The sequence below is a fragment of the Enhydra lutris genome, unplaced genomic scaffold (genome assembly GCF_002288905.1).
Source record: "Enhydra lutris kenyoni isolate GAN:26980312 unplaced genomic scaffold, ASM228890v2 scaffoldscaffold26, whole genome shotgun sequence".
Lineage (NCBI taxonomy): Eukaryota > Metazoa > Chordata > Mammalia > Carnivora > Mustelidae > Enhydra > Enhydra lutris.
The window spans coordinates 26,710,742-26,841,477 of NW_019154110.1; the positions used below are offsets into that span (position 1 = coordinate 26,710,742).

General features: G+C 51.9%; 5 protein-coding genes across 7 annotated transcripts; 3 read left to right on the top strand and 2 right to left on the bottom strand.

The window, feature by feature from the left end:
- Nucleotides 1–9,345: 9,345 nt before the first annotated feature.
- On the top strand, nt 9,346–33,813 carry LOC111151566 (tetratricopeptide repeat domain 25). The gene is made up of 12 exons (XM_022509637.1): nt 9,346–9,587; nt 11,938–12,069; nt 12,295–12,445; nt 13,145–13,206; nt 13,477–13,642; nt 14,952–15,176; nt 15,341–15,548; nt 22,701–22,787; nt 24,859–25,055; nt 28,210–28,310; nt 31,584–31,668; nt 33,086–33,813. Exons 1-12 carry the CDS (start codon nt 9,474–9,476, stop codon nt 33,646–33,648), a joined length of 2,091 nt encoding a protein of 696 aa, XP_022365345.1. The 5' UTR covers nt 9,346–9,473; the 3' UTR covers nt 33,649–33,813.
- Nucleotides 33,814–35,020: 1,207 nt separating this feature from the next.
- LOC111151693 (2',3'-cyclic nucleotide 3' phosphodiesterase) lies at nt 35,021–42,045 on the top strand. 2 transcript variants are annotated; one of them, XM_022509831.1, is made up of 4 exons: nt 35,021–35,101; nt 36,308–36,977; nt 39,126–39,265; nt 40,564–42,045. In XM_022509831.1, the coding sequence occupies exons 1-4, from the start codon at nt 35,099–35,101 to the stop codon at nt 41,011–41,013; spliced, it is 1,263 nt and encodes a 420-aa protein (XP_022365539.1). In that variant the 5' UTR covers nt 35,021–35,098; the 3' UTR covers nt 41,014–42,045. The 2 variants fall into 2 exon arrangements, with proteins under 2 accessions (XP_022365539.1, XP_022365540.1); XM_022509832.1 differs by lacking the exon at nt 35,021–35,101 and adding an exon at nt 35,208–35,264.
- A 1,213-nt stretch (nt 42,046–43,258) lies between these two features.
- On the bottom strand, nt 43,259–72,167 carry LOC111151333 (DnaJ heat shock protein family (Hsp40) member C7). Of its 2 annotated transcripts, none has more exons than XM_022509259.1 (14): nt 72,073–72,167; nt 60,422–60,510; nt 59,573–59,697; nt 59,076–59,189; nt 58,360–58,434; nt 53,606–53,724; nt 52,751–52,904; nt 52,071–52,235; nt 51,143–51,234; nt 47,582–47,655; nt 46,631–46,777; nt 46,046–46,198; nt 44,029–44,091; nt 43,259–43,579 (listed from the first exon to the last, which is right to left on the bottom strand). In XM_022509259.1, exons 1-14 carry the CDS (start codon nt 72,147–72,149, stop codon nt 43,542–43,544), a joined length of 1,485 nt encoding a protein of 494 aa, XP_022364967.1. In that variant the 5' UTR covers nt 72,150–72,167; the 3' UTR covers nt 43,259–43,541. The 2 variants fall into 2 exon arrangements, with proteins under 2 accessions (XP_022364967.1, XP_022364968.1); XM_022509260.1 differs by lacking the exon at nt 72,073–72,167 and adding an exon at nt 63,295–63,415.
- Nucleotides 72,168–74,766: 2,599 nt separating this feature from the next.
- LOC111151452 (NFKB inhibitor interacting Ras like 2) lies at nt 74,767–78,815 on the top strand. The gene is made up of 4 exons (XM_022509453.1): nt 74,767–74,874; nt 75,841–75,948; nt 76,350–76,591; nt 77,225–78,815. Exons 2-4 carry the CDS (start codon nt 75,855–75,857, stop codon nt 77,462–77,464), a joined length of 576 nt encoding a protein of 191 aa, XP_022365161.1. The 5' UTR covers nt 74,767–74,874; nt 75,841–75,854; the 3' UTR covers nt 77,465–78,815.
- Nucleotides 78,816–79,867: 1,052 nt separating this feature from the next.
- Nucleotides 79,868–94,052, bottom strand: LOC111151489 (zinc finger protein 385C). Its single transcript, XM_022509503.1, has 9 exons — nt 92,365–94,052; nt 89,653–91,096; nt 87,991–88,163; nt 86,040–86,150; nt 84,243–84,408; nt 81,833–82,123; nt 81,094–81,287; nt 80,678–80,788; nt 79,868–80,192 (listed from the first exon to the last, which is right to left on the bottom strand). The coding sequence occupies exons 1-9, from the start codon at nt 92,905–92,907 to the stop codon at nt 79,956–79,958; spliced, it is 3,270 nt and encodes a 1,089-aa protein (XP_022365211.1). The 5' UTR covers nt 92,908–94,052; the 3' UTR covers nt 79,868–79,955.
- Between the last annotated feature and the right edge of the window lie 36,684 nt (nt 94,053–130,736).

Here is a 130,736-nt window from a genome sequence, read left to right on the forward strand (position 1 = left end):
GCGGGGACGGGGGCGGGGCCTCGGTGTGGGGAGATGGGCCGGGCTACGCTGCGAGGAGAAAGTACCGGGCGGGGGGCGGTGGCCTGATCACTTAGGGGCTGGGCGGACCGCCGCTCCGAAGGTAGCGATGGGGGGGTGGGTTTGGCAGAACAGGCTGTAGCACAGTTTTGGGGACCTGGAGACTCCGCCTTCTCTCCCTTTGGGAGAAACTAATGTCCGTATCCCAGCTACCTAAAATCGACCACAATGAACCCAGTTGTTTAGCCCGGCTTTTCACGTAGCTGTGGCAGACTGCTTTTGCATTTGCTCATGATCCCGCTCCATTGAGCCGGTGGGGCAAGAATGAGAGATCAGATCAGACCTCCCAATGTGAGATAGGGCCGGAATGGAGTGGAGTGAGTGGGGCTGGTGGGTGCTTGTCACACCGTTTTGCGTCCCGCTCACTTCTCCTCGCAGAGCTGAGAACTGAACGGGAGATACTAGCAGATACTAGCACAGGGCCCTCAGGGCCGGGGCCATCCCTGCGGGTCTCCTTCCCCTTATCCCCCCCATCCCAAGCTTCCACACTGGAATGAATAAACTGTTACCTCCCCTTTCTCCACTGCCCGTGAGACAGGCTATTTTCCAAACCAAAAACTGGAACACCCGGTCTGACAGGTGCCAGCGAACTAGAGGAGCAGAATATTTGAAATCAGGCAGTCCTGGAAACCAGGACATATATTTACTGCTCCGACATTCTGGAGCTTTCACCCCAGTCCTGTAGGTCTCCTGAACACTTATTTGACCCTAACAGCTACCTAGCTCCAGGAGGGAGAACCAATGGAGCCGTGGCCAGATCAGGTGAAAGGGTCAGCCCAGTGTGTGCAGAGAATCGCCATGCCTGTGCCCCTGCCAAGCACCCGGGTCATACTGACACTGCAATAACGTTGCGACATTCTTGTGGACAAAAACTTAAGGAAGCCCTCCTTCCCCCAATCCAGTTGTAGTCAGGAGTGGGGCAGGCAGCTAAATTTGCTACCCATACCTGAACCAAATGATCCCTGATGATGTCACTTTCTGGTCCCTTTCCTCCCAATCATCCTTTTGAAAGAACAACTCTTCACCTCCTCTCTGCTGGTAATCCTTGAGAGTCTTCTATTACTGTATGGATTGAACTCCAACCCTATCAAAGATCTACCCCAAAAGCACAAATCTTGAACTGTCACCTCTCAGTAGATAAAGAAAACATTTCCTATGAAGAAGTACTCCAGGGGGCACCTGGGTGGCTCAGTGGGTTGAAGCCTCTGCCTTTGGCTCAGGTCATGATCCCGGGGTCCTGGGATCGAGCCCCGTGTCGGGCTCTCTGCTCAGCCGGGAGCCTGCTTCCTCCTCTCTCTCTCTGCCTACCTCTCTGCCTACTTGTGATCTCTGTCTGTCAAATAAATAATAATAATAATAATAATTGTAGAAGTACTAAAAAAAAAAAGAAAGTTCTCCATTTGTGGCACTGGGGAGATAGCAACTCCAGACGTTTGGAGGCTAGCAAGAAGGTTGTAGTCAGGGAGGAATCACTTGTGTAGAAATGATCCTTCTGGTCAGAAAGATACATTCATCCAGAAAGCCTCATCCAGGTAGACCATAAACTGTAACAAAATGTTCATCAATTTGCCAATATCGATAATAATTTTCAATGCCCATGGTTTTGCCCCAGCAATTCCAGTTCTAACAATTTGTCCATCTCCTATACATGTGCATATGTACCTGAAGATCAAGCTCTTTGTTTTCTTCACTGCTGTGTCTCCAACACTTTGAATAGGGCCTGGTACGTAGTAAACACTCAATAAATATTTGCTGAGAGATTGTGTCCCCCATATAGGAGTTGCCAGGCCTAGATGTGAGTAGTTCTGGATGGGAGCAACAAGAAAGGAGCTTCCCAGGAAGTGAGAGAGGAGAGGTGTGGACCAGAGTTTCCACGAGCCAGCCAAGAACTGGGATTTTTCAGTTCTCTGAGTGGTTCCATCCTAGGTCTTTCCCCAACAGCTCTCAATCCTGCCAGGAAAAACTGTCTCATTACCCCACCATGCTCCCACAGAAACTTTTCTGCTCCAAAATGATCAATCTGGGCCCCATTTTCTTACCTTCCTGACTTAAAAGCTCTAAACTCTCCTGTGTTTGCCATTTGAATCACCTCCCTCCTCTTCTATATTGGGCTGGAAGACAAGTCCATGTCACCAGATACAGGAGAATATAGGCACAACCTCTGTGCCCAGGCCACAGGCATTCCACCACAGTAGCACTGGACTACCCACTGCCTCCCTCCTAGATTTAATCCACTTTAGTTACTATTCATTGAACACCTATTATGTGAAAGGTATGGGTGCCAATGCAGACTCCACATGGCAACCCCTTGAGCCAAGCTTCATCATGGTTTGCAGGTGAGCAACTGACCCTTTGGCAGGTGTCTCGCCTGGTCCATTACCGCCTAGTAGGTGAGGAGGAGGGAAAGAAAATCAGATTTAGTGATTCTCCCCCGACTTGGCTGGAAGCGCCTCAAAACCCAGGACAGTGCCCTGTTCCTTTTGACATCCTGGGGGTAGGCACACGTTAAGCACTCACCGTATATATGCCTGAATAAATGCTGGAATGAACATGTAAACGAAGGAAAGAAATTATAGGAGGATGGAAGAGGAAGGAAGAGATGCAGCCAGGATAAGCATCTACCTGTGTGTGCAGTTCTAAACCCACATGTCTCCCAGCAACAACCAGACATGGGGGTTTACACCAGAGGCCCATCATGACCTGCTCTGTAAAGAACCGGGCAGCTTCTCAGTCTTGCAATTTTCACTTTTTGCCCAGCACCGACCAATCTCCAATTGGAACCAAAGGCCATGACCGCGGAGTGTCCTGGGGAAACTCCCCAGGGAGGTGAGGCCAGAGCCAGCTTCTGGGCACAGGAAACATTCTCCAGCCAGCTCAAGCAGCTCCTGTCTGACCTCTTCCCAGAGTCTGCTCCCAGCTCTGCCCTCACTCTGTCTTAAAAATTGCCACTGGGGGGGCGCCTGGGTGGCTCAGTGGGTTAAGCCTCTGCCTTCAGCTCAGGTCATGATCTCAGGGTGCTGGGATCGAACCCCACATCGGGCTCTCTGCTCAGCGGGGAGCCTGCTTCCCCCCCACCCCTCTCTGCCTGACTCTCTGCCTCCTTGTGATCTCTGTCTGTCAAATAAATAAATAAAATCTTTAAAAAAAAAAAAATTGCCACTGGGTGGGGGCGGGGGGTGTGTGTGCCTGGGTGTCTCAGTGGGTTAAGCCTCTGCCTTTGGCTCAGGTCATGCTCTCAGAGTCCTGGGATCGAGTTCCTCACTCAGGCTCTCTGCTCAGCAGGGAGCCTGCTTCCCACTCTCCGTCTCTGCCTGACTGTCTACTTGTGATCTCTGTCTGTAAAATAAATAAATAAAATCTTTTTTAAAAAATTGCCATTGGGGCACGTAGGTGGCTCAGTCGGTTAAGCACCGGCCTTTAGCTCGGGTCATGATCTTGGGGTCCTGGGATCAAGCCTCACGTTGGGCTAGGGGTTCAGCAGGGTGTCTGTTTCTCCCTCTGCCCCCTGCTCCTGCTCTCCCTCTTGCATTCTCTCTTTCTCAAATAAAATAAATAAACATTTTTTAAAAATTGCCACTGCTTCATCCTCACCAGGTGTGTTCCTGGGAAATTCCCTCCTCTCTTCCTCTTTCAAAATGCCTCCCCTTAGGAAGACAGTATACCATTTCCTGTCCAGACTGAACCTGCAGCTCCTCCCAAAAACACATCACTTACCCTTCACTTTGACTTGACACTGTTAACTTAATCTCTGAACAAATGTATTACTTTTGCTCTTGTGTCTCTTTGCCATGTTCTGTGTTTGGAAATTCTTGGAAGGGCAGGTGGAAGCAGAAGTTGTGGTACGGATGAGAATTGCCAGCCTCTGTGAGGGCCAGAGTCCCTACCTTGACCCCAGTCTTTAGAGTCTAGGACTGTGCCTCAATCGTGGGGGCTTGAAGGCCTCCTCCCATGCACGAGTTGCACTTGCCTCTCTCCCTGGAACTTAAGCACTGCCTCAAGGATGTGGTGCTGCTTATTTAGGCCTCCTTGATCACAGAATCACAGAACATCAGACTCAAAAGAGACCTCAGAAATCCTTTTGTCCAATCCTTATTTTACAAAGGTAATACCGGTGACACAGAGGCTCAAAGGGGAGACCAGGCTGCAGATGGGCAGACCTAGGGAGGGCAGATGGATGCGTCACTTTGGAAACCATCTGGCATTATCTCATAAAACTGAAGAGACACAGGGGCGCCTGGGTGGCTCAGTGGGTTAAAGCCTCTGCCTTAGGCTCAGGTCATGATCCCAGCGTCCTGGGATCGAGTCCCACATTGGTGGACTCTATGCTCAGCAGGGAGCCTGCTTCCTCCTCTCTCTCTGCCTGCTTCTCTGCCTATTTGTGATCTCTGTCTGTCAAATAAATAAATAAAATCTTAAAAAAACAAAACAAAACAAAACTGAAGAGACACATACACGAAGAACTTGCAGCCCCACTCCTAGGTATACTCAGGAGAGTCTCATACACATGTGTGCCTGGAAATGCCTGGGAGATTGTCCAAAAACCGGGCAGAGCCCAGACTTCCTTCAAAGGTTGAATGGTTGGATAGGTTGTGATATCATTCACACAAGGAAAAAACTTGACAGCAGGGGGAAATGAATGAATTGCAGCCACACACAACAACTTGAATGAATCCCAAAAACATAATGTTGAGCAAAAGAAAATAGAACATAGAAGGTAGAGATGCAGTATGATTCAATTTACATTGAGTTAAAGCAAACAAACAAACCTAAATTCTATTATTTTTAATTTTTTTTAAAGATTGTATTTATTTATTTGACAGAGAGATGATGAGAGAGGGAGCACAAGCAGGGGGAGTAGGAGAGGGAGAAGTAGACTCTCCACTGAGCAGGGAGCCCAACATGAAGCTCGATCCCAGGACCCTGGGATCAGGACCTGAGCTGAAGGCAGATGCTTAATGACTGAGCCACTGTGGTGCCCCCTAACTTCTAACTATTTGGAATGGATACATAGGTGGGAAAACTGCCGAGAAAAGCAAGGAAATGGTTATTACAAAAAAACTGGATTCTAGTTCTTTCATTCAATCCATCTTGACTGAACACCTACAATGTGTTCTGTTGTAGGCATGGGAGCAACAATGAATCGGACAAGCAAAGATGTTCAGCCTTGCTTAGTTCACATTTTATCCGGGAAACAGCAGTAAACAAGGACAAAGAGGTTGCAGTTGTTTTTTGTTTGTTTGTTTGTTTGTTTGTTTATAAGATTTTATTTATTTATTTGACAGAGATCACAAGTAAGCAGAGAGGCAGGCAGAGAGAGAGAGGAGGAAGCAGGCTCCCTGCCAAGCAGAGAGCCCGATGCAGAACTCAATCCCAGGACCCTGAGATCATGACCTGAGCCGAAGGCAGAGGCTTAACCCATAGAGCCACCAAGGCGCCTGAGGTTGCAGTTTAAATAGGGTGGTTGGGGAAAGCCTCATTACAGAGGAGAAATTTGAATACAGGAAGGAGAGGAGAGGGTCAGTTAAGTAGCCAGGTGGGAGCAGTCCAAACCCAATTTCAAGCCATTTGGGGCTGCGAGAACACCCAGTGTGAAGGCCCTAGGAGGAGCATGTCTGCTATTTTCCTGTTCAAGGAAGAGTTAAGAGGCCAGGTGGCCAGAGCACAGGGAGTGATGGGGAGAGTAGCTTTTATTCTGTGTGAAACTGTAGGGTTTTGAACTGTAGGGTTTTGAACATAAAAATGACAGGATCTGACTTGTATTTTAAAAGGAATATTTTTGAAAATAGGGCAATTTTATTTTTTTTGACATCATTTTTTTTAAAGATATTTATTTATTTATTTGACACAGAGAGAGATCACAAGTAGGTAGAGAGGCAGGCAGAGAGAGAGGGAGAAGCGGGCTCCCCGCTGAGCAGAGAGACTGATGTGGGTCTCAATCCCAGCACCCCGAGACCACAACCTGAGCCGAAGGTAGAGGCTCAACCCACTGAGCCACCCAGGTACCCTTTTTTTCTTTCTTTCTTTTTCTTTTTTTTTTAAGTAAGCTCTACACCCAACACGGGGCTTAGACTCATGACCCCAAGATCAAGAGTCACATACTCTACCCACTCAGCTAGCCAGGTGCCTCTTTAAAGGAATACTCTAACTGCTGTGCTGAGAAGGAAGGAGGCAAGGGTAGAACAAAGAGAATTAGAAAGATATTACATAATCCTGGAGGGAGCCAGTGAGGGCTCAGACCAGGGCAGTAACCAGGAAGGTGGTGGTTACATGGAGAGGGGGTAGTGCAGGGATGAGATTGTGATTGGGAAGGAGTCTCACAGGGAGCCCAGGTTGGTAATGTTTCTTGACTTACCTGTGAGATGATTGCATGGCTGTTCATTGTACAGTTATTTAATCAACTGTATATGTAAATTTCATATATGTTCTTGCACCTATGTTATATTTCACAGTAGAAGGAAATATAAAGAAAAAAAGTGAGATATAAAGAGGTAATGTAAGGAACCTAGCTAATAAATGGCTGGAACAGGTTGGGAACAAATTCCAGGCCTTTTTACCCTAACCGATCCAACCTAGGCCTGGGCCCCAGCCCGGTTTACCTATTTCCCGGTGATGCGGTTTTGGGAAAGCTCTGCCACTTCTCTCAACCTCATTGTTTCATCTAAGAAACCAGGAAAATAGTGTGTGGCTTCATCCATCATCAGGATTCTGTCAAGATCTCAAAGAGCTCTGTAATCTATCAAAAAAACACACAGTATTATTGCTATGTAACTGTATTTATTTATTTATTTTTGAGAGAGAAATAGTATGAGAGAACGGACAGGTGGAGGGGCAGAGGGAGAGAGAATCTCAAGCAGACTCCCTGCTGAGGGCAGAGCCTACACAGGCTCGATGTCACAACCCCGAGATCTTGACCTGAGCTGAAATCAAGTCAGAAGCTTAACCGACTGAGCTACCTTGATGTCCCCTAACTGTGCTTTTTTTTTTTTTTTTTTTTTGGTAACAGCTTTACTGGTGCTTAATTGATGTACAATAAACTGTACACAATGTGTACAACTTGATGAGTTTTAACACTGGTATACATCGTGAAAACATTGCTACAGTCAAGGTAATGCATATATCCTTCACCCCCCACCCCCCAAATCCTCTCGTACTCCTTTGTATTCTATCCCTCCCTGCCCTACTTCTATATTCCTAGGAGGCACTGTTTTGTTTTTGGTTGATTAAGTATGTATTTATAGAATTGTATATTTTTAAATTTTTTTAAACGAATATTATTTTAAAGTTTAAAAAAAATTTACTTATTTGAGAGAAAGAGAGCAGAGCAAGAGAGAGAACACTAGTGAGGGGTAGGGGCAGAAGGAGAAGGAGAAGCAGGCTCCCCATCAAGCAGGGAGCCTTATGCAGGGCTCAATGGATCATGACCTGAGCTGAAGGCGGACACTCACCCCACTGAGCCACCCAGGTGCCCATCAGCTTGTCAATTATTTAAAAACATTTTTTTAAATTGAGATTGAATTAAACCTATAGATTTCCTCTTCGCAGGAGGATTTTCCAATTAACTGCTGGTCACTTCGGCAATGTGTTCAACTCACCCATGTGCCCATCTTAATAACATAGAACAGGATGAGTTTCACTCCAGTGCAAAGGGCTGCAGCTCCTTACACACCACTGGCCTTTGTTTACCTCCTTCCCTACTTAGGTCTCTTGGGCACCATTCCTACTCACCCTCGGCTCAAATGTGACCTCTTCTGTAAATCTGTCTCTAATCCAGCACAGCTCCTGACAGAGTTTTTCACTCATCTGTTCTCATCTCCTTCATAGGCACACAGAACTTCGAATAACTCAACATCACTTTGGGAAGTCATTATTGTCTATGCATCTTCCTCCCTGACTAGACCAGACTCTTCCAAGGAAGAAACCATATTATTATTTTTTTTTTATCTTGGCATTAAGGGCATTCTTTTCTTTTCTTTTTTTTTAAACTTTTTTTTTTAAAGATTTTATTTATTTATTTGACAGAGAGAGATCACAAGTAGACGGAGAGGCAGGCAGAGAGAGAGAGAGAGAGAGGGAAGCAGGCTCCCTGCTGAGCAAAGAGCCCGATGCAGGACTCCATCCCAGGATCCTGAAATCATGACCTGAGCCAAAGGCAGCGGCTGAACCCACTGAGCCACCCAGGCGCCCCGAAAGGCATTCTTTTCTTAATTACACTTTTATTTTGAAATAATTATACATTCATAGTCAGTTGTAAGAAATAATAAAAAGGGAGTGCCTGGGTGGCTCAGTCATTAAGCATTTTCCTTGGGCTCAAGTCGTGATCCTGGGGTCCTGGGATGGAGACCCTCATCTGGCTCCTTGCTCCGCGGGAAGCCTGCTTCTCCCTCTCCCACTCCCCCTGCTTGTGTCCTCTCCCTCTCTCTCTATAATAAATAAATAAAATCTTAAAAAAAATAATGAAAAGATCCCATGTACCCTTTCCCCGGTTTCTCTAAAAATGGTAACATCCTGAAAAACTCGAGTACAAGAACAACAGAAAACAGACGCTGATACGATCCACTGATCTTACTCAGATTTCTCCAGCCTTACATGTAATCATTGGTGTGTACGTGTGTAGAGTTAAGACCATCTCTTAACTATTTAAACGTTAACAATGATTTATTTAGCTCCTACTATGTGCCAGGCGGTTGAATTCTGGAAACACAAGGTTATGACAGGGTTCCTGCCTTAACGGAGGTCACGATCTCATTGGCTTTGGAAATTGATGTTTTTTTTAAAGTAATGTCGCAAAGGCAGGGTGTTCGCAGGAACCTAGCAGAATCTAGTCTACCTTTTTGGCCTAAGAGAGTGAGGGAATAGAAAGAGACGTGAGGAGAGGCCTTGATCAGAGCCTACCACTAGCAGGTGCTGAGTAAATGTGTTAAATTAAGGTTGAACCCAACGTTGTCTTCATGATACCCTTTGCAAATCCTCACAGCCTGAATGTGGCGGTACAAGGTGCACATGTCCTTGCCACGTATGCCTTATCCCTATTTGGAATTCTGCCCTCAATCCTCTTCCAACCTTTACTGGCTATAAATTCTGGACACCAGGCACGACTCTCGGCACAAAACCAACCGAGCGCGCAAGGGCAAACACCGCCCAGCGCAGCCTCTGGGCAGTCAACCGCCACGCGCACATCACGCCCTCGCCCACGCCCTGCTGGGCCGGCGCATGCGCACGCTGGCGGCGGATGTACCGCGGCCTCCCGCCCGGGGGGACCAAGGAAGCGAGGGGAGGGGCCGGAAGCAACTCTACGCTTCCCGGTTGCTAAGAGACGAGGCTTCCAAAAGGCGACGGAGGTTCTCCGGCTTCTTTTCCTCCCTTTTTCTGCTTCAGCGTCACCGAATCCGGCCACCATGTCGGACCCAGAAGCTGACAGCTTGCGAAGCACCTTTCCCTCTTATATGGCGGAGGGCGAGCGGCTGTATCTGTGCGGAGAGTTCTCTAAAGCCGCCCATAGCTTCAGCAATGTGAGTCGTGAGTCGGGCTCTGAACCTACCAATTACCCATCACGTCTGATTCCTGATAACACCGAGGTCCCCATGGTACCCGGAGGACCCTGTTGTTTCTCTTATTCATTTGTTCCTGACTGACGCTCTACTGTCAACTACTGTCACTGCCTCGCCATTTTCTACCATTTCCCTCTTGACTTCTGCCCGTGAATAACCGTTCTCTGCATTAAGAGTGGCTTCTACTTTTTTACTGGACTGTTGTGTGACTGGCCTCTTCCCACAGAGCAGCCGCAATTTCCCATCCTTGGCTGGGGAATGGGCTTGGAGGCTGCGTGGACAAGCAGTGAAATCTCAAGCACACAGCTGCTCACAGAAGAGGGCCAGTACATAACATTATTGTATATAGTCTTAGTACCAATTGCTCAACCCTACCCTATGGGGATTGGGTGCTGTTTTAGGATATTAGGCACTAATATCCAAGATATTAGACAACCCTATGAGGGAGGTTCTGTTATTACTCCATTTTATAGATGAGGAAAGTGATAGAGAACTTGACCACATGGCCGAGATCACTGAACTGGCAAGAGAAAGTTTTCAAACCCAGGCACTCAGATTCCAATGCTGAGGTGCTAACCATCATACATACTCCCTCACAAGTAAGCTATTTGATGTTCTTTTTTTTAAAAAAAGATTTTATTTATTTATTTTAGAGAAAGAGAGAGATAGAGTGTGCACTGGGGCTGGGGGGGGGGAGTGGAGGAGGGGCAGAGGGAGAGTCCATCCCAAGCAGACTCCATCCTGAGCCGGGAGTCCCACTCAGGGCTGGATCTCAAGACCCTGAGATCACGACCTGGGCTGAAATCAAGAGTCCGGTCGCTCAACCAACTGTGCCACACAGGCGCCCCAAGCAATTACCTGTTCTTACCACAATGTCTTTTACAATGTATAGCCTACTTCTTAATCAAGAGGAAGTGGTAGGATAGCCCTCTAACCATTCCCAGGACTCCTGCTAAAGTCAAGCTTTTCCACTGCTACCCAGAGTCTTGTGTCCCTTTCAATCACCAATCACACCCTAAGACCAGATTGGTTGGCCGGATGGGTCAACAGCTGAGTTCAGGAGCCCTGCCCCCACCCATTCTCCCCCTTCAGGCAGAGAGAAAAGAACACCCCGAGGGAAAATAGCTTTGGTGAGAGAAGTAGACTTCTTCCACAAAAGCCAGTAGCTACTTCCTGTTCCTGGAAAAGTAGAAAGGTCTTAGAAAGGTGTGGGTACAGTATGATGCCTCAGGAATGACAGTACATCACAGCTCCATTGATGATTTTCTTTTCTTTTTTAAAATTTTTATTTATTTACTTATTTGACAGAGAGAAAGAGAGAGAGCACAAGCAGGGGGAGCAGGAAAGAGAGAAGCAGGCTCCCCACTGAACAGGGAGCCAGACAGGACCTTGGGATCATGATCCGAGCCAAAGGCAGCCGCTTAACCAACTGAGCCACCCAGGCACCGCTTTTCTTTTCTTTTTTTTTTTTTTTTAAAGATTTATTTATTTACTTATTTTGAGAGAGAGAGAGAGTGTGTGTACTCATGTGGAGGAAGGGTCAGAGAGAACAGGAGAAGGAGAGAAGCAGACTCCCCACTAAAGGCAGAGCCCTACCTGGGGCTTGATCTCTCAACCCTGAGATCATAACATTAGCCAAAATCAAGAGGCAGACGCCCAACTGACTGAGCCACCCCGATGCCCCTCCAGGGATGATTTCAAACAGAAGAGTGGACACAGGGACCAGGAGAAGTGTTCCATTCCCACTTTACTACCCAAATCGCAGTTTCAGTTTTGCTAGCATTTTCATCTTGATCTCCTGAAATATGATTCATTCACAACAAGCTAGGTAAGAAGAGAGAGTTAGGGGAATGGATGACTCAAGTTGCAGATGTCCTAAAACCATTTCGTTAGCCTTCAGAATGCTTAGCCTCTAAAATGTATTTTGAGTGTTGTGCAGCCATTTGGGGTTTGTGGTTGAATTGGGTATGCGCTAAAAATCCCAAGCTTCTGTTGCCTGAGTGGACTGGAGGAATCCCCGACATTTGAGAAATTCAGTATATCCACCAAGTGGTACATTCATACGTCTCCACCAGGGGCTTTCACAGTAGCCAGTGATTTGACCTTGTTCGAGATGAGCTATAGGCAGACAATCAGTGGACTGAGCGAAGATCAGTGTCGTGCTGCTTTTGGTTTGGAAAGTTCCAGAGACCTGTTTGCTGGTCTGAGGAATCCCCTTGAAATGCTGGCAGGGGGGGTGGGATGCTCTTTCCCATCAAGCTTCTACATTGTGCTGCCTGATGCCTGTCAACCTGGGTGGTTCCTTTCTTAGGCTCTTCACCTTCAGAATGGAGATAAGAATGGCCTGGTTGCCCGATCCAAGTGCTTCCTGAAGATGGGAGAGCTGGAGAAGTCCCTGAAGGATGCTGAGGCTTCACTCCAGGGTGACCCGACTTTCTGTAAGGTGACTCAATCTGGCTTTGCCTGTGGCAGCCTCTGATGAGAAGAAGTTGAGAAACCAGCCAGACTGCCTAGGGTTTGATGCCTTTTTCTCTCCCTAGGTCACTTACCTAGCTATACCTGTCCCTGTATCCCAACCTTGATCCTCAACCCAGGACCCTCTGCTCCACCACACTTAAGTCCTATAAGGCCGTTTCTGCCACCTCAATTTGATTTCCTCTCATTTCAGGGAATTTTACAAAAGGCTGAGACCCTGTACACCATGGGAGACTTTGAGTTTGCCTTGGTGTTCTATCATCGAGGCTACAAGCTGCGGCCTGACCGAGAATTCAAAGTTGGAATTCAGAAAGCCCAGGAAGCCATCAACAACTCAGTGGGAAGTGAGTGACCATGGGACCTATACCCTTATCCTGGGAGGCTCTTGGAATCCTTGGGCTTGGAAGTACAATGAGTGAGCAGCCACCACCAGGCCTGGAGGGAGTCTCCTGCTTGGATTTGGTTGTTGCTGATTTTGTTGAAGATTAGGAACTAATCTGTCCACCCAGAGGACCAGCCATTGATCCACGATGCTCAGCTCTGCAACTTCTTGTTGTCCTCTAAGCCAGATGCAAAATCTGTTCACATTAGGCCTGTCTTTGGGCTGGTTTTGTAGGGTAGAGTGGGATCCTGAGCCTAGCCTTCCCTAGTTCCTGGCTTCTTCTCTTACCACGAACAAACGAACCAAGGACTGGCCTTACCCATTGGCTTAGTGGCAAGGGGGAGGAGGGAGGAGAGCAAGAGTTTGCCACTGTGGGTGGCAGAGTGTGAAAATTGCTGGGGATGGAGAGCTCCCTCAGTGCTCAGGGACTGCCTTTGTTTGGAAATCTGGCTGCCACGGCCTTAGGCTAGGAGGGGCTGCCTAGCTCTTCGGAGAGTGTTATTCCAAACATCCTCTACCATCAACCTGCTGGGCTACCTCAGAGCCAGCTTTGCCACAACCTCTACCACTTCCTGCCAAAGGCAGGCATTTCTACATAAAAATATGTGATAGGTCATGCTTGAGGGCCTGGCACACCTGAGCCCAGCCTCTTTCCTTACAGGTCCTTCTTCAGTTAAGCTAGAGAACAAAGGGGATCTATCCTTCTTAAGCAAGCAAGCTGAGGTAAGGGCTCTGGTTCTGATATCATATCCCTCCCAAGGAAGTGGCCCTCTAACCTGGGGGCAGTCAGCTCCATCATGGGCAGCTGTGGGATTCTGCCCCAGCTCCAGGGGGGTCTTGGGAATCTAGCTGTTCCCAGACCAGACCACTCCATGGTCCTTGACCCACAGAGAGGTCCTGGAGGAAATGTCTGGGATTGCAGAGTCTGGGACCATGTCCAGGTACTCAGTGTTCCTTGTTGAGGCTCTACTGGGTATTGCTCCATCTTTCCAGAGTATGAAAGCCCAGCAGAAGCCTCATCCTGTGAGACAACTCGTACATCACCCCAAGAGGGAGTCCAAGAGGAAGGGCTCACTCAAGAGTGAGAAGATTGTCCGCCAGCTCCTGGGCGAGCTCTACGTGGACAAGGAGTATCTGGAGAAGCTCCTACTGGATGAAGGTTTCAGATACTTTGTTTGCAACAGGGAACTTGGGGCAAAAGAAATCCCGGGCAGGTGCTTAATACATGAGCTGAGAGAGAGCCTGTCATGTAACAATAGTTTATGGACAGAATTTCCTAGTATTCTTGTTTATAGGTGAGGAAACTCAGGTGCAGAAAGATTAAGTAACTCACTGAGAAAGTTATATATTGGTAAACGGTGACATGGCTCTTGGGGTTGAATCTAGGATGCCCAATTTCAGAACCAGTGCCCTTAGCACTATGGTACCCCTGGGAGGGAACCCTAGAGATTGGGGTTCCTTTGTCACCTGGGTCCCTGGAGGGGTATCCCCTGAGCCTTCAATTTGTAAAAAGGGCAAAGGAATCCAGCTCGGATATGCTAGGAGGGGGATCCTACGATAGTAGTACTAGAATGTTCCGAAATCTCATCTGGTCTACTCCCTCCTTTTATAGATAAGGAAAGAGAGACCCTGAATGGGGAGCAACTTGTCCAAGATGACAAGCAAGTTCATGGTGAAGTCGACCCCAGAGGCTGGCCTCCTAACCTCCAGTCTAACACTCTTTCCACTATACCGTGCTGGCAGTGACAGGAAGTAGGGCAGAGCCTTGAAATGAAATGGGAGGGTGGGAGTATTGCCATTAGCTCCTAAGCCTGAGCAGGGATCATCCTTGAGTCAAATGCCTTTTCCCCAGAACTGCCTTCCCGAGGCTATCTGCAGGGTTCCCCACAGGTCTGTGTCTCAGGAGCCCGAAGCACTTCTCGATCAGCAGTCTGAACACTTTCCTCCAGAGGAGCTTCTGTGGAGAAGGGGGTGGCCTGAAAATTACCCCAAAAGGCCTTGCCATTTTGCTACCAGCTCTAACCTCTGTGGTCAGGCAGGCAGCACACCCTCCAGCTCCCTGCCAGCCCTGGCCCACTTGGCACCCGGGCAATCCCTTGGCACTGGCAACCGGGGCCAGGTTGTGCATTCATACTCAGTCTCCTCAGAGGACACAACTTGAAATAAGGGGGCCCGAGGGCTGTGGTACTTTCAGACAGCTATTTGCCAGCTGCCCCTTCCACTAGCTCCTTGTATCTTGCCATAAGAGGCCTGTGTACAAAGTTCTACACCATGGGAATGCCTGAAAGAGGGGATCTGGCCTCACCTAGGTCCATGTAGAGCCACTCTGCTACCTACGTGCTCTTGCTTTCCCCAGCTCCGAGCAGTACTCCCCACTGGGAACCCCACAATAGGAATCCCCAGGCAAGAGGAGGCGGCTCCCTCAGACGCCGGCTTTAGTCACTTCCTCCTCACACCATTTTTCCCAGACCTGATCAAGGGCACCATCAAGCATGGCCTGACCGTGGAGGACCTCATCATGACAGGCATCAACTACCTGGACACTCGCAGTAACTTCTGGAGGCAGCAGAAGCCCATCTACGCTAGGGAGCGGGACCGGAAGCTGATGCAAGAGAAGTGGCTGCGGGACCGCAAACGTCGTCCCTCACAGACAGCCCATTACATCCTCAAGAGCCTCGAGGACATAGACATGTGTGGGTGCTGTTCTCAGAAGGGCGAGACCTTTGCCCGGTGGTGGGAGAGCAACACAGGGGCCCGAGGTTCCGTTGGCCAGCAGATCGGATCTGGGGGGAGGCAGGTCTTCCCGTCAGCCTGAGGAGACTGCTGCCGCCTCCATGTCCCCCGTTTCCCTTCCCAGTGCTGACCAGCGGCAGTGCTGACAGTAGCCTTCAGAAAGCGGAGAAAGTACTGAAGAAAGTGCTCGAATGGAACAAAGAGGAGGTGCCCAACAAGGACGAGCTGGTTGGAAGCTTGTACAGCTGCATAGGGAATGCCCAAATCGAGCTGGGGCAGATGGTCGCAGCCCTGCAGAGCCACAGAAAGGATTTGGAGATCGCCAAGGAATAGTGAGTGCCCGGGGCAGGCCGAGCGGTGGGGCCCTACAGAGAGCAGGGCAGAGGTTGCACACGAGCCTTTTGCCAGGGCTGCTGGTGGGTGAGCTCCCAGGACTGAGGTGAAGAGGCAGACCTAGATTGTCAGCTTTTTTTTTTTCCAAGATTTTATTTATTTATTTGACAGAGAGACAGAGGTCATGAGTAGGCAGAGAGGCAGGCAGAGAAAGACGGGGGAAGCAGGCTCCCTGCCGAGCAGAGAGCCTGATGTGGGGCTCGATCCCAGCACCCTGAGATCACGACCTGAGCCGAAGGCAGAGGCTTAACCCACTGAACCACCCAGGCACCCAAGCTTTTTTTGCCACAAAGAGGAAGGCAGTGGCTTAGAACGCCAAAAAGCTCCCAGAGGTTTGATTCTGAGGGGACAGGTCCTTTCTTAAATCATCTCAACAAGCACACATCAATCCCAGACCTGCCAGCTGCTGCCAGCCTCGGGAATGCCACAGGGACCAGATAAAAGGGTCATCTCTCTGCAGATGTAAAACAGAAAGTGACATAGCTAAAGACGGTAATCGTGGGCAGTGTCACGGAGGACATGTAGGGGACGCAGGGCTAGGAGAAGTGCATTCCAGGAGGATTTCACTGGGCACTGGGGAGCGCACTCAGTCTGCGGGAGGGCCCCGAAGCAGGCAGGAGGAAGCTCAAAGCCAGAAAGCACAGAGCAGTGCCAGGGGAAGAGTGGCCAAGGGGAAGCCAGACCAGATGGCAGGGGGCAGGTCCAGCAGGGCCTCAGATACTATGGCGCTGGCTGAGAGCCTGGGCTCTGGAGTCAGAGTGAGCCGGGCTTCAGAATTGTGCCCTGCAGCCGTGGGACCTTGGGCAAGTCACTTCACCTCTCCCAGCCAGGTCTCTGCTGTCCAGTGGGCATAACAGTCGCCCCTTCCTGAGAGGGTGGGAGAGGACAGGCAGAGGTCCGGTAAAGATCTCAGGACGGTGCCAGGTGTCCATAACCATACTAATACCAACCATCAGCTCTTCCCCAGACTTGAGGGTACCTCAAAGGTGCCATCACTTGCTGGGCATCCTGGTTCTAACCTTTGGAGCCCTCCATGACTTTCTCCTGCTCAGTCTCCAGTTGTCCCACAGTCTGAGCCTCTCCCTACCTCCCATCATCCAATTTCCACTCACAGGGCAGGTCTCTGCTCTCCCTGCCTCCAGCTGTTCCCACGCGCCACCTCCAGAGGCCTGCCTTTCATCCAGCAGTTCTTCCCCTGCTGACACACAGGCCCTGGCCCCTCGTTGCCTGCAGGTTAAAACCACATGCCTTCACCTGGCACTCAAGGCCTTATCTGAACCCACTTCCACGCAGTCCTCCCACATCACTCCTCCATTTGGGTCAAACCACATTTCTTTTTCTTAAAAGATTTAATTACTTACTTAATTAGAGGGAGAGTGAGCATGAGTTGCAGGGAGGAATAGAAAGGAAAGGAGAGGGAGGGGGAAAGAATCTCAAGCAAACTCCATGCAGAGTGCAGAGCCCGATGTGGAGCTCAATCTCATGACCCCAAGATCATGGCCTGAGCTGAAATCAAGAGTCAGATGCTTAATAGACTGAGCCACCCAGGCGCCCTCAAACTGTATTTTTTTTTTTTTTTTTTATTTGACAGAGATCACAAGTAGGCAGAGAGGCAGGCAGAGCAAGAGAGGGAAGCAGGCTCCCTGCTGAGCAGAGAGGCCGATGCGGGGCTCGATCCCAGGACCCTGGGATCATGACCTGAGCTGAAGGCAGAGGCTCTAACCCACTAAGCTCAAACTGTATTTCTTAACCACCCCACCCTCTCCTTACTCACCTGAGCCCCACGTGCTATTCATTCCCAGTTCATTTCTCACTGGCCTTTGCCATGCTGAGAAGTATCTGGTACTGGCCATTCCAGAGGCAGAAAACAAGCAACAGCTTTGGAGACAAAGCTGACTTTTGATTCCTGGCTTTGGTAGTCGGAAGCTGTGTGGATTTGATTAAGTTGCTTGTCTTCTCGGTTTGCTCGTCTCTAATGAAGGTATATTAATACTGACTCATAGAGATTATGAGGATTAAATAAAATATGTATGCACAGTACCATGGGCCCAACCATCTCCCGTGCCCTTAACACTCACTTATAATCTTAACTTCTCAGCAGACCTCCCTCCTGAGCCCCAGGCCTGCATATCCAACTGATTCCAAGACATTTCCACCTTGGATGTCCCAAAGGAACCCCACATTTAACATGTCCAAAGTGGAATCCCTTATCTTCCTCCCAAACCTCTTGCTTCAAGGTTCCCTCTCTGTGAGGATGGCACTGTTATTTGTCACTCAGTCCCCAGGAAGGAGCCCAGACAGCTTCCCAGACCCCTCCCTCCATGCTCACGCCCAGCCAGCCTCCATGTTGTTTGGGCCTCCTTCCTGTCTCCGTGGTGCTTTTCTGTTTTCCTGCCGCAGCTCAGTCCAGACCCTTCTCACTTCTTGCCTGATTTCTCCAACCTGGGTTTCCTGCAGCCCAGCTGCCCCTTCTGTACAGAACCAGTCCAGTGGTAGGACTGGGATAAAGTTCCAGCTCCCAGTTCTGCTCAGTTCAGGCTGCTCTTCCTGATCTGACTTCTCCTGGCCCCAATGGACCCAATTCTGTCCAGGCCTCTGGGCATCCTGAGCCGTCCCACCAACACCTTGTGGCTCTGCTCCTACAGCTCCTAAACAGGACTCCCTTCTCTTTCTTCATCAACTCCCCCCTTCCCGTCCTTCACAATTGTAAATGTATCTCCCTTCAGGAAAATTCCAAGTGTCCCCCACATGGTTTAGAAGTCTCCCTCGCCCTTGGTGCTCCCTCTCTGCACTCCATGTGGATCATGGCTCCCCTGTTAGACTATGGATTTTGGAAGGGACTATCTTACATCTCTTTCTCTTCCCAGCACCTTCTGCGCAGTAGGTGATTAATGCCTGCCAAGCAGCTAAATAAACGAAGCTGTTCCTCAGACAACATTAGTCCCTTTTTACCACCCACAAGGCCTCCGGTCTTGTTTGTTCAGGCTCTCCCTCATTCTAATCAGCCATGCCCCCTATTGGCTCCCCATCTCCAAAGCCTGCTGGCCCTCACAGCACAGATCAAACCCCAGCTTCTCTCAGAAGCATCTCCAGTGGCCCCAGCCCTCATCTTCCCCTCCAGATACTCTAGGTGATTTGATTGCATGCTTTCTCATTGCTATTGTTATTTCTTCTCATATAATATGAATAAATTAACATATTACAACTTATTCATTCATTCATCACGCTGTACCTGAGCCCCCATTCTACAAGGGGGGCCTCCATCAGAGCAGCTGTGGGAGCACCAGGTGCGCAGAATGGCCATAGGTCCAGGGAGAGAGGCAGGTGGGAGCACTGCTAGGAGCTCAGAGTTCCAGACAGGACAGGTCAGCCAAGTGGACGATGGGGAGGGAGAGGGGCACCCTAGGCAGATAGAAGTGGCAGGGATGAGAGATGCAGGGCGCGGGGTCAAGACCTGTGGGGAGTAGCAGTCTGGGTCCCATGCTGGGGAGGACTGAGGACAGAGGAGGAGTCTATTTTCACACAAGTACTAGGGTTAGTGTTGTACTCGGTCTAGAACTCTGGGGCACTGCGATGCAAGCAGAACTTGGATGTCTTCCCCACCCCCACCTTCCACCACCACACGCCACTCATTTACCTGCGACCATGTTGACACGCATCCATCTGGCCCCTTTTCAATGTATTTACCTACATATTTATGTACCTATGCACATACCTAGGATTCTTTCTTTTTTTTTTTTAAGATTTTATTTATTTGACAGACAGAGATCACAAGTAGGCAGAGAGGCAGGCAGAGAGAGAGAGGAGGAAGCAGGCTCCCCGCTGAGCAGAGAGCCCGATGTGGGGTTCGATCTCAGGACCCTCAGATCATGACCTGAGCCGAAGGCAGAAACTTTAACCCACTGAGCCACCCAGGCGCCCCCATACCTAGGATTCTTAAAAGCAATTTATTTTTTTATGATTTTTAAGAAGAATGTGTCTTGGAGAGGGTCTCGTTCTTCAAACGGCTCCAGAGAAAAGGAATTTCAGTGTGCATAGCCATTTCTTTAGCTACATCACTGTAGGACACTCAGACTGTTCCATTTTTGCCATCAAGCACAGCAACATTTGTTTGCGTGCTTCTGTGGGGAGAGGGATGTTTTGATGAGATGTGCATGTTTTAAAAGGCAGCTTTGGCCACGGTTGGGGGAGGATGAGTCCAGGGAGCAAAGTGTCATGGGAGACATAGGAGCCCACTGGCTGCCAGGGCCTTGAGGGACAAAGAGGAGGGAGAGTGGGAGGAGATGCTGGGTGTGCATTGGGGGACATTTTTCTGCTTTGTTGGGGAAGAATTTTTTAACAGAACAATGTTCATATGGTAGTAATGGTAAAGAACCCATGTAAGGGGAGCAATTATCTCCTTTTTTAATGAAAATATCTTAATCTCATAGGCACCTGGGTGGCTCAGTTGGTTAAGCATCTGCCTTCCACTCAGGTCATGATCTCAGGGTCCTGGAGTGGAGCTCCACATTGCATTGGGCTCCCTGCTCAGTGAAGAATCTGCTTTTCTCTCTCCCTCTGCCCCTCCCCCTTCTTGTGCTCTCTCCTCTCTCTCTCTCAAATAAATAAATAAAATCTTTTAAGAAAAAAGAAAATATCTTAATCTCTTTTCTGATGTTACAGAAATACTGTAAACAATTCAAACAATATGGATAAATGGGTAGTTTCCCTCATACTTTCATTTCCCTTGGATAATCACTGTTAATAACTAGACTTACATCCTCTCTGCTTTTAAAAATGCCCATTTTGGGGCGCTTGGGTGGCTCAGTGGCTTAAGCCTCTGCCTTTGGCTCAGGTCATGATCTCAGGGTCCTGGGATCGAGCCCCGCATCAGGCTCTCTGCTCAGTGGGGAGCCTCCCTCCTCTCTCTCTTTGCCCATCTCTCTGCCTACTTGTGATTTCTCTCTGTCAAATAAATAAATAAAATCTTTAAAAAAAAATGCCAATTTTGGGGAGTGCCTGACTGGCTCAGTCAGTGGAGCACATGACTCTTGATCTCGGGATTGGACTTGGAGCCCCACACTGGGGGTAGAGATTGCTTGAAAATAAATTATTTTAAAAAAAATGCCCACTTTTTATTCATTCACTTCTTTTTTGGTGAGTTAAAACAAATTCAGTTTGTTTTTTTTTAAAGATTTTTTTAAATTTATTTTATTTGATAGAGATCACAAGTAGGCAGAGAGGCAGGCAGAGAGAGAGGACTAAGCAGGCTCCCTGCTGAGCAGAGAGCCCGATGCGGGGCTCGATCCCAGGACCCTGGGATCATGACCTGAGCCGAAGGCAGAGGCTTTTACCCACTGAGCCACCCAGGCGCCCCCAAATTCAGTTTTTTTAAAAGATTTTATTTTATTTGCTCACTTGAAAAAGAGAGAGAGTGAACGGACAGGGGAAGAAGGGGAAAGAGAGAGAGAGAGACAGAATCCTAAGCAGACTCCATACTGAGCACAGAGTTCAATGCGGGGCTCAGTCTCCCAACCCTGAGATCAGGATCCAGAGATCATGACCTGAGCTGAAACCAAGAGTCTGACGCTTAACTGTCTGTGCCACCCAGACACCCCATATTCATTCTTTTGTAGTTCTGAAGGTTAGAAGTCTGAAGGCATTCTCCCTGGGGCAGAACAAAGGCGTTGGCAAGGCCATGCTCCCCGCACAGGCTCCAGGGAGAATCTGTTTCCAGCCTTTTCCACCTTCTAGACTCACACTTGGTTCTCTGTGCGCCTCCTGTGTGGCCCCTTCTTCCACTATCAGGCCAGGAACACAGCATCATGCCTCAAGCCTGCATATTTATTTTTAGCACAGATGGGGCAACAGTCATAGCACACACTCCTATAATCTGACTTTTTCACTGAGTGTGTCAGGGACTTTTAATACACAAAAAGCGTCAGAGCTAGGGCACCAGTTAAGGTTGTTTCTAAGGTTTATTATTATAAACACTGCTATAACAAGCGTTTTGTCACATTATCTTCTCCAGGTAAATTCCTAGAGGGGAAATTGCTGCATCAAAGGGACATGTGTGTAAACTGCTGAGTGATTGTTCTCTGGAAAGGTTCCCCGTGGTGTTCATTCATGCCACAGGGCATGAGAGGACTTGTGTGCCCCAGCCCTGCCTCCTGGGCATCATCCCTCCAACTGGACTGGACTCCTGAGTTCCTGAGGCCAGGGCCTCTGTCTGCTTTTCTTCAGTTACCACAGTGCCTAGAATGGCCAGTTTCTTTTTCTTTCCTTCTCTTTTTTCCTCCCTCCCTTCCTTTCTCTCTCTCCCTTTTTTTCTCTCTCCCTCCCTCCCTTCCTTTTTTCCTTCCTCCCTCCCTCCCTCCTCCATCTCTCCCTCTTTTCCTCTCTCTTATTTTCTTAAGTAGGCTCCACACCTAGCATGGAGCCCAACATGGGGCTTGAACTCATGACCCTGAGATCAAGACATGAGCTGAGGGGCACCTGGCTGGCTCTGTTGGTTAAGCATCTGACTCTTGGTTTCAGCTCAGGTCATGATCTCATGGATTATGGGATCAAGCCCCGTTTCTGGTTCTTTGCTCAGTGGGGACTCTACTTGAAATATTCTCTGCCTCTGCCCCTCCCACCTAAGTAAATAAATAAATCTTTTTTTTTTAAGATTTTATTTTATTTTATTTGACAGATAGAGATCACAAGTAGGCAGAGAGGCAGGCAGAGAGAGAGAGAGGAGGAAGCAGGCTCCCTGCCGAGCAGAGAGCCTGATGCGGGGCTCGATCCCAGGATCCTGGGATCTTGACCTGAGCCGGAGGCAGAGGCTTTAATCCACTGAGCCACCGAGGCGCCCCATAAATAAATCTTTTTAAAAAATGTATTTATTTGATAGAGAGCAAGAGCACACAAGTGGGCTGGGGGAGAGAGGCAGAGGGAGAGGGGAAAGAGGACTCCCCACTGAGCAGGGAGCCCAACAACCCTAGGACTCCATCCCAGGACCCTGGGATCATGACCTGAGCTGAAGACAGATGCTTAACCCACTGAGCCACCCAGGCGGCCCTAGGATGGCCAATTTCTAATGAAGAACATATCCTGCTTCTTTGCCACAGTGATCTTCCTGATGCTAAGTCGAGAGCCCTTGACAACATTGGCAGGGTTTTTGCCAGAGTTGGGAAATTCCAGCAAGCCATTGACACGTGAGTGACCTCGGCTGCCCCTTCCCCACCTGACGGCCAGGACCTCCCACCCTCCCACAGACTCCCAGCCTGGGACCCGCATGACAGGCAAACAGAAGACCTGAGTTTGGCTCCTGGCTCTGCTGGGTGACCATGGGCAAACCCCTTTGTCAACTCTGAGGCTCATCAGTTAAGGTGATTGACTTGAATCAGCATCTGCTCACAATTCCCCAGTCAGAGGAATCACCTGGGGCACAGGTGTGTGAGTTATGGGGATCTCTGCATTAAAATTCTGATCCTGCAGGTCTGGGTTGGAGCCCAGGAACCTGGTTTTTGTTTTGATTTTTGCTTTGTTTAAGAGTTTATTTATGTATTTGAGAGAGAGAGAACTGGAGCATGAGTTGGGGGGGGGGGGACAGAGGGAGTGGGCGAAGCAGGCTCCCCGCTGAGCAGGGAGCCCAACAACACTACGACTCCATCCCAGGACCCTGAGATCATGACCTGAGCTGAAGACAGATGCTTAACTGACTGACCCAGCCAAGAGCCTTCAGGAATCTATTTTTCACAAGCACTACCAGGTATTCCTTACCTTGAGCAAGTTCAGGAGCTGATCGATCAGCTGGCCTCAGGAACCTCTTCTGAGGCTGTTCTGTGAGTCTGTGGGGTCATGGGGTCACTAGGAAGGGAGGCTGAGCTCTCCAGAGCTGGACTGAGTTAGACTTATCCACCGGGACCCTTCTGTTCCACATCACTTGGTTTCCTGAATGGCCCCTGGTGTCTATGTGCTAAAAGACAGAGGAGTCTGAGAGTTCATTCACCTGTTTGTATCTTTCTTTCTTTCTTTTTTTTTTTTTAAAGATTTTATTTATTTATTTGTCAGAGAGAGAGAGAGGGAGAGAGAGCAAGCACAGGCAGACAGAGTGGCAGGCAGAGGGAGAAGCAGGCTCCCTGATGAGCAAGGAGCCCGATGCGGGACTCGATCCCAGGACGCTGGAATCATGACCTGAGCCGAAGGCAGCTGCTTAACCAACTGAGCCACCCAGGCGTCCCTGTTTGTATCTTTCTATAAGAAAATGTTTTGCAGGGGTGCCTGGGTGACTCAGGTCATGGTCCTGGGTCCTGGGATTGAGCCTTGCATTGGACTTCCTGCTCAGCGGGGAGTCTGCTTCTCCTTCTGCCCATCTCTGGGCTCATGCTGTCTCTCTTTCTCTCAAATAAAAAAAGAAAATATCTTTTAAAAAAGAAAATTTTGTAGTAAATTTGTGCTTGTTGTTAAAATATTGATTTGGAGGGGCGCCTGGGTGGCTCAGTTGGTTAAGCGACTACCTTCGGCTCAGGTCATGATCCTGGAGTCCTGGGATTGAGTCCCACATAGGGCTCCCTGCTCGGCGGGGAGTCTGCTTCTCCCACTGACATCTCTCCTCTCATGCTCTCTCTCAAATAAATAAATAAAATCTTTAAAAATATATATATTGATTTGGAAAAAAGAGCAGCAGAAAAATTATCTCACCACCCAGAAACGATGACTAGGTCTAATCCTCATCTAACTTTATTGGTATCTCATTTGTTGTTGTTGTTTTTTAAATTCTCATCTTTTTTTTTTTTTAAGATTTTTATTTATTTATTTATTTGACAGACAGAGATCACAAGTAGGCAGAGAGGCAGGCAGAGAGAGAGAGAAGGAAGCGGGCTCCCCGATGAGCAGAGAGCCCAATGCGGAACTCGATCCCAGGACCCTGAGATCACGACCCGAGACGAAGGCAGAGGCTTTAACCCACTGAGCCCCCCAGGCGCCCCCATTCTCATCTTTTCTGTGTGGATTTTGTCTTCTATATATTTAACGATACTCTTCAATGTTATTTGTATGTTATTTGAAATGCAAGTTTACAAACAGGATTTTCAATTGTTGTTTCAGTTCTATCTGTAAATGTACCAAAGGAGCTCTGGCCATTTCAAAATCTCTTAATGCTTTACTGGCTCTACTCCCGCGTGGGAAAGAACTGGTAGCTGGAGAACGAGTTCTGCTCAGCCTCCTGTGGCCAAGTCATGGGTTTGAGTGGAAAGAAGTGACCCTGGTTCTTCACATTCCCAGGTGGGAGGAGAAGATCCCTCTGGCAAAAACCACCCTGGAGAAGACCTGGCTGTTCCACGAGATTGGCCGCTGCTACTTGGAGCTGGACCAGGCCTGGCAGGCCCAGCATTATGGTGAGAAGTCCCAGCAGTGTGCTGAGGAAGAAGGAGACATTGAGTGGCAGCTGAATGCCAGCGTTCTGGTGGCACAGGCACAAGGTATGGGCATGGAGAGAGGACTCTCTGTGCTACCTTTCCCAGGCCTCTGGCTGAGGGGACAGGCCAGGGCTGGGGACCCTTATCATCCCAGTGTGTCCCTGGCCAGATGAATGTGGCCCCTGAGAGTGGGGGATAGAGTCCTTCATTTTGACTGGTTTGCAGTAAGTGCCTCCTGTAAGCGTGAGAGCCGGGAGCACCCCAGAAGCTGCCCCGAGGATCTCAGCTGCAAATCAGCCCAGCATTGCATCATCATCAAAACAGGGCCACTTTCTCTGGCCTTGGAACCCGTCTCGTGTGCATTCTTGCACTTAATCACCGCATGAGCCAGCAACGAAGGTAGTATTGTCCTCCTTTCGAAGATGGGGAAATGGAGGCACTGCGTAGTTTAGCTGACTGCCCAGGTCACCTGAGGGATGTTTTCAGAGTGATGCAGATATTCTTTTTTTTTTTTTTTTTTAAGATTTTATTTATTGGGGCGCCTGGGTGGCTCAGTTGTTAAGCTTCTGCCTTTTGCTCAGGTCATGATCTCAGGGTCCTGGGATCAAGCCCCACCTTGGGCTCCCTGCTTGGCGGGAAGCCTGCTTCTCCCTCTCCCACTCCTCCAGCTTGTGTTCCCTCTCTCACTGTGTCTCTCTCTGTCAAATAAGTAAAAATAAAAATCTTTAATTAAAAAAAAAAAGATTTTGCTTATTTATTTGACAGAGAGAGAGCATGTCAGGTGCTTGATGGAAAAGTCCTAAAACTGGGTTGTGGGGATCGTTGTACAACTCCATCAAGTTACTAAAAGTCATTGAACTGTATACTCACAAATGGGGCATTTTATAATATCTAAATTACTCCTCAGTAAAGTTGTTGAAATAACCCAGCAAGGGGCAGGGGTGAGCAAGAACAGATGAGACAGGGTTGGTGGTATTTTGAATTGTTGAAGCCGGGTGACGAGTCATAGGGCCTCACTATATGTCATCTATGTTTGTGTATATTTGAAATATTTCATAAATCAAAGTTAGAAAGGAAATGGCTGGAGGTCACAGGTCAGTAAGCAATGAGGCTGGGACTAGAGCCCAGGCCCCTGCTCTAGTCCCAGTGGGGGAGGTGATGTGGCCTGGGCTGTGGTCAAGGGCATCATCATTCATTATTCTTACCACAAATACTTTCTTGGCACCTTTGAGGCACCAAGCAGGGCACACAGTAGGAATAATCTTTGATGACCTTGTCCTGCCTTCATGTCTGAGAAGTCACTTTGAAGCAGAAACCTTAAGGATGAGAAGGCACCGACTATTCTAAAAGCTGAGGACCGCACTTTCCAGCCAAAGGAACACCATGTAGGAGGTGGAGAGGAGTTTGGGGGATTTAAGAAGCTGAGGGAAACCAGGATCAGCCTTGAGGGCCAGAAGGTCTGGATGGGGTGGACGAGGAGGAGCCAGATCCGCAGGGCCTCATGGGCCTCGTTACAAATCAGAGATTCTTCCCTAAAATCACAGTTAGACAGGACCACTGGAAGCTTGAAACTGGGGGAAGGCGTGAGTACTAGAGCTTTTCCTAGAACCCTTTTCTGTTCTCAGGAGGGCATAGTATAAGCTGAGGGGGAAATGCGATGTACCCCTCAGGGTCAGTGTTGTCCTTAGTCTTTTTTTTTTTTTTTAAGATTTATTTACTGGGGCGCCTGGGTGGTACAGTCAGTTAGGCCTCCGACTCTCGGTTTCAGTTCAGGTGCTGACCTCAGGGATGTGAGATGGATCTCCAAGTGGGCTCCGTGCTCAACAGGAAATCTGCTTAGGTTTCTCTCTCCCTCTCCCGCCGGCCCTCCCCGCTGTGCATTCTCTCTCTAAAATAGATAAATAAATCTTAAAAAGAGAGAGATTTATTTATTTATTTTAGAGGGGGTGGGGAGAAACTTTAGCAGATTCCATGCTGGGGGTGGAGGCAGGAACAGGGCTCCCATCCCACGGCGCAGAGGTCAGGACCTGAGCTAAAACCATGAGTCTGACGCTTGGCTTTTTTTTTTTTTTTTTAAGATTTTATTTATTTATTTGGCACAGAGAGATCACAAGTAGGCAGAGAGGTGGAGGGTGGGAGGGAAGCAGGCTCCCTGCTGAGCAGAGGACCCCCCCCCCACCAGATGCAAGGCTCGATCCCAGGATCCCAAGACCATGACCTGGGCTGAAGGCAGAGGCTTAACCCACTGAGCCACCCAGGCGCCCAAGCTTAACAGACCGCACCACCCAGGCTCTCCTCCTCCGTCTCCTCTTGAGGACTTGCTTGGCCCCAAAGGCCCCTGGAGAGCCAGGCAGTCACTGCTGCTTTCAGTTTCCCCAATCTGGGATGGAAAAACCAAATGCAGCTGCTTGGAGCCCCTGGGTTCTAGAGGCCATCCAGTCTCGGTGCGGAGCTTCGGGCCTGGGGCCTCCTGTCAGAAACCGTGGGCAGTTGGTCACACCACCTCAATGAGGTCCCAGCTGCAGCACTCACCAGCTGGGGGAGGGAGCTGGGACAGCTGCTGCTTCCTCTCGGGGTTCAGATTGCACCAGTGTGGGGGCTGGACTCCAGTTGCTGGCCAGTGAGTCACAGCCAGCCCTTTTCCATCTGATCTCGGTTGGTCTTCACAACAGATGAGGTCAATTTGAATGAACATTTTTAAAATACCGGTTTCCAGGGGTGCCTGGGTGGCTCGGTTGGTTAAGCGCCTGACTCTTTTTCTTAGCTCAGGCTTGCTCTCAGGGTCGTGAGTTCAAGCCCTGGTACCAGGCTCCACATGCAGGGAGCCTATTTTAAAATATGTGTGTGTGTGTGTGTGTATTTCTATATTTTATATATATGTTTTATTTGCTTATTTATTTATATGGGTTTCTATTCCTGGAACAATCCTATGTTGGGGCAAGATGGGAAGATGGGATTGTCCCTCTGCCCTGGTGACACATGGTGTGCGCACAGGCCCTGGCCCAGACCCTTCTTTCCTCTCTGACCTCTCTGAGAGGGCTGCTAGCCAAGACTCGGGCTCCTAGGTTCTGGTAGCCAGAAAGGGAGGAGATGGGCAGCTCTATGATGCTGCCTGAGGCCTGGGGCTTCTAACTGACCCTGGGAGGGGCTGGGCGGTCACACTGTCCAACACACAGTGTCACAGTCTCCTTGTGCTTGCCTCCTCTCTGCTCTCCAGTCAAGCTGAGAGACTTTGAGTCGGCCGTGAGCAACTTTGAGAAAGCCCTGGAGAGAGCGAAGCTGGTCCACAACAACGAGGCGCAGCAGGCCATCATCAGCGTGAGCTGCCCACCCTGCTGGGCCCTGGCTTCGGGGAGGCCGGGAGGCCGTGGGGGGTTCCTCAGTCCCTGGGTCAGCCAGAACCCGGGGATTTATTACCCACCAGCCGCAGGGGTAGCGCCTTTCAAATGCTCGCTGACACTCTCAGTGTGTACAGCAGCCCCATGTACCTATTTTTATTTGAAATAAACAATAGAAATGGAAGTTTTACGAAACACATTTACCTTAACTATGTAGGCTGGTATTTCCTGTTATATTCTCCCATAGTTTCCATTTTCTTTTCTTTTGTTTTTTATTTTTTATATTTTTTATTTTACTTTATTAAAAGATTTTATTTATTTATTTGACATACAGAGATCACACGTAGGCAGAGAGAGAGGGAGGAAGTAGGCCACCTGCCAAGCAGAGAACCCGATGCGGGGCTCGATGCGGGGATGCGGGGCTCGATGCGGGGATGCGGGGCTCGATGCGGGGCTCGATGCGGGGCTCGATGCGGGGATCGATGCGGGGCTCGATCCCCGGACCCCAAGACCATGACCCAAGCGGAAGGCAGAGGCTTTAACCCACTGAGCCACCCAGGCGCCGTTTTCTTTTGTTTGATGCTGGCTGAACCTTCAACTGATGTTAGGGCTTGCCTTTTGGAAAATGCTGCCTCCTCCCGGAGACAACAGGAAATACAGCGTGACCGCCTCCCTCACAGGCCTAGGGAGGAGGCCCCATGCTGCTCAGCAAGGCAGCCTGCCACATACCTCTATTTAGATGCCAATGAATTAAGAGTAAATAAAATTTAAAGTTCAGTTTCTCAGTCACACAGCCACATTTCAAGGGCTTTATAGCTGCCTCTGGCTGGTGGGTTCCCAAGAGTGCAGATCTAGAGGATTCTTTTTTTTTTTTAAGATTTTACTTATTTTACACAGAGAGAGAGAGAGATCACAAGTAGGCAGAGAGGCAGACAGAGAGAGAGAGGAGGCAGCAGGCTCCCAGCTGAGGCAGAGGACCGGATGCGGGGCTCGATCTCAGGACGCTGAGCGAAGGCAGAGGCTTACCCACTGAGCCACCCAGGCACCCTGAATTCTTATGGTGGCAGGCATTTCTGTTGCATAGTGCTGGTGTAGACCGTAAGCGTCGGGAAGCAGAGACTGGCGAGAAGCCCGAGGAAGCCCGCAGGTGCGTCAGACTGGCCGCCACTCCCAGAGCCGCTCCAGGCAGCTGTGCATCCTCAGGAGGGTCAGCACACTGACCTCAAAGATGCAGAGTTTGCATGAGTCCCCTGGCCTCCCCACCTCCCACTGCCCACCCCCCCCCCGCCCCTTGCTGCCCCATGTTGAAATGCCAGAGCTTCCCACCAGCACGTGGCTGGAGCCCAGTAAGCATCTATGGCATGAATGAAGCAGGGCCCTTGTCCTGGGCGAGCTTGCCCCTGTGATTAAGAGAGGCCAGGCATGAGGGGCGCCTGGGTGGCTCAGTGGGTTAAGCCTCTGCCTTTGGCTCAGGTCATGATCTCAGGTCCTGGGATCAAGCCTCGCATCAGGCTCTCTGCTCAGCAGGGGGCCTGCTTCTCTCTCTCTCTGCCTGCCTCTCTGCCTACTTGTGATCTCTTTCTCTGTGTCTAATAAATAAATAAAAATCTTTAAAAGAGAGGCCAGGCATAATAATGAGGGGGCACCATGAGGGCATTGTCTTGGGGACCATACCGAAGGTTCAACGGGAACTCAGGAAAGGGAGCAGGGACCCTGGGAATTGACAGGAGAATTCTCCAGTTGGGCCTCCTGCTGTGCTTTGAAGGACCAGGACAGACGGGTTTGGCCAGGCTGAGAAGGGGCAAGAGCACTGAAGGCACCAGAGGCCACAGCACTGAGGGGTCTGTGGGAGGCAGAAAAGAGCCCCTGGGCCTGGATGCGAGGGCCAGCTCACCATGGCAGAAGGAGTAGGGCCAAAGGACCCCAGATATTCGGCGGCCCAGCCAGGACGTGGAGGGCTGGGAATGGCAGAGGCGTGGCCTGACCTACTCAGAGCTTTAGGATGTGAGCTCATGGTTTGTGGAGGACCCTGGTGAGGGTCCCTTTCCTGTCATGGTGGGGAAATCGGTCCTGAGAGATTCCACCTCGTGGCAGTCTATGCCCCCCTTTCACCCTTCCCAGGGCTTAGGCCTTCCACGCTGCTGTCTTCTTCCTTCTATGTGTGTGTGTGGGGGGGCAGTGTCAGCTCCCCAAGTATGCATCTCGCCCTCTGGAGGAAGAGCGCTCCTTCCCTGAACCATGGGGCTGCCCCCCAATTCCCACGCACCATCTCTCCCCCCAATGCCCTTCTACAGGATCGCCCTGCAAGCGGAGAGCAACAGCTCCACAGTCCAACCCAGTAAATCTCTGCTGGCCCCTGGCTGGCTCTGAGCTGCCCAGCCCAAAGGTGACAGCTGTGGTCCTGGGCCACAGGAAGCTTGCTCTCAGCGGGAAGGTTAAAACAAAAACCCCTTGTTCCTGGCCAGGGCGACAGAAACTAGGGGATGCAGGGTGAGAGCGCCTGAGTGGGCGAGACAGGGCTGGGCTGTCCCATCAAGGCGGGGCATCTGGGGTTGCCCTGAAGGCTGGGCAGGGTTTTGAAAATGAGAGGCAGAGAGAAAAGACCCCATGGCCTTGGTGACCCCTCGTGAGACCAGGTCCCTGTCACGTGACCCTCCTGTACTGGCAGCTCCGGGCAGGAAGGTGCACTCGCTGCCAGATCAGCAGTCCCCCTGGTCTCTCCATGGATGGTTCCTGACTTCTCCCGAGCTTATCACGGCTCTGCCTGGAACAGCCAGGCTCAGCACAGCCTGAGCCCCAGGACACAGGAAAACTGAGGATGCCCCAGGGGCCCCTCTCAAGACAGGCCAGCACCCCAGTCGCACCCGGCAGTGTGTTTCCAAGTCCCCTCCGTGGCTTGCTGCTTTACTTAGAGGCTTCACTGTCTCCACATTGGCTAGAGCCGAAAGAAGCTTCTGGTAAAGAGGTCGAAATGAGCAGACGAGAGGCAACTCTGAAATACATACCGAAGCCCAAGGAAGTTGAAATTCAAGTTACCTGCAGTTGTGTTTATCTCCTGCCACCTAGTGTGGCTAATTCCAGCTCCATAAGTCTAAACCCCGGGCTCAGAGTTTGCGTAGGAGCCCAGAGAAAATGGAGGGCAGCGAGGCTGGTGCAGAGCCCTGGCTTCTGGGGTTGGGGCTCAGGTGAAGAAAGGGAAGGTGTGGGTGCCAACAGGGGTTAAGAGGGGTCACCAGCTCCTCTCCATCCACAGGCCCTGGACGATGCCAACAAGGGCATCATCGAAGAGCTGAAGAAAACGGACTACAGGGAGACACTGAGAGAAAGGAGAGAGAGAGGTGAGCACCAGGAGGGAGCGCCAGGGTCCCCGTCCGTGCTCCCCAGCAGCTCTTCTAGTCCTGGGGTTGGGTTCCTTGGTGCAGGAGAAGGAGGTCCAGCCCTTGCCCACTGTTCTGAGTGCCCACTCCTGTATTTCTCCAATTAACTCATCAGATATTAGTTAAGCACTCATCATGCACTGGGAAGGTGTGGGATTTGGGGGAGACTTAGGTTTGGCTTCTGTCCTGGAGGAGCCCACAGCCCCGGGGAAAGCCAAGAGACTTGAGTTGTCAGCAAAGAGGCTCCTGCGTGTGAGTGGGGAGCAGCAGGGGTGAAGACACAGGGTTGGGGGGGGCGGAGGGAGAAAGACGGTTGTACACAGCTTCTGCCTGCCCCGCTGTGGTGTATCAGTCCCTCAGTGCGGCAGTGACCCCTCCGGGCACCAAGGCTGAAGTCGTCTCTGACCCAGGCCCAGGGGGAGATGGGGTGTGAGGTTTCTGGGCACCCCAACAGCCAGATGACAGCCCTTTATTATCCAGTGCCTGCTATGTGGTGGCTGGATCGCCTCAGGGAAGGCATCTGCCTCTGCTTCACAGGCCCTCAGAGCTGCTTTCGGGAGCCACAGGGGCCATAGGTGTGAAGAGATACAGCAAGGAAAGGGCAGAAGCTGCAGTGTCCTCCCTCCCTTCCCCTGGTCCCCTGGGAAGCCTGTGTGCCAGGGAGGCCCTGTGGCCCTCGGCAGTTGCCGGGCACTTCCCTCCCAGAACAGCAGGCGGCAGCATTGTCTAGGTCTTCACATGGTGGTCTCTTTCCTGCAGAACCTAGGGCCCCTGCAGGCATCTTAGAGACCAGGAGCTTCCAGGAAGAGAGTATGGGGGAGACTCTCATGGGGAGGGCATTGTGACTTTTCTCTGTAGCTCATAAAAACAGGGAGCTAGGATCCTTTTGATCAATAAAATAGCTCTCCAGCTGAACTTCCTGCTAACAGTCTGCTCATACTTTGATAGGGAACCTCCCAATAAATGATGAATGTGCTTCCCAGGGACAAAGAGTAATGCAGAATGAGGAGGCTGGAGAAAAGAACCCCTCTGTCATTTCCCAGCACCTGTGTTACTTGTTGTAGGGAAAGAGAATGTGCTCTGAGAGCAGACTATCCTGGGTTTAAATTCTGACAGTGTGACCACTGGCTGTGATTTCTCTGTCATCAGTTTCAGGTCCTTTGATGACAAACTCAGATCACTGACACGATGCTGTGAATTCCATGACAACCGCAGGACATTGCCTCTGCAGCCCGCTCAATGCCTGGATCAGGGCTGGTGCTCAGGAAACAGTGACTGGCTGTCTCTCAGAAGCACAGGCCCCAGGGGGTTGAGATGACCCCAGGCCCAGAGATGGACAAACTTTTACCTTTCTTCCTTCCTTTCTCTTGTTTTTCAGAAGAGGCAGCTGAATTGGAATCTTTGAGAGAGGCGGCTACGGGGAAGGAGAAGGAAAGCATGAGAAGAGGGAGAGACGAGTTCGAGAAGGTGATGAAGCACTGGGAGCGAGAGCCAGCTGACAGTGAGAAAGAGACAGAAGATGAGTTGTCTCAGGAAATTCTGAGGGTCGCAGCAAGTGGACAAGAAGAAAACAGGCAGAGAGAAATAGAGGAAGCCAGCTCCTTCAGGAGAATAGGGCTGGGAGCCGCAGGGCGAGACTCAGGAGATGTTGCCAAGAGCACGTCCAGAGACCTGGGTGCAGGAAGCGAGGGAGAGGAGGACAGGAAACCGATTGAAGTGGGCAGAATGGAATCAAGAGAAATTTACAGGAGGCCTCCAGAGCTGGACCAGAAACCCCCAGGAGAATTAAACAGAAGGGAATCAGAAGGACTGGAGAGTCAAGTTTCAGAAGACAGCAGAAGAGAGTCAGAAGAAATAGGGCAAACAGAACTGGGAGAAACAGCAGAAGTGACAAAGGCAGAAAATGGTGAAGACATGGAAGAACATGAAAAAGATGAATGAAGCAGCAGGCATCAGGACCAGGGACCTTGGGGATCTTATTCAACTGGACTTGGATTTTCAAGCTGAGATTTGTCTCTCATAGGAGAACACGTGGACTGGGCTCCACAGGTCGCTTCTGCCTCTTTCTGCTACTGTTTTCCCTTTCAATAGATATCTTTCACTCTTCAAAACCCTGAGTCTGTCTTTTTGCCTCCCTGCTCACCCACAAGAGCCTTAGAGAATGAGGACCCCCCGCTCAGGGTACCACTCTCCAAGCAAAAGCATTTCAGGATGGTGAAGAAACAGGTGATCTCCAAGGGACCAAGCTAGCTTAAAGAGGGGAAGAAAAAGAAAGTCCTGGGAGGAGAGGTACATTTGTGCAGACACTGGCCATGGGTTCATCTTGTTGAGTGACTGCTGTGGTCAGGGCACTGTGGGAGGCTTGATGGAAGAAGTGATGATGGGACACGCTGAAGCCTGGCAGGCACAAAGAAGTGAATGCTGGCATTGAAATGGGCATTATGCTGGAGGAGCCCAGAGGAAGAGAGCTCCTGCCTCAGAACAGGGAGCAGTCCCTAGGAAGAGTGGCAGCTGGACTCCACCTGCGCCACCTCCAGATGGTACAGTGAAGTAAATCAGACTCCACAAGCTGGTTTCCTCCTCCGTAGAACGGTATCTGCCCCCAGGGTTGGCATGAGACTTCTCTGAGTGCTCAGCACAGCACTTGGTACAGGGGAAGCTCTCCAAAATCCAACCCAGCTTTTTCGGTGGCTTCGCAGAGGAGGTGGCAGCTGAACAGCTGCCTCAGAAAATGAGCCAGGATTTCACTACATTACTCATCTGTCCCGGCTACTGCCATCCTGGTTCCATCTCTCCAGTCCTTCGAAGGTTTAGGGCTGAAGTTAGGCTAGCTAGGACCAGACCCCCACTAATGTGAGGCGAGTGAGGCATTTCAGATGCAGTGGTTCACGGGGCTCCAGGAAACTCACTAAGCAACAGGTAGTATTCTAATGTAAAAACACATCCACAACGCTAAACCCCACGATGAATAAAACACCACAATTTTAAACAAGGACAGGATCTGACCTTGCACTTTCATGACCTTGCCTCCCTGGGCTCATCCTAACCCGGAGCGTGACCCGGGAAAGGTGACTGCCCCCATCTTTCTAGAGTTCCTCGGAAACTCTGAAGGGTATACATGCGCCGCGGCGGTCCGACGGACAGTCGGCTGGACGCTAGGCTACTTCCTCCCTGCGCCGCGTCAGTTTCGGGTTTCGACCCGCCGCGCCTGCGCGATGAGGCGCCGCCCCGCCCCCGGCCCGCCGCGCTCGCTCCGCCCCCGGGCTATGTAAAGCGGCCCGGGGCGGGGGTCGCGCCACCGCTGGACTCCGTGTCCCTCCGCGCAGGCGGGCGGCCCCGGAGAGCTAGTGCCAGCCAAGGCGGCGGCGGCGGCGGCGGCGCCCCCCTCATCATGGTGAGCGGGCGCGGGGAGGCGGGACGGGAGGGGGCGGGCCGGGGAAGCACCCTTACGGAAAACGGGAGTTCAGGGAGATTTTCGGGAGGAAGTGGCATGCAAATGAGGACCTGAGGTTCGCGAGTTGAGCTCTGGCTTTCTGGGCCGTGGGGTGCAGCCTGAGGTAGGGGACACCGGGGCCGAGTTGGGGAGCGGGCACTACCGCGGGAAAAGGGCGGGATCGGGCGCCGCGGGAGTTCGGCCCGCCGAGTGCGGGCCGGGGGTAGTGCGGGGCGGGCGTCCCTCGCCTTCTCCCGCCGCCCGAGGGCCTTATCTGAGAAAAGCCAGTGCCAGTGTCGCGCTCGGGGAGCTGCCGGGAGGTGGAGTCGCTTTAGAGCGACCGCTTGCAGCAACAAGTGCTGTCACTTGTGGCTTTTAGCAGGCGGGAAAACAACAGGCTCAGAGACGTGCTGCCGACGCACAGCAAAGTGGGGGGCGGGGCAGAGCTGGACCCTGGAGGCAGGTGCCGTGGGCCGCCCGGTCCTGGGGCAGGCACGAAGACCACGACTTTGTGGGGGGCCGAGGGCAGAGGAGGAGGTGGCAGGCGTGGTGAATGAGGCCCTTTGTCCGGCGTTCTCCTGCCCTGCCCCCCACCAGCCCTTCTGTGGGACCATTGTCCCCCCCCCATCCCAGACAAGAGAGTATTATCTGTTGCTGCCCTTGTGGGGGTTGGGGAGGCAGTCTTTGGGTAACCCTTCTCCACCCCCAGCCTCCTCTGCACACCCAGAGCCAGGGCAGCTGTGGCTTTGCCCAGACATAGCAGCCCCACCTCCAAAGAGGTCATCCTTAATAGGCTCCAAGAATATAAAGTTAGGGTCTGCTCCTAGAACCACGGGACATGCGCGTCCGGCACACTTTCCCTTGAGAGGCCACAGCTGTGGGGGATCCTTGAAGCCGCAGCCCCGACCGGAGGGAATTCAGAGTTTAGGAAACACTCAGACAAGCTGTCCTCTCCCTCCTCCACGACCAGCAGCTGGCGGCCACCCAGGACGGAGGAGGAGAAGAAGGTCCAGTCCTGGGCCTGGGAAGGTGCCCACCGCACCGGGGGTGCTTTCAACTCAGGGCTGGGAGCCCCGAGTAGGAAGAGGCCAGAGTCCAGGGGGCAAGACCGGTGGGGTGGCCTGGAGCGAGCTGGCTGACCTCCGCTCTTTCCCTCCTCACACACAGAACAGAAGCTTCTCCCGAAAGAGCCACACGTTCCTGCCCAAGATCTTCTTCCGTAAAATGTCGTCGTCAGGGGCCAAGGACAAGCCGGAGCTGCAGTTTCCCTTCCTGCAGGATGAGGAGACCGTGGCCACGCTGCTGGAGTGCAAGACCCTCTTCATCCTGCGGGGCCTGCCGGGGAGCGGCAAGTCCACCCTGGCGCGGGCCATCGTGGACAGGTACCGGGACGGCACCAAGATGGTGTCTGCCGACGCCTACAAGATCACCCCCGGGGGCCGAGGCGACTTCTCAGAGGAGTACAAGCGGCTGGACGAGGACCTGGCTGCCTACTGCCGCCGCGACGTGCGCGTCCTGGTGCTGGACGACACCAACCACGAGCGCGAGCGGCTGGAGCAGCTCTTTGACTTGGCCGACCAGTACCAGTACCAGGTGGTGCTGGTGGAGCCCAAGACGGCGTGGCGGCTGGACTGCGCGCAGCTCAAGGAGAAGAACCAGTGGCAGCTGTCGGCCGATGAGCTGAAGAAGCTGAAGCCGGGGCTGGAGAAGGACTTCCTGCCGCTCTACTTCGGCTGGTTCCTGACCAAGAAGAGCTCGGAGAGCCTCCGCAAGGCCGGCCAGGTCTTCCTGGAGGAGCTGGGCAACCACAAGGCCTTCAAGAAGGAGCTGCGACACTGTAGGTGGCCGGGGATGGGGGGCGGGAGTGGGGGTGGCAGGTGGGAGCGGGGACCGCCACTGTCCTCTGGCAGGGGGGAGGCTGGGGGTGACGAGGCACAGCGGTGGAGGCACAGGGCGCCCTCTCAGCTCACTGCACGCCTCCTCGCCCCACCTCGCCCTCCTCGCCCCACCCCACCCACCATGGAGACCACCGGCCCTGTCTTCTGGGCAGGTGTGGGGGGGGGTGGGAGGACACATTCCCAGCGCCATGGGGAGCATGTCCATGTTTCCTACAGCCTGAGAGGGAGAGCATGAGGCCATGTTTCCACCTGGCCTTTAGCAGCAGAGCCATTTTTCTGAAGTAAAATATTCCACAGAGGGGTGCCTGGATGGCTCAGTGAGTAGAGCCTGTGACTCTATCTCGGGCTCGTGAATCCCAGCCCCATGCTGGGAGGAGAGATCACTAAAAAAATAAGGGGCACCTGGGTGGCTCAGTCGTTTAAGCGTCCGACTCTTGATTTTGGCTCAGGTCATGATCTCAGGGTCAGTGAGATCGAGCCCCATGTTGGGAGTCTTTGCTTAAGATTCTTTCTCTTCTCTCCCTCTGTCCCTCCCCGCCTCCCTTTCTAAATAAATAAATAATGAAAGAACCTAGACAATATACCACAGAATCCTAAGCTGCAAAAAAAATCACAATTAAGACCATTGTGACTTTGGTGGCTATGATTCCCAGGTCTGAGGCTGCCCAGTGCAAACTTCTGGGGCTTCCTGCGGCTCCAGAGAACAGCCTCACACCTAGTCCAGACCCCTCATTTTGCAGAGGGGAAAACCCCCTGGAGGCGTGTGGGATTTGCGCAGAGCTGCGGTGAGAGCCCGCTGGACTCTGTCAGCTCTAGCAGGGGCCTCCCCATACCGGGCGGGAGCTCTCCTGGCAAGGGCTGTCTGCTCCAGGGGTAGGGCAGGTTGGGGTAAGGGAGGCCTTCATTTTTCTGTGACCATTGGCCTCCAGTGACCTCTTAGGGATAGGTCGCCCACTAATCCCTCTGTTCTTTTAGCCCATTTCTGGTGTCCCCAAATTTTAGATTATCTTCCCACCCATATGTCTGTGTGTTGTTCGGAGGCAAAATCTGTGCCTGGATAGTGCTCAGAGATCTCTTCTTGGCTCCTAAACCTGGAACACTGGGAAGCCAGGGAACCGTGAGGCCTGCAGTGATGTCGTCCAGGTGTGAGCCCAGCACCTGGAACTGCTTGGCAGCAAAGCGCCCTACAGGGCGAGCTCCTGACTAGAGCTGCTTTGCCTCTTGTAGCTGCCTTTACCATTAAAAACTGCCACCCATTCCTGCCTAGGACACAGCAGGAGAAATGTAACGGGCCTGCGCTCAGAGCAGAGCTCTCCCTCCACTGTGGAGGGTGAGAAACCTCCTTGTAGGGACTCTGGGAGTGAATACGACAGATTTAGTGACTGAAGCAAGCCCCAAGGCCTGACGTCTGGAAATTGAAATCACGTCTTGATCTCCCAGGTCTTGCCATATGATATCTCCTATCCCAGGACTCTTCCTCCTCTAGGCCCTTTATAGGCTCTCATCCACCAAACAGGCCTGCACAGTACCTGTACAGTGACCAGGTAACTTCTGGTCTGGGTAGGCCCGAGTGAAAGGGGGTACTGCTTAGAGTTCCCTGGGTGGTCCTGGGGAAATGGGTGTATGGTCGCCCTAATGGTACTTGGTTAGAACAGGGTCAGTTATGTGCCCCAGGCCAAAGGACTTAGCTCTGACTCCTTCCATCGTACCACAATAGTTCCAACACCCTTTTGCCTTTCTATCCCATTTTTCATGACCTGCTTCCCTCTTCAGATGTGTAGCTGGTAAAGCTGAGATTCCCTTGGCCTATGCTGCCTGTTCCTGGGTTACAAGTGTGTTAGTTTCCAAATCTGGAAGAGATGTAAAAATCTACATAATGTGAAACCAGGGAATTTAGACCCCTTTTTGTAGCTCTGATGTGGCTATTAGTTTGACCAGCTACTGAAGGAGTGAATTATACCGGATTGCTGAAGAACTCCTGCTTGCCATCATTTTTTTCCCTGCACTCCAAGCCTCTGTGGTCTTGGAGGTGGGTATGAGGATGGCCCCTGCTCTCCTGCCCTGACTGCCCTGCTCTCTCCCTGCAGTTGTCTCTGGGGACGAGCCCAGGGAGAAGATCGAACTGCTCACCTACTTTGGGAAGAGACCCCCCGGCGTGCTGCACTGCACAACCAAGTTCTGTGACTACGGAAAGGCTGCAGGGGCAGACGAGTACGCCCAGCAGGATGTGAGTGCTCCCCCGGGACCCGTGGCTGAGGTGTGGAGAGGGCAGGGTCTTCTGGAAATGGGGGCCAGCTCCATGCAAGGACCAGAAACCAGACAGCCTCGGGAAAAATGGCATCTCCTGCTCCAGGTCGCCCCCCCACAGGCTTAGTCACACAGCTGTCGGCCTCCCCCTGCCTCGCCGCCCCCACACCGCCACCAGCCTGCGCGCTCGCCCCCCAGAGGCTTCTGCTGCAGCTGATGCTTGGCAGCTGGCTCCGGCCTGTAGAGAGTCCCAAAGTTTAGGTGTCCCCCACCCCCAGCAAGCCCTGTACTCAGAGGTCCTGGTCTCCAGGTCCCAGGCCTGGCCTTGCCCTGGAGTGGGGCGCACACATCAAGGGATAGTGGGGCTCCTGGCTTCGGGGTGCCACACCTTTCCCTGCTCCCACTCAGCCGCTCTCTTCTGCCCACAGCCTCTAACGTGCTGTCCTTAAGCCGCAGGCACGTGGCCCGGCTGCGCACTGGTCTCCGGTCTCTGGTGGCCTCCGTGAGGGCTTCTGCCAACCCTCCACCTGTCTCCCCCACTTGTCTGCCCTGGTTAATGCAGCATCCGTTTTACTGATCGTCTGTTGGTCTCCCCCGCTTGCATTTCTCAGTTCGGTTTACTGTCGTATCCATGGCCCCTAGCACAGCAGCATGAACGCACAGGTGACGCTGTCTACACCGTCTCAGCCACCCATGCTCTTAGCACTGTTTATTAAGCCCCTGTTAGGCACCAGGCACGAGGGATTGTGAGCAAAGATAAGAGATACTGTTATGGTCAGTCGGGAGAGATGGTCTTTCTGAGTCAGATATGACCACATGTAAACCCGGGTGTACGAGGTCGATTTTAATCTGAGGCATTTATTTCTGACCTCTCCGATACTGCTTGGGCACTCGGTGCTTTTACTGGGGTGAGCTGAGTAGCAGTGACAATAGCACTTGTCACGTGCTTGTCCCTGTTCTCAATGTGCCCAGACACTTGTTTCATCTGACCACTGAGGTAGGTTCCAGCATCATCCCTGTAGAACAGGTGAATGAGCCAACACGACGAGGTTAAAAGGCTGCTGGGAGGTGGGGCACCAGGCTCAGAGTTGGGGGAGTCTGGTCTTCAGCTCCGCCAGTGTCCTCCGGCTCTTCCGCTCATGTCAGCACAGGGGCCATGAGTGGCTTTTACCCGAGGCTTCTGCTCATGGTGCTCTCCTCTGCTAGGCCCATCCTTGCTCAACAGTCTGCTCCCGGGTCTACCACCTCCAGCTTAGCGCTGTCGTTCCGTCCCCGCAGGTGGTGAGGAAGTCATACTGCAAGGCCTTCACGCTGACCATCAGTGCCCTCTTTGTGACACCCAAGACTACTGGAGCCCGGGTGGAGCTGAGCGAGCAGGAGCTGCCATTGTGGCCAAATGACGTGGACAAGCTGTCCCCCTCTGACAGCCTGCCCCGGGGGAGCCGGGCTCACATCACCCTCGGCTGCGCGGGTGACGTGGAGCCCGTGCAGACGGGCATTGACCTCCTGGAGATTGTGCGGCAGGAGAAGGGGGGCAGCCGAGGCGAGGAGGTGGGTGAGCTAAGCCGGGGCAAACTCTACTCCTTGGGCAATGGGCGCTGGCTGCTGAGCCTGGCCAAGAAGCTGGAGGTCAGGGCCATCTTCACGGGATACTATGGGAAGGGCAAACCCGTGCCCACACACGGCAGCCGCAAGGGGGGCGCCTTGCAGTCCTGCACCATCATCTGAGTGTTCTCGCCGCCGTCAGCCCCCCGCTCCTCAGAAGGGAAGGGGAAGGGGTGGAGGGGAAGGGAAAGCATGCCTTCTGCTTGACCTTTGTTTCAAGTTTTGTTTTTTTTTTTTTTACATTCAAAGTTAACCTTTCTGTAACTTAAAAAAAAAAACTTGTAAAGTAACTTTTCCTGCCCTCCCTTGTCCCCTCTAACACCCAAGCTTTCAACTTGAGAGGGGTGTGGGGAGTGCCATTCAGGAACCCAGAGCAAAGCTGACAAGGCTGAGCCAAGCTGGGCCTGGAGCCACAGCCACAACCCCACGCCCTGACGCCTGTCCCGGGTTCCCTGCCCTGAGCCGGCCAGCGGGGGAGATGCCCCAGAGCTGTGTGTCCCCACCGGGTGGTCACAGCAGCCGCGGGAAACTCGCTATGGATTTGAGAGGGTGGGGAAATCCCTGGGCTTTGACCCCAAATCTAATCACTGCAGCCCCAAGATGTATGCTGGGGCTTTTTTGCCAGGGTAGAAAAGGGGCTTTGCGTCCCACCTTTGGCCCTAAGTGCCTGTCCCCTCCTCCTTTACACTGTGACTAGGGAACATTTGACAGCCACATCCCAGCTGGCTGCAGGTCTCGCCCACGAAGGGGTAGGCTGGCCATCTTTTCCGGCGGTGTGGCTCGGCTGTGGGGTTGGGGAAATCAAAGCCAGAGAAACTACCATCTGCCCAGTCCAGCTCGCCTCCCTGGTGCCTCTGGAGGCCTTGGCGGCTCCTCTACAGGGGTTAGTTGGTGGGGGACCGAGAGCCAACAGAGTGGACCCCTGGCTGGTAAGGGCCAAGCTCCCCTGGTGCTCTGAGAAGGGGTTTTTTAACATTGGTACACATGCTGTGGTTCCTGGGGTGCCCTCCACTGCCCCCCTGCTCAGTAACAGGGCCTTGCTAATCAGGTTGTCACTGGACGAAAGTGCTTGAGATTTAAGTTACTATCCTGGCTTTGCCCGACCTCAGTGACTTGTAAGACTGACCGTGAAATAAACTGTTAATCCTGGCTGTGTGCAGTCTCTCTCACCCTTCTGTGCCCAGCTCAGTCTTCCCTGGAGCCAGGGCTGCTGTATCAGGACTGGCTTTGTCCCGCAGCTTGGGGCCATCGGTCCTGTCTCCCCTCTGCTGGCTGGGCACAGCTGTGGTAAGGTTGGGCGGCTGAACAGTGTTGGCTTTCATGAGGCGGCAGAAAGGAGAGCGGCCGATCTTAGATGCACACAGAAAAGTGGGGGGTGGCTGGGTCTGAGGGAAGTGGAGCAGAGCCTGTCCCCCATAACTGTGGCATCGGGACCACAGGTGCGCCAGCCCCCAGCAATCAGAGGGCCTTCCCGGCCACCCATGTTCCTGGTTTGGGTTTCTGCTGGTCTGCTAGGGAAGGCCGCCCTCAGGTCGGGGTGCTGCAACACAGGGGAAGACCTGACATTTAGGAGTTCATACAGGCCTAACTCAGTCACACTATCGCCATGGCCTTGGCATCAGTGGGGGAAGACTGGAGAGAAAGGGGCCGGGGCTCAGAAGGAAGGGAAGCAGTAAGTTACCTATTTGGTTCACGGTCCTTTCCCAGCCAGCTCTACTACCAAAGTCTCAAATCCCTCTGCCTAAACTCATAAGATTACCTGCCGTGAACCCTATGCTTGACTTGAAGAGCAGGACACTGGTCACCGCCTCCTCCCACAGAGAGGGGACAAGAGTGGAGAAGCTGAGGGGTATTTACTAAGAATGCGGTTTCCAACCACGTCGTGAGCTTAAGTTCTGTGCCTGGACCCCGGGGCCCAGGAGCTGTGTGTCTCACCTGGAGAGGCGGCAGGATTTTGTCCCTGTCTCCATGTCCTTTACCCTGCAGTGGCCAGAGGGCTGTGAGGGCCTGTGTAAACCTCCTGTCTGGGTCAGCCCAGCCTCAGGCTTAGCAGCCAGCCGTGCTCCACGTGAGCTCCGCACACACGCAGCTCCTAGTGAGCTGTAGCGGCCCTTACCGTCAGATCACCTGTGACTGACGTCAGGCGGGGCCCAACACCAACTCAGTCCTGTTCAGCACTCCCAGGCCGAATAGGTCTGGGACAGGTGGCTGGCATCCCCCCGCCATCAGGCCCCAGATGGGCAGGTGCTGAGCCTACAATCTGTGTCCGTACCAGCTCCGCGCTGGGGGCTCAGCTCTGGCCTACCGACTCTGGAGTGACACAAAGCAGCTGCCAGAGCAAAGTGCCAGAAAGGGTCAAAACATTTTATTCTCTTAATTTTTTTTCTTTTTTAATAAAGTTAAACAGTAAAACAAAAATTCACAAGCTGCCTCCCTGTCCACCCCCCGCCTCCCTCCCCTCCCCGCAGTCTTCGGCGCTGGCTCCCTTTCCTTCCCCCCAACTCACACAGACACAGGGTATCCAACTAAGATAACGAAACTGCTCTAAGGACGGGGAGACAAGATGAAGGGAGGAGGTGGTGAACTGTGCCCACGTTCAAGGTTACACTGAGCAAGTCTGCACTTTCTGGGTTCTGGATGGTTTCCTTTCATTAGCCAAATTGAAAAAAGAAATTCCCTGGACCAGATGCTGTAAGGCAAAAAGAAGGGCTTGTTAGCTTACTCTAGGTGGGAAGATCACTCTGCTCTGATTATGGGAAAGTCTTCAAGGGCTGCTTCGAACTCAAACAGAAAAACCACCAAGAGCATCAACAGCCTAGGTCCTAGGGTCTTAGGGGAGCACGTGAGCAGCTGTGTGTGTGCAGCTTCTAAGCGTCACTCTCGCAGAGAAGCCCCGCACTGGACAGCTTAGAGACGCCTCCCAGATGCTGCAGAGGTGTGGACTAATGGTCCCAAGGCACGGTGCACCCAGGAGCCTCCCCACCTCCATCCTCAGCAGCTCGAGTGGACCTGTAACCCTGCTAGATGGGCCTTCTGCCACCTCTACTCCTGGGCCCCTCTGACTTTCAAAGAACTACCCAAGTGGGGAGTCAGGTTATGGGCCTGTGATCTGGGAACTCCTGAGAGCGGGAGGCTTACCTTCAAAGCTGAAGCCCCCAGGACCGCCAAAGAATGCCTTGAAGATATTATTGGCATCAAAATCTGTGGAGCAGAGTAAGAAAACAGGGCAGGGACAAAAAGTTGGAAAAGTTAGACATGTCTGAAGAGGAACTTATGACAACACTAAGAATGGGTCCCCAAAGCTTTCCCAGATTCATCCCTAACCTCCTTCCCAAAACCTCACTGACAGGGTGGGCCTATCTGCCCCGCCCCCTATGCCTACCCCCCCCCCCCCCCATGCCTACACCCCCCCCCCCTCCTCCTCCTCCCTCCTCCTTCTCAGCTGAACCTGAAGGCAAGCTTTCTTTGCCTCAACCTACTTTGCCAGAACTTCTTCTCAGCAACTGGGATGCCATTTGCACTTAAAAGATTCGCCCCACACTGTCTCCCTATAATGCTGGGGCTGCTACTGAGGGGGCGAAAATCTATCACTTCAACGCTAACAACACTAAATATAGGAACAAGATCCAAAGTTTATTGTATCCATTTGATTCCATGCTCTGTCTAGACTATGCCAGGAGTGGGGAAGGAAAGGCATGGCTTATTAGGCATCTACTAGGTGCCAATCATGGTGCTGGGTACTCTTCATACCTTACATCATCACCAATTTACACTCAACAAAACCTAAGTAGAAAGCTCACGTAACTTGCTCAAGATCACGCAGCCAGTGACGGCAGCAGAACCGAACACTCCAGCTCCTTCCTGACTCTAGTGCTGTGGCCTGATCACCAGACCACAGCAGGTCTGCTGCCCCCACCCCCAACTGAGTCCCTAAGCTCTACAGAGCATTCGTCTCCACCAGTTGATCCAACAGGTAGATTGTGTCCAAAAGCAGATTCTTCCTTGCCTGTGCGCCTGCTCATCTGGGGTCCCCTAGCTCAGTGACTGCATCCAGTGAGTCAGCCATCTAAAGCCACTCAGCTTCATCCTTTCCTTCTTCCAACACATCAGCAACCACCTCCTGCTACATCTCCCACTGTGCCCTCCGACCCTTTCCTACCCATGTCTGCTGCCATCTCTCACCCCCTTCCCGGCGCCAAACCACCTCATCACCGCCATCACAGAATACACTTCTGGAGCCAAAGTCTGGTTCGGGGTGCCCCTCCTTACAACCCTTCAATAGCTTTTGACTGCTCGTTGCTCCTCTCAACTGCTGGGCAGAACAATGTTCACTACTGGTCAATCTAAGTTACACACACACCCTGAACCAGTGACAAGGATTATCTAGGTAACATCATTGGTCCTATTTTAAATTTCAAGATTTTCTTAATGGAGGAGAGAGGGCTGGCGTCAGAGACCACGGTCTGAGACGTGTGCAGAGCTCCCGGCCTGTCTCGTCTCCAGCGGAGGTCAGAGCGAGCGTGACACTGACAGCTATGCTTTAAGTCTTTCAGGGAAACTGAACTCTGAAGCCTGCTGGGAACGAGTGACACGCGTAAATATCAGCCAGCACACACTCTGAGGTGGGGAGGAAGCTTCCAGCCGACATGAAAAAAGCCCACATTCCCTACTCTGGCTGCCAAGGCCTTCCAAGGGGGGAGCCAGCTACGTTGCAGCCTCATGTCTCACCTTCCCCTGCCTCAAGCATCCTCTATCCTCCCACACTCAGCCCCTCGCAGCTCCCCGAAGGTATTATTTCGCCATCTCCAAGCTTTCCCTTGCTAGTGCTCACCTCCTAAGTACCCACTCTGCATCTTGAGCTCCTGCTACCCTTGACTGTCCTTTTTGGGACTCTACATCCAGAGCTCAGGGGTCAGATGTGGCCTGTGGTCACTGTGCAAAGCCCAAGACTGGGTTCTTGGAGCTCAGGGAACCTGTGTGATTCACCTGGTATTTCCAGCGCCCAACATAGTGTCTCACACATTGCAGGTATCCATGGGGGGTCTTCACATCACTGTGCTTCCCTGTTACACAGACTCCCCTTTGGAGAGTCTTCAGAAAAATTCTAACTACCTGCTGCTGTCAGGTTCATCCCAGGCTGCCCCAACCAACTCACCGCCCATATTCATGCCCTCCTCATCCAGGTCCTGTCCACTGTCATAGCGAGTCTTTTTCTTGGGATCAGAGAGGATGGTAAAAGCTTCTCCAACTTCCTTGAACTTCTTCTCCTCCTCCTTCTGAACTTCGGCACTGGCTCCACTGTGCCGATCTAAAGGGAAGAGTATGGGAAGAACTCAGAATCACAAGAAAACAGTTTAAGACAGAGACCACTTTATGTCTGACTTTAAACATTTTTATTTATTATTTATTTGAGAGAAGAGAGAGACAGTGAGAGAGAGCATGAGCGAGGAGAAGGTCAGAGGGAGAAGCAGACTCCCCGTGGAGCTGGGAGCCTGATGCAGGACTCGATCCCAGGACTCCAGGATCATGACCCGAGCCGAAGGCAGTCGCTCAACCAACTGAGCCACCCAGGCGCCCTATGTCTGACTTTAGAATCTGGTACACTTCCAAAGCTTGGAGGGTAGGGAGCTTAGCAACAGCTCATTCCCAGCTGAAAAGCCAGAACCTTTCATTCTCACTTGACTTTGGCAAGGCCGGCCTGGTTTACACTTCCCAAGTCTGTTCCCCGCGCCCACTCTACCTGGATGGTGCATCAAGGCCCGTTTCCGGTAAGCTTTCTTGATCTCGTCCTCAGAGGCATTCTTGTCCACTCCCAGAATTTTGTAGTAATCTTTCCTCTTACTCTTCTTCAGTTCCAGCTGTGCATTTTTTAGGAGCTGTTTGTGTTCTAGAAGGAGACAGCTAGAGTCAATGGACAAATCTGACTCTGGTTTTCCTTACCAGGTCCTAACACAGATAGATGCCTTATAGTCAGAAGTTTTGTTAATCATACCAGGCGCATAGGGGCGCCTGGTGGCTCAGTGGGCTAAAGCCACTGCCTTGGGCTCAGGTCATGATCCCAAGGTTCTGGGATCAAGCCCTGCATCGGGCTTTCTGCTTGGCAGGGAGCATGCTTCCCCCAGGTCTCTGCCTGCCTCTCTGCTTATTTGTGATCTCTTGTCTGTGAAATAAATAGAGAAAATCTTTAAAAAAAAAGAGTTTATTTATTTGACGAGAGGCAGACAGAGAGAGAGGGGGAAGCAGGCTCCCCACCAAGCAGAGAGCATGATGCGGGGCTCGATCGCAGGACCCTGAGATCATGACCTGAGCCGAAGGCAGAGGCTTTAACCCACTGAGCCACTCAGGCACCCCAAATAAAATCTTTTAAAAAAAATCATACCAGGCACAGTTATGGTGTTTTCTTCTGAAGATTATAAAAAAAAAAAAAAAAAAAAAAATCGACTCATACTTTGATTCCTCCCATCATCCTAATTACACAAAAAAGGAAGTGAAAGTGACAGAGAGGATTCAAGGCCAGAAAAAAAGTGCCTTATCCTGCACTTGGCATCTCGCCCCACTTCTTCTTGGCTGGTCATCGATAAGCTCCTGGTATATCCTTGTTTCCTGAATCAAACGACCCTGTGTCCAGTTTTAAGGGCCTAAGAGTAAGACCTCACAGTTCCCTGAGAAACATGCTCTCAGATTCCTTTACCTTTTGTTTTCTCCGTCTGATATACTTTTTCATAGTCCCGCACAGCTTCTTCATACTGTTCTGTGTCCATGTAACTGAGAAGGAAATACAGGGGGGTACAGCAACATAAATAGCAATGGCCTTCGGTATCACTCTGGCAGAAGAGGCACAGCTCAAGCAAGAGACACACACTTTTGGTTGAGATGCATCATGAAACAGGAGTCCTTAAGCCAGCCGTGAGAAAAAATTAACTACCAATTTCTCAAGTAAACAGAGATATCTCATGCCACTTGCACCCAACCAGCAAAGTGATCCTCTGCTCTGAGCAGAATGCAACCAACAGGAGAAGGTTCCTTCTGATTTCAGAGCCCCCAAGAGGCATCTGGACTGCCTTAGGAAAGGCAATGTAAATGCATCTACTTGAACGATTACTTGGGATTGAAATGCCAAAGAAAAATTATCCAGTGAGAGCAACGGATATGGAAAAGCTTTGAAACCTGTAGTGCCATAAACATGCAGGGCCAGCTCCAATCCAGAGCAGAAGTGGGATTAGTGAGCCACTTGAAGGATCAAGTTCAAGGTGCTGTGGCTGCTGGCAAATGCTTCCACTAAGACTAATCAATCTGAGAGATGTAGGTAGGAGAAAGAAAGGAGACTCTAAACACAGGCTTGCTTCTATTTCAATAGTGCAGAAGAAAAGTGGGGGGGTGGGTGTCAGCCCAAGATGGGAGGAATCTATCTTGATAGGCTGATGGCCAGAACTTTTAAGACCTTCTCTTCCACAGAAGCAAAGTGGCATTTTCCATGTCCTGATAAGATCACTGGCGCCAAGACTGTCCTACCACTTAAATAAACTGTGGTAGACGTTCCAGAGTCAGACCGCATCAGCTGGATGCAGCATAGCCAGCCACTGCAGAACAAAGACCAAACTGACTACCCTGCCCCTTACCAACCCATCTTCGCAAGCATCAGAGCTCCGTCTGGCTAAGAGGCCACAGCAGGGCGGTGGTACTGATGTGGCTGGCAAGATGGGATGCCCAACTCCTTTTTTATTTTTATTTTTTTAAGATTTTGTTTATTTGACAAGAGAAAGAGATCACAAGTAGGCAGAGAGGCAGGCAGAGAGAGGGAGAAGCAGGCTCCCCGCTGAGCAGAGAGCCCGATGTGGGGCTCGATCCCAGGACCCTGAGATCATGACCTGAGCCAAAGGCAGAGGCTTTAACCCACTGAGCCACCCAGGCGCCCCAAGGACACCCAATTTCTTAAACATCTCTGATTTTCCAGCAGCATCTTAATTTATAATCTTAATTTTAAAAAAATGCTGAGAAGAGCCAGTGCCCTGCAGACACATGGCACAAATGCTACCAGGAGCACAAAGAACCCATTTACAGGGTCAAGAATAATATAAGCTTATAGCTCCAGGTGTAGAATGATCTGATAAGCAACCTTAACAAACTTTACATGCCCTTTTGGAACATATTAAATAAGCTTATTACAGTGATTTGCATTTTTATTTAACATGTTTTTAAAATTCAGAGACATCTTTAAAGATTTTTTTTTTTTTTTTAATTTATTTGACAGACAGATCACAAGTAGGCAGAGAGGCAGGCAGAGAGAGACAGGAGGAGGAGGCAGGCTCCCTGCCAAGCAGAGAGCCCGATGCGGGACTCAATCCCAGGACCCCGAGATCACGACCCGAGCCGAAGGCAGAGGCCCCAACCACTGAGCCACCCAGGCGCCCCAGAGACATCTTTATATTTTTTTCTACATTGCACACCCGAAACGATAGGACACTGTATGTCAACTATATAGCTATTAAAAAGTATCTTCTTTTTAAGTTGAAGAAAAAGTAGAGAAGTAGAGCCTCAGGGAAAAGGGAAACTCCAGCCATGAAAGGAACTGTAGCAAAGATCTGGTGTGTCCCCAACTTCAAGGGTAAGTTGACAAAAGAGTTGGGCAGCAGTCAAGCCCCTGTCCCTGGTTAGGCTTTGGCCTGCACTAATCTCTGCTACTTCATGTCAATCCCAGCTACTTGAGGGGACCACTGGCCAAATTTTGGCCAACTGTGCCCAAGAGTGCATGCTGTCCCCTGTGGTGGAATCTCAAAGGTAGAGCCACCCAGAGGACATTTCTGTTTCTACCACAAAGATAAGGAGTTGTCTGATTAAAGCCATTTGATTTTTCCTTATTGAACACGTATCAAGATGTAATTATCCACTCCATTACCTTCCTAACAAGCCAAGAATTTTCTCTTCTCTCCCCAATCCTTGTTCGGACACTGCAGTGTTCACTGAGCCGATGTGGTGTCGTGCCCCTGGCCACCGCTGCCCCACTAGATACTCGGGGGATTCTCTTTGCTAGCATTACAGCTAACAGCACAGTGAACTTGCCTACAGCATTTTGAATCTGTTAAATTGAGTCATTAGCTGGGCGAGAAGGTATGTGCTATGTCTTTCAAAGCTTCCATGTTTGCCAACGGTTTGCAAAGAGATGACTGACAGCTGGTCACAGTCTGTAATACGATTCCATGGATGTTTCTGTTTGACAGACTTACTGGTCTACTTAGAAATCCACTTAAAAACAAACAAAAGGACCACACACAGTAGCAATTTTCCTATTTTTAAAAAATGCGGATAGTTTTGGGAAAACGAAATGGGAGGCAGGCCATGTCCTGCACCACTGATGAGACCAAGGAGCTTGAAGGACAGGCTCCTCCGGCACCTGTCACAGCACCAGTTCTTTGGTTCCAACATTTCATGACAAGAAATGGAATGAATGCTAGAGGATTAGTATACAACATATAGGTCTTCCTTTTGGAACTTTCAAGGTTGGAATGTTCTTTCCTGTCTGGCTTAGAATCTGAAATAAGAAGAGATGGATTTGGGGGAGGTCTCTCTCTGCCTTTGCTGAGGTTCCTGTCTGCAAAGAAGAGTCTGGATGGACAAGTAAGCTGGCAAGCACCCTGACTCTGAAGGCAAATCTGGGCACTAGATCTAGGTAGGCATATCCTGACTCATAAATCACCGAGTCCCACGGAGCTAATCCAAAAGGGGCTTCCTTCATACTGGGAGGCTGAGCCAGATTAAATCCCTTCAATCAAAAGACTGTCTTCCTTAACCCAGAACAAACGGGAGAAGGACAACTGTGAACTGTCTCCAAGAGATAACTTTATTTCTTCCTCTTCCAAGCACCATACATTCATTCCACAAAACATTTACTGAGTGAGCACCGACTGTGTGCCAAGCACTGTGCCAAGTTAGAGCAAAAGTGTACAACACAAAATACAATCTCCAAAGGAAATGGATTTAAACTTAAAAAAAGGAATTTGGGTCAGGCATCAAAGGAAACTTACTGACCGTGAGGGGCGTAAGACACAGGCATGGGAGACTGAGGGAGCTTGTGCAATCTCCTCCGCTGGAGGTCTATAAAGATAGTCTAGGGCTGGAACAATCCCACCTAGAGGCAGGGGGAAGGACCAAATGACCTCACAACATCCCTGGGTCTGCTTCAGCATCCACAGTGCAATTCCCCTGGCAGGCCAGCAGCAACTCCCTCTTCCCCTCGCCCGCCGGAGGCACTCACCACTGAGCTCTTCTCAAGTAGGCTTTTATATAAGTGGCATCGAGCTTCACTGCACTCGTGCAGTCTTCTATTGCATCATCTAGTTTCCTAAGCTTCAGGAGAGAGAGAGCAGTCATACTTCACATCTCTGTGGACCGAGGGAGCCCAGAGGCTGTGAGCACGGCTTCAAAATTCTAAGAGGATCAGTCATGCTGGCTCCCCAACTGTCACACTTACTCTCGGTCACTGAAAAAGCCAGTGTCTCAGAGGGCTAAGGACACCAGGTTCCAAACTGGTTTCTCTTCTACGGGATGGAAGCCAGGCACACTTACATGCAGGGATAAAGCACCTTTACCATTCTGGGATAGTGCCCAGATGAGATACAGAAATAGGGTAGTTCCTGCCCTCCATTCTCCCAAAGGCCAACGAGAGGGGTAAAACTGCTCTGATTTCTAAACACTGGAACACTGTAAGAGCAAGGAGCCTGCTGTTGTTTCTTATGGTACGAAGGACTAGAGTGGGCCCGCACACTGTTTCCAGCCGAGTGCAGTGAATATTACTTAGGATGGACAAAAAATCTAAGCCTGTCTCATACTCTAATTTCCTCCAAATCACTCCTAAGAAAGAAATAACCACTTGCTTAGGCCAAAAGCAGCAATAACATTTGCATAAAAAATTATCCCAAAGCCTCTAGGCATTCTCTTAATGGAGGAAAGGGATCTTGAGGAAGAACCGGTAGGAATAGCCTTTCAAACTGTCCCTCAAGTGCCCTTCAATTCCACGGAAAAGGTAAAAGCTTGCCTCTCAGAAGGAAGTTCCTAATAAGCTGAGCCTTCCACCAAAACCACCTTTTCTTCTCCTTTCACCTCATTAGGCAGAGTCCCCAAGCCCTCTTTGATGTCCCTTAAACATATCTCCACAGGCCCCGAGACCCAGACCGAGTGCTTACCTTGGAATTAACCGTGCCCCGATTACAGTAGAGTTTTGCATTTGTTTTTATATTGTTAGGGTCTATCCCCAGGGCTTCTGTGTACAGTTCATAGGCTAGCTTGTAATTTCCTTCTTTAAATGCTTTATTCCCATCTTCTTTCTTTGCTTTAAGTGCTTTGGCATTCTACAGGAAAAGCAAGGGGAGATTAGTTCATAACCAGGAAACCTCAGGCCACTATAACAGAGAGGTCCAAGTCTATTTTCAATTTCTCAGATCCCAGCTGTTTAGCATCACCCTGACCACCACCCCCACCCCCTGGGCTATTTGTTGCTCACTGGTGCTTCCTACAGCGTGGACAGGTGAAACCAAGATTTACAAAAGAACAACAATGAGACTCGTTTACCCAGGTTTTACCTCCACTCCCTAGGATAAACATTACTATTTTTTCTTCACTGAGGGAAGAAAAAAACACACTTAGGTATTAGAAGGATCTGAGCCTGTATGATCACATTTACCTTTGGGTCAATAAAAGGTAGTTCTGAAATAATTTCTAATAAAAGGATGAAGCATCCTGGCAAGGTGGGCAAAGGAGCTATCTATCATATTTCATATGGGCCTTGAACCTTCCACTCTTGACTCTCTTAAAGGCTCAAAAGGGAAGCTTTTTTTCCTACTCAGAAGTGGGGCCTAGAACTTACTCTGCAAGCAATGCAGGCCTTCTCATGGTCAGGAGCCATCCTGAGAGCCTGTACAAAAAACTGAACCGCCTTCTCAATACAATCTTCATAATAAAGGCAAAGACCTCGTACATACAGAGCATCCGCATTGGTAGAATCCATTCGTAAAATGTCACTGCAATAGCCGGAAAGGGGCACATTCAGCATGGTTTGGATCTCCCTACCATTACTATCATTTGTGATTACTCTTGCCAGCTTTTCTCTTGACCGTGTGTCTAGTACAAAAGTATCCAAATGTAGACAGATCCCAATGAGCTCTTCCCATATCTTCGCCAAATAAACCACCTGCATTTACCCTTAATACACTTCCTGTGTCTCAGTCTTTGTTAGAGATTGGCAAACTACAGCCCACAGGGCCCGATCCTGCCTGACACTGTTCATATAAATTAAACTGTACTGAAATCAGGCCACGTCATCCACTTATCTGTTATAAGCGGTTGCTTCTGCACTACAGTGGCAGAGGTGAATGGTTGCGACAGAGACTGTATGACCTACAAAGCCTAAAATATTTACTACCTGGCCCTTCACAGAGCTCGCAAACCTGTGGGGTAGGAAGAAAATGACATTAAAACAAATAAAAAACAAAAAGCCACATCTCACACATGTGTTCTCCCACATGGAGCTGAAGTTCCTACTGTACTTCTACGTGTCCGGTAGTTTTCAGATCTTGTCTAACTCTGGCTTTAAGTCCCAGGAAGGTCTGCTCAGCTCTACCTGGTCTATACCTACACGACATATGGTGGTACAGAGAGAGCTGCCAGACGGCACCTGTCCAGTGGTGGGACAGTTCAATACAGAACTGGCCTGACTTCATACCTGGCCACAGACTGTGCTTCCGGGTAACGACCCAGCATTGCTAAACATTCTGCTTTGAGGATTTTGAAGCGATGGCAGGCAGGGGCAAATTCTAGGGCACGATCCATGCAGAAAACCACCTATGGGGAGAAGAAAGAAAAGAAGGCTCTTCATTCTGGACTCCAGAAGTATCTTCATTTATTAAATATTTACTTATTCATTAAATATCTGGCCATGACCAACAGACAGATTAAAAAAAAAGTAGTATCAGAGCCTAGGAACATACCTAATTCTTTTGATTAAACCACTGAAACAAGAGGAGAAACTGATCCAGATTCTAACGACACGAAAACAGCAAACATTGAAGTACTTTATATACTGACCGAGTTAATGCTCACAACAATTTTATAATGTAATTTTATGAAGTACCTTATTTTATCAATGAGAAACTAAACTAAAACACAGAGATAAAGGAATGTGTTCAAGGTCACCAAAGCTAGTGACGGAAGCAGGATTTGGTCTCAGACACTATAACTCCAGAGCCTGTTAATCACCATGCGAAGCCGCCTCCGCAGTGACTGGGACCAAAATTCACATTCTTCTAGTATAGAAATCTGGTTATTTGCTACTCTGCATAACTTACCATGCTTAGCCTATTACATAAGACAAGGATACCTAAAATTACCTGATATAGAATCATTGCTCCCTATATTACTAAAAGTGCTTACTGTTCCCTCCTCCCTGTGCCATGAGCCTCATTAAGCACCCTGGTGGCCACTCTTCCACTTCTATTTTATTTTTATTTCTTTTTTATTTTTTATTTTTCTGAAGATTTTATTTATTTATATGACAGACAGAGATCACAAGTAGGCAGAGAGGCAGGCAGAGAAAGAAGGGGAAGCAGGCTCCCTGCTGAGCAGAGAGCCCGATGTGGGGCTCGATCCCAGGACCCTGGGATCATGACCTGAGCTGAAGGCAGAGGCTCAACCCACTGAGCCATCCAGGCGCCCCTTTATTTATTTTTTAAAAGGTTTATTTATTTGTGAGGGGTATAAGTGGAGGGGGAGGACAGAGGGAGAGAGAATCCTCAGACTCCCCACTGAGCATGGAGCCCAACACAGGGCTCAATCCCAGGACCGACTGAGCCACCCAGGCACCCCTCCACTTCTATTTTAGTAGAAATATACCAATAAAATGGTTGGTTTTAAATGCTCCTAAAGAGACTGTTATCAGACTACTATACTCCACATGCTAAGATATAAACCAAAAAGCGTTTCTCTCACACACATGCGCACGCTGGGATTACTTATCTTTCAGCTCCACATCTTCCTTTTTTCTCTTTTCATAAGTTTGTTCTCTGAGCCTTCACTTTTTTTTTTTAAGATTTTTTATTTTATTTATTTGACAGAGAGAGATAACAGCAAGAGAGGGAACACAGCAGGGGGAGTCGGAGAGGGAGAAGCAGGCTTCCCGCTGAGCAGGGAGCCCAAATCAGGGCTTGATCCCAGGACCCTGGGATCATGACCTGAACCAAACACAGATGCTTAATGACGACTGAGCCACCCAGGCGCCCAAAGTCTTCGCTTTTGATTTAGCTGCTATTTCTGGGAGGTCCTTGCTGAATCATATTCTCGTCAAGGATAAATGACCCGAAGGAGGAATGTGGAATTAAGAGACACCATTTTGTCTAAGAATCTGGCCATGGGGATCAGGAAGAAATGAAGTTTGAAAGCTCAGAAGTAATAATGGGCCAAATTCCAGCAACAGGCAACTGGTTAGACATTCATATAATGGAATACCGATTGGCTCTAAAACAGAATGAAGCAACTTTCCATGTATTACTACAGAAAGACTTCCAAGGTCTACTAAATGGAAAAAAAGTAAGGTCCACAACAGTGAAAAGCATATAACCTTTCATATAAAAAAGGGAAAATCAGGACTCTGTATTTCTATTTGCTTACATATGTACAATCAAACTGTACAGGAACAGAAGAAATAAGACCAGAGATTACTTGAGGGGGTGAGAACTAGGCAGATAGAAGTGTGAGGGAATACCTATCACTGAGTATTTATACTTCTACCTCCCCCACTCCACCAATACTTCTCTAATTTTTAAATGATGAATAACACCATTCAAAAATCTAAATTTGAAAATATGCAGAAGAAAGAAAATACCAAGAGCTGCTCCACTGGGAAGACTGCAGTGTTCACAGAGCAATGTGGGGGGAGAACTCTCTCTCGGGGCACAGGTCACTATCCTAGAAGTTCTAAGGATACTATGAAAATTCAGATATCATGTAGGGTGGAGTCATGGTGCTAATTTTTTCTCCCTTAAATAAAAAAAGAACTGGGGAGGGAAGGGAAGCAATCAGATGTAAGCAGCCACACCCCGTTGCATTCGCAACGTTCTGTGTGGAGATGGTTCTACCCATCGGGTCAGTGGCGTGTCAGCTGAAGGCTCAGTGCTTCACTTCCCACCCCCCAACCCCCATGACTACGGACAGCTGCAGGCAAAGAAGATCTTTGTTTCTTCCGAGTTCATCTGTTTCCCGGGCCAGGATCATAATTCTTCATTTGTGACATCACCATGAGCTACAGTGGGGGGGGCTGGGATGTCACAAACAGAGGATTCTGTCACAAACTGGGGATTCTGGCTCCAGAGTGGGCAAGAGAGAAAAGAAACTCTAAAAACTGCCTTTTGAGACAAAGCTTTTGCCTATATAAAGCTCTGAAAACGTGACAGAAGGCAGAATCGCTTTCTAAACACACACACACACCCCTCAAAAAACTTATGAATCACAGTACAAAGACACTGTGGTTATTAAAACCAATGGACAGAAGAGGGATGCTAATGAGTTAATGCTGGGACTCTGCATAAGCTAATCAGAAATATTTATTACCAAATACCTGCACATTTTGTTACTTAAGAATAAGAATAGGGGCACCTGGGTGGCTCAGTGGGTTAAAGCCTCTGCCTTCGGCTCAGATCATGATCTCAGGGTCCTGGGATCGAGCCCCGCATTGGGCTCTCTGCTCAGCAGGGAGCCTGCTTCCCTTCCTCTCTCTCTGCCTGCCTCTCTGTCTACTTGTGATCTCTGTCAAATAAATAAATAAAATCTTTAAAAAAAAATTAAGAATAATTCTAAAAAATAATAATAATTCTTAACTGTACCCTTTTATCAAACGTTTATTGAGTACATTCTATAGAAAGCACTGAGCAAATTCCCACATATGAAGTAACAATCTGTTCCTTGGATGATACAAACCTCTTGTAAGTGATCCTGAAAATTGATCCTAATCAGTGGTTTTTACCTTTTTAGGGGACTATTCACCTTCCCTTTTGAAACTCTTATGAAAGTTATCACCTAAGCAGGGAATTGAGAATTTTTTTTTTAAAGATTTTATTTATTTATTTGACAGACAGAAATCACAAGGAGGCAGAGAGGCAGGCAGAGAGAAACGGGGAAGCAGGCTCCCTGCTGAGCAGACAGTCTGACTCGGGGCTCCATCCCAGGACCCTGGAATCACAACCTGAGCCAAAGGCAGAGGCTTTAACCCACTCAAGCCACCCAGGCGCCCCGGGAATTGAGAATTATACAGATGAGGCATAACCACTATTAACAAGAGCTACAAAGATATCTAGAACTTTTATACCTTTCCCATGCTTTCAGACAGGTGAACCCTTTTGGCATGTAAATTTTCATGGACTATCACACAGCTCCATAAAGGAGAGTAGTGTGCTTTCACAGAAAGGCCTAACATCAAAACGGTAGTGATGACAGGTTACATACATTGGTCAAAAATCTGTAAGGAGCCTCTATTTTTTATTTAGACCTGCATCTAATTCACACAAAGCAGGAGTTAAAACTAGCTCTCATTCAAATTAAAATGGATTACCCAAACCTAATATTTAATTCTAGCTAGTATTCCCTCTATTAGCCAGCACACTCTTAGGCTACTATCTTATATCAAAAGCAGGAACAAACTCGAGTAAACTCACACTGCTTTTTATCATAAAGCCAAATATAATTAGAAAATAAATACCTTGGCAAAAAAATTTTTAGATGCCATTTTGGTAGTTTCTTATAAAATTTAACATGCTTTTACCACATGATCAGGCAATTGCCCTTCTTGGTATTTACCCAAAATGGGTGAAAACTTGTATCGACAAAAAAACCTGCACGCAAATGTTTAGAGCAGCTCTATTCAAAACTGTCAAAACCATGACTGTAACACATGTGCCCCTCAGAGCACCTGGGTGGCTCAGTCAGTTAAGCATCTGCCTTCAGCTCAGGGCATGATCCCAGGGTCCTAGCTTCCTGCTCAGTGGGGAGTCTGCTTCTCCCTCTCCCTCTGCCTTTCCCTCATGCTCCTGCTCTCTCTGGTGCACTCTCTCTCTCTCAAATAAATCTTAAAAAAAAAAAAAAAAAAAGTGCCTTTGGTGGGAAATGTTGATAATGGGGGAGGCTATGCATGTGTGGGGGCAGGAGGATACGCAAACTCTCTGTACCTTCCTCTCAGTTCTGCTGTGAACCTGTTCTTAAAAAAAATACTCTAAAAAAAAAAAAAAGAAAAAGGCAAAGTCAAACTGAAGTGGTAATTTATTATTCTGGATCTTCTGTACCATACCACCTACACCCACACCCACCCACCAACACACACACACACACACACCCCTTCTGTACCATACTACACACATCCACGCACACATGCACGCGCACACGGGGAGCCTTGTAATAAAGGGTAGATAAGATTTCCCCATAGTTGTACCTTACCTTCCGAAAATCCCGCTTCTCAAAATCTGTTTCTGCTATTTTCTCATATTCTATGACTGCATTAGCATTCTTGAACTATATGAGAAAATCAGATAAGGGAAAGTTTTAATGATGTTGTAAATTCAACAACCACAAAAAAAAAAATCAAGATTTTGATGAAATATGAGTTCAAGAAAATCAGAACCACAGACTTTTCACAAATCAAGTTGGTGAAGATGCAGCTGTGACCTCAGTTTGAACTTCAAGTCAGGAAAACCAGAGTCATGCCCTGACAGACATAAATTAAAGGCACGGCATCATCAGAGGTTGAGCAGAAGTTTCCAGATTCTCACTAAAACGCATCCAGGAGTAAACTGGGAATAAATGGAAATGGAACTAAAACACATTTTAGCTGCTACTGATTTAATCAGGATTTGAATTTACTCAAATACTTTAACCTCACTCAAATCCGTTCCTTGCAGCATCTCTCTGCTCCACAGCCATCTCAGAAACCCTCCATTTTACAGATTCCTAATTTATAAATAATATTTAAAACTGTCTACATATAAGAAACTGAGGCTCAGACTATAAGACTTGCCTATAGTGACCCAGGTGTGGCAATGCCAGAAGTGAGACTAGCTCTCAGTTCTTTTTTTTTTTTTTTGAGCTCTCAGTTCTGACTTTCAGGTCACTATACCACAGTGTCTCTTTCCATATGGACAAGACCAGAACCATACCTCCTGTTGTGCCTGAGCGTTTTTGTGATCCAGTTCTAGGGCTCTCTGGAAACTACGACATGCCGCCATGGCATTCCCTAGAGATAGGTGGCACTTGCCCTCTCGTAGATGTCCCTAGAAGAAATGCAAAGAGCGAAGAAAAGGAGCATGATTGGCCAAGCAGAGAGCAACCAACAGCAGCAACAAACACCCACACAAAACCAGCATGGGATGAAAGTGCCAGAGCAGCGGTTCTCACCCAGGGGAGATTCCGCCCTCCATGGTACGGTGAGCAACGTTGGAGACATGTTTGGTTGTCACAGCCTGGGAGAAGGGGTGCTACTTAGACCTCGTGGTTAAAGAGATGCTGCTAAATGTCACACAACACACAGGATAGCCCCCCCACAACAAAGAATTATCTGGTCCCAAGTGTCTACGGTGTCAAGACGGAGAAGACCTGGGCTAGAGGAACGCAACTGCAGCAACCAGTCCTCCCCACGGATGGTCACATTACGTACCCGGACGAAACTGTCATCCAGCCTCACTGACTGCTGTGCATCCCCAAGAGCTTCCCGGAACTTTCCAAGCATCATCAAAGTGGCAGCTCGATTCCCATAATAGCTAGCATTTTTAGGACACATATCTACAGGAAAGGCAGAAGAAAATAAAATAAAGCTTAGCATGGGTCACTGCTTCAAAAACGCAGGGGCCATCTCCCCTCAGAACTACATCAAGGCAATCAAACTATGATAGGAATGCTGACAAACTCTAAAAGGCCACGGCCGAAATTCTGACTACCTGTGCAAACAGCAGCAACAGTATGACCAATTAAAAAAATAGTTACTTAAAAATAATTTATGATAGCTTTAAAGTGCACTGATTATCCTTTAAAGGGGAGGGGCCAGCACATTTATCTTCTTAATGAATTGTATTACAGATAATGAGAGATAAAAATGAATTTGCATTTGTTGAATTAGGGTTGGAGAGCCTGCAAGCAAGTTAGGTGAGAAACACGCTGACATGGGATTAAAATATGCTGGCAGATGAGGCATGAAAGTTGTTAAGATCTGATAATTAATATCCATAAGGGCCATTTTCTAACATGGTTAAATGAGCCGGAAATGGCTGAGATGCATGTAGGCGGATTATCTTTTTGCCGTATCTAGAATTTCTGGACTTGCCTTTAATTTGTCAAATGAACTACCCATTTATAGGTCATCCCTCATAAGCCAATTAAGTTTGAAAGATTTCACAGAGTAAGTTATGAACCCACTAAGCCAAAGGCTACTTTTTCACGAGGCGCTACTTATAACAGAATTTATATTTAGCAAATTTATCTTCCAACATAAGCGGCAGGTCCTTCTCACCTATGGCTTTTGTATAATAGTTATAAGCTTCATTGTAATCTTTCTTGGCATAGTATGCATTTCCTTGTTCCTTGAAAGACTCTGCTTCCCTGAAAAGGAAAGAGAAAGAGGAGCATGTTACACACAAGGACTCACCTCTGTAAATCTCATGGGAGCAATCTTTGGTCTAGAGCCCCAAGCATACTGAGCTGAAAGTTAGTGTGATACTTGAAGGAATTTATAGATTTGTTTGATGCTATTCTTTTGGTCACTTAGATACATTCAAACTAAACAGAGAAAACTTCTCTCATGTTACCTGCCTTTCCTCGCTATTCCTGCCTATTAGACATCCTTTCACAGAGACTGAAATTTTTAAAGTTTATTTATTTATTAAATAATCTCTACACCCAACATGGGGCTCAAACGCATTATCCCGAGATCAAGAGTTGCATGTTCCTCTGAGCCAGCCAGGTGCCCCTGAATTTTTACATTTGTTTTCTTTCCACTGTGTCACTACTGCTGCCTCTTTAGCAAACATAAAAATTCAGTTACAGATCACTCCATTCAGGGGCAATGATTTCTGAATGTGAAATGGGTCACATCCTTAGAGTTCTATTGATTTACTTTCTTGAAAACTGGCTCATCCATTTGTCACTGAAAGGACAAGCAGAGCAAAAGCAGGTGGCAAAGGAGTTAAAAGCACAGCACATTGGTGTTTAAGATGGAGGACGGAGCTGAGTGACAGCAGAGACCAAGAACCTGGATAACAGGGACATATGAGGTATAGCCTGCAAGTGCCATGCTCTCATTTGTACCCATCTACTGATGTTCTCTCTGCCTATCAAATCTATGTGGGTACTTATGCCCCCCTACCATTCCTATAGTACCTTGTATAACCACCAAGTGGATAATACCAGAATTTCTGCCCTATTCCAAGATCCATTTTTGAAGCTGTGCCATTAGACAAATTGTACTTTCTGAAAGGAATAATGTTATGTAAGGAGAATTATATTCCAGATCAAGGAACGAGAATCGGGTAAGACATGACTAACAATGTTTTAAAAGAACTAGTAACCTCTATCAAAGATACACCAAATCATTTTAATGACCAAACTGAGTGACAAAGATTAATTCTTTACCCAAGTGATTCCTGCAACATAACTAAATATCTGAGCATTTTTGTAATACGGAAGAATCTGTTTCTTTTTCTGTCCTCTACACACCCAAAAAAGAATCCAGTGCAAGGGACATAGGGACAGAAGTACCTAATTCTTAACATAGTGATGGTATGGGAGTTTACAGCTTGATTCTATGGACATCGGCACTGGGAAGATTTGATTTATTTACTTACGTATTTTAAACTATAAAGTGGCAAAGCCGCCCTCCTTTTATTGAAGTGATCTCCCTTTGCATTCTTCTCCAGTACTGTCCTGGCAAGCCCTACTAACATAAAAAGGCTGCTAGAAGAAAGGAGAAGGAAAATGGGAATGATCTATAAATGTTGACAGATTTAAACTGCGATGGACATAAATCTGTTTGAATTAATTTACACCAACTGGTACAATGCTATAAAGCGGCCATTTGCTATTAACAGTCCTTAAGAAGGATCCCCCCAACTGCAAGATTTACAGGACCAACTGCAACCTTTCTACATGGTGTACACCATCCTGCAGCTCTAAATTAAGCAAGGCACTATAAAACTATGAGGAGCCTATCCTTTAAGAGGAGACATGTCAAGAGATCTGAAGAAAGGGCTTCCCCAACACTGGATGTCAGAAGCTGAGTCAGACGACTGAAGAAATGGAGTGGTAATTCAAAGGAAACATTGGGCCTACAGTGCACCTAAGAAGACCTAGTCTTCTCTTTAGCTGGCTGGTGGCTAAGAATACACAAATCCTTGAGGAAAACCAAGGGTATCTAGGCCCTTGAAAAGACACCGTATTAGCAGTAGAAAGCTTGTTAGTCAAAGGGGAAGCAATCTGTAGAGCTACAGAAAGGTGCCCTTTCTTTCCTAAAACACCAACTTTCGTGGAGGCGAGGGACTTCAGCACCAGCTTCTATAAAAACACAAAAAATGACTTCTGTGGAAAGCCAGAAATAATTTCTGAAGCCTGGCACTTTCCATGCGTTATCTTCCTACCAGGTGTTACATTATTCCCATTTCTCAGAGAAGTTAAATAAGGGGTAGAGATTAAAAACTGGCCCCGGGTCAGGATGTCAAGCCAAATATGACAGATTCCAAAGCTTCTGCACTGTCTACCATGCTAAGCTTTCTCTCCAATGCTCATCTCTAGCTATTGCTTAAGACTTTAAAAATTAATCTGTCCTGCTAGGGACAAGACATGGGCAATGAATGTGAATTTCTTCAAACTAAGACATAAAATAGCCCCAGCATATAAAATCCAACTCCAGAACTACAATCTGGATTTAAACAAGCTAAATGACATTCCTAACAATTAGTCACAGAGAGAGCAGGGCTCCTTTCTCTTTAAGATATAAGACCTAGTGAACTGGACTTTGCCTCCCCCAAGAAATGCATTTCATTTTAGTAAATGGTGAGTAGATTCCATTCTAGAGCAAACAAAGCGAGTAATGTAGAGTCAGCCCACAGCAGAGAGAACAAGAAGAATTGTGTTGTGACAAGTTACCATGTTTTTAATCTCACACTGCACAGCATCAGGCCAGAATTAGCTATTCCCACACAACTGCCTCATGAAAAGGACTTATTTTCATAGAAACATGGTTGATTTACAGCTGCCTGAACAATGGGCACTTAGTGCTTTTAGGCTGAATGCTTATTTTTTGCCTCCAGGTCCAACTCCCAAAGTGGAGTCCCTCCATCGTTTTGAACCTCCCCACCAAATACACGACATGCTTTAACCAATGGGCCTGACCCTGTGAGACCAGCCGAGGAAAAAGTGGATCTTTGGAATCCAGCATGGCAGCAGCAAGAACTGAACAAGGCTGCATCAGGAACAATTCCAGGGTCAAATCCATTCTCAAGTCCTGCCCTGGGAGTCTGAGAAAGGGCTGAAGCTTGTTCAAGTTGCCCTTACAGCAAAGGGACTGAAGGATGAGATGTCAAAGGCGTGGGACTGGAAAAGAAGGAGAAGAGCTGGTTAACGAGGGAATTGAGGGCAGTCTGGTGCTGGTATCTGTCACTCCACTCACCGCCGGCATCAGTGGATTTGATAACCAAGTGAAGTTACAACATGTAGCTACCAAAACATAGCACTGGGAAAGGAAGGACTAGAATTAATTAGGTCCGCCTGGACCAACCAAAAAGAAGAAAGAGGTGCACAATGGACTAAATGACACTACAGGTTATTTTCTATGGCCACAAAATAAAATTCAGACTAAACCCTGAAATATAATACCACATCAAGATAGAGACTTGGCCATAACTGACCTACTGGACCTATTAATAGCTACACTACATCTCTAGAACTTTTTCAGATTTCGAAGGCATTCATGGGCCTCCTGAAGTGGTTAAGGCAATATTCTCTCAGGTCCTTCAACGGAGGAAGAGCCAGTGAAGTATCCAAGGCAGCTGCACAAGCGGCCTAACTCTGACAGTCCCAGATTTTTTCCCACTAGATCCTGTTAGCCAATGTCAAGGTTTTTGGATTAAAACTAATTTATCTAGTTTCCCACCAAATCTCTAAGCAGAATAAGCTTCATCTCTGACTTGCCAGGAGATGCTGGGAAAGACTCTACCCTCCACCAAACCAGTCCTTTCACTTTAACAGCCAGCAACAAATTCCTATGAAAAGAGCTACTGAAAGATTTTTAAAAACTTCTATCCTCTTTGGAAGTACCAGGGGGCGGGGGGGGGGGGGGGTTCCACCACAATAGAGACTGCGCTGGAGGACCTGGGCAGCCTTCTCTCTGACAGAAACAGGTAAGGAGACTACATTCCACTCTTGGTCTGCTTTGCTGTTTTAAGATGTATTTCTTTATTTTTTGGAAATAACTTCATCAATGAGAAAACTGCAGCCTGACACCTGCTCTTCTACACTACACGTGTTAAAAATCTGTATATCCTCTGATCATGCAATTATATTCTCTCTCCCCCAAGGCAGCACTCATTCATCACTGACGCTAATTACTCCAACGAACAGTGCCAAGGGAACCATTTGGTATCACACAGGTCTTAGCAAGGCTCAGCATCATGTGACCAATTCAGACGACTTGGGCTTATGATGACCAGTCGACTCTGCACGTTTATAGCTCAGCTAAATTAAACATACATTCAAATACCATACTTCACATTGCAATGGGACCCAAATTAGATGCCCTATAAAAATCTCCATTGTCTTTCTCAATACTTCCAAGTTGAATGGTAAAGCAAGATCTTCACCTTCGACCAACTGGTCTATCTTTTAGCAATGAGAAAGTTAGAGAATTTTACTCATCAGCTTTCATGAATGCAGGGTACACTGGGTGGCAGTTTTGGAAAACGCCCTCAATATGACTGAGTTCTCTTTGGAAATGCTTCACATTTCATGTATTTGTGTATTATTAAAATGGGGATGAGATGCTTCAGTATCTGTACAGTGTCACTTTAAGGTTTATTAACTCTGTGCATAAAAAAAAAAAAAAAAAGTGCAGTGCCTAGGTGGTTCAGTCTATTAACCGTCTGCCTTTGGCTGAGGTGTGATCCCAGGGTCCTGGGATGGAGCTCTGGCCCTGGGGTCCCTGCTCAGCGGGAAGCCTGCTTCTCCTTGCTGCTTCTGCTATCAAATAAATAAATAAAATCTTAAAAAAAAAAAGGACTAGAACAGTTCACTATTCTATAACATCTGCAACTTAGGAAATGTGGATTAGATTTTTTTATGAGAAAAACACACCTGACTGTTTTTACTTATTTCAAGTATTTGGCTAGAATAATATATTTTTGATAAAGTCCAGGTCTTCTTCTTCTTTTTTTTTTTTTTTTTTTAAAGATTTTATTTATTTGACAGATCACAAGTAGGCAGAAAGGCGGGCAGAGAGGGGAGGGAGGAGAAGCAGGCTCCCTGCTGAGCAGAGAGCCCAATGCTGCGGGGCTTGATCCCAAGACCCTGAGATCAGGACCTGAGCTGAAGGCAGAGGCTTAACCTACTGAGACACCCAGGTGCCCCAAGTTCAGCTCTTCTAATAGCCATTAATAATACTTTAAATCAAGGTGCGCCTGGGTGGCTCAGTCGTTAAGTGTCTGCTTTCAGCTCAGGTCAAAATCCCAGGGTCCTGGGATCGAGCCCCACATCGGGCAGGAAGCCTGCTTCTCCCTCTCCCACTCCCCTTGCTTGTATTCTCTCTCTCGCTGTCTCTCTCTGTCAAATAAATATATAAAATCTTAAAAAAAAAAACAAAAAACTTTAAATCAAAAGAGATACAGAAGCTTGAATGAGATTTTTTTTCTCTTTTTTGCATTTTCTTGATGTATTCGGCTACTTTTGATGTGGAAGAAAAATCTAACTGCTAAAAATACAACTCAGGACAAGATGATTTCTTTTGTTAGAGCACAGAGGAGTGTTTCAGGGCCTTGGGTTCTGGAGACCATTCTACTGGCAGGAAGAATCTCAGAAAAAGCTACCTATTAACAATAACACTTTATACTGTCCCTAAGACAAATATCCTTTAGGCATTCTTACCATATTTACTACTTCCAAAATGTCACCTTCACTCTGTGACTGTTGCACCCATTTCTCTTATTCAGTCAAGTATACTAGTTGTTCTTTGATCTAGAAACATCCTCCACCCTTTAGAATTTACGGGATCTTGGCCAGTCTCAGAGTAGAAATTCCTTCCTCCTTCCCACAGCCCAAGACCTCTTGTCCCCAAAGGCATGTCAGAGGGCCTGTTTCATGTTGTACTCTCTCTGACCTCCATGAGAGAATAAGTAAAAGAAGCCCAGGAGCCTTTTATTCCATCTTACCAAACACATACTATTCTTTCTTCGTTTTCTAACTAGTCTACGGATGAAATGACAAGTTTTATCTATATAGGTAGGTGGAACAATTCCACGGACTCAGCGCTTGCTGAATGCAAGGTGCTATATACTGGGTATGAATGAAGGCTTCAAAATGGTCCAGAGAAAACAGAGGGTGGGTTCTCCACCAGGTGGTAAAAGTGAGCTACCCACCTTCCTTTACCCACTTCCTTTACCTTTGCTTTAGAATAAACAGCTTCTATTTTCACTTTAAAACATAATTAAAATACCAATCCTTCTCCCAAAAAGAGGGGAGGAGACAAAGATGAAGAAAACTCATTAACATACCAGTTCAAGTTGTTCTCTTTCTGAACATTGGGGGTGGGGGGAGGTATGCCTCAACAGGGGCAGGGCCAGAAAGGACCAAGGGGAGTCACAGATAAAGTCTACACAAGGCAGCAGCACTCTCTACTGCTCAAGTAGGGAAGGACACCAGGCAACACACTGGAGTTGGCAATGTCTTATTCAGTGTGGGGGGAAAAAAGCAATCAACTAATCAATTGACCCAGACAGAAATCCTATTGTTACCCACAGAAAGATATTCCCATGAAACAGTTGACTCAACCACAATATATTTATGCTAGTTCCTTAAATGGGAGGTGTCACAAGCTGGCATCTACCTAACCTTTACTCCAGGGGAGAGGAGACCCAACCATAATGCTGCCTCTGAGAAACTTCTCAGAAGCTAATCTGAGGACATAAGTCCTGGCCTCTCAGCAACAGTCAGTCTTGTTTTCATAACATACCCCCAAACCCACCATTTTCTATCCCTCGGTTCCCTACTCTGTGAGATCTCCTACTACCCTCATTGGGACATTAGCACCCAACAAAAATCTAGAACTAAGGAACTATAATTAAGAAAAAGGCTGCTTTCTGAGTTTTGGGGGGAGCGAGGGGTGGAAGTGGGAACCAGAGTGGGGAGTCTAGATTGTCAACTGGTATGTGGCTTCTAAAGTTCTCACAAAAAATACTAAAAGTTATCTTGGTTCCTTACTTTAACAGGTGATTGACTATCTTGGAGCAAACTGTTGGAGGAAGAACTTGCAGGACAGAAACTCCCAAGAATAAGAGAAAAATGTTGCTTGCCTGATATACCCTCCCCAAAAGCCTAATAATGAAATCAAAAGAGATGGTTAACACTTTGCTTATCTGACAATCTGGTCTCCCCACAAAAATGAGACAGAGAATATTAGGGGTCAGAATTAGACTCTGAAAGTCAATATTCCTCTTCATATTTTCTTTTCTTTTTTTTAAGATTTTATTTATTTGACAGAGATCACAAGGAGGCAGAGAGGCAGGCATAGAGAGAGGGAGAAGCAGGCTCCCTGCTGAGCAGAGAGCCATGTGGGGCTCAATTCCAGGACCCTGGGATCATGACCTGAGCCGAAGGCAGAGGCTTTAACCCACTGAGCCACCCAGGCATCCCTCCTCTTCATATTTTCATTCTCAAAAGTCTCAAACACTCACACCTCTGCCAATGGTGGGATAAAACACAGGAACTGCTATTTTGATTTAGATGGGGAAGGGAAAAAATTTTCAGTCCAATAAAATGAACAGCATTGAGATAACTTGTGCAATGAATCCTGTTCTTACTGCTGAAATTCAGAGAGTTTAAAAGAATACCTGGAACGACCTCTAAGTAACTTCCACATCACTCAGCACTGAAGAAAAGGGACCAAACATTAGTGGAGTAAGGGAGAAATGGGCTCTCAGAGGGACTGTGCATCAGACCAAGGCACCTAGGTAGCCGCTGACCATTGTTCTCCAATCTTCTAAAGTCCTAGAGAAAAAAAACCAAAGGCAAGTGCCCAGTACTCAGCTTTTAAAAACTTTTAAAATACTAGCTTCAATGACTACACTCATCCCTGATTGGCTAGAATGTTCAATAAGCCTGGGTTTTAAGCCAATCAGATTTCTGGTCGTTGGGAATGGACTACACACTAGAGCAACTGCCATTCGACTTGGCTCAATTTGGTTTCTGGTTCTGGTCAGTATGTGGACCTGAATTAAAGCAGCAAGGACAGAGAGACTCTTCCTCTGCACTCTACCTTAACTCCAGTTATGATTTAACAACTTTTTAAAAGATGTTTAAGTAATCTCTACACCCAACATGGGGATGGAACTCACAACCACAAGAACAAGAGTCGTATGCTCTATCAACTGAGCCAGCTAGGCTCCCCTGATTTAACAATTTCACCACTTGTTAACATCAGGTTCAATTAATCAATCAATCAAGTTCAATCCTGGTATTCAGGATTCTGTATTCCTAACTTTATCCTTTCCTTAACCATGACTTATTTGTCCCGCCTCCCATTTCTCCACCTCTGACCCCACATTTAAAGTATACCAACATGAAAATGAAGGGTGAAAGCAGTGTTTTCACTGACTTGAATTTAAGGTCAAAGATAATATCCCCTTCAGCCTGTGTGCTCACTGAAATGTTTAGCTGCCTACCTTGGAACTTCAAGAGAAAATTTAGAGAGACAAATCCCTAAGAATTTAAAACAGAGGAAGAAGAGCTGGGGAGGGCATCCCCACAAGCTCTTCAGTTATGGCCATGAACTCCAAAATGTCCCAGGAAGCTGTAGTAAATAAACAGCAACTGCAGAAGACCCGGAGATATGGATTCAGGGTTCAGTGTTTCCCACCACCAACATGAATAGAGAAATAAAAGACAAACTCTACAGAGTTTAGATACCTGGATACCAAGAAAGGACCTAATGTTCTTGCTTGAGTCCACCATGAAAACAGACACAGAGATAATCAGATCAAGGAATCTGATAAGTATGTTCTATTTCCTAAATCTACAGCTTCCATTGGTTCCTTTAGACCCTATTATCCAGTCACGCTGGATACATGCTGAGACACAGAAGTGTTTCCTCTATTGATGAGCAACTTAAAATCCTTCGATTTTACCATAATAAAGACTACCTACAGATACCTCCCTAGCCCAGGAAATGTGACCAGAGAGCCTTCACTGGAAACAGGAATTCATATATCAGATAAAGCAGTCAGCAACTTCCCAGAAAAGTGTAACGCTTGAAATTAAATTAAATTAAATTAGCTGAATTGTAAAACCTCTGAAATTTAGCTCTCTGGCTCCCCAAGTAGCTTTCTCTATTCTGGTGGGCAAAGAGAAATAAATCATCTTCATGTTCAGAACCCTGATCTATTTTGGAGTGCCAACTAATACAACTTTTATTTTAGCCTCTCAGCTGCTATGGGGGGAAAAGAACTTTGTCAGAGTGACAGCCAAAAAAAAAAAAAAAAAAAAAAGTCAATTTCTTTTCTCTCTAGAGACACTAAAGCTAACGAAATAAAACATTTAGCCATTTAAAATGCTGCAACCGTGAGTCCCCACGTCTTGAAAGCTCTTCTCACTTTGCCCCTGTGGGACTGTAACAATTTAGCAGCGGCAGCATGCCCTTGAGCCAAGATGCAAGGAAGGAAGGACTCCTTGTTGGACTGCACAAAAACAACCCAAGAGACCCATCAACTCCTGTGTCCCCAAGTGAACTAGTAGCAGGACTGTAACAAGAGACACAAACTTGGCCAAATGACTAAAGGGCATCTGTAAGGGATGTCCCTATCCCATGCCCTGCTATGACTACACAGGATTACAGGATACATGAAAAATGTAAAACCACCTTCCTCCCGAACTTCTACATCATCACACAATTTTCAGCACTGGAAAAGCATACATAAACAAGGCTTTTTCTTATTAACAAGAGCCTAGTGTTTACTCTCCTAAGGATGCCTTTTATATGGCAGGAAGTAAAAATGTGAGTTTTATTTCACTATATTTTCCTTTCGATTTGCTCACCTAAGTTGTATATAATAAATATCCATGTCTTACTATAACTAAAAGAGATCTATATAAATATGTATTACGTATAAGTCTATTTAACAGAGATATATTTTTTTCATATTTAAATTTACAGTACTTTTCCTCAGTGGTAGATAAGACAACTATGCATTTTACACTCAAGGACATCTTAAATTCTACAAAATAAGGCAGTTAACCTAAGTCAACACCCCTCCTTATTCTGCTGTACTGCTACCAATTACTGTATTATTGTGTGATGTGGTCATGTTACAGCATCACCTATTTTCCATTTCTTAATACAACTTCAGGTTCATTTACTATAACTTCTGTTGTTTGTTTGTTTAAAAAAGGACCTGCTTTAGATAGAGGGCTTTGAAGTAAAACTCCAATTAGGCACAAAGATCTATACTAAGTAGGTGAAGGTTTTTTTCAAATTACTACATATAGCCCAGGTCCCTATTTATAGCACACAAAACACCCCCACTGAACTCTTCATAATACCAAGTAAATTCTTGCAATTAATGTAAGCTCTGTCTGTGGGGGGTTGAGATGGGTGGGGGTTGTTTCTCATTTGGTAGTTCCTCACTGATGCTTAATTCTAAACACCTGAGAAGAACTAGGTATGATGTGAAAACTCAAAACTAAGAACAGACTAGACTCTGGTATCCTGCCTTCTCTGATTATCCCTGGGGCTTACTACACACTTTGTCAAGCCTCTCAGTTCCCAAGAGATCTCGGGATACAGGGTGCAGTAAACTACCCTGAAGCTTGGTTACTATTCATTCCGCCATAGTGAGTACCTCCTGTATTTCTAACTTGGATAGTAAAAAATTCTCAAGAATCCTGGTTTCCAATCTCATGAAGCCAGACTGAAGCCATACAGGGTTTAGTACAAAGACCTGAAAGATGAGGGAAGGAGACTGAGGGACTTGTAGTCAATTAATCTGCAGTTGATAGGAAAGGGCTCCGGGCTTTCCGAACCTTTTCCTTAATTCTCCTTCAGGATTAGCACAAGTATAACTACCCACAATCGTGTTCCAACCAACTTCCAACAGTCTGCCTTAGCTGTAGCCAGAATCCAGAGTGTTCTCGAAAACCACTCACTCAGCAGCTCCCTTGGCTAGTCCAGACTGGCAATCTCGAGCCACTGCGGCTGCCCAGCAGTGCCAACAGCGCCCAAACAGTTGCCTTCCTCTCTGCTGTTTAACTTAAGAAAGCACAGCCCTGGGAAGAATGAGGATCTTCCTCCGGAAGGACGGAGGGGCAGGAGTTTGACGTGCAGAGCATGAGAGAAGGCCCTCACTCTTCTTCCTTCTTTCTCTTTCATCTCCGACTTCTGGGGTACGGGGAAGGGACACCAGGTCAATAATGGAGACACACTCGGACCCAGCCTAGTGGTCGCTGGGGTACATTACTGAACAGTGGGGGTGAGAACAGGGGGTGAAGAGAACAAGGGCTTTGGAGATGCAAAGTGCTGGCAGACAACAATGCACAGAAGTTAACAAGAGAAGGGGGGCCGGGGGGGCGATGTAAGGAAGTCGTCATCGTCGCCGCGCAGCCTCCCCCACCCCACAACAGACCTCTGAGATTCCCCTAAAAGACCCGGCCTCTACGATAAGGGCGACGTTCCTCCTGGCTGGAGAACAAGGCCGTGCCTCTGCTCCCCAACCAGGCGGAAGCAGGAGGGGAGGGCCGACCTCCGGGAGCGCCCCTTCAGAGGGTCTATCCGGACTTCTCTCAAATGGGGGGGGGGGGGGTCGGGTCGCGGAGGGCGGGGCATCGCCTCAACAGGGGTCGCATCATGGCAGGGACGGGTTTCCCGGGGTCATGGAGCTGAAGCTCGCCCCTTCTATTCCCCCGCTACCCGGTTACCTCTTCGCTTCCTCATCGTCGTGCAGCTCTGGCTCGGTCGCCGCCATTACCACATCGCACTCCGCGGCAGCCGCCATCTTACCGCCGGGACCAGAGAGGCGGGTGGGAGGCAGGCGATGAAGAGCACTTCCGGCTGGAGCATCGAGCAGCTCAGCAGCGCTGCGCCCAGAGAGGCCCCCTCGGGCCCGTCTACCAGCGAGAGGCTCTGCTTGGGGCCAGAGCGGCCTCCCGCCCCCGGAGGTCCACGGTGGTCTCCGCGCTGGGGCGGGGGCCCAGGGACCGTTCCTGTGCGTAGGGGGCGCCACTTTATCCGTGGGTCGGAAGTGGGGGGGATAAGGAGGGTGACGCCTCTCTAGGCCTGAGTTGTCCTCAGTATGCTGAAAGCTTCGTTGCCATAGCAACTTGCAATCGTAGAGCGTCTCCGGTAAGGTGCAGGAGAGTCTAAGTTGGGTTGAGGACTCGATGACCCGGGACTCCGGAGGAAAAGATCTCCCACTACTACCTTCCCGACCTCGGAGTGTGTCCACAGCTTCCTCCCAGGAAAGGCAAGAAGACACACTTTGAGCCCAGGTTCCTCAGCTTTCATCGGCCCTTGGAAGCCCTGCCCAACCAAGCCAGGGGAACGCAGGGCGTCTTCACCCCGCGCCTTTCATCCCCTCTGGATCTCCAAGCAACAACTGGTTCATCACCCTAATGACGCTGACCCTTTTATGAGGCTGCTTTCATGTCAACTGCCTGGGAGTGCCATCTCAGCATTAAGTCTAGGGAGGGTGGCACGGCGCCCCAGACCCTGCCCTGGAGTTTATAAGGCAGCTCGCAGGGTGAGGTCCCTGCTCCATAGTGTCCCCAGTACTCTCACCCTTTATAGAAACACCCTGCTCAGCACCCTTGTCTTGCCGAATGCAGTCTGGACTGGGAACTCAGACAGGGCAAGGACACAGCTTAATCACGTTTGTAGTACCTCCCTCACCCAAACCAATAGTTTTTGTGGGTATGAATTAAACTGGAGTTTCCTGAGGTTAAATTAGGGGAGTTTGAGGTTAAATTTTTAGAGTTAAGAGGAACTAAAATAAGAAGGGGGCAAGTGAATTTAAAAAGGATGGACTCCTTTCCTCCATTCCTCCCTAGTATGTGCCATTCTCAGTAGGCTTCTTCCAAGGTCCTGCTTACCACAGTGCTAAGGGGGCAGAAACCACACCCACTACGGGGTAGGGAAGGACGGGAAAGCATAGTGGGTGGGAAGAGAGAAGTCATTCAGCCAGCCAGTCATTCATTAGCCTCTCCAAAGTGCCTATTTTGTGCTAGTTTGGGAGGGCACAGACTCACAGACCACTTGCCCTGTCTGCCAGTGGCTCATAGTCTACCATCTACTGCAGGAAGCCAACCTGTTTTTAGACTATCTTTCCCCGTGTTCTTTGTATCTAAGCCAACTCATTTACTCTCATAACTTTAATTTTAGCTGTAGATGACACTGAACTCCGTTGATATCTCTAACCTAGACTTCACATTTGTGAATTCTAGATCTCTATATCCAATTATCTACTGGGTCTCTTGGGTGTTTCACAAACCCTGGAGACATAATATATTTAAGTTGAACGTGTCATTCTCTCCCACTTTTCAACAAAAGAAGAAACAAATGCAGTACTTGAGTCTCTTTTTATAAAGAATTCCTTATCTTGCCAAATGGATTCACCATGCAACTGGCCACCAAATTAGAAAGATAGGAGACATGATAAACTCCCTCTTTCTTACTCCTGATTCCCAATTTGTCACCAAGCCTTGTGATTCTCCTACCCAGTGTCTTCTCAATCTATCTCTCTCTGTTCCATCCCAATTCAGGCTCTCATCACTTTTATTTTTAAAACTTGTAATACTACCATAGTCGTCTAACAGGCCCCCAGTCTCATCTCCCTCCATTTTTTCTTCTCCTACCAATGACTTTCTACACTTGATCTTAGCCAAAAGGCCAAGAGGCGATTACCAATGACTTTCTTAAAAGCAAAAAGTGATCATGCCACTTCATCGGCATAAAATCTATCAATGGCTTTCCACCGCTGTTAGGATACAGCTTGAACTCTTTGACCTACCACACAAAGTCTTTGATTATTTGCCTCCTTTCGACCATCAGTATTGACCCCAAATACTTGTAGTTCCAGAAAATGCCATGACTTTTGCTGGTTTCCTCCACCCTTTCCTTCCACACCCTTAAAATCTCAAAACAGACATAACCTCCTCCAGGAAGTTTTCCGTGATGCCCGCTGTCCCTGAAGTTAAATGCCCTTTGCTGTGTTCCCACAGCACCTCCGTAATAGTTCTCACTGCGCTGTACTGTAACTGTTGGTTTAGATGTCTAGCTCCTCCCGACCGTGACCTTCTAATTTGTCCATTTTTCTCTCAGCATGTGGTTTTGTACCTGGCACAGAGTAGGTCTTCAGAAGACATCTGACGAATAAACGATTGAATAAAAGAAGTGTTACTGCACTATGGTAGTCATTAGAGAAAGAACATCTGGGCATCAGAGACACCGGCACCTCGCTCCAGGGAGCCTAGAACCGTGCGCTCAGGTGCACAGCGCACCCAGGTCCCGTCATTCTCCCCGCCGGCCTCTGGGGGCGCTGTGTGTCCGGCTCCCGCTGGCCGCCGCCGGAATTGGTCACGCCGGACGGAAGCTGGAGGGGCGGGGCCGGACGGAGCCTGGAAGGACCCCGGAGGAAAAGCGGAGTCCTTGTGGCTGTGCTGCCCCTCCCCTGGTCCCGGCGCTCCTGGAGGGGCCCGGCCGGGGTGCTGCGAGGGCTCCGGGAGGTACGGAGCCGGGAGGCCACTGCGTCCGCGCCCCCTTAGGTGGCGGGCCTCTGTCTCCGATTCCCTCGGGGGGAAATCTGTGGCGGAAGCCCTCTGGCAGTCTCTCTTGGGGGTGTCCCTTAGTTGCGGGCCCCGCAGGCGGGAGGAAGGATCTGTATCAGGATTTTACTTGACAGATCTCTGTTTGGGACATCTTTCGGGAACACATCTGTATCTGTTCTCTGGGGCAGTCTTGGTCGGGGGTTCCTTCTTGGAAGCCTGTGTTTGGGATGCCTTCGACGAGATCTCTCTCTGGGACCTCTTCGGAGAAGGGGTTTCTGTGTCTGAGCCTTCTCATTCTGCTTTGTCAGTCCAAGGGCAGCACATATTTTCCCCTTTCCAAAGCCTTTTCCCCTTAGATTCTTTCACTCTTTTCTTTCCTGTCTGATGTTCATCTTAGCCATTGACTTGACTGGGAATTAGAGAGAATTAGTTGCTGTCCAGGTAAATCATACAAGAAGGCAAAATACTCTCCTTATTTGCTCACTCTCCCTAGGAAGAGTGGCTTGAGACAGATCCACACGGAATAGCATTCCTGCTTATCTCTCCATGGAGTCATGGTTCAAGACCGGAAGCTGAGCCAGCGCTCCCTTCAGCAACTGGTCTTCCACATCCTGTGCACAGAAGGGAGCCTGGGCAGTGGCTCCTTTAAACCAGAGACTCTTCTCCCTTTATGGCAGCATTTACCGACAACCTGCCCTGAGCCAGTTACTGGCCCTGTACTGCTTATAACAAAGATGAATAAATTATAGCTCACTGTCCATTAGTGGACATAGACATATCATTCCAGTACACCCTGACCCTAGGAGGGGACAGACGTTGCTCCATCCCTGAGGCCGTGTATTCTGTGCAGATCCTGGGCTCTCGGTTATGGGAGATCTACCCTGTTTTCATCCCACCTCACCAAGTATGCTTCTGCTTTTCAAGGTTGAAGGCTAAGCATGGGGAAGAGCTGCAAGGTAGTCGTGTGTGGCCAGGCATCTGTGGGCAAAACTTCAATCCTGGAGCAGCTTCTGTATGGGAACCATGTAGTAGGTGAGTGTTGTTGGGGGTGGGGGAATGGTGGAAGAAGTTGAAGAATAAGTAGGATTTGATCACAACACGAAAAGGCTAAAAGCTGCTGGTAGTGGTTATTACACCCCACAGAGTAAAATCTGCATAATGACCCCAACCCTAGCATATTGAAATCCAAAGAGAGGAAACCCAATACTTGAGACAGGGAGGAAAAGTTCTCAAGTCACACTTTTGCTTAGCATGGGATTAGCATGAGGTTAATGTCTGTTTCCTGCTCCCCACCCCCCCAAGTCATCCAGTCCTGCTGGACTGTCCATCCCCTTCTCTCTCGGGCTGGTTAAGCTCGTTAGGATATACTCAGTCCCTCATATTTTCCATCTGCCTTCTCTCTACAAACAACTTTTCTCTTCATCTTATCACAGGTTCTGAGATGATTGAGACCCAGGAAGACATCTACGTGGGCTCCATTGAGACCGACCGGGGTGTGAGGGAGCAGGTGCGTTTCTACGACACCCGGGGGCTCCGAGATGGGGCTGAGCTGCCCCGGCACTGCTTCTCCTGCACTGACGGCTATGTCCTGGTCTACAGCACGGACAGCCGAGAGTCCTTTCAGCGTGTGGAGCTGCTCAAGAAGGAGATCGACAAATCCAAGGACAAGAAGGAGGTGTGTGAAGGGGTGGAGGACACTGGTGATGAGCAGGAGTGGACCCTGGGCTGGCTTTGGGGAGCCTGGCATGGCTCTGATTTTCATTCGTATCCCAGGAGGTGGGGTGGGAGCCACATGGGGGATGGATGGAGACCACGGGAGGCGGTCTTCCCCCTGGAGGCAGCCATGTGCTGAGGCAGCTTGACCAGAGAGGCTTTCCTTTAATTTCGGGGGTTCCTGACCTAACCCTAGAAGCCCCCACTAATCTTTCTTGAAGATGCTTCCTTGCTCTTAGCTGTGAAGGCCCTTCTGTTCCCGAATCCCCCTATAAGCTGTAGGAATTTGGGGGATGCTCCCTTACCAGGTGTTTAGACAGAGTGATTGCTTGTAATGGGCAGGTATAGGAGATAGAGGGCTTGTAAGGGAACTCCTGGAGGGAGGGTAAATGAGGCCAGAATTTCAGTGGAGGAAGGAGAGGACAAAGCAACCATCTCCCTCTCTCTAGTCATTGTTTCTGATCTAGGAAGAGGTGAAACATTAGCCAGTGAGACTTTTGCTCGTCTTAGGACTCCTAGGTAGATGTCTGCCGTCACACCCAGGCCTGAGGTCCACTGTACAACCTCAGGTCTCTACTCTGTCCATCTTCCCAAGGTCACCATCGTGGTCCTGGGCAACAAGTGTGACCTGCAGGAGCAGCGGCGTGTCGACCCAGATGTGGCTCAGCACTGGGCCAAGTCCGAGAAGGTGAAGCTGTGGGAGGTGTCTGTGGCCGACCGCCGCTCCCTGCTGGAGCCCTTCGTCTACCTGGCCAGCAAGATGACCCAGCCCCAGAGCAAGTCTGCTTTTCCCCTCAGCCGCAAGAACAAGGGCAGCGGCTCCTTGGATGGCTGAAGAGCCGCCATCCCTTCTCCACCTTCCCAGCCTCATTCCAGCTGCTGGGACTCTGGAAGATGTGTCTAGGGGTGGGGTTAGGCAAAGCTGTCCTTCCCAGGCTAGGCAGCTGGGCTCTCCCAGGCTCAGTCACTTTCGCTCCCTCTCAGCTCGGGGAAGTGCAGATAATCTAGGCTAGTCCCCCCCACCCCAAGCCCCCTCCTGTCCAGCATTCATCATCCCTGTGCTGCTGTGACCTGGGGCAGTTGTGGGTCAGTGTCCCCTACCACGTGCCCTGGGTGGGAAGCAGAACTGCCATGCAGAAGTGCTTGGTCCAGGCTCTGGTTCCAGTCACGGGGTCCCCTCACCTGTGGGTTTCTTGCTAGGGACAGGCACACACACATGCGCACACACTCACACTTACGGCACCAGCCTGGACTCTGGAGAAAGGCGTATGTGTGTGTAGATGTGTGCATGCGTGTGCCTGCTGGAGTCCAGCTCTGACTATCCTCTCCCTGGCTGGAAGAAGCCAGCCTCCTGGGAGGTGTAATTTTCCGCTTTCACTCTTCCCCTCCCCAGTTGTTTTGCTTCCTCTTCCTGCTCAGGGAGCTCATGGCCCCTGTTGGCTGAGATGGGATGGAGTGATGGTTGGGCTTCACCAGCTGGCTTTGGGAGCCTGCAAGGACTTTCCCCTCTCTGGGTTTCAGTTTTCTCATCTGTAAGGTGATGGGAGATGCTTAGATGATCTTCTGGATCCTCTCCAGCCCTCAGATTTTATCATGCCTGTGGCTTGGGGCTGGCCGTTACTGTGCCCTTGGCTTCTCCCTCTTCAAGGTGCTATGCCTCCTGGCCCTGGAGGCTGAGACACTGCTCCCCCCAACCACCAGGGGGCAGGAGTGCCGCGGCCATCCAGTGTCCAGTCCGCGGACCTCACACCAGTGGGGCCTGGTCTTCACCCCTTCCTGTGGTTGTTTTCAGCTCAGAGCTGGACTTCTATTTATAAATTACTTGTGTTTCTCTGCCTGCTGCCATGGTGAAGATTGGACAAGGTGCTCCTCCAGCCCCTCCTTACCTCAGATGCCTGAACAGAACAAGGCAAACCAGTAGCAGCTTCTCAGGAGCTGACAGATCTGTTGGGACTCGGAAGGGTGGTTACACTTGTCACCCACAACTTCCTGTGTCCACGTCATGCTCCTCGTGTGCACACCCAGCATAGCTGAGACACGGGAGCCAGTGACCTCTAGTACACGCCTCTTCTCCCCAAGAGTAGGGCAGCCCGCCCAAGGCTGGGCGAGTTGAGGTAGGGCATATACAGACTCGGGCTTGAATTCATTTATTGATGCATTGGACACAATAAAATCACAACTATTATCAAAAAGTTTCCCTCCCCTCCCCCCTTCTTGTCCTCCCATTGGAAACATCTAAAAAAAAAAAAAAAGAACAGATAACGGGTGGAGACCGGTAAAGTCCCATATTGTGGGGTGAAGGAGCAGAGCTGGGGGTGGGATGGAGGTTGTGACATTGACTTTGACGGCACAAAAATGGTTCTTGAGAGTATGTCATCCTGGATCCCAACGCTCAGCTTCACAGTGAGGGGGCTGGGTGCTGGCTGGAAGGAGGGGAAGCTGGATTTAGTGTTAGGGACCAGTTTAGGGTGAGGAGCTAGAGGGGAAGGCTCTTTGGGAGCCTTGAGGTGGGAGGGGTTGTGTTTGCTGGGTTCGGAGTCTGAGACCTAGTGCTCCCCCCACCCAGCTGGGGTTCACAAGGAACCGATAAAAGGCTGAGGAGAGAGCTTGTGTGGGGTTGATCACCTCTGTTAAAACTGGACCCTGCCAGAAAATCACCCTCACCTACCCCTCTCCTAGCCACATCTTGTCAGAGCAGAGGAACCCCAAAAGCTTTCAGCCCCAGCCTCATCTTGGCTTTGCCCCCCACTCAACACTGCTCCCTTTCTCCTCCACAGTCTTCTTCCACTCCCCCAGGGTCACCTTGTCCAGATGGCCTTGAACCCTCTCCAGCTTGAGACCCTATCTGCCACTTCCAGTGATTCCCTGGAGAATCCAGTGAAGAGACGGCCTCCCCCGCAGGCTTGTCCCCAGGCTCAAAGTTAAGATTCCTAGGGCCTCTGGCCATGGGGGTATAGGTCTTGAGTGGGGGAGACGAGAGCACCATGGGGCTGGGGCTAGGATTTTGCATAGATCTTTGGGATTTCTCAGTTTGCTCCCCATTAATTAGGCTGGGCAATGCAGGGGAACCCAGCACTAGTCTGAGAAGGCCGGGAAAAGGAGGGTGGGGACGGAAGGTCCTTGGGCCAGGAGGGTAGTAGTGGACTCCCTAATCCAAACTGGGTAAAGGGCAGGTACCCTTGAAACTAGCCCAGCTCTTCCTAGATTGGACAGGAAGCCCTCAGCTGTAAAAGGCAATCTCCTGGGGGATGGAGGAAACGCATCTCGGGAAGAGGAGGCAGGGGACAGCAATTGCTGGAAAATGGGCCCTGGCTCCCCCAGGAAGCCTAGTAGGGGGCGAAGACGATGGGCCCCGTGGCAGGGCGGACGGCTCCTGCTGGGGTACGAAACAGAGCTGGGCCCAGGATGGGAGCTGGGAAGAGGGTGGTAGCTGCTGTGGAGGCAGGCCGGAGGGCCAGGGGCCCCGGCAGGGCACAGATGGCTGCGGCCGCAGCGGGGATGGGGCTGGGCAGGAAGCGAGCCACCAGCGTCTTGGTGAGTTGCTTCTGCAAGGCCAGTTTTGACTGCAGAGAGGAGAGAGAGGAATGGACACAGTCTGACCCAGGAAAATCCCACCCCCACCCCCGGGGTGCCAGGATGGGCTTTCTGCTGCAGGAAAGACGTGCCTTTTAGGGTTCCAAACCTAAGTCCTCCCTTCCCACCCCCAAAAACTCATTCCAAAGGGCTTTCTCCACCACCTGTCTTCCTGCCCAGAGGAAGGAGCCTGTGGGGGGTGGGGGCAGAGATGGTCTCTAGGAGATGCACGCCCAAACCCTCGCTCTTGACCCTGAGATTACTATCTCGCCCCACCTCGCCGGAAATTCCTCAGGCAGATCCCAAGATGGCCGGGAACCCCAGCCCAGCATTCCCTCACCCCAGGCAGCCTTGTAGGGGGTGTGAGGGGGTGGCTTCCTTCCTGCCCCCCCCACCCTAGTCCCCAGCTTGCCCTTCTGGCCCACCCTCTCCCCGCAGGCCCCGGGCCCCAGCCCTGTTGCCTGAAGACAGATACCTTGAGGATACTCACAGCCAGCGCCGCGCGTTTCTGCAGCTTGCTGTGCTGGCTGGACGGCTTGGGGGGCTTCCCAGCCAGGCGGTCTTTGTGCCTCCTGCTGCTCAGGTGCTAACAGACAGACAGACAGACTGGCAACAGGATAAGGAAGCCCAAGGACCCCCCCACACACACACACTACCCAATCATCCTCAACAAGCTAACCCTCCACCCATGAGCCACACGTCGGACATACATTTATGGAGTGTCACCCTGGGAAGGGGAGGTGAGATTTGGCCTTTGCCCACCAGGATCCCACGGTCCCTCCAGTCTTGAGCTCCTCTTCCTCCGCTGGCTCCCTCCCCGCACCCAGCACCAGTCGCACCCCCTCAGCCCTGCTCCAGCCCCAGCCCCAGTCTCGGCCTCGCTTCTCCCACCTGCTTGAGTTGGGTCTCTGAATTGACCTGGAGCTGACACAGAGCACAGTGAAAAGGGGGGCTGGGCCCCTGTCGGACCCCCTGACCCCCTGCCACTCTCTTGGCCTTGTGTCCAGCTCCCCGGGGCACTGGGCGGCCTCGGCCCCTTCGGGGAGCACCTCGTTGACCTTCCACCATCCACCGGTGCTTGGCTCCTGAGGGAGGAGGGAAGACAGCCCATCAGCTCCAAATAGGGGCTGCAAGGGCCATGAGAAACCCTCCGAACTAGGTCGGTCTGGCTGCCCTGCCAAGCCTGCAGGCTGCTCCGCAAGTGCTCCCCACAAGTGCTCCCCGCACCTCAGCCACCCGAGAGTTCTCGTCCCCCCCCCACAAGGTCCTCCCAGCTTCCGTAGTTTCCACCAGCCACCCCCCTACCCCCAGGACTTCTTGCAGCGGAACTGCCTGGCTTCCCGTTGCTCTCATCTCCTGCCTTCCGTCTGGGTCTGACCTAAGGACAGATGGAGGAGGTGTTTCCGGCCTCCTCCCAGGGATCCTTCAGTTCGTGCTGCCCGAGACTGGTCTTCCCAATTCTCCCGCCCCACACATCAGCTGGAGGACCCAGAATGTCCACCCAATCACAGCTGAACACAACACCTGTGTCACCAAGTCCTTGAGCAAAATGCCCAGAAACTCCAGCCTGCCTGCTGCTGGGGAGGGCTGTCTGCCTGCCCTCTCTTCTCCTAGACTCCAGCGCACTGACCTGTGTTATGAGCCTGAAGCTGGGAGGCAGAGTTCACAGTCACCTTGCACGTGGGGCAATAGAGGCGCCCCTTCTCGATCCTGCTCTCCCCACTCACACCGCTTCCCACAGCAGCTGCTGCTGGCTCAGGCCCTGGTGCCTCTCTCCCAGGCTCTGGGGAGCAGGGTAGGCAAGAGGGAGAAGAGGAAGAGGAGGCAGCATCCAAGAGGTCTGAGTTGGCCAGCTCCCTGGGTGTGGGGTCCGGAGTCAGCGGTGGCTGGAGTTGGGGGCCAGGAGGAGGGGCCGCAGGAACTGCTGGGGAGATAGAAGGCATCGGTTAAGAATCATCTTGAGACCACGATTTTAAGTAGTGATAAATTAAGGGTAGCATGGCAGAGGGGAAGGGTCCCTGATGTAGGAATGAGCAGCAGTGAAATCCAGACTCCACTCTCCCACTAACTCACTGGGCCAACTTGGGCCTCTTTGGGGCTCAGCTTCCCATTTGAAAATATAAAGTTGGACAGAGGGGTCTCAGAAAGCCCTCACAGCCCTGATACTCTAACCTAGAGTTATTAGCTAACTGTTAAATAACTGGAAGTCACAAAAAAGGTGCACTGCGATATTCATAGAGCACTATTCATAATAGCGTAAAACTGGAGACTATCCAGGACGCCCGAGTGGCTCAGCTGGTTGAGCATCTGCCTTCAGTTCAGGTCATGATCTCAGGATCCTGGGATCGAGCCCCGCATTCTGCTCCACATTTAGTGGGGAGTCTGCTTCTCCCTGTCCCTCTGCCCCTACCCCTCGCTCATGCTCTTTCTCTTTCTCTCAAATAAATAGAATCTTTAAAAAAAAAAAAAAAAGACAAAACTGGAAATTATCCAAATGTCCACAACAGGAGAGTGGATTAAAAAAAAAAAAAAGAGTTGGGCGCCTGGGTGGCTCAGTTGGTTGAGCAACTGCCTTCAGCTCAGGTCATGCTCCCGGACTTCCAGGATCGAGTCCCGCATCGGGCTCCCAGCTCCTTGGGGAGTCTGTTTCTCCCTCTGACCTTCTCCTCTCTCATGCTCTCTCTCACTCATTCTCCCTCAAATAAATAAATAAAATCTTTAAAAAAAAAGAGTCATATGGTCACATGAGAGAGCACTACACAGCTACACGCAACACTGAAAAGGCCAGGCACCAAACCTCCGTACTACAGGATTCACCAAAACCAAGGGCAACTGATCAATGGCATGAAAAGTCAAGATCACTTAGGGGAGGGATGGAGGTAGTTGACTAGTGTTGCCCCCAGATTCACGTCTGCCTGAAACCTCAGAATGTGATCTTATGTGGAACCAGTGTCTTCACAGATGTAAGTAGTTAAGATGAGATCATAGGACCGGGGTGGGCCCTAATCCAATGACTGGTGTCCTTAAAAGAAGACCATGTGGAAATAAAATAGGATAAAAACAGAGAGGGAGACAAACCACAAGAGACTCTTACCCCTAGGAAACAGACAGGGCTGCTGGAGGAGAGGGTGGGGGGATGGGGTAACTAGGTGATGGCATTAAGCAGACGACGTGATATAATGAGCACTGGGTGTTCTATGCAAACGATGAATCACTAAATTCTACCCAGAAATCAGTAATATGCAGTATGTTAACTAACTTGAATTTAAACAAAACAAGACCATGTGAAGACACAGAGACACAGGGAGAACGTGATGTGAAGACAGAGGCAGAGACTGGAGGGATGAATCTATAAGCCAAGGAATGCCAACATGGCCAGCAACCACCAGAAGCTGGATGAGAAGCATGGGTTGGATTCTCCATCTGAGCCCCCACGAAGGAACCAACCCCGTCGACACCTTGATTTCAAACTTCTCATCTCCAGAACGGTGAGAAAATAAATGTCTGTTCTTTTCAGCCACCCACTGTGTGGTCATTCACTGTGGTAGTCCTGGGAAGCTAACACAACAAGGCAGTGACTGGGGGGGTGGGGGGTGGGAGGGGAACGACTAGGAGGGCTTCAGGGTGCTGGTGCCATGTTTCTTGATCTCAGTATATTCAGACTGGGAAGGCTCACAACACTTGTGATGGGTGCCTTTTTCTGTATGTATGGGCTACCCCAACACTGGCAAAAATAATAACCAGAAATCTCCCAACGCCACACCAGAAATCAGATTTGGATTGGGGAGTGGGGAAGGGAGGGAGGAGAGTTCAGGATTGGGGGCGCCTGGGTGATTCAGTCATTTTCTGTCTTCAGCTCAGGTCATGATCCCAGGGTCCCAGGTATGGAATCCCGCATCCGGCTCCCTGCTCAGCGGGAAGCCTGCTTCTCCCTCTCCCACTCCCCCTGCTTGTGTTTCCTCTCTTGCTGTGTCTCTCTCTGCCAAATAAACAAATAAGATCTTAAAAAAAAAAAAAAAAAGAGAGAGTTCAGAACTGACCTTTGCTCTGCGGCTCTCCGGGGGATCCACTGGCTGGAGTCGGGGTTGGGGACACCAGCACCCCATCCCGGGCCAGGGTTTGTGGCCTCTGCTTGCTCTTGGCAACTTCAACAGCCTTGAGTTTTCTGGCGTGTTTGTGGCCTTTGTAATGTGCTTCAGCTTGGTTCTGGGGAGTGGAGGGCTTGGGGTCACCATTTATTTGCTGAGTCTGCATGCCCCCTCCATGAGCTGGCACAAGGCGGGGGGGGGGGGGGGGGCGGGTCAGAGGGGGCAGGGCCCCAGCCAGACAAGAGAGCGGTCCTTGTCATCATAGCTCGCGTGTGGCCCTGAGGTTTACAGAATTCCTTCTCATACCTGAGCCCCCAGGCAAACAGCCTCTGGCTTCAAATTCTGCCTCAGCCACTCGTTAGCTGTGCGTCTCTGGGCAAGTCGCCTCACCTCTCTGAGCCTCAGTTTGCTGACTCGTAAACTTTGTGACAATACTGACCTCACAGGGTTGTGGGAATTAAAAAGAACATGAAAGGCGCCTGGGTGGCTCAGCCGGTTAAGCAGCTGACTCCTGATTTTGGCTCAGGTCATGAACTCAGGGTTGTGAGACGGAACACCCCGTTGGGCTCCATGGTCAGCCGAGAGTCTGCTTGAGGTCCTTCCTCCCTTTGCCCCTCCCCCTGCTCTCTCTCTCAAATAAATAAATAAAATCTTTTTTAAAAATGAAAAAAAATAAAAATAAACAGCACATGAATGACAAGGGCCTAGTACATACAGCAGGTGCTCAACAGATGTTAGTTACCAAGTTCATAAATGCACAAATGGAGAAAATAGAGCAGTTCTCATACTTGGGGTATGTACACCCTGAACATTCATCCCTATGTTCATTTTTTTCAGCAAATCGTTTTTGAGCATTTGCTCTTTGCCAGGGGCCCAGCATGGAGAAGACATGGTCCCTCCCTCAGAGTGAAGTCTTTCTGTCGATCTCTTGCAAGACTCATATAACCCAAAAACCTGGAGGGAGCTCCTGAATCTGGCCTGTTGGTGTCCTTCCTCCTTCAACCAGGGGTCCCTACTTATTGCTCCCAAGTGTAGGAAAGACGGGCCCCTGTGGCCCCTCCCTAGACCCTTTCACCAGAGCAGATCTCCCAAGCCCCAGAATCATCCAGACAGAAGGTAAATATTCCCTGGGAGGCCAGGATGAGGCTTCTGCACCATCTGGGGGTAGGCTATGGTAGAAAGTATGTGGGCCTTGGGGTCAGCCAGGCCTGGGTTCAAATCCCAGCTCTGCTACTCACTAGCTGTGTGGCCTCAGGCAAGTCACTTAACCTCTCTGAGGTTGTTTCCTCATGTGAAAAGTGGGGATGATAATAGCACTTCTCTCCATCTCACGAAGTATCAAGAGAACTAATTAAGATGATGGGAATGGACATATTCAACACATCAATTCTCCTGTGCTTTAAGAGCTCAGCTCCAGACCAGGAACTGATAGGAGCTCTTGGGACCCAGAGCAGGAAAAGGCAGTCTTTTCTCTTGCAGAAGGATCCAGAACACAGGAGAGAAGCAAAGCGGAGGAAAATGGAGTCTCCAGGGCCATTAGACATAAGGCAGAGGAATTTGGAGAAAGAGGACAGGATGGGTAAAGGACTGGGAGCATGTCTTCTGGGACTTGTTCTGTCCCAGGGACGGAAAACATGGATCCCTGTCCCTTTGCCAGACCTATTCCTCCAGGAAAGTCTCTGGCACCCAGTGTCCAGCCCTCTCCCTGCCCAGTCCCCTCCCCAGCCTGTTTCCACTACTCCCTCTCACCGATGAGTTGAACCTCAGGTGACAGATGTTACAGGAAATGAAGAGCTTCTTCTTCAGAGGGGAGGGGACCCCAAACGTGTGGCTGATGACAGCTTTCTGGATCGGGTCCATCTGTGAAGAAGGTGGGAGGGCACAACAATGCTGGGGTCGGCTGTGAAGGGGAGGTAATACAAAATGCCAAAAACTAATGCCTATCGAGGAGGGCGGGCATCCAGACATAGGAAGAACTTTCCTATCCTTGTGGATAGGAGACACAAAAGAAACAGTCTCCTCCCTGGCTGACTTAATCTGTTCGCAGGGGCTTCAGCATGAAGGGAGAGGGGGATGGCCAGGGAGAAACACTGCCATGTCCCAGTGATCACCTTGGCATCTCTTGCTGCCCCTCTGGTCTCTGGTTTGGGTTTTTTTTCCTTATTCACAAGAATCACAACTATTGGGACAGAGTTGGGGGCAGGGAGAAGCAGGGACAGGACAAAGAGTCTCTCTGTTGGAAATCCTCTCCCATAACCCAGCCTTGTGCCGGGCCTGTGGGCTGGGGGAGAGAAGGCATGTAGCTCTGCCACTGTCACAGGGCCTGAGTGGGGGAGTGAGGGCATGGCCAGGGCAGGTGGGGGGCCGGGAAGGGGCAGGTGGCAGCATGTGGAGACCAGACGGTTCCCTGAGTTGTAGGATTTTTTTTTTTGGGGGGTATATTAATTTGTGTAGGTTTTTTTATTCCCCCTCTTTCTTATTTTAACTTTTTTTTCCTTCTATAAATCCAAGCCTTTGTATTCTCTTTTCTCAGGGGCTGCTTTTTGGACCAAAAGCAGTTGTCTGGGCTTGCTTATCAAGAGGAACTTTCCAGACCCTCCTGAGAGAAGAGAACAGAGGCTTTGAGAGAAAAGCATGGGTTCAGAAACTCCCCAGGGAACAGAATGAGGTTCTAACCCTCACCTAACAGCACCTGGGGCTGGGGGCAGACAGGGGCCAGGAGCATGGCCTACAGTGTCCCAGAGGTGCAGGCAAGAGAAGATATACCCGCTCCCAAGGGACTGGGCGCATGGTGCCTCAGCAAGTGACAGAGGGACCCAAAGAACAGAAACCCCCCCAAATGGCTCAGGCTCCCGTGGACCTCTGTGTGACCCTGGAGGTTAGAGAGAAAGGGACTCCTAAGGATGACTGAGGCTGAATTTCCCACCATCTTGTTAGGACGGGCTGGGGCTCCTTGATGGTGACCTTTGATGTTTCACAATTAAAGAAAGGGGGGTACTTCTTATAGCGAAGTGAAATTCGTGTTCCCTGCACTTGTCATTCACATACACACACACTTGGAAATACACAGACACAGAGCACAGAGGCCTACAGGCAGGTGCGAATCCCACAGCCATGCAAAAAGACTCAGACCCACAGGAGTACCAATGGCACACTTCACAGACACACAATCACCCAACCCCCCCCACACACACACACACTAAGAGGTCAGACACACACCAAACATCTACAGAGTCGACACAAAGACACAAAACATCTCTCAGAGACACAGGCACATACATTAATTCCATACAGTCATTAAGGCACAAAGAATTGTTTACAAATACACACATATTCCAACACATCCACAACCACAAGTAACACACAAAGACCCACAGAGACATAAATTAAAACAGAAGGGCACACCCCCAATGCACACAGACATACACAGATCATCCACAGACGTCCCTCTACAAAAATTCAAAGTGTGACCTCCGGGCCACAGGCCCAGCATCATTACCAGGGGAGGGGGTGACCCCATCCTCGCTCCTTGTCCCCAGGGAAAGTTGGACCCAGGGGTCCCTGTTTTGGGAGTGCCTAGTCACTCTTGGGGATGTTGCTCCTACTTATACCCAATTTCTAAGAGCCAACCCTCTGTGTCCACCTTCCCTGCCCACCCTGGACTCGGCTGCATGCCCCCACCCACCAGCCCAGCCCGTACCGTGCTGAAGTTGGGGGTGAGACTGAGCGGGGCAGCGCCATTGAAGTGGAAGGCGAGCAAGTGCTTGAAGTCCAGCGGGGGCTGCAGAGGCCTGGCAGGCAGGGGCAGGGAGGCCAGCAGGGGGCTGGGGGCACTGGAGGCTGGGCCTGCTGCGGGAGGAAGAAGGGCAGGGTCTGAAATGGGGAGCCCCAGGGCTCACAGCGACCTCCACGGCCAGAACAAGAGGTTGATGGGCTTCTTGGGTGTGGGGCCGGGGCAGAAACTGTCTTCCTCTTCACAGAGCAGCACTGGGTAAGCCCTGGGCACTCCCAGTCCACTTCTGTGCCTCTTCTCTACACAATGGGGGTGGGGGGAAGGAGCAGGGAGACCAGAGTTCTCAGCTCCCAGCCCCCTAGGATGCACTTCCCATCCCCTCCAGAGGCAGCCCCGAAGACCCCCAATGGACCCTCAATGGACCCCAGCAGAGAGCCAGGCCAAGGGAGGGGACAGAGGAGTCCACAAACACACACACACACACACCACCACCACCACCACCACCACCACCACCACCACGGAGACCATGTGCTGTACCGGGTTTCCTTTTATTGCAAGTTAAACCCACACCTGGGAGGCCTGGGGAAAGGCCAGCCCTCTCCCCTCTCACTAACTGCCCCTCTCCTGATCCCTACATCATTCACAGCAGGGACTGACAGAGAGGACAGGAAATCTGTTGGAATCTGAAGGGATGTGTTCCCCTAGCTCTGGTGAGACCCCAACTCCTCCCGGGAGGCAAAAAGCGCTCCAACCCCTGGGTCAGGCCAGAGTTGGGCCGGTCCAGCCCTGTGGTTTTACAGTCTTTGGTCTTAAAGGTCTGAGGCAAGGGCAGGGGAAGGCTAGGAACTCTGGGGATCAACCAGACTCTGAGAAAGAAAAGAATTAGAAATAAATCCAGTCCATGGGGATTTTTCTGGACCCTGTCACTGCAAAACCGTAAGAAGTCCTTTTAGATTTTTTTTTTTGTTAACAATATGCAAGGTAGGTTTATTTTACATTTATAGAGGTATATGTCTATATACACAGCCATATACAGAAGAGCCTCAGGCAGCCTATCCATGGGCACCACTACCTCCCTTGAACTGGTAGCTTGTGCACAGAGACGGTGCTGTCCTGTGTGTCAAAAACAAGGAAGTCATCTGCTTTCTAGTTCTATCTGAAGAGAAGAGATGCTGCCAGGAGGGGAGCTAAAGGCCGTGACCCCCATCTCCTTTCCCTCAGTCCCTCAATTCCTTAGACCCAGTCCTCCTCTCTCCCTCCAGCAAAGACACCTCAGTTTTTCTAGGGCCCAAATCTGTGCTGGGTCCAGAGGGAACAAGGTGAGCTACTCCTCACCAAACTCTGACAACGACAGAGCAATATTGAGGGAGCCCCCAAACCTAGCATCTCTGCAGGCTCTCCCAGCTCCCACCTCAATGCAGCCCTTCCTCCACAGCCTACTGGGCAGGGTTAGTACTCAGCAGAGGAAGCCCGGGGCAGGTGGGTGGGAGGCCACAGGCGGTCAGCTGAGTTGCCGCCGGGTCAAATCCGCCTCCGGGCCTTAGAGCGCGGACCCCAGGCTGGCAGGGCAGAGAGAAGGCGGCCGCCCTCATGTGAGCTGCGACCCCAGGAGCCCTTCCGCCCACCCACTCTCCAAGAACTCCACGGCCAGCGCAAAGTCAAACTCGTGCAGCGGTGGCCCATCCACGGCGATCTTCACCGCGGGGCCGCCCCGGCCCTCCCCAGCCCCGCCCTGCCCCCACCACCGCAGCTCCCGGCTGCGGCCCACCTTGTCCAGGAGGCCGGCGCCCGCGGGCAGCGCCAAGGCCAGGGCGGCCAGGGCTGCGAAGTCCGGGAAGAGCTCGTGCAGCTCAGAGCGCGCGCACGCCAGCTTGGCACACAGGGCCCGCGGGCCCAGCCGCCCCAGGCTGCACACCACGCGCTTGAAGAGAGCGAAATCTCCCAGCGCCCGCTGGCGCACCACGGCGGGAGCGAAGGTGCGCAGCAGTACCCGCAGCGCTCCCTCGCCGTGCGCGCCCAGCTCTTCGGGGGCCTCCGGGTAGCCGCGCGGGTCGAAGATCGCTGCGAAGGCGGCCACGGCGTCCAGCGAGGGCCCGGGATAGGAGTCCCCCAGCCCCCTCCGCATGGAGTCCAGGAAGGCCCCCCGCAGCCGTTCCAAGCCCCGCACGGCAGCCTCGGAGTAGCCGACCAGCTCCACGCCGCGGTAGGTGCAGCGCCCGCCGCCCAAGTTGGGGCCCGAGGAAGCCAACTCCTGCAGGAAGCCCTGGAGGCGCGCCCCACCCGAGCTGCGCTGTGCTTGGAGGGAGGCCGCAGCCGCCATCACCAGGGGCTGCAGCAAGGCCAAGTCCGGCTCTTCTGGCTGCAGGACAAGGGCGAGCTTCTGCACGGTGGGCAGAGTGTCCAGCAGCAGATGGGTGAAGGCCACAAAGGTGAACTGGCGCAGCGCGAGGGCCAGTGCCCTAGTTGTAGGGGAGGCGGGGGCAGAGGCCTCCAGGGTGGGCACCAGGCAAGGCCAAGCCTCAGCCACTGCTTCCACGATAGGCAGCAAGGACGCCCAGGGCACTGGCCGTGGTCCTGCCAAGTCAATATCTGCCAGGTCCAGGGCCGCCCGGAGCTCGGGGACCGTGCGGGAACTGGGGCCACCATGGAGGCGGAATAGGGCATCCAGCACGTTTTCATATTCACTTAGGTAGGCAGGGGGCTCGGGATCTGTCCGGCCAGGGAGGCAGTGTAGCTCCGTGAGCAGTGGGCAGGCAGCGCGGAGTTGTGGGCCCACATGCCCAAGGCGGTCCCCGGGGAGGCTCGAGCTGAGCCAGGCCAGCTTGGGTGCAGACACGCCGAAGGCCTGCAGGATGTCCAGGAGTTGGCCAGCAGTGGCCTCACCCTCCTGTAGTTCCACACTGCCCAGGAAGGTGGTAGCCGGCTGGCCATCACAGGGGGACACTGAAGTGGCAAACAAGGCCAGACTGTGGGACTCAGGCCAGTCCCTGGTCTCATCCAACACCAGCCCCACATACGGGGATGCCTTCAGGCGCTGGCAGGCCTCTGTGTGCAAGACACTGGCAATGGCCACCTGGGACAGCCAGGGAGAGAAAGGGAGGGACAGAGTTAGGCTTGTCCTGAGCAGGGGAGGTAGCAGTACAGAAGACAGAAAAGGGACAGGCGTCGGGGACAGACCAACAAACCTATCCTGGCTTGGCTGATTACTGGCTGTGTGACCTTGGGCAAGTCATTTCACCTCTCCAAGCCTCAGTTTCCTCAGCTCTGAAATCAGGCTACTACCTGCCTCTCAGCTCCTTGAAAGGTTGTTGTCAGGGGCACCTGGGTGGCTCAGTGGGTTAAAGCCTCTGCCTTTGGCTCAGGTCACGATCCCAGGGTCCTGGGACCGAGCCCCACATCGGGCTCTCTGCTTAGCAGGGAGCCTGCTTCCCACTCTCTCTGCCTGCCTCTCTGCCTACTTATGATCTCTGTCAAATAAATAAATAAAATCTTTTTTAAAAAAAGGTTGTTGACAATTAAAAATGTATATTTTTGTGGCTACGCTTGTAAGTGTAAAAATGCTTGAGGAACCATAAAAATTCTGTAGCGTTCTGTGTGCGTTTCTACAGCATTGCCCCAGGCCTTATTCCTGGGGGTATCCCTCCACTCTGCTGCTCAGGGATTAACTGATAGACTTTGTTCCCTCCCAGTTACATAGAGCCCCAACTGTGTGCTCTGTCATCTCTCTGCAGGATGAGACCTAACTCCCGCACTCTCACACCAGTCTCTAGGACTCACACACCTGGTGCCTAGGACAGAGCAGCAACTTGCATGCCCAAGAGGCCTTGTGGGTGGTACTGGGCTTGACCTGGGCCAGGGATACAACAAAGGGAATGGAGAAGCCATGGGTCTAGTCTTCATGCCCTGAGAGCACAGGGACCTAGCTTTTCAGAAGTCACAAATTCACATTTTTATATGTAATCTCTCTGGGTTTTTTTGTTTGTTTGTTAACTTGGAAACTAATTGAGGTTTTCCAAAAACACTGTGAAAGTCAAAAAAATATGTCTGTGGGCCAGTCAAGCCCCCAGACTACCCAGCTTGCAACCTCTGGCCTCAGCCCTCAGGGAAAGCCCCGTGCCCCTCCCTGGGGACAGGGCCAGCTCTGGCCTCTTTGTGGCCATGCCCCCAACTGCTGGCCCAGGGCCTGGCCCAGAGCACACCTCAGTGAAAGATTCTGCTGGGTGAAGGCATGAATGAAGCTCTCGGGCTGCTGCCCGGGGGCCGGGCATGCTGGCGCTCTGCCCAGACAGCTCGATGTCCTCCCTCCTTACGCCCTCCCCCACACCTCTGGCTGCCACCCACCTGCATGTCCCTCACCCTCCTGGGGCTGTAGCAGTCGCTGTGCTCTGTGCCCAGCAGGGCCTGGCACAGGTTGAACCTCTGCAGCTCGAGCAGGGCAGAGCAGCGGTCATCGGGCACGTCCTCCTTAGCCATGCAGTACACCGTGGTCAGCATGGCCACTTTGGCTGGGTCCACCTCTGCCTTGATGCCCCTGGAGGTGGGGGGGGTCTCCAGGTCCAGGTAGGCCCCTCCTCCCTCGGCTTGGCCCTCCAAAGTGGGCTGGCCCCGGTTGAAGGCCAGAGCCTGGCGGTGGGCCCCCGAGGTCACGTGGCGCAGCAGGGCGTGGCGCTGGAAGTTGTCTGTGCCCACAGTGAAGGCGTTCTCGGCTTTGCCGTGCTTGTTCCGCACTAGGGCTTGGCGGCACTCGAGGCAAAACATCAGCTTCCGCTCGTAGTCGAAGTCCAGCCAGGGAAACTCCTCTTTCCAGTGCTCGTTGAAGTAACGCTTGCACTTCTTGTTGGAGTTGGAGGCCTCTCCGGCGGGTTTCTTCCCTGGGGGAACCATTCCTGCTCCAGGGGCAGGGCACCCCCAACTCCCACCCAAGTGCTCTGGCCCCCAGCCTCCCCTTATACACAGCAGCACCTCCTTATCAGTGGAAGTTGGTGGGGAAGGCACGCTGGGCTAATGGGGACCATCCATCTAACTTAGCTGGGAAAGTTTATTCCCACTCTGCTGGTGGAGACTGGAGATGAAAGAGACAAGGGAGAGGTGTTAGGAGGTCCACCATGGGTTCACGCTGCCCACAGAGCACTCCCCAGCCGATGGGTGGATGACACCTAAAGGAGGAGGGCTACTGGGAATGGGTGGGGTCATGCAAAGGGCCATAGAATGTCATCCAAAGTTGGGGAGAAAAGGGGACCCACACTAAGGGTCTCCCTCCATCCAGGACAAGGCACTGATGAGCTTTGATGGTTGAAACATGTCAGAACTCAGCTCTGGAAAGAATGGCACCATCTGTGCAACCATATTTATAGGTGGGGGCACAGAGTCCGGGCAACAGCGGTGCTCAGGGCTCCTGAATAATCTGTGACTGAGCCAGGATATGACCTTGACTCCTCATTCAAGGGATGGCCAGTCTCTCTAGTCCACATCCTTTATTTCATCGGAATGAAGTTAGCACAAAGCTGAACTCCCAGAGCCACAGGGCCAAAGGATGGCATTTGTTTTCGCCAGACCTCCCTTCCCTAAACCTGCACATGGGTGTGTACGTACACACACACACACACACACACCCTGACAGTGTGCTTCTGGGAAGGGAAGCCCAGAAGAGGGGGTGGGCCCCAGACCGAAGGAGCTAGCTGGCTGCCCGTACCTTGCTCACTCTTCCATCACCCCAGGAATGAGCCTAGGTGAGCCATTCAGGACCAGAGGCTATGTCCAGCCAATGGCCAAAACCAGCCAGCTCTACCTCCTTATTATCCCTCAACCCCATTCCCTAGATGCCTACTTGGGGCCACAGTAGTATCTACCCTTTGCCAAGTATGAACTGCACCAGCCTTGTGCTAAGGACTTTGCAGTAACTCCAGGAGAAGACCAAGATCGCTGTTGCAAGTACTCTGAGGGTGGTACCCTCCTCATTTTGGAGAGGAGGAAACCAAGGCTGGAGGACCTTAAGTGACTTACCCAAGGTTCCATAAGCAGAAAGGGGCCAAGGCAGAGTTAGATCTACGTCCAGGGGTGCCTGAGTGGCTCCGTTGGTTAAGCATCTGCCTTTGGCTCAGGTCATGATCCCAGGGTCCTGGGATCGAGCCTCATATTGGGCTCCCTGCTCAGTGAGGAGTCAGCTTCTCCCTCTCCCTCTGCTCCCTACCCCCCCACTCATGCTCAGTCTCTCTCTCTCTCTCTGATAAAAAAATAAAATCTTAAAAAAAAAAAAAAGAAGAAAGAAAGAAAAAGACTCTACATCCACTTGACCCCAAAGGCCACACTGAGACTCTGGCCTGCACTGTCTCACTTGGATTAGGCACCTGCCTCCACCTCGGCAGTCACGCCCCCAAATTCATCCCTTGCTCAGCATCCAGAAAGCGAGCTCACACGCAGGTCACTCCTTTGCTTCCCCCTTTTCACTGCCATTCTAAGTGGTTGCCAGAACCTACACACCTCCCCACGAGCCAGGTCCTCCCCAACCTCCCGCTGCTCCTGGCTGCTCAGCCAGCTCCAAAGGCTCACCATTCCCCCGCACCCGCCCAGCTGTTACTCTGCTCCAGCTTTCATCCTCTGTGCCTGGAATTTCCTATCCCTCCTCCCTAATTCCCATGCATTCCTGAAGAGCAGCTCTGCATCCTCTCAGCCCCCGGAGGATCCCCCAGCAGGGGCTAGTGCCTGTCTTCTAGCCTCCCGTAATTCCCTCGGTGTGGGTTTTGGTAATGCAATATGGTAAACTCAGGGGTTCTCTATCTCTGCACTTGGTTCCTAGAAGGCCAAGATTATATCTGTTCATTTTGGGATCCCTAACCCCTCCCCCCGCCCTGGTAGAGGGCTCGGCATGCAGATACCCTTGAGCAAAATTTGTTAAGAGAATGGAAGGACTGAGAAAGAACTTCCTGTTTCTAAGGCTATTGGTTAGATGACTGGGCTCTGAGAAAACAGTGACTGTCTTTACCTCCTGATGTGCCCAGTACCCCTCATGGAACCTAGCACTCGGTGGATAAGTCAAACAAGGGCAGATGAACAGAATTCCAGGGGCAGCCTATTCAGTTCAAGAGAAGGTGCTTCCTATTGCTCAGTGCAGTGGAACTCATCAGTCCTCTTTTCTTAGACACTCAGTGGCACTGAGTTCTCATCCCACACTCCTTGAAGCAAGCATTTCTCCTGGCTTCCAAGACCCTATGTACCCCGGTTTTCCTTTCCCCCATCAGCACCCCTCCACCTCTGAAGTCATCTCCTCCTCCTCTTCCTAACCTAAAACTGTCCCAAAAATTCAGAAACATGTCTGCTGGTCACCCTGAAATAGACCACCCCAGCCCGAGCCACTCCTCTGGGTGCCACACCTCTCCATCCAGCTACTTTCCTGGCTTGTCTAGATGGAACTGTCGATCTGTCAGTGCAGATATGCTCATAGTTGTCCCCAGCTCAGGAAACACCCACTCTCCTACCCAAGTACTCTGGCCAGAATGATGCCCCTCCAGCCCCTGCTCTCTTCCACATCCTGGACCTTGTCTACCCACAGGTGCTGTCGGTTCCCCCTCCAAAATCTGCCTGTAACTTGTCTCTTCTCTCCATGCTGCCGCCACGGGCCTCATCCAGGGCACCTGGACTTGCCTGGACTACAGCAGTCACTTCCTGATGGCACTCTGGGTTTCCACTCTTATGCTTCTCTGAGCCATCTGGACTGATAGCAGCTGGAGTGGGCTTTTGAAAACATACTGCTTAAAACCCCTCTGTGACTGCTTGTTCTCTGAGGCTAGTGCCAGGATCCCTTTCAAGGTCTGCCAAATGCCCAGGCACTGCTGACCTCTCTGGTGTCACCTGTGCCTCTCTCCCCTCCCAGCTACATCAGCCTTCCCTCAGTTCCTCTAGAATGTGAGGTTCCTGTCCCCAGGGCCTTTGCACATGCTGTACCTTCTTCCATAATGTCTCCACCTCCTCTCAATACTTTGCCTATTTCACTTCCCCCCTCTTCTAAGAGACTTCTCTATTCCTTCCCAGGAGGTCCCTTTCTTTTCTGTCACTACTTCCTGTCAGCTTCCTCGACTGTACTACTCACAGTTTACAAATTTGCTTATTTTCTCTGCATTTCTATTGCATGGTGCTCGCTTGCTTTCTCCTCCTTCTTTTTCTTCTCTCTCGAGAATGCAAGCTTCCTGAGGGCAGGAAAGTTTACTACTTGTTCACATCTGAACCCCATAGAAGGGAACGTTGCCTGGCACCCAGCTCCACAAGATTTGGGGAGTGAGTGAATAAGGAACCACCAGCTTTCAGGCAGAGAAAACAATGGAGTGGGGCCTTGGGCACCTGTTGGATGGCTAAAACAGCTGCCTTTGACCTCCTTTCCTCCCAAGATCCCATGATGCTGCGACCCTTTGTAGCCCACCACCCAAAGGATCTTCAAATGGGAAGGAGGAGCAAGTCCAACGCGGTACCCTTTGAAAGTTTGTCAGCTCCTTTCTGTATACCTAGAAACTGGCTATCTTGCCCCGTTCTGCAGATGAATAAAATTACTATGGGCCCTAGGATGTTTCCGATAAAAGAATAAAAGAGTAGGTAGGGAGCATGCATGGGAAGATGGACTCTGAAACTGCACTGTCAGATATGGGAGCGAATAACCACATGTGGCTGTTTGTAATTAATCAGGATTAGAAAAACATTTTTGAATTCCTCAGTCTCACTGGCCACATTTCCAGTTCTTGATAGCCACATGTGGCTACCAGCTATTGTATGAAATGGCCCAGAGAGAGACCATTTACTTCATCCCAGAAAGTTCTATTGGACCACCCTGCTCTAAAACCACCCAGCCAAAACCATTGACATTCCTACACCTCCACCTGAGGGAACAGCCTGGATGGCTTGGGGTGTAAATAAAACGTGACTCTGTGACCAAGGTTGACCAGGGCGGTCCACCTGTCAGACCCAGGTCCCTCACACCTCTCTGCACCCTGGCCACCCGGACATGAGCCGCCACAGCTTGTGGGGCCCCTGGGGTGACTGTGTATTGGTCTGTGGTCCCCACTCCACCCCGGCTGGTCAGCCTCAAACACAGCACGTATGGGGCCCCAGGATGACCGTCCTCAGCCTCCTCCCCTGGCCCCTTTCGGCCCTTTTCCTTCTGGAGCCCCTAGGGGGAATCCACGCTCCGCGGTGGAGGATGGGTGAGGTGGGGACCCCCTGCTCCACCGGGACCAGGACACAGAGGGCTGGGGAACTTCCTCTGGGGGGCGCGTGGTGGGGGCACCCTCCAAGGTCCGGGAGGCTCCCGCCTCCCCCCGCGGTGCTGCCCCGCCCGCAGAGCCCCCACCCATCGCCCGCCCCCCTGGCCGGAAGCTCCGGGAGGGGGCGCCCCGCCCGGCCGGGGCAACGTGCCTGCCGCACACACTCACGGAGACTCGGGAGCCACCATCTTGCGCGGTGGACGCTCTGGCCTCGGTCTCCTTGGGCTCTACTGAGCGACAGCAGCCACTAGCGGTAACCGGGGCGAAGAGGCGCCAGCAGCCCGTGAGGGACCGGGCGGCAGGCAGGGCAGCGGGCAGGGCAGCGGCGCCCTGGGGTGCACCTGTCGTGGCCATTCCCCCACCCCGCACCCTCGGCAGGCATGTGCGGGGGGGGGGGGGGGCGGCGACGGAGGAGAGACCGCCTTAAGCGTGTCCCGCCGGGCGGGAGAGACAGGGTCATTCATTCATCAGGGGCACCCGCCAGTTCCTAGAGGAGCTCCCAGGTGAGAGCCAAACAGGTATAGGGAGGCGCCAGCAAAATGCTGTGGGATCGCAGAGGAGCTGGGGGAGCGCCGACAGTCTGCAGGGAGAGCCATTAGGTTTCATTGCAGGATAAGTGAAGTTTTACCAGGCATCCCAGGCCTGGCCATGCAACCATCGGAAGCTAAAAGTACAGTGCAGGTTCACAAAGGTCAAGGCAGAGTGGAGGGATGGAGGGGTGGGGATGCTGCCTGCTGCTGGAAGGCTCTATCTACAGTGAATACTGGGGAGTTTGACCTTCTGGCCTGGTGAGGGGCCTCAGGAGAGGGGTTCCCTGTGTGGGTTCCCAGGAGTGGGGAGGAGAAGGTGAAGGAATTGGAGTTGTGGCAGACCATCCCTCCCAGACCTGGAGTCCAGAGGCCTGCGCTGGGGCTCCAGTGACATGGTATCTGAGGCCTTGGGCTGGACACTTACCTCTAAACCTCAGTTTCCCCCATCTGTGAAGTGGGAATTACAGCTGGGGGAGGAGGAAAGGGCAGGGCAGGGATGGGTCTGAGGAACAAATGAACCAGGTGTGGAGGCTATTTGAAGAGGGGATGTTGGAAGCACTTGGTGATTTGGTCTCCCCTTCCCATCAAGTCACCCAGAAATGACTTACAGCTGTGCCCTCCCCCCACCACTGGGTATACTTTTCTCCCACACGAGGCCTAGGGCACACGTTGATTTGAGGTCAGGACCTCCCCAGTGGCTTCTGGGAACTCTCCCAGCACCCTTCACACAGCACTGCTCTGTGCCACCCACTGTCTGCCACTGACATTCACCATGAACCCTGCCCCCCCAGCTGCTGGGATGATGTGTGAGTCATGGCACATGCATACACATGTGACCGCTGGCTTGTGGGTACACTCAAATGAAGGGAGACACCGCAGACCCACAACCTGCCCCGGGAGGATACCGCACAGCCTGGCACCCACGAAAGGGTCAGCTATGGGTGTGGGGGGGGGGCATCTACTGTGATGGCATTTTGTAGCAGAACACCCTGGCTAAGTCCTTCCCTTCTCAACCCTGGCCAGGGGCCCACAGCTGGGACCCACGGCTCATCGGACGGCTGCCTCAAGAGGGTGGGCTGTTGCTCTGGTCAAACACAAACTAGACAGAATGGCAGAAAAGAGGCCACACTCTAGGCTCCAACTGAGGCTGGGGCAGGGGCACAGAGCAGGTGTCTTATGAATTAACATCACTCTGGCAGCTGCCCAAGGGAGAGGATCTGGGCAAACCACATCCTGCTGTTTTGCTATCACTTGGAAAAATATACTGAGGAGCACAGGGGCACGCACCCTGCAGTTCACAGGTGCCCATATGACGGCAACAGGCACAAACGCCAAGACATACATGTCACACCCCTCCTCCTGATGAGACAGACCATCTAGGCACACTGAGGTATGCTCTACAGAGGTGGTATCCATGCAGAGAGGGACAGATGCCCAGGCTGGCTGGAAGCAAAGGCCGGCCCAGAGGCCACGCGCAAGCATGCACGTACACAATGTACGTACACACAGACAAATTAGAGCAACAAAGACAAGCTCAGATCATATATATACCCGGAGGGACAGACACACGAGGACACCCAGATCCCTAGTAAAGCATATACAGACCATATGAAACCGCAGAGAGGCAGTGGCACATGCCATCACAAAGAGACGTGTAGACACAAACGTCTATAAACAGACATGGTCACCCAGAGATGGGTGCGTGCACACACCCTCCCTTACAAAATTAAATGCATCAGACATACACACAAGCTCGTGTAGCCAGACCCAGAGTCTCTCTCTCTCTCTTGCCCTACCATAAGTTACAGGGGCAGATGGGAGGGTCCTCCCTGAGGCCCACGTACGTACACACACATCTCAAAGAGTAAAACTCCCTTTCCTATCACAGAGGAAACTAAAACTCTGAAGAAAATGGGAGTCCAGGAGGGAGAGAGGGCCAAAGGCAGGGAATGGGAGGTTAATCCAAGATCTCCTGCTTGTCCACCCCCCAGTTGGCTTAAGATTCCCACCAGAGGGTGGGCCAGAGGGTGCTCCCACATTCTGCAGATCCCCCCATCCCCAGCTAGAAGACCCCCCAAACCAGTCACAAGAACTCTGCCCCAGCCCTCCAGCCCTTGCCCTTGTGTTAGGGGTTCCCAAAAATACCTCCTAAAAGGTAATGGCTGTCTCCCTCAGAGAGTGCCAGGTAGCCCCTGTGTGGAGGGGTGAGCCAGGAGACCCTGATACATGTGGGGGGCACTGGTGTGGACTCCAGGGCAGTGACTGGGCTTCAGATAGGACCACCCAGATTTCTGCCTGTCTCCCTCTCTCAACTTCTCTCTCTCTGTCTGTGCTGAAATAATGACTCCCTCTTCAATAGTCTCCCGCCCCACCCCCCACAACTCTCCTTGGTAGTCGAAGGTATGATTTGATACAAGGAACCTCTGGCACAGGCTCCTCAAATGCGCATCTGCCCCAAGCGTAGACCCCCTCCCTCCTTCAGGGTGCCCCTCCAGTCTTCTGACCAGTCCTGCCCTCCACCCACACCCTCACCTTTGTTCCCAGCCACAGTGGGGGCTCCCCTGCTCAGCTCTGGACCTTGGAAAAGGTACCAAGTGTCAAATGGCTACCAGAATCTCTCCACAGACAACTTTTGGGGGCCAAAAACAGCAGGAAAAGGATAGGGTGGGGAGAGGAGAGAGCCACCCTTGTCTGAGCCCCCACCCCATGCTCTGGCACCCCCAGCACTCACCCAAGAGCATTCTCTGCCTTTGGAGGCACCGCTGAGCGCAGTCTGAGGAGCAAATGAAACCAGCCAGAGAGTGACAGAGGGAAGGGGTGGGGATGCGAGGGACAGGAGGGGAGGGCGGAGGGAGGGACTCCTGCTCCTGCTGGAAAGCAGCGGTTGCAGGGTCCTTTCTCCCCCCGCCTGGAAGCAGCTGCCTGTTCCCTAGTTTCTCCCATCCCAGCCAGGGTGGAAAACACAGAGCACTTCCGGCTCCACGGGTGGAGTATGGGGCAACTGTGGGGACTGGGGACAGGGGGCGGCATCCATCCCCCTCCTCCAGAGAATCCCTCTCTAGTGCCTCTTGTACTTAAGTGCAGAGTTGACCTTGCCTATAGAGACTTCCAGAAAGGATGTGCTGCCAGCCCCTTCCCAGCCTGCCAGAAAGTTCTTGCTGAACTTTGCAGCTCTGCCTTGGGGCTTACTGTTGCAGGATCCCCCATTCTCCTGTCCAGCCTTACTCATCCTCTGGCCCACCATCCCCTTACATTTTACCTCCTTTGCTGAAGGGGAAACTGAGGCCCAGGGAGGTGTGACCACTACACCCCAGAGCACTGGCCATGGTGGTGTAGGAAGGGAGCCCCAGGCAACTTGCCCTTCTTAGTCCGGTGCCTGGACCGTTGGATCTACTACCTGGGCAATGCCAGGTGGGGTGGGGGTGTTCATCTGGTCAGCTAGAACTCCTGACCCTGCTCCCCTGCTCCAGACCCTTCCCTACCCCCAGGCTCAGCTCTCCCCCTCATTTGCTCTTTCCTCCCCCTCCTCTTCCTGACTAAGGCCAGCTCTCTACTCACCTGAGCACCTGGGGGCTGGTGGGGGGAAGGGGTGGAATGGAGGAGAGGACAGGCCAACCCACAGCTGGATCCAGTCTGGCATTCCAAGCCCAGGCCCAGCGCTAACCCCCACCCCCTCAGCATCCTGTCTCCACCAGACAATAACCTGTAATCTCTGGAGAAGCCAGTACAGCCGGCAAAGGGTCTGGGGAGGGGTTGGCAGCAGCAGCTCCTGAAAACAGGTTTGTTAGGAAGAGGCTCTGGGGGAAGGAGCTGTTCCTTTGGGGAGAGGAAGGAAACTCAAGCCCAGGGCTAATTAACCCACCCAGACACAGACAGAATCTTTGTCTTCTTGAGGGCAGGGATCTAAGCTAAGCCCCCTAATTCTCCACCCAGACAACCTTGCATTTCCTGGTGGTCTCAGATAGGGGGGAGTGTCTGATGGTCAGGTTCACACCTGGGGGAGGGGGAGGTGACGGCTGTCTAGGGAGAGTGAGGGGCACTTCTATCACCTGCCACTTAAGGAGAACAGCAGAAGGAGACTCTGGTTAGACTACAACAAGAACTTACCGGTGGCCTTGAGCTGAGCCCTATGTCTCCAAAACATGTACCCAAAGGCCTCGGGATGGATTGGGGGGCACTGAAGAGGAATCAGCAGCCCAGGGAGATACAGAAACGATGGGGGGACAGGCTGGAGGGTTTCCAGGGCTTCCTGATGGGATTGAAATTAATCCATCTGAGGGGAATGGGGGGGTGAGGAGCTCATCAAGCCGGTGACTCAGGCGTGACCTGAGCTCAAGGTCTTTGATCTCTGGGGCTCAGAATGCAGCAAAAGGCTTGTGTCTCAAAGACTCAGAGAGGAGATGGAGAGTCTGATTAAAACAGGAGCTAGGGGAGGTCTGAGGGTACAGGCAACAGCCTCCACCCACCACTCTGACCGCTGGCCACCCCCAAAGCCACGGAGTCTTTGCCCCGAAATCCATTATCATCTGAGTTCATCTCTGTGGTCCTGTCCCACTTAGTGTCTGCTCTGCACTCCCCACCCAAGGCCCCCCTGGCCTGTTCAGAACTTAAGTCATTTCCAAAATCCCCTTCTCTCTTCTCTCTGCTCCGGTGTCATGTTGCACTGGTGATGGTAGATGTGGGGGGTGGGGGGGTGGCAGTGAACTGTATGGCTGGGTCAGTCCTGCCAAGAGAAGGGAGGGATTGGCTTTGGGAGACTTCCCTCCCCTCCCCAGCCAGGTGAGGCCCAGTGAGGGAATGGCTGGCATCTCCCCATTTTTCAGTGGAGGTACCAAGGCACAAGGCAGAGGAGAGGCCATGGGTTCTGAGAGCTGTGACATCATCTGGGAGCCAGCCTGCCTTCTCTGGCCATCCCTTCTCCACATTCCTAAAACATCCAAGCCCAGAATCTCGTCGTATGTGCTGCTCTCCTCAGCAGCAGCAGGACTAGGGTGGGCGAGTCAGACACACTGGGATCTGAACCCGCTTTGTGGCTTTGGGTGTGTTGCTTACATTCTCTGAGCTCCAGCATCCCAGTGTAAAGTGAGAAGTGAGCGCCACCATCTCCTGGCGTGGCTGGGTGAGGGGGGGAATGCCTTGCCTCCCAAACAGTCTGGGTCCTAAGCAGATGCCTCCAGATCCCCGTGCCCTGTGCAGGCCCAGCATTCACAGTAGAGGCTGAGGCTAAGAGGGACGAGCCAGCAAACCTTTTTGCAGATGTTCAAGAACAACCTAAAATTGTTTGGGGTTTGTGCGTGCGTGCATGGTGGTCAGCGGGGTCACTGAGTTCAACCTTATTGGGGCAGAGGAGCCCGGTGCTCGCATAGCCCACCCTGTGGGAGGAAGGGCAAGGGGGGCAGGGGAAGATGGCTCAAGACACATTCCTGCAGGAGGGAAGGGCCTGCTGCATAGGAGACAGATGGGGTGGAGGGTGGGTGGGGGAAGTTGGGGCAGCATGTGGGGGGAGGGGTTAGGGGAAGTCTGGGGTACCTGCCATTTCCCCATCCTGTACCCCCTCCCAAGTGTTCCAGGCTCATTTAGGTGTGGCTGAGCAAGGAAGCCTCTGACCTAAGCACTGGCGAGGAGGCTCAGAGAAGGAAGAGTCTCCATCCCCCCATCCCATGGGTGCCCTAAGGGACATGAGGAGGAGAGGGTCCCCGCCTCACTGCCTGTGATGGCCTGTCACCGTGAAAGCTGCCAGCCTCACAGACCCCTAATCAGAGTGACAGCTCCAGGAGGCCTCCCAGTGCAGCCTTCCCACCCCCACACCTTCAGTACCCTTCCAGCGAATGAGTGGTCCCCCTAGCTGCCACCCGGCTGAGACCTCACGTGTCTAGCTGCAGAGCTGTGTGTTAAAGGCTCCTTACACTTTGCCTCAAGCCTCTTGAAGGTTTCTGTGTGACTCTTCCGTTCAGAGGCCAAGGCTGCCCCCAGTCAGCTGCATCCTCAGGGCCCTCTGCTCTGGCCCAGTCCCCACCAAGGGCTGGGAGCGGCCTTCGGCATGGCTGAGGGCCCCTCACCCCCAGTCCTCACCCCAGGGCAGCTGCTGGGGCTTCCTCTCCCACCCCCAGCTCTCAGAGAGCCAAGGAGACAGGAGAAATCCATGAGAGTGTGTGGAGTGGCCTGGAGTAGGCTTAGAAATAATGAGGCCAACGGACAACAGGTTCTTAGCTGGGGCCCCCAAATTCCCGGGTTCCCACAAATCTGAGGACCCTTGATCCCTGCCCTAGGCCCAGCTGTCACCCTCCCATGCTCCCACAGCCCAACCCCCTCTCTCATCAGGGCAGTGAGAAAGGTCTGCCCCCATGGCTGCCGCCCCCTCTGAGCTGTGCTTGTGCCCAAGGGCAGGCTCCAAGCACCCCTCTGAGCACCCCTCTGGGCAGAATCCTGGCACAGGCCACCACAGATGACTGCAGGGACAGCAACTCACTTTCCATTTTGTAATCTGGAGAGGAGGAGCAGGCATCCCGTCTCCTGGTGTCCCCACAAACCTACCCAGAACTCTGGGGATGAGGACTGTGGAAAGAGGGAAGCCCAGAGAAGGGGTTCCCATCCCTGTGGCCCCTCTCCCTCTGGCCACATCTCGTGCTTTAGCCTTTTCTCCTCGCACGCCACCTGTTCTCTCCAGGGGGGCACGGTGGGCAGGAAGAGAGAGAGGGAGGATTGTACCCCAGGGTCTGCCGTCCAGAAGCAGGGCTAAAGAGGCTACGCCGGGGCTAGACGGCAGATCCTGGGGCAGACCCAGGCCAGACTCGCCTTCCCCACCCCCTACTGCCCTCCAGGCCTGCTTCCCTGTCAGTGCCCCCCTTCTGAGGATGGCACTGCCTGGCACAGCATCACCTCACCTGGTGTCATCCTGGACACCGCCCTCTCCACATCTCTCTGTCACCGAGTCCTGTTGCTTCTTCTACAGAAAAGACCCCAGAATCTATGTCCTGCTTCTTCTCACGTACCCCCAAGTCTTAACCTTCCCTCTTGCCAGAGACATCTAAAAACTCTAATGACTCCTGCTCAGAGCCCTTCAGGGACACCCATCACCTTCAGGACAAAGGCTAAGCCCCCAGTCTGGCTGTGAGGCCCTTCCAGCTGGTTCCCGCTCACCTTTGGCTGTGCCCACCGCTCCCGGAAGGCCACGACAGGCCTCAGATCGCAGAGCACTGGCTCTAGTTGTTTCTCTGCCTGGAATTCCCTTTCCATCTCCGAAGTCCCACATCAACATCACTTCTCTGAAGTTTCCCCTGACTTCTGTCAATTCCCTTCTGCCTCTGACTTCCCCAAGCACCATCTACCCGCCTCTTTGGAACCTGCTATTATCTTGGACAAACTTGTCTGCCTGTGTCTTCAGACCTTTCTTGACAGGCAGGTTTGCCACCTTTGAAAAATGCGAATTCCTCGGCAAATCCCATATGTTTTCAGTTACACGCAGAATCTAAAAAAGTCAGTCTCAGGGCACCTGGGTGGCTCAGTCCATAAAGCGGCTGCCTTCGGCTCAGGTCATGATCCTGGGCTCCTGGGATGGAGCCCCTGGATTGGGCTCCCTGCTCAGTGGGGAGACTGCTTCTCCCTCTCCTCCCCACTGGTACTCTCTCTTGCTATCTCTGGTTCTCTCTCAAATCAATAAATAAAATCTTCTTAAAAAAAATCTAAAAAGTCCGTCTCAGAGAAATAGGGATTAGAGTCATGGTGGTCAGGGTTTGGGGGTGGGGGCAATGGGGAGACGCTGATCAAGGGTATAAATTCCAAGCTATCAGATAAATAAGATCTGGGGATCAAATGCACAGCATGGTGACTGTAATTAACAATGCCATTTTACACACTTCCATTGGGAGCTGTTAAATGCTATCGACACTCACAATCACAATTATGTGAGGGGATGGAGACGTTGAATAACCTCATTGTGGTAATCATTTTGTATTACACAGGTGCATCAAGTCATCATATACCTTAAATTGACATATATGTCAATAATATCTTAATAAAGCTGGAAAAAAGTAAAAATACGAATCCTCCAAACAGCAGCTTGCCTAGTTGGTTTCTATAAATAGCTAAAGATGAATGAGTGACTTTTGAACACAGACACACACACACACACACACACACACACACACACACTCCAGAAATATCCATATAGTCAGATACACTCTTACTCAGAATCACACCCTTGGTGCCCAGCCCCAAGCACTCGGGTGGAGGAGCTGGTACCAGCCCTCAGGCCATCCCCTGCCTTTGCTTATGCGGTGACCTCTGCCTGCAGTGTCCTTTCTTCCCATGCCCCTGTTCCAAAGCTCAGTGTGTCCCCCTTCTTCCAGGAGGCCTTTCCTGGTGTCCCCAGGTATAATCGCCCCTTCTCCCTTTGTACCCACACGTGGCACCCACAACACTATTTGCTCTTTTTGCGGCTGTCTCAGACCAAAAGACAGACTCCATCTTGGAGTAGGACAGTGAGGAGTCCAATGGGGATTTGTCCCCAGACCCCAGCACAGTGACAGAAATGCAGTGGGTGTCCCGTGAATATTTGCCGAAACAACAATATAGCCCTCTGGCAAAGCTCCTGACCTGGGCTGCAAAGTAGGTTTCCAGTGGCTGCTCCCAAGAACCAGGTAGAAGTTCTGGCCTTCCCCCACCTCCCACACTGGGCCTAGTTCTGGACTTGTTTCCCCTGCCAGCCAAGTAGCCTGCCTCTCCTCGTTTTCCCCATGGCCCCCACGTGCCTGTCAGCTCAAATCACCCTCATGAATGCATTCACCCATTTCCCCCAGAAATCTGTCTTATAGCCAGCAGCCCCTTCAGCCACAGCTCACAGCCAAACCTCTGCAAAGTCACCCCAGCCACGGAGAGGCAGAAATCCTGGCCAGGAGTCCAGCCGCCAGAGGAGGAGTGGCTTCCCCTGTCTGTCCCTCAGCTGGAGGGCCGTGCACCTTGCTGACCCCAAACTTCAGAGACTAGAGCAGAGGCCCAGGCTATCCCTTGTCAGAAAGGCTATCCCTGCTGGGGGGCTCCAGACTGGAGAAAGGCTGCTTAGGGGTCCTGACCCCCCAGAGACCTCACAAGGAGAGCTCTCACACCCTAAAAAGAGCTCAAGAGAAGTCCTCAGTCCTAAAGACCCTCGGGTCCTAAGAGACCCCATGGGGGGCTGTCCTGATGTATCAGGGTGACTTCCAACCGTGAGGACCCATCGAAGGCACCCCAGACCCAACATTCCCCCCACCCCCAAGAGAGCCCACGGCCCCAGAGCCTCTCACGGGGCCCAGATGGAGCCCGTAGGAGCATCGCCCCTCTGCACTGACCTGGCCCAGTGGGGGTCTTCCCCAAGCTGAGCTGCCTTAGCCGCCGCTGGTGGGCGCGCCCCCCACAGTGCACCTGGGCCTGGGCTGCTGAGTTCAGCTGGATGTTGCAGACGTCACAGAGCGTGTAGGATGGCCGTTTTCTTTCCCGCTTGGGCTTAGGCAGTTCTGGGGGCCGAGGGGGGCACTCCGTAGCTCCAGATACGGGGGGCTCTTTCTCACCTGGGGGAGAGGGGCTCAGTGGCCGCTTCATACCTGAGCAGAGAGAGAGGGAGACAAGTCAACAGGCTGAGTACTGTGAGCACACAGAAGGAGCGAGAGGGGCTCAAGACCCCGAGACAGACACCTGTGCCCCGTGTCCCAGATGAAGCTCCTCAGCTTTTGGACATCCCCAGCCCAAGGGTGGCAAAGGGAGTGTGACAGGGTCCGCTTCAAACAAAGCAGCATTAAAACACTGGAAGAATGTCTGGAATGGTCTGGAAGACGGTCACGAATGTCCACACACCGAGAGGCCGACACCTGGGGACTCGGCTCAGAGAGGAAGACTTGGATGTTGGGGAGCAGCCAGGGAGAGGAAGCAGTAAGGTTAGGGGAGTCGTCACAGTGCAGGAAGCCAGGGCCCTATTCTCGGCCTCGCAGCAGGCGCTGACAGTCCTGTGATAGGCAGGCATGTGGCGCTTACTGTAGCTGCTAGCCAGAGGGCTGACTACAGAAACCCTACCTCCCTACACCCAGTGCCCAGCTGGTGACATTCACAAGCGTTGACAGTGTGTGAAACCATCCCCACCCCTGGCCCACGTGGCTCCAGATGTCCCTCGCTGTGGGGGCCACCCAGGCTGTGGCAACAGTTGATATTTTCGGTAGTGACCTGGGCCCTGCTGCCCGCATCTATGGAACACAGCCTTTTCACACACTCACACACACATGTACCCACACGTGCGCGCAAGCGTGCGCGCGCGCGCACACACACACACACACACACACACACACACACACACACACACACATCTCTTCCAGGCCCCTCAGCTGCCACACACCATCTTTCCGTTCCGACTCACTTCTCTGGAACCTTCCTGCTTGACTCCTCGGCTCTCACCTGCTCTCTTCTGGGGTTGCCAATTCTCTTCCTCACACTGAACGGTCTTCCTTTTCACTTCCTGGATCTGTGTGTGTGCTCTCTGCTGGAGCTGCACACGGTTGTGGGGGGGGTGCTCCCTGAGGGCCTGGCCTGAGCCTCCCTCACCTCCTCTGAGGGGACAGAGAATTCCCAAGCTCAGGGACATGTGACTTCCTCACAGCCCTCAGAAGAAATCCACCCTGAGGAACCCTTGACTTCGGACCTGTGGCTTCCAGGACTGTGAGGCAATATGTTTCTGTTGTGGAGGCCACCTGGTTGGTGGTACTTTGTTGCCATGGCCCTAGGAAACGGGTGCATGGGAGGTCTGACCTGTGCGCTTTTGGAGGTGCCCAGTGGCTTGAGGGGCAGAGGTCCCCAAGCCCGGTGGAGCGGCGAGGGTGCAGTACCAGAGACAGGCTCCGGGTGGCGCAGCGACCATCTAGCAGGTAGCGAAGGGGGGAAACTCCATAACCCTCCTGGAGGGGAGGACCCCCCTTCTCCGCACTCCCGCCGCCCCTAGCCCGAGCCATGCCAACCTCCCAGGCACTGTGTCGGGGGTGCAGGGCACAGTCCTGCCCACAGAGGGCATCCTGGGAGGTTACTGCCCTCACCTTGTGAGCGATCCCCTCCTGGGCGGCCCAGAATCCCCACCTACTTTCAGCACTCTCTCACCTCCAGGGGGAGGTCATCAGAGCTCTGGTCCTGCCAGCACAAGTCTTCCCCTACCCTCCCAGCAGGAGGAAGAAGCCAGAAAAAGTACCGCTTGCAAGTGGTTTTTCTTGGGTGGGGAGGGGGTTCTCGGCTTGCCAGTGGGGAAGAGGCTTCAGGGGAATGAGCTTTTCCTGGCCAGGCCTGTCCTGCCAGTGAGGGGATGGGGAGACTTTGAAATCTCAGTGCCATTTATGACAGGCGGGCTGAGGACACGGCCCAAGACAGCCGACAAGTATCTGCCAGGGGGCTGATTAAACCTCTGTGATATACAGCCTCTGGGCTCACGGGGCCTGCCTGGATTCAGTGCTAATTGTGCTCCCTGGCTGGGCTGCCAGCCTGGCGTAACCTGCCTGGCCTGACCCAGCCTTCCCAGCTGTCCCCTGAGGAGCCACGCTCCAGCTATGACTCCCAGCCAGAAACTGGGGAGGGGTGGACACTTTTGAGGGCACACACGCATCTGTCTGACCCCTGCCATGAGCCTCGGCTGGCCAGCACCCCCTGCCCTCGCTCCCCTAAAGCAGCAGCATGACTCACCCTCACTGGACCTACACAAGGACAGGACCCGTCTCCCACGTTCTCTTTAACAGAAGAGGAAACTGAGTCCCAGAAGAGGGGAGTGGACTTGTTTCAAAGTACGTGGAAATAGGGGCGCCTCAGTGGCTCAATGGGTTAAGCCTCTGCCTTTGGCTCAGGTCATGATCTCAGGGTCCTGGGATCAAGCCCTGAATAGCACTGGGCTCTGCTCAGCAGGAAGCCTGCTTCCCTCTCTCTCTGCCTGCCTCTCTGCCTACTTGTGATCTCTGTCAAATAAATAAATAAAATCTTTTTAAAAAATTAAAAAGGACGTGGAAAACAGTGAAGAGCTGCTTCTAGAAGCTTCCTTGCCTCCCTCTTTACCCAGCTGACCAGGCCACGTCTTTAGAATTACGACCGCATTTACTGAGAGCTTACTATGTGCCAGGTGCTTTGCACATAGGATCTCTTTTAAACTTCATAACAACCCCGTGAGGTGGGCACTATTATTAACCTATTATCCCACTTCCTAGATTAGAGAACAGGCACTGAGAAGTTTCATAGCTAGATGGGGAACCTACACTTGTCTGATCCTGGAGCCCAAGTCCTTAACTGCTGCCCCATTCCCCCTCTCCTTAAAGCCTGCCAAGTCCTCTTTTGAACTTCTGGGTGGGGAGGGGGTTTTACAGATTCTGGGAAAGACTCCTGGGGGGACTTGGGGGTGCTCAGCACCTAACAGGCTGGAGTGCCTGGCAGGGAGGGGCCACACCCCGGCAAGAAGGGGCTGGAGCCAGAGAGGCTGGGAGAGAGGGACTTGAAGAAGGGGAGAGAACTGAACCTGAACTAAGTTCTGGAAAAGACCAAGTGAAAGTGCAGAAAAACAGCATGGATGGGGGTGCCTGGGTGGCTCAGTGGGTTAAAGCCTCTGCCTTCGGCTCAGGTCATGATCTCAGGGTCCTGGGATCGAGCCCCACATCGGGCTCTCTGCTCAGCGGGAAGCCTGCTTCCTCCTCTCTCTCTCTGCCTGCCTCTCTGCCTACTTGTGATCTCTGTCTGTCAAATAAATAAATAAAATCTTAAAAAAAAAAAACAAAACAGCATGGATGTACCCAGGTGTCTGACTGTCTGTGATTTGCACAAAGCTCTCTTGCTCCCACCTTCCCTAAGAGAAGGCCAAGGCTGCAGCAGGGAGCTGGGGTTGATGGGGGAGGGAGCCACCATGTAAAGGCAGGCTCACACCAGAGCTGGTGGAGGCCAGGGTTGCTGCCTGTCCGCCTATTTGTCGGTTCACAGGGACCTGGAGCGGGTAGGAGATGGAGAGAGCACCCAGGCAGGGGCCTAGGGCTCCACCTCCACCACTTTTGCTGAGTGATGAATGGACTTCGGGGCTTGGGTTTCTGTGGCCCTCGGGCACTGCAGTGGGGTGGAGCTCTAGGCCTGCCTGTCCCAAGAGGGCTGGCTGGAAAGGGACCTTGGAAGCCATACAGCACAGAGCTGGGAGTTGTTTCAGCTGTAGCTTGAGGAAGGGGTCCCCAGGAAAGAGACACTTTTGCCAGAGGGTTAACGGGAGAGGAAGGTTCTAGGTCTGTCCCCGTCCTTTGGCAAGGCATGAAGGGCTCCCTCACTAAATCCTTAATGAGCCCAATTACACTCTGATATTTTCCCCCATGCCTGCCAACCTCTATCCTCCCACCTTCCCCAGCCAGGTCCTAGGCCCTGCCTCTGAGAAGGGAGGCCGGCTGGCTGGCCAACATGGGGCTGGTCCCTGTCCCTCTGGGCTTCAGTTTTCCCTCTTTAAAGAGAGGGGGGTTGGGCTGGGCTAATCTCTTAGGTCCTTTGCAGGCACTTCCAAGCAGCTGCCTCTGAGGTGGGGCCTGGGGGAAGATGGGGCCGTATTGGTCTGTCTCAGCCACCAGAGAAAGGCGGGGTGGGTTTGGAGAAAGAACTGCCCCTGGTGGGTGCCCCTTGCCCTCTGGGCACTGTGCAAACAGCCTCCATTAACCCTCACAACAACCCGTGAGGCATTACAAGTGAGGAAACTGAGGCTCAGAGTCGAAAGGAGAGGCAGGTGAGTGGGGCCAGTCCTCTCTCATCCTGTGACACAGGGGGAGGGGGTGCACAGCCTGGGACCCCCCGTCCCACTCACTCAAAGGATCCCCAGGAGCTGGGGATCCTGTCCCTCTCCACCAACCCCGCTGTAGAAAGAAGTGTCTGGAAGAAGAGAGGCCTTGTTTGTTCCTGTTCTAGTAGAGCATGGGCCCTCCGGGGTCCAGCTGCCCACTCAGTGCCCCTGAGGGGCCACCACTGAGCCTACTGGTCTCTCCTGTCACCTCCCCTCTCTCAAGGCTGACAGCTTTCTAGGGTGAGGAAGGGGGAAATTAGCCACTTCAGTGCTTGGCCACCACAGGGTGGCATCTACCCCCGCCATCCTGTGGGCTCATAGAGCTGGAATCACAGCCAGGTCACACCTAAGCCTCCCCACTAGAGGAGTAGGATGGACATGCCAACCCCCAGCCCACACCCTCCCCACTTTGCCAAGGCACCAGCAGCTCCAGGTGCCAGGGCCCGGGGGTGGGGGGGTTTCCACTGGGCAAACCAAAGCAGGCATGTCTGTCTTCCTGTCCAAAGTGGTGACAGAGGCAGCCCATCACCTTCCCCTGGAGATGCTGGATGCCGGGGATTTCAGGAGTAAACTGGTTAAGAAGTGCTGAAAGCCAACACTTGCTCCAAGAAAGGGAGAGAGAGGGCATGGGAGGTGAGGGAGAGCCATGGCCCAGAGATGAGGTCACCAGCCCCCCGACCTCCCCTCCCCCAGTCTGCTCTGTCCTCATCCCTATAGGCTGGGTGTCCCAGAGGACCTCCTGCCGTCCTGACACCCCCACAGGTGGGGGCTGCCTCTCCTAGGCAGTGGTACTCCCTCAAAAGATCCTCATGCCACCCTCAGGAAGGAAGTCCTTCTTGCTATCTAACCTGCAACTCTCCTTACAGGGACCACAGTGACCACACAGAGAAGCTGCCTCGAAGATGGTGAGGGTGACGGGCAGTTAGGAAGGCAATATTAGCCTCGGCACCCCGTTTTCTAGGCTCTGCTGCCAGGCCAGGCCTGGGAAACCTGATTGCTGTGCAGGACAGCCCCTTACCTCCAGCCCTCTTAGCATCAGGGCCCAGGATCTTGTGCCCGGGCCCCCAGATCCACAGCTTGCTTGCCTGGCCCAGCTCTCCACCGGCTGAGCAGAAGCTCCCCCAAGCCCCATTCCCTGCCCAAGAGGGCTCCACCACCGACACTTCCAAGCTAGGGCCAGGGTGTCCATCCAGGGAGCCAGAGGGAGGAAGGCTGAGAGTCCCAGACTGTTCGAGAGTTGTGGGTAGAAGGCCAGCCAGAAGGGCCCCACCTGTGCCCTCTGCTGAAGATGAGGCTACAGGCTTGAAGGGGGAAGTGTAGACAGCAAATGGAGGGGGCTAGCGAGTGTGCTCTTTGCACCCCCAAAAAGACAACAGGAGATCTCCCCTCCCCTACTCCTTCCGTTCTATTTAATCCCAGGGGCTGATCTGGGTGGATTGAATCTGGGGTTCTCTAAACTCCTTAGGAAAAGAAAGTGAGTTATTTGCCGAGCCCCATCTCCAGATAATGGTCCCCTCCTGAGGGTGGGAGTCCCACCTTCTCTGCCCTGTGGTTTCCAGCCTCTCTTCCCCTAGGGGGACCTGGAAAGTCCTTGCCATCACTCTTATTGTCTACTCTCCCAACCTCGGCGTTTGGCTAAATTGCGGTTCTTGCCTGCCCACCACCCCCCACCGCACAAGGTGGGGCGGGGTCTTTGCGGCTGCCCGCAGCCCTTCAGAGCCACCCCCAGCTAGCGCGCGGGCCCCCTCAAGCGCTCAGCCACAGCGGAGCTCTGTCCTGGATGGGGAGCCGGGAGTGCGGTCCCGCAGCCGGCGCCGGTGCCTACCTGAAGGGCGCTCCCGACCCGATCTAGGCTGCATCCCGCTCCCCACGGCCCCCCGGGGCGATCCGGATTCCTGGCTCCTGGAGGTGCGTGGCGGTTGAGTTCCGGCCTGCGAGTCCCCGGGCAGCCGCGGGGCTCCCGAGCCCGCCCCCGGCCGGCCGGCTCCCAGCAGGTGCCAGTAGCCGCGCCGCTGGGAAAGGAGCACAGAGGAGACCCCGGAAGGGAGCTGCACGGCGGGGATCCCTGGGAAGACAGGCAAGGGGAGACCCAGGAGTACTCCCTGCAGAAGGGCTGGGCCCAGTGGTGAGTATTCTTACCCCTGGCTGGCAAGGCATGAATGCCCCTTGGTGTCTGGGGGGCCATAGAGCTCAGGGAAGGGAGTCCCAAAGTGGTCACCTCCCAGGGCTCCTTTGTGATCTCCCCACCTCCAGCAAATTGCCCCTGTTTTGGGGGGGAAGCTGGGAGAAAAGGAAGAAGCTGACATTCAGGGAGCACCTACTGGGTGCCAGGAGGGATGACATTCAATCCCCATGAGGACTCTGCCTGAACTGGTTTGATCCCCATTTTACAGACCAGGAAACTGAAAGATTGTAACTGGCCCAAGTCACACAGGAAGCGAGCACCAAGCGGGAGACTCCAGACTGCTCCTAGGATCCCTTTCCAGCGGGGGAAACTTCACCGGTGTGTGTGGCTAGGGATCTTTCCTGATTTCTCCCAGGGCATCCGTACATGGTGTCCGGCCCAGAGTAGTAGAACAATGCAGGGGCATTAAGCCAAGCCAGGGTGGGCAGTAGGCAGGGGCTGGAGGCGCGACCCTCTGAGAGGGCTCTGCCATCTTTCTGTTAATGGAGAGGCAGTAGCAGGGTAAGAAAGCGAATCTCAAAGAAAGGGGGGGTAGAAATGGCTCTTGTATGGGACTCACTCCCCATTGTGCTCAGGGCTGGCCTCCTGTTTCCCAGGCCCTGTAAAGGGGAAGTCCCACCACGGGGAGTCCTGGCCAAGCCTCATCCAGGGGCAGGGCCCATGGCTGCCACTCAGTTTCACAGAACTTCTTCCCAGTCCCCACACCCACCAGCTCACTCCTGTCTTGAGGCCTTTGCCCCTTCTGTTCCCTCAACCTGAAACCCTGAAACTGGTCCCCTGACATTCACAGGCTCACTCCCTTGTAACTCAGGCCTTGGCTCCAATGTCCCCTCCCCAGGCCCCACTGTCCCAGCCCTATTATTCTTTGTTCTAGCCCTGGGCTACTTTCCTCCTGGCGTAACCCCCAAGATGTCCATTTTCTGCCTGGTTACTTACCTGTCTCTGCCGTGAGGGCGTGCCCTTTGTCTCCCAGGTGTCCCAAGCACCAGCACAAAGCTTGACGGTAGCTAACAGATGCTCAATAAACAGCTGTTGAAGGAATGCATGGGTTCCTCCCCTCTCTAAAGGCAAATCCATATTACACTGCACACTTCAGCGGGGTGAACTGTATGCTCTGTGAATTACATCTTAATAGAGTAGTTACTATAAAAAAGCCCAGGGTGGGGCACACAGTCTCGGTGCACCTCGCCGTCCGGCCTCAAACTTGATCCTGTCACACCTCTGCCCGGCACAGTCCACATCCTGTGTCTGTCCATGGAGAGTCACAGTTGCTCAGACTTGGAAGGGGTCTTAGAGGTCATCCTGTCCCTTTGGTAACCTGTCCCTGACAAGCTACCCCCTGGCCTCTGCTTGCTTGCACATGCCCATGACAGGGAGCTCCCTGCCTTCCAAGACAGAATATTCCATTGCTGGGTGGTTCTCACTGACAGAAATCTCATCAGTATGCAGGCCTGAAAGCTACTTTCCTATACTGTTCCTCCATGGGTCCTAGATCCACTCCTTGGTCACGCAGAAGAAACACACATCACCTTCCCCAGCCCGCAGAGCATGGCTGGCAGCTTCTTCCTAAGGGGTCTCTTCTCCCAGCTAAAGAGACTGATTTCCCTCAACTATTCTACCCCTGACATGGCCACCTCCTCCAGGAAGCCTCTCCTGTGTGCTCCCAGGACACTTTGTGTTGGTCCCTAACAATGTACTTTCCATGTTGTATTGAAATGTCTTCCCCAAATCCTGCCCCAGCCACCCCTTTGCACTGAGGGCGGGTAGTTCTAGGTCTTTATTTACTCCCTTCTACCCAGGACCTTACGTGGGGACCAACTGAGCCGAACTAAGTAATTAATAAAAATGTGTTTCTGGGGGTTTTATTATCCTAGTCCCATCCCTCTAAACTGATTCAGGCTTCCAATGTCCTCCATAGAACAGAACAAGAGAAAGAATCACTGCCCCCCATCTTCAACCCTGCTTTCTATGAGTGCTGTCCACCCCTTAACTTTTCTGCACTCTCGAGTTAGCTCTGTACAGAAATGGGGGGGGGGGCGATTTCATGGAGCTATTGTCCCATGATATGCCGGCGAGCTCAGCCTCCCCCCTGCCTCGTCGCCAAGAGAGTGGTTTCTTGAACTGTGAGCACCAGACCCAGGCTTGGGCTTGCTGGCGCTCCCGTTCTGCCCAGGGCCTGTTGAAATCATTCAGCAGGACCACAGGTGCGATCTTAGTGCCACAGCAGAAACGTGGCTTCACCTAGACACCTAGGAAAAACACACCCCAGAACCCAACCCCGCACACAGACAAAACACTGTCCTTAACTGTGGGCCTTCTGTAACCTGCACTCTTCCCACACCTTTATCCCCCCATAGTCAGGAAAGGTTGGTAGGTATTCTGCTCCGTACTTTGAAAATAAGGAAAGGGAGGCTCTGAGAGGTTTATTCAACTGCCCGAGGTCACACAGCTAGAAGGGGTGGAGTTGAAACCCATCTGGTTGACTCTAAGCCCTAGGCTCTCTTTGCTCCAGGTCCTGATGCCTCTCAAGCCTTTATCTGAAAATGTCCCAAAATTAGTGTCCTCTAACAGCAGGGGGAGGAGGAAGGAAACACAGAAAGCTTCTTCATTATAATGAGACCTGGAGGCACCCGGTGGTGGTGCTCCTGCTCCCTTGCCCACCTACCACTCCTCGGAGGAGGACTTCAGGCCCCGGGTTATTGCCTTCCCCTCCATCCCCGCCCAAAAATGACCCTTAGTCCAGATAAAGCTACCGAGTCTCTAGTTGGGTGCTCAGTCCTCGCTGTACCCCAGTCTCATCCCGTTATCATCTCTTCTTCTGCCTTGTCTTTGAGGAATCCCCAGCCCTAGAACAGTGCCTGGCACTCCATAGGCAACCAATCCATGTTGCTGGATATGAGGAACGAACTGACTCTCGTTTCGAGGACCAGAAATGGGTTGGGCTTCTTATTCTGGCTATGTGGGCTGAGACAAGTGACTTTCCCTCTCTGAGCTTCAGTCTCCTTATCTATAAACAGGGCAATGAATCCATAACAACCAAGCCCAGGGTAATGTGAGCCCATCCCAGCAGAGTACGTGACGTCTTATGCATCCAGTTAGTAATAGGAACATCATTAATGAGGTGTTAGAGTCCCTGCTTGAGAGACAGGGCACTGGGGCTCAGAACCGGGATGGGATTTATGTAGCCCATGGTACCCACTTGGAATTGGTCTACACAGGACAGGAGCTTGGTTGTGCCTGCCTTTAAGCTGACCTTCTTCCCAGCCCCCTGGGGCCTTCCCTGAGCACTCAGTAAATTTAATTTCTACCCCAAAATTATGAGATGGTCATACTAATCATTCATAGTAATAATACCAAGAGCTCCAGCTGAAGCAAAGCCTGTGGCAAAGGGGCTCAGGCAAGGAGCCCTAGACCCCTGCCCAGCCAGCAGCTTCTAGTCTGCTCATGGCCCCAATCGGGGCTGGGGTATGCAGAGTGGTTCTGGGCCCCTGGGTTCCAGGAGGGTGAGAGAAGTCCCAACCTCAGATGGGCCTGTTCCATCTATCACAGCTCCCTTCTGTTCCGTCGCCGAAAGGGCAAACTCACTAAAGACTTGAACCAGTCCGCCATGATCCCTCCCCCAACAGGGCCAGCCTTTTGCCTCCTAAAATAGCCCAGAGCCACCATGTGCCCAGGGCGGCTCCCCACTGGTTGCAAATCCCCCTGAAATTAAATCCCCATCCTGCCCCAAGCAGGACGGCACCACCTCCTGTCCTGCTGAGCTCCAGGGCTAGCCAGGCTCCCCCCCCAGTGGAAACCGGGACAGTCGTCCTTCACGGTGACCGAGACATAAATCCGCAAATAATGAGACAGGCGCTGGGAACACAGAACCAGACACGGTGTTAATTGGTTCACTTCTGGGCAGGCATGATGTGGAGGCCACAGCAGCAGGCCTCGGTTTCCCAGCCAGCAAAATGGGGTGGGGGGCAGTGATGACGTCCTGCGCCCCTGGCTGGGTGGATTTCCTGTGCCTCTGACCAGCCTCCCACCCAGACCCACCAGTAACTCTTTCTGACCTGGCCAGAACGCTAACTTCTCAGATGTAAAAGGGAAGGATCAGGGTCCACTTGTCCAGGTCTCAAGGTAGGGAGGCCCAATTCATCCCTCCTATGATCTAGAACCATCTTCTTCCCACTAAAACCAAACCAAAAGGCTCAGTCCACCTCAGCCTGCAGGAGGAAAGGGTGGGGAGGCAGGAGAGCCCAGCGGAGCCTCCCTGCTCCTCGTGTGAGGCCGGTGATGGATTCTTGGACGAGCATGAGGTCCTCAGTGTGTAGTGATCAGGATGAGATTATCACATTAAACTTTAAAAGTCTTTGCTCAAAAAGCAGCAGCAGCAGCTGACACCCTCAACGCCCCCGACTGCCACCATCACCCTCTCTTGGACCGTGGCCAGATGAGCTCCAGATCCTGGCCACTTGGAGGCTCCACTGCACCCGGCTAGAGGCAGGGGGATGGACAGAATGACCTCTCCAGGCCTGGGCTGTTTCTGAGTTGTGGTGAGCCGACAGGGGGAGGAGCTGAGGGAGAGGGGTGAGTATTGTCTGGGGGAATGGAGTTTGGAGGGCCTCCGGGAAATCCAAGTAAGTTGGGATCAGGCAAACCTGCACTGATCAGGTTACAACTCTGCCACTTACTACCCCGAGCCTGGGAACATGCCCCTTTGCTCCACACCTCAGTCTCCTCGTCTGTGAAATGGGGATAACAATGACAATAACGGATAATAACAGCCCCTGACCCAAGGCTGACAGCTGAGATTAACTAAGACAACATACAGACCAACCTTTTCAAGCTAGAAAGAGCCATGACAGTGAAGGATGACATTGTTAGTTACAGAGGGAAGGACGGCGATCAGACTACAGAAAGAACTTCCTCCCAGCTGTGCACTGCAAACCAATGGGGTAAGAAGAGAGGCCAGGCACACCGGCCTGGGTGGGATGCCGAAAACATCACGCTCGATCCCTGCCCCCCTCCCCGTCCAGGGAGCCCATCCCCATGTCCAGACCAAACCCTTCCCTTCCTGCCCATCATCTTGCCTCCAGGGCTGCCAGCCTGTCCCCTCTCTTTCCCAGTCCGAAGCTGTATCCAACTCGTGTTTGTTGCCAACACAAAGGAAATTATTTCAGTCCTCTCACCCGGCTTGGCAAAGCTGCCCGGGTTGTATAGGAGAGGCCAGAGCTGGAGAAGAAGCTGGGAACTGGGGTGCCCACAGCAGGGTGGCCCCCTCCCCCGAATATTGCTTCAATAGCAGCAATTGAGAAGGCAGTCGGCCTACTGGGGGGACTTCCCCATACAGCCCCTGGGAGGGAAGGGAAAGGCTGAGGGCCTAGGGGTCCTCACCAGGACCTTGGCTACCTTCCCTCTTACTTAAAGACTTGCATTCAGAGCACGGCCGGGAAAGGTCCTACCAGCCAGGATCAACCCTGCAGAAATTAAGATCTTTGAATTTTCTTGACCCGCCCTTCATTTCCTGATGCTCTTACTTAGTCTGTTCAACAGAATCCTCCCACTCTGGCCCACCCCACTGGACCTTGGGGCCCGTCCCCTTCCTCAGTGTGAGAGGCTGGATCCAGAAGGATGGAGGCAGGGAGAGGCTAAAAATGACCCTGAGATCCCAAGGTCACCCTGAGCAGGAAGGAGGGAGACGGTGTGGTGGCCCTGGTCTACCTTGCTGGCCAGGGAGAAGGGCCAACCACATCAAGGAGTCCTCCCCTCAAATCGGCTGGTGGGCGGAAGTACGCGGCCCTCACAGGCCATGAAGGAAGCCTTTCAAAAGGTTCCGAGAACAGCCCTAAGAAGGGCTGCGTCAACATGTCCCAGGCCCCGCAGGCCCTATGTCCGGCCCCTGGGGCTGCTCAATGGTCTGAGCTGGGAGGCAGTGTGGGGCCCAGGGCAGGAGTCTTCAGACTTTGGAGGAGTGGCTTCACCTCTCTGATCTGTAAAATGGGCCCACGGTATCCACATCATGCGGTTGTTGGGAAAAGGAAGGGACAATGTAGGGAGATGCTCCCTTTGTGCCTGGCAGAGTAAGGGGCTCAGGAACTCACGGAATAAAGATCTGTTGGACACCAGCCACAAGCCAGGCCCTCCATTCTTCGCCCAGGGTATCCAGCACCGAACAAAAGTCCCGAAGGGCTGTTATGGAACTTTTGATCCAGGGGGATCATGGGTCACAGTCTCTAAGGAGATAACCACACGAGGATAGGGAGGATGAGTGACCAGGATAAGCCTCTCTCAAGAGGGGGACAGTTCAACCCAGACCTGGCTGATGTGAAGGACAGGCCTGCCTCAGGGTCCTCAACCATGGTGGCCCACTGGAATCACAGGGGCAGCTCTGAAAGCTTCTGATTGCTGGGCCCCTCCCCAGGGGTTCCTGACGGGACGGGGCTGGGGTGCCACATGGACTGCGGGATCTTAAATTCTGCCCAGGTGATCTTGATGTGAAGGCAAAGGTGAGAACCCCCATCCCTGCAGTTTTCCGAGGGGCCTGTCCATGTGAGTGGGACCTGGGGAGCTTGTCCAGCATCCTGGGCTGGGCCGCAACCCTCAGGGGGTCAGATTTAGGGGCTGGGGTGAGATCCAGCATCTGCCTCTCTAACAAGCACCCAGGTGATTCGGAAGAACAGGTGGGTCTAGGGACACATCTAGGGGACAAAGTCTGAGCTTGGCAATGAAAACCCCCCACTACGAACTCCAGCCATGCCCCCATGCGACGACCCGCTGCTCTGGGACACACTGACCCCTCTATGCCCTCAGCCTGGGAAGTGCCTCTTTTCCCCCAGTAAGGTCCTGAGTGTACTCCTAGGCTGATCATGGAACCCGAAGGGCCCCACTGTTGTGGGCTTGGGATCTGTTTCCTAACTGCTCTTGACCCCTTGGCCAGAACCCTTGTGCCATTCTGCCCATGCTTCCTGCCCGGCCAGACCCTAGGCTCTCTCACATGGCACCCAGCCTGGCACCCTGCAGGGTATGTCTCATCCTAGTTGAAGGAATACCAAATCTACCCACAGCACAGCTGTCCCCACAGCTCAGCAGGGTTGTGACCTGCTCTGAGGGTTCCTTGCTCCATCCCTCCTCCCAGGTCTCCTCCTCCCATCTCCTCTTATGGAATCTGACTTCTTTCTCTCCTCTAGTACCCTTAGCCCTGCCCTGAGGGCCAAGCCCTGGGATGGGAGACACTGCACACTTGTGTTCTCCAAGGCTTGGGCGTGTCAGAAGACACCCCTATCCCTGCTGAAGAATCAGGGTCCCCCCACTTCAGGTGACTGGCATGATGGCCACCTCTTTCTTTTGGGAAGCAACATGGTATAGCCATAATGCCTGGGTTCAGTCCTACCTCTGCCACTTTCTAACTGTGTGACCTTGGCCACCTCTGTGCCTCAGTTTCTCCACCTGTAAAATAAGAATAAAAAAGGGTACCTGTCTTAGAGGGTCACTGTGGGGATTAAATGAGCCAATAGTCATTAAGTGTATGGCAAACAGGCACACGGTAACCACTATGCGTGTCTGTTAAATAATTTTAAAAACACACGATTCTATGAAGGTGATGCTTCGTCCGTCAATGATGTGGGTCCTGACAACGCAGCAGGTCTGGGAGGCAGGGATTAAGATTCCATTTTACAAGTGAGGAAACTGAGAACAAGGAGAGGAAGGGACTCCCTGAGCCAACACCCAAACCTCACGTCTACAGCCCTTGGAGCCTTCTCTCTCCCAGCACCCCCGCACTCCTCACTCCTTAGGCGCCCGGCCTGGCCCAGGTAGGCTCTGTGCCCGGCACTGACAGAGAACCCTTTGTACCCCTGCCCAGGGTCACACCCTGAGCTCAGAGCCACGGCCAGACAAGCACCCTGTGTCTGGGGCTGCTTCACCGCCAGGCCTGCGGTCGTCCTGGCCTCTCCAGCCACGTGCTCCGGCTGGGCGGATGCGAAGGCTGCCCCCACCCCTTCCAGCCCCCACCCCCACCCCAGCCTCAGCAGGGTATCCCTGACCCTCCCTCAGCTGCATTCAGCCAGGAGACAGACTGGGAGGCAGCCCCAAGGAAAACACCCCACTCTTGGTCTCCACCTTGTGCAAATTCCGGGTGGCCAGACTCTAAGCTGTCTGGGGCCCCAGAGGAAGGGACAGGCAGGGCTGAAGGGGTGGGGAATGACATGGAGGTTATTCTGGTTACCCTTCTGTCTCCCTAATCTTTCTTCAATCTGTTGGCTTCTCTTTACCACCTGGACTGGCATAATGGCCTTCTCACCAGCCTCCCTGCCTCCACTTCTCCATTTTTTTTTTTAAGATTTTATTTATTTATTTATTTGACAGACAGAGATCACAAGTAGGCAGAGAGGCAGGCAGAGAGAGAGAGGAGGAAGAAGGCTCTCCGCTGAGCAGAGAGCCCGATATGGGGCTCGATCCCAGGACCCTGGGACCATGACCTGAGCCGGAGGCAGAGGCTTTAACCCACTGAGCCACCCAGGCGCCCCCAATTCTCCATCTTTTACCTTCCCAGTTTATTCTCCACACATCAGAAGGAGCCTTTAAAAAGGGAAATCCGGGGGCGCCTGGGTGGCTCAGTGGGTTAAAGCCTTTGCCTTCAGCTCAGGTCATGATGCCAGGGTCTTGGGTTCGAGCCCCACATTGGGCTCTCTGCTCAGCAGGGAGACTGCTTCCCTCTCTCTCTGCCTGCCTCTCTGCCTACTTGTGATCTCTGTCAAATAAATAAATAAAATCTTTAAAAAAAAAAAAAAAAGGGAAATCCGATTACGTCCTTCTCCTACCCTAAACCTCCAAGGGCTTCTCCCTCACCTTCCCCTCAGGAGAATCCTTATCCTCAGCCTGGAAGATCTGGCCTCTGACCATCTCCTCCAAACCCTCCTCCTCTTCCAACTCGCCCTTCCACTGGATTCCTCCCACAGATTTACTGAGCTACAAACACACCTCTCCAGCTACAGATGTTACCGGTAGAGCTAACGCTGACAACAGCTAGAACCAGATAAAGGAAAAACTCCTCGTTGACTGAAATGGACAGAAGAACCCAGTGTTGGCCACAAATGTTTCTTAAAATTTAAATTCTTCCAAAATCAGATGCATTTACTCAGTTAGTCGCACAATGGCTGAGATTAAGGTCAGGAGCCTTCGGTGGATGCCGAATTGATTGATGGAACAAATCTCGACAGTAAAATTTATACAGCACTGATGCCGGTGAAAATAATTTCAGTAAAATTAAAATGGAATTTTGAAAAAACGGGAATGTGTTCAGCCGTACCATATAGAAAAAATGGAAAAGTTGGATCAAGTAATTAAGTTGGGTGAAAAGAGTTCAAACTGGGAACCACTTTCTAAAGAAGTCTTCAGTGCTGGTATGTTTTGGTTTAAAATGTTTGCATTCAAAACATCCTAGGGGTCCAAATGTCCAGGTCAAAAGATCCTGTGCCGCTCTGATGTTTTTGCACCCCTCCCTCCCCTGCTCAGGATACTCTGGCCACACTGGGCTCTTTCTCTCCCTGGAGCACCTCGAGGTGCCCCTGACCTTGGAGCATTCTCAAACACTCTTCTTTCTGCCTGGAACAGCGCTCTTTTCCTCCCAGCCCCTACCTTGCCTTCTCATGGCTGATACAAAAATGCCACCTCCATGAGCTGTCTTCCCTCACTGCCCTCCTTAAGGTGGATTTCTTTCCTGCCTCCTTGCCCTCCTTCTTCTTCATTCTGTCTTATACCCCCCTTGAATTCCCAGGGCAAGCCTAGCAAGTGTAATACACAGTAGGTGCTCAATAAATATTTGTGGGATGAATGAATAAATCAGTGTCCTGACAGTGGGGGACAGGGGAATGGGCTGGAGCTCACAAGAGGCCTTGGGAGAAAAAAAGGACAGGACAGAGACATACCCTTTCACCTCTATCGCCACCCCTGCCCCCCTTACGCATGATACCAAGTTCCAGAGGAGCCCATAAGCAAGAGAGAAAAGAGAAGACAATGTTGGACCTGCTTCATCCCTGCCCCTTGCCCAGCTTCCCAAGGCCTGGGTCCCTGTGCCAACTGGCCAGCTGTCCCCCAGCTGGGCTGCCCCCCCCCCTCACCACCTGGCTCCCACTTTTGGCTGTGGGCTGGGCTATTTGGGGAAACTTCCTGATCTCCCCTCTGGCCTCGCCACCTCCACACCTCATCCTGAAGCCCCGGAATAGTTGTCCCAGCCTCAACCTAGGGACAGCCCCATTCCCAGTTAGCACCCAGATGGTTGAAACCATGTCTAAAAGCTTCTCATGTCCCTCTCCCCTCAGGAGGCTGCTAACTAGGACAGCAGATCTCAGAACGAGGTCACAAGAATGCTACCTGCCCCTACACTCCCTTTCCAACCGGAGGCACATGGGCGGGGACCAGAAGTCTTCACGGCAGGCCATGGAGGATGGAGGGTATGTGGGGGAGGGTGAGATGTGGAGAGAAGTGGGTTCTGTTTGCTCAGGGGGCAGCTCTGGCCCAAGCTGGGGAGGAGACCTGGTTTCAAGACCGGACTGCCTCAATGGGGATTTCATCACTCTGCAGCTGCTCAGAGGGTAGGGCGAGACCATAGTACAGTACCACAGTCCAGGAACAGACCTCAGGGTCCCCGGGAGATAGTTCTGGGACAGATCCCTGGAGGCCGCAAGCCCATCAGAGGACTAGTTCTCTCTCCCAGTATCACGCTAGCCCTGACTCAAGCCTCAGCACTGACAGTGGTTAGACAGGTGTGCAGACTTCTCCCACTTTCTGAAGACCACCCCTGACATGTTCCTCTTTGGGAACCCCCAAAGAACCTGAGGGGACCAGTTCTCAATACCGTCTCCAGGTAGTTCCCCTCCCCTTGGTGAGGGATGGGGGTGGTGAGCAGTGTGACTCATACCTCCCCACCCTGCCCGTCCTGAGACCAGGAGGGGAGGAAAGTCTGAGGTCCAAGGATGGAGAAGAGGCAGGTGGGAACCTGGGGGAGGGCAGTGACGGTGGTGGGACAGGGTAGGCCCCGGGCTGGCCTCTCGCTGGGGCGTCTGAACTGGGGAGAACTATCTGTGGATTCGGTCCTCTCCCCACCCAAGGAAACCTTACTCAAAAAAACAAACAGCCAACACACCCGCTCCTGTGCAAGAGGCCAAGGCAGTGAGGAGAGGCCAGGCTGAGGTGGGGGCCTGGGGAGAGGGCAGGAGGCAGAGCAGGCCCCTAGCCCTGGGCCGGTTGGTGGAAGTGTTTGGAACAGGGCGGGGAATACGCTGGTGGTTTGGAGCAGGAAGCTGGGGCCTGGGGTGGGTACACTGAGCTTGGTTGCTTCGAGGAAAAGTATCAAGTCTGCCCCACTCTGGTCAGTGCCTTTTCTGAGGGAGACTCCAAGTCCCCAACACCCTTCCTTCAGCTCAGATCAACCAGACAGACAAGGGGCTTTCTTCTTTGTGACTCGGAACCCCCAGCTCTTCTCCCCAGCTATGACCCTGGACCTTGTGGCTGGAGAAGAAGTCTGGAACCAAAGCCCCCACGTTCTGAAGTTCCTGACAGCAGCTGGGGAAGGTGGGCTGGCGTCTGTCCTCTCCAGAACCTGGTATTTCTCCTCCCCCAGCAGTGGAGTGGTCCAGACAGGAGGACAGCTTCGTCACCTTCTATACACCCTGGCTGTCCTGCTCCTCTGGGACACGTCCCGAGAGTAAGACAGACAGGGATCGGACAGACACCCACCCAGACTTAGAGGCAGAGAGGGAGAGAGGTAAAGACAGAAAGACGGACTCAAGAGATGCCGTTCACTCAGAGACACAGAGCTAAGATGAGGAGAGAGCCTGGGAGAAGAGTGTGTGTGTGTGTGATAGAGACAGAGGGGCAGAGACACACAGAGAAAAAGAGAGAAAGAGAAAGAAAGACACACAGAAAAAGAGATGGATCCAGAGATGGGGAGAGAAAAGGAACAGAAGGAAATGAAAGGCATAGACACAGGGGAAGGACCAAGCAGGAGACCCAGGGACAGATGCACTTACAAGCTGAGAGGCAGAAAGAGACGCATAGAGCTACGCAGGGACAGACGGATGGAGTGAGACTCAGAGGGGCTGGGGACACTCCAGACAGATTTGGGGGAGGGGCAGAGGAGCCAAATGTCAAGTCCAGTGAGGTTTGCAGGGAGCCCCAGGAGGGCACTGCTGCTGTCTTCTGTCCCCAGCACCGAAGCTCTGTAGGAGTCTGGCCCCCAGCCACCCCCAAGTAAGCCAACCCTTGGCCACTGGAGCTGGCAGGTCACCCAAGGTGAATGAAAAGTCACCGATCGGGGAGGGTGACATGGTGGCTGTGGTGGAGGCAGGCGGGTGGCCCAGGTGCATGTGTCAGCATGGGCCTGCAGGGGCCCCATCCCTGACATTGCCCTCGGAGCAGAGTTTAGGGGTGTGCCAGCACGGACAGTGCCATCTGCAAGCTCATGTGGGGGGACACGTATGCCTGGCTGTGTGAGAGTGTCCGAGGGTCAGTGTGCCTGCGTCCAGCTCCACCAAGTCCTCCAGGGCGCCAACGGGGGCCAAGGTGGCAGGTCTGGTCCTCAAAGAGCCCAATCAGAGTTGAGGAGCGTAAGAGATGGCCACAAAAAGGCTGTGCATCTCTCTCCTCTGAACAGACGGCGTGTCCAGGTGCCACAGGGCACTCTACTGGAGTCGAGACCAATGTGCCGTTCATTCCCACCAGGGATGACCCCCACTGCCTGGCCAGCTGGCCCCCACATGCTTCTCCAGCCAAAGCCCAAGATTCTAACTTACAGGAGGACCCACGTTACAGACCCGCGGGCCCTTCCTGGCTGTGGGCATCTCTCTCTCTGAGAAGGGCGGTGGGAGGGGTGGTGGGGTCCAGCCCTGACCTCCCCCCTACAGCCTCACAGCCCTCCCCCCTGCTGCGGCAGCTCGGCTGAGCTCCTGGGGCCCAGAGAGTGTCCACACCCTTCCCGTGCTCAGGAGACAACCGACTCTCTCCCTCTCATCCATTCCCACTTAAACATCACAGGACATTTGAAAAAATCTGTCCCAATTTTGGGGTGGAGAATGAGGTCAGTGAGCCCAAGTGGGGATTGCTTGTTAGTGACAGCTGACAGTCTCCATTTCACCTTGAAGCTCCTTTCTGGTCCAGGGGGGTGTGTCCTAAGCCTGGTTTTGCAGGGGTGCTGCTTGACTGGGCTGGGGCGGGGGGCAGGGAATGAGTGAGCAGGAAGGGAATTCATGGAACAGCAGTGTCAGTCATGGGCACTGCCAATCCCACTCCTAACATTTGTAGGGCCTGGGGCAGGAGAATGAGTGGGGGCCCACCTATCCAGGACTAAATATTTAAAAGTTAGAAATCGAGCCAACACACTCTCAATGACAACGTGTTCTAACCTCCCATCTTGACAAGGACGCTCTCATAACAACCTAGAAGACCAGGTTCCAATATAGATTTCTCCGACTCCAGGGAGAATAACGCTGTGCGGGGAGAGCTCCTTTCTGCACCGCAAGGGACACTGATGCACGTGTGCAGATGCCCAGCCTCACGTCCGGGCTCCGTCCTCATGCCTGACAAAGAGCTGCCCCTTAGCCGTCATCAGTGACCCTTCAAGTTCAGGGGAGCCCATGCTAACGACATAACCTGCTTTGAGAACCGGCCCAGGGCAGAAGTTTGCACAGGCCGGCAGCAAGCTGGTGACCATCTGGGCGGGGACCTCCCAAGTCACAGATCTGGGAAATGTGATCTTGATGGGGACATACAGCCTCTTCTCCTTGGCCTTGCTGACCCCTCAGCCCACAGGGAGAGGGCTGGCCAGAGAGGGATGCAAGCAGAGCCCTTGAAATCACCAGTGGGGACACAGGTTCTCCCTCCCCTGCTCAGGTTTAAGGGTGATTACTAGAGCCAGCCTTCCCCAGCAGCCTCCAGAGCTCGGGCCAGGGACTGAAGCTGTCTTTCCATTGGAGGGCAGCTTGGACAATCCCCAAACAGGACTTTTAGTCACTTGTATTATTTATCTTCCTGGAAAAATTTAGTGCAGCTTGATCCCAACTTGTAGATTTCTGGTGGCAAGGAGGGCAGGGAAGTGATGGCAACAGGCTTTTTTTTTTTTTTTTTTTTTTTCAGTTGGGTCTCTAAGCCACTCTGTTCTCTTAAGGCATAGCCCCAAGTGGGCTCCAGCTGCCAGTGACCCCTGCCCTGCTGGGCAGCCCCCTTCTTCTCCAAAAGAGGAGAGTGGCCCTGGGCACTGAGCAGCCCAGATGGGTCTAGCTGAGAGCCAGGGACCAGCAGGGGGCAGGGGCTGGAGGGGTGGTGGTGGTGAAGGGCATTGCTCTCTCTGGCCAAGTTTAAAAAAAACTCCCCCCCCACCGCCCCCGCAGATCGGCTTTGCTGTCCTACACGGAGGGGACACTCATACTTGCTGAGCTCTCACCAGGCCGCCAAGCAGTATGCTAAGCGCCCTCCCTGCATATTCTCATTTAATCCTTGCAGGCACCCTATGAGTTGGGTTCTATTATTATCCCCATTTTACAGGTGGGGAAGCAAATTCAAAGAGGTTAATTAAGAAACTTGCCCAAGGTCACATGGTAGGTACAGGTGATAGAGCTCAAGTCTAAGACCACAACAACCCTGCTTTTTCCACTATAGCACACTGCCTCCCAGAAGAAGCGGGCACAGAAGCAGAAGGGATGAAGGTCAGATATGAGAAAGAACTTCCTGACAGTGATAGTCTGTGTGGTGGAAGAAGACAACGGAATGGGGAAACTAGACACACACAGGAAGCCCTCCCACCTCCGTTGGATTTCCATCTGTCCCTGGGCTTGGGATGATCTCTAGAAGGTCTATGGGGTCCTGGCTGGATTCAGAGGGCACCATCCTGACCTCCCTTTTTTCTACAGTCCGGGGTCCTCTGCTCTATCCCAGCCCAGCACCAAGGCCCAAAGTCTGACTCTCCTTTGTGGCTCTGAGCATGACATCTGAGCTGTCGGCCCCACACCTCCTCTTCCAGGAAACCCTCCTTGAGTACTAGGAGGCAGGACCCCTTTCCTACAACCCAAACCCCAGCAAGGAGCCTACAAATTCACTCTGCGTCTGCAGGAAGACTCCCTTCGGTGATCACCTTTTCCACCTGGCTCTGGGACATGAACACAGAAAAGATACAGGCAGTCTCCAGGCTCTCTGGGCTCCCCAGATCGTCTGGATGATCCCTGGCTCCCTCACCCCCACTCACCCACGCATAACATATATTTGTTACCCAGGTGTAACAAATGATGCGGTTGCCCGGGGCTTACCAGAAAACCTGGGTCCCGGCTCAGCTGTGCACTCTTACCTCATTTACCCACAGAGCAGACGATGTTTGGGTCACCCCCATCACTCCCTAAGGGCTGGGAGAGGATGCCGCACTTGGATGAGGCCCAAGGAACCCAAGTCAGGGAGTGGGTCATCACCAGGAGCCTTGCAGTCAGTACCCCCAATCTAATGCTCTCCAGAAAGCCACGTGCCTAATGCCCGGCTCTGTCCTTTCTCACCCCTCAGAGCCCACCGGGGCATCAAGGATAACCAGCCGGGAGCCTCCAAACTTCTCCAGAGTTTAGTCCCACCCGCTAGCTGCCCAGCATCCCTGCGCAGAGCCAAAGGGTTGTCCTCGCTGTCCCTTGGGGTCTCCCAGTCTTGAGACCAGGGCACAGGACAGGTGGTGGGGCTGCCTTGTTCTCCCCGAGCTGCCCTCGAGGTCCTCAGCGTGGACCAGTCCGCGCCGCTGACTTACCTGCAGGGCAGAGACGGAGTCCGCCGCGGCCACCTGCTCTCGCTGCGCTCCGGAGCGCGGCGGCTTGGGGCTGGCCGGGGGAGGGGGCGGGGCCCGGCTCGGGGGCGGGGTCCGGGAGGGGGAGCCGCGGCGGAGCCCCTCCCTGGGTCGTGGTTGGGCCGAGTGGGCGGGTTCATTCAGGTGGGCTGAAAGGGAGGAGAGCTTCGGGGCCACTAGGAAAGGTCAGGAGCTCTGGCTTATTGAGTGCTGAAAAGGTAGGTTGCCTGCGTCCTGAGGACTCCACGAACCCCCCTGCTTCGGGCAGCCTAGCCCACATGGCCGGGAGGCCGTGGCTCCACATGAAGACCCTTCACCAGAAAAAGAAAGCTTTGGAACCTCTCGTGGCCTGAGTTTTCCCTTCCATCCTAGCTCAAGAAAGCTCTCCCAGCCTGGCAAGGTGGGTGCGAGACAGGTCACCCAGTCTAAAGTCCAGGCCCCCCATCCAAAGGGCAGCGGCATAGGGGTCCAGGCCACTGAGAGGACCATTAGGTGCCCGGGTTGTCTTTAACCTCCATCCATCTCTCCCTGCAACACTAGCCCCTGCCCCCAACGCCAGCTCAAGCCCCTCAGCTGTCACCGTTTAGCCCTGGAATGACAGGCGTCCAGACTCCGTGCGTCCAGCCACATTCAAGGCCACTGAGCTTAGCACCCCTGGGCCCCTGCCCCCCTCCCTCGGCCCCCAGTCGCTAATTTTATTGACCTGTAAAAGGCACGTTGTTGGCAGGGGAGATAACTGAAGGCGAAGTGGGAGTGGATGGGCAGAAGACAGGCCCCAGGAGGCGGAGATGTGACAACAGGGAGAAGGGCGAGTCCTGGAACCAAGGCTGAGGGACACTGGAGATTAGGAGGAAGACCCCTAGGGAAAGGGGTACCCTCTGGGGCGATGGAGACCAGAGAGACTGGAACTGGAATTTCAGCCTCCATCAGACAAGAGACAGACCGGAGAAAGAAGGTGCTGGGGGAAAGAGAGGACTTCATTTCCCCGTCTACCTCTTAGGCAGGACCAAGGATGTAGCAGGAGGGAAGGGGGTTAGATGGCGGGAAGGACCGCCATCCTGCTCTCAAATCTCTGCCCTAGCCCCCTCCCTTCCTCTTGAAGGTGACTCCTGCCTGCTGGGCCTCTTACTACAGAAATAGCCCTTTCCCTGAAGAATCAACCTAGATCTTG

What these genes read in the sequence shown, in the direction of transcription:
- LOC111151566 (XM_022509637.1), top strand. Translation starts at nt 9,474, where the DNA reads ATGTCGGACCCAGAAGCTGACAGCTTGCGAAGCACCTTTCCCTCTTAT. An exon ending in GTGACCCGACTTTCTGTAAG is followed by an intron (nt 12,070 to 12,294) that starts GTGACTCAATCT and finishes CTCTCATTTCAG; the next exon opens with GGAATTTTACAAAAGGCTGA. An exon ending in GAAGCTCCTACTGGATGAAG is followed by an intron (nt 13,643 to 14,951) that starts GTTTCAGATACT and finishes CATTTTTCCCAG; the next exon opens with ACCTGATCAAGGGCACCATC.
- LOC111151693 (XM_022509831.1), top strand. An exon ending in CAAGAAGGAGCTGCGACACT is followed by an intron (nt 36,978 to 39,125) that starts GTAGGTGGCCGG and finishes CTCTCCCTGCAG; the next exon opens with TTGTCTCTGGGGACGAGCCC. An exon ending in ACGAGTACGCCCAGCAGGAT is followed by an intron (nt 39,266 to 40,563) that starts GTGAGTGCTCCC and finishes CCGTCCCCGCAG; the next exon opens with GTGGTGAGGAAGTCATACTG.
- LOC111151333 (XM_022509259.1), bottom strand. Translation starts at nt 72,149, where the DNA reads ATGGCGGCTGCCGCGGAGTGCGATGTGGTAATGGCGGCGACCGAGCCA. An exon ending in ACGCTCAGGCACAACAGGAG is followed by an intron (nt 58,435 to 59,075) that starts GTATGGTTCTGG and finishes TTTCTCATATAG; the next exon opens with TTCAAGAATGCTAATGCAGT. An exon ending in TGGGGGCTTCAGCTTTGAAG is followed by an intron (nt 43,580 to 44,028) that starts GTAAGCCTCCCG and finishes TTTGCCTTACAG; the next exon opens with CATCTGGTCCAGGGAATTTC.
- LOC111151452 (XM_022509453.1), top strand. Translation starts at nt 75,855, where the DNA reads ATGGGGAAGAGCTGCAAGGTAGTCGTGTGTGGCCAGGCATCTGTGGGC. An exon ending in GTATGGGAACCATGTAGTAG is followed by an intron (nt 75,949 to 76,349) that starts GTGAGTGTTGTT and finishes ATCTTATCACAG; the next exon opens with GTTCTGAGATGATTGAGACC. An exon ending in AATCCAAGGACAAGAAGGAG is followed by an intron (nt 76,592 to 77,224) that starts GTGTGTGAAGGG and finishes CATCTTCCCAAG; the next exon opens with GTCACCATCGTGGTCCTGGG.
- LOC111151489 (XM_022509503.1), bottom strand. Translation starts at nt 92,907, where the DNA reads ATGGTTCCCCCAGGGAAGAAACCCGCCGGAGAGGCCTCCAACTCCAAC. An exon ending in GGAGGGTGAGGGACATGCAG is followed by an intron (nt 91,097 to 92,364) that starts GTGGGTGGCAGC and finishes TGGCTGTCCCAG; the next exon opens with GTGGCCATTGCCAGTGTCTT. An exon ending in GGCCGTGGAGTTCTTGGAGA is followed by an intron (nt 88,164 to 89,652) that starts GTGGGTGGGCGG and finishes TCCCCATTTCAG; the next exon opens with ACCCTGCCCTTCTTCCTCCC.